The sequence below is a fragment of the Oncorhynchus mykiss genome, chromosome 5 (genome assembly GCF_057628025.1).
Source record: "Oncorhynchus mykiss isolate SJ-2025 chromosome 5, ASM5762802v1, whole genome shotgun sequence".
NCBI lineage: Eukaryota > Metazoa > Chordata > Actinopteri > Salmoniformes > Salmonidae > Oncorhynchus > Oncorhynchus mykiss.
In genome coordinates, this window is record NC_143026.1 from 53,285,051 (window position 1) to 53,429,229 (window position 144,179).

Sequence of the window (144,179 nt, forward strand, 5' to 3'; positions counted from 1 at the left end):
GGACCATGATAGTTTGTTGGTGATGTGGACACCAAGGAACTTGGAGCTTTCAACCTGCTCCACTACAGCCCAGTTGATGAGAATGGGGGCGTGCTCGGTTGTCCTTTTCCTGTAGTCCCCAATCATCTCCTTTGTCTTGATCACATTGAGGGAGAGGTTGTTGTTATCCTGGCACCATACTGCCAGGTCTCTGACCTCCTCCCTATAGGCTGTCTCATCCTTGTCGGTGATCAGGCCTACCACTGTTGTGTCATCGGCAAACTTAATGCACGACCCCATGTCTCAAGGATCTGTAAACAATACCTGGAAGCTGAAAATGTCCCAGATCTTCCATTGCCTGCATACTCACCAGACATGTCACCTATTGAGCATGTTTGGGATGCTCTGGACTGACGTGTATGACAGCACGCTCCAGTTCCCGCCGATATCCAGCAACTTCGCACAGCCATTGAAGAGGAGTGGGACAGGCCACATCTAACAGCATGATCAACTATGCAAAAGGAGATGTGTGTCGCGCTGCATGAGCCAAATGACGGTAACACCAGATACTAACTGGTTTTCTGACCTAAGCCCCTACTTTTTTTAAAAGGTATCTGTGATCAACATTAGAGGTCAACCAATTATGATTTTTCAATGCCAATACCGATTACTGGAGGACCAAAAAAAAGCAGATACAGATTAATCGGCAGATTAAAAAAAAATGTCTTTGTAATAATGACAATTAGAACAATACTGAATGAACACTTATTTTAACTTAATAATTAATAAAATCCATTTAGCCTCAAATAAATAATGAAACATGTTCAATTTGGTTTAAATAATGCAAAAACACAGTGTTGGAGAAGAAAATAAAAGTGCAATATATGCCAGGTAAAAAAGCTAGTTTAAGTTCCTTGCTCAGAACATGAGAACATATGAAAGCTGGTGGTTCAATATTCCCAGTTAAGTTAAGAAGTCTTAGGTTGTAGTTATTATAAGAATTACGAGGCGTCGACTATTTTTCTATTTTACTCTCTATACAATTTGTATTTCATATACCTTTGACTATTGCATGTTCTAATAGGCACTTTAGTATTTCCAGTGTAACAGTATAGCTTCCGTCCCTCTCCTCGCCCCTACCTGGGCTCGAACCAGGAACACATCGACAACAGCCACCCTCGAAGCATTGTTACCCATCACTCCACAAAAACCGAGGCCCTTGCAAAGCAACGGCAACAACTACTTCAAGGTCTCAGAGCGAGTGACGTCACCGATTGAAAAGCTATTAGCGCGCACCCCCGCTAACTAGCTAGCCATTTCACATCGGTTACACCAGCCTAATCTCGGGAGTTGATAGGCTTGAAGTCATAAACAGCTCAGTGCTTGAAGCACAGCGAAGAGCTGCTGGCAAACACACAAAAGTGCTGTTTGAATGAATGCTTACGAGCCTGCTGCTGCCTGCCACCGCTCAGTCAGACTGCTCTATCAAATCGTAGACTTAATTATAACATAATAACACACAGAAATACGAGCCTTAGGTCATTAATATGGTAAAATCCGGAAACTATCGTTTTGAAAACAAAACGTTTATTCTTTCAGTGAAATACAGAACAGTTCCGTATTTTATCTAACGGGTGGCATCCATAAGTCTAAATATTCCTGTTAACATTGAAGGTTGTGCAATGTATGTCATAATTACGTATAATTCTGGCAAATTCGTTTGCAACGAGCCAGGGCCCAAACTGTTGCATATACCCTGACTCTGCGCACAATGAATGCAAGAGAAGTGACACAATTTCCCTAGTTTAATATTGCCTGCTAACCTGGATTTCTTTTAGCTAAATATGCAGGTGTAAAAAATATATACTTGTGTATTGATTTTAAGAAAGGCGATGTTTATGGTTAGGCACACATTGGTGCAACGACAGTGCATTTTTTGAGACTGCGCTTGTTAAATCACCCATTTGGCAAAGTAGGCTATGATTCAATGATAAATTAACAGGCACCGCATCGATTATATGGAGAATTACATCAGGACAAGCTAGATAAACTAGTAATATCATCAACCATGTGTAGTTAACTATTGATTATGTTAAGATTGATTGTTTTTTTTTATAAGATACTTTTAATGCTAGCTAGCACCTTACCTTGGCTCCTTGCTGCACTCGCATAACAGGTAGTCAGCCTGCCACGCAGTTTCCTCATGGAGCGCAATGTAATTGGCCATAATCGGTGTCCAGAAATGCTGATTGTTATGAAAACTTGAAATCGGCCCAAATGAAATTGGCCATTCCGATTAATCAGTCGACCTCTAATCAACATATGCATATCTGTATTCCCAGTCAAGTGAAATCCATAGATTAGGGCCTAATGATTTATTTCAATTGACTGATTTCCTTATATAGAACTGTAATGCAGTAAAATCTTTGAAATGGTTGCATGTTGCGTTTATATTTTGTTCAGATTTGTTTTCCTTTCTTTTCCTTAAATTATTCTTTTCAATGTGATAATTTAAAGATTTTCATTATGACAATTCATTAAGATAACCACTGTGGTGTGTATTTCAAATCCTCTTACATGCAGAGCAGGAGCATTTCTAATCCCAAAAGGCATGACACTATCTAAATCCCCTAATTGTATTTTTTATTTATTTTTACGTTGTACAAGCCTTCATGGGAAGTAATTGGGACCAAGACAAACATAAGTGTGCTGATGGCCAAAACGGACAAAACAATCTATCTCGGCTCACTCTTTGCTGTGCAAATACTGCCATTACAGATGGAGGGTTTGCCCTCAGGGAAAATGGCAGTATTGTTTACATTCCATATGCACCGATGGGTGCGAGCCAAGTTAGGCATGGTAACAAAAACCCAAAGACCTGCACTGTACCATTACCTCTCTCTGCTATCTCTGTACCAGCGATGGGGCAGAGACACTCTGTCTGAGACTGCCTCACTGCTCTGTATAGCAAATTACAAGGTAATATTACATATTACATATTACAAAAGAAAGTTTGAGGGGAAGAATGGTCAATGTATGTACCACTAGGCTACAGATCCAATGGGGTTGCGGTTCTAAAATATTTTTAGCAACGTGACCCATCTACAGATTTTGGTCAACAAGACCGGTTTCTAACCAGCACCCACTCTTTCAGAGAGAACCCATTACGAATTACCTGCGAACCATCAATGGATCCAGATCCATCATTTGATAAACACTGGTGTAAAACACATACATACCTTTTACGCGGAGGGCATTCACTCATCGATGTACTCAAAGGACTCAGGGGCCTCTGGCTCCTGTTCCTCCTCCTCGATCTTTGGGCCGTGGGCAGAAACGGACTCCACCAGCTCCTCATCTTCCTCACTGGTGTCTTTCATGATGATGATGCCACCAGTGTGCAGCTGAAGACAGACAGGGGACATGGACCAATGGCATGAGCAACTGTAGGCTGTTTGACCAATGACGACCGTCTTTTTGATCTCAAGGGTGGTGTCGTGCTGTGTTAACACCCAACACCTTGTCTGCCTCCCCGACTGATCAGTACACCCCATCAAACATCACCCACCTGCCCCACAATAATCTCAACTCAAGAGAACACTGTCATACTGTTTAAATCTCACCCACTCTCCACTGTCAACACTTGACTAGCAGGCATATGCAATAATTGGACACATTTGACAAGGTTTCACCGAAGGCTCATGTCTACGTAAATCTCTGAAGCCGAGAAGTGAGAGAGGAATTCTCAAAACGATCCACAGACGAGGTGATGGATAACAGTGAAGGGATTTATCGTGGCTGCAAGAAACAGGTATTTTTTCAGTCTCTCGGTCTGCCTGTGAGGATTTTGAGGAGATGGTTGCCTCAGTCATACACAGCTATCAAATTGCCATCGCAGTGGTTGTACTGTACATCAAGCAGCTTTGTTATCACTGTGCATTAGTGTTATAGATATGGTTGTTTAAGATATGATGCGTTTCAGGTCCACACTAAAGCTTCTGGCATGGTGAGCAATGCACAGGCTTGATTCTAATGCCTACATTATCACTGGGCAGCTAAGCTAACACTAAACTACTTACAGACCACACTACAAGGTCTTTGGAACAGTGCCCTGATTGCCTTCTATGGAACAGGTGAAATTAAATAGTCACGATATGGAGGGACATTCTGTCGGAGGCACACCCTGACCCCGCAACAATAGATTAAGAAACAATACTCCCAAGTGGTGCAATGGTCTAAGGCACTGCATCTCAGTGCAAGAGGCATCATTACAGTCCCTGGTTCAAAACCAGGCTGCATCACATCTGGCTGTGATTGGGAGTCCTATAGGGTGGTGCACAATTGGCCCTGCGTCGCCGGGGTAGGCCGCCATTGTAAATAAGAATTTGTTCTTGACTGACTTGCCTAGCTAAATAAAGGTTACATTTTAAAAACAAAATACCTCTCAAGGTTGCATAGAAAAAAACAAAATGTGTAATGTTTTAGAAGATCGACGAGAGCAAAGAGGCACCTGTGTCACATGATATGACCCATGATGATTGGTCTTAGCTCGACTTGTGTTGATTTTATACGTAACCAGACAATGCTCCGTGTTATAGGAGTGGGATTACGTTAAGTGTGCGGGTGACTGCATAATGCATAGATCTCATTTTATTTATTGTGGAAACCTGTCAACACTTTGCGCGGGGCCAGAGTTCAGTGGTTTAATGCCGGCAACGTTAAGACTCATAGGGGTCAGATATAAGGTCCAAAACCAAACAACCAGGGGTTATAATCTCAGACTGAATAGAAATAAAAGATGGCTGATAAAAAGACAGCTTCATTGCTGGACACACACCAACAGTACATACCGGTTTGAAGGGCTGGTAGCGGCACGTTTCGGGCATGTTGAGCACTTTGAGCTGGGCGGGCATCACTCTGGCTGGGTTTTCCATCAGCTGGAAGTTGGGCTCGGGCTCCTTCTTCTTCTCTTTCGCTTTCTCCTCATCTTTCTTCTCCTTCTCAGCCTCCTGTACCTCCTGAGAGTCCAACAAACCCAAACAATGCTAAACAAGCCCAAACAATGCCAAACAATGCTAGCGTTTCCCCCCCTCTCTTCCTGAGGAAAACCCATGACTCAGTGACTACAAAATGCATTGGATGATACAATAGATGTCAATGAGCGTAACCCCAAAATAAAGTGGGCTTTTCATGTCACACGTTTCCCGACAACCAAAAAGTTTCAACTCTGGAAGATGTGTTGATTTTGAGATGTGTGATACATACTCCTTATCTGTTGCACTTGGTGGACAGTGATTTGTTAGGCTATTTGCAGCGCCCCGCGCAAGACAATCTCACTGTTCGGCTATCCAAACAATACAACAAACTCCCCCTCTATAAGACACTGTGTCAGGTCTGAGTTATTGAATGGTACAAGGTCCTGTGAGGGGAGCGACATGAAAATTAAGTTCCTATTACAAGCTTCTTTGGCCTGCCTTATTTTAATTGGTGACTTTCCGTTTCTCTGAAATGGACACACTTTCCTTTGGTCCAGTTAGTGTGGCAGAGGTGGGAAAACTATTGTTATCCATCAATAATGATCAGCCACCAGGTATAAACAACCTTGATGACAGCTGTATTGCTACCCCTATTTGCTATATATTTAACCAAAATCTAAAGGAGTGTGTCCACAGGTGTGGAAGGAAGCTAAAGAAATTTCACTGCCCCAAAAAAACAGCAAAGCACCTGTTGCTGGCTCTACAGCCACCCTATCAGTTTGCTGTCTGTTCTTAGTAAACTGATGGAGAGAATTGTGTTTGACCAAACAAAATGCTATGTTTCAGAGAACAACTACTGACTTTCAACATGCATATAGATAAGGGCATTCAACTTGTACTGCATTGACTAAGATAACAGATGATTGGTTGAAATAAATGGATAATAAGATGATAGCTGGAGCTGTATTGTTAGATTTCAGGGTAGCCTTTAATAATATTGGCTTTACATCACCTGCCATCACATGGTTGGAGAGTGTTCGTCAATTGAAGTTCTTCGAACATCAGATATGTACAGCACTCTTAATTTTTTACAAATGTTTTGCCACTGGTCTTACGCAAAGCTAGAATGAATCCACACAACATGTCAGCACCTACAGACAGTGAGCTCACTGAAATTCTAAATAAGGAGTTAATCAGTATCAGCATAGGTGTTAAATACATATAAAACTAAAAGCATTGTAAACTCAGCAAAAAACAGAAATGTCCTCTCACTGTCAACTGCGTTTATTTTCAGCAAAATATGTGTAAATATTTGTAGGAACATAAGATTCAACAACTGAGACAAACTGAACAAGTTCTGAACAAGACTAACAGAAATGGAATAATGTGTCCCTGAACAAAGGGGGGGAGAGTCAAAATCAAAAGTAACAGTCAGTATCTGGTGTGGCCACCAGCTGCATTAAGTACTGCAGAGCATCTCCTCCTCATGGACTGCACCAGATTTGCCCATTCTTGCTGTGAGATGTTACCCCACTCTTTCACCAAGGCACCTGCAAGTTCCTGGACATTTCAGGGGGGGGAATGGCCCTAGCCCTCACCCTCCGATTCAAGGTCCCAGACGTGCTCAATGTGATTGAGATCCGGGCTCTTTTCTGGCCATGGCAGAACACTGACATTCCTGTCTTGCAGGAAATCACCCACAAAACAAGCAGTATGGCTGGTGGCATTGTCATGCTGGAGGGTCATGTCCGGATGAGCCTGCAGGAAAGGTATCACATGAGGGAGGAGGATGTCTTCCCTGTAACGCACAGCGTGGAGATTGCCTGCAATGACAAACAGGCTAAGTCTGATGACGCTGTGACAAACTGCACCAGACCATGAAGGACCCTCGACCTCCAAATCGATCCCGCTCCAGAGTACAGGCCTCGGTGTAACTCTCATTCCTTCAACAATAAACGTGAATCTGACCATCATCCCTGGTGAGACAAAACTGCGACTTGTCAGCGAAGAGCTTTTTTTGCCAGTCCTATCTGGTCCAGCGTCGGTGGGTCTGTGCCCATAGGCAACGTTGTTGCTGGTGATGTCTGGTGAGGACCTGCCTTACAACATGCCTACAAGCCCTCAGTCCAGCCTCTCTCAGCCTATTGCAGACAGTCTGAGCACTGATGGAGGGATTGTGAGTTCCTGATGTAACTCGGGCAGTTGTTGCCATCCTGTACCTGTCCCGCAGGTGTGATGTTCAGATGTACCGATCCTGTGCAGGTGGTGTTACACGTGGTTTGCCACTGCGAGGACGATCAGCTGTCCGTCCCGTCCCCCTGTAGCGCTGTCTTAGGCGTCTCACAGTACGGATATTGCAATTTATACGTGCCTAAGGCACGTTCACGCAGATGAGCAGGGACCAGATGAGCAGCATCTTCTGTTTGGTGTTTTTCAGAGTCAGTAGAAAGGTCTCTTTAGTGTCTTAAGTTTTCATAACTGTGACCTTAATGGCCTACCGTCTGTAAGCTGTTAGTGTCCACAGGTGCATGTTCATTAATTGTTGATGGTTCATTGAAGAAGCATGGAATTTTACGAATTATCTTTGAAAGACAGGGTCCTCAAAAAGGGATGTTTGTTTTTTTGCTGAGTTTATTTGGTTCAAAATATTCTCCAAGACCTAAACCTCAACTGGAGTTGTGCATAGGGCTGTTGCGGTGACCGTATTACCCCCACACCTGTCATGTAGGCAGTCAAATTCCACGTGACCGCTTAGTCACGGCAAATAGGCTTCTCCAAGCTCTGATGCTGCTGATGGTCATTAGTAGCCTACCAAACTTGCTAACTGCCTGGTACTCAGCACTCTATTGTCCCTCCAATCACTCTGACATCAATGCAAATGTAATCGAAAATCTAATCAAACACTTCATGAGAACCCATGAGCTCATGTTGTGCAACATTTCTATAGGCTATGCAATTGTGAGAGAAAACAGAGTGATGGACAATAAAACATTTAAAAAGAGGATCCCAACAGCTTTCTATATGCTAGGCCTAATATATTTATTTCTCAACTTTCCTAATATTAAGCACATTGCTTATCTTTACAACAGGAGTATAGCCTACCTGGCTGGCATGAAAATGAACTACGGGAAAGCGTCCTCCATTACCTATTTAAGTGCATAGATGACATGCATTTTTTCCCACTGCCCCTGTTTCGAGACAGGTGCATGATAATGGTCCATTCTAAATCAAAACACATTTCACACATATTATTTAGTATATATAAAGACAATATTAAATCAACAATAGTCTGATGGGTGACAATATTAGCCTATCATGTCATGTGAATTATATATTATCACTTGTGAATGACGCCCAGCATAAGGCAAGAAACAAAGCCTATTTCTTTTTACTTTTTCAAATCATAGCTTGTCTGCTAAATTAACTTGTTTAGTCCACAGCCATATGGCATAGCCAGATCAGGACAAAACATAAGGACAACTCAGAGTATGCTATTCTGTTCTGAAATAGACCACATTATTTTTCCCTCGAACCATCTAAAATAAATAATGGATTTATTGTGAAGGGGTAGGCTATATTACATGGATGTATTAGATATTTTAAAATGTAGATGTTTCAAAGGTCGACATCGGTGTGTGGAAGCCAGGAGATGCTAAATGTGTTTGTTAATTAACATAATTTACAGTGAGACCGACAGTTATTTGCTTGACCATCACCGGCTGAAGAAATGTTGTGACCGCTACAGCCCATGTTGTGCATAAAGGGTGTAACCATTGAGCAAATAGAGGAAGCTAAACTCCTAGATATAACATTGAATGTTCAATTATATTGGTCAAGTCATATTGACAAATTTGTTGTGAAGATGGGAAGGGGTATGTCTTATCAAAAGTTGACACAAATCAACTGCACCAAATGTTAAGGCTCTGATCTGTCCCATTTTGATTACTGTCTGGTAATATGGTCAAGTGCAGCAATGGAAAAACCTAGTAAAGTTGCAGCTGGCTCAAAACAGAGCAGCACGTCTTGCCCTTAACTGCACAAACAGAACTAACAACATTCATGCTAGTTTTCATGAGAAATATTACTGCATTGAATATTCCAGATTGTCTACATAATCAAAGAACATTCAGCTCAGCCACACATAGCCCACAATACATACCACCAGGGGTCTCTTCACAGTCCCCAAGTCCAAACAGAATTCACGGCAACACACAGTATTATATAGAGCCATGATCGTACGGAACTTCCTTCCGTCTCCAATTACTCAAGCAAACAGCAAAATTGCCTTTAAAAAACAGATTAAATATCTAATGGTATGGCAGGGACTGAGAACACACACAAATGCATGCACACACAATTGTTTTATGCATTGTTTGTATAATTGTTTTTCTGTATTGTTTGTATATCCTATTTTACATTTGTGTGAATGTCCTAGTCTATCAGTGCATCAGTGTTTTGTTACTTGTCATATTTAGCATTTTTGTGGATCCCAGGAAGAGTAGCTGATGCTTCTGTAAAAGATCCAAATAAACAAACAAACCTTGTGGCACTTATCAGAACCTGGCCTGTCATTCTATGTATGCCCTCCCGGTGTTACCTATCCCTGCCTCTCATCTGTTCCCTGCCCAGGCCTCTACCATTGCATGTGTGGAACCGGCTGCTTACCAGGAAGCCCTGCACTGTCTGACGCTAGTGGGTGCAGCGACTCGTATCAATCAGCACACCTGTTTGTCTGTGTGTGTGTTTACTGCTGAACAAGCACTCCCATACAGTGTTTGTGTGAGAAAATGGCTAAACTAAAACACTGATATAACATAAGGCCCTTCTCGTTAACCTTGATGACAGCAAGCCCAATCAATCAAAATAAGACGATCCAACTTCGCTTTAGATCGCAAAGCCATTCCTCAACGAGGACATGAAACCAAACATGGCGATAATACCCTGTGGTCGACATCCTACTAAAAGCAATACTGGTGCATAATGGTACACGTATCAGTACCGTTCGGTACTGGGACCTCGGTTCGATCTGCACTGTGAACCCACATTTTTTTTATTTATAAAGTACCAGTCAAAAGTTTGGACACACCTACTCTTTCAAAAGCTTATTTTTTCCTCTTTTTTTTCCTTTCTACATTGTAGAATAATAGTGAAGACAAACAATGAAATAACACATATGGAATCATGTAGTAACCAAAAAAAAGTGTTCAACTAACCAAAATATTTTTTATATTGAGATTCTTCAATGTAGCCACGCTTTGCCTTGATGACAGCTTTGCATTCTCTTGGAATTCTCTCAACCAGCTTCATGAGGAAGCTTTTCCAACAGTCTTGAAGGAGTTCTCACATATGCTGAGCACTTGTTGGCTGCTTTTCCTTCACTCTGCGGTCCAACTCATCTAAAACCCTCTCAAGGTTGAGGTCTGGTGATTGTCGGGGCCAGGTCATCGGATGGAACACTCCATCACTCTCCTTCTTGGTCAAATAGCCCTTACACAATCTGGAGGTGTGTTTTGGGTCAATGTCTTGTTGAAAAACAAATGATAGGCCCACTAAGCGCAAACCAGATGGGATGGCATATTGCTGCAGGATGCTGTGGTAGGTTAAGTGTGCCTAAGTGTTCCTTGAATTCTAAATAAATCAGCAACAGTGTCACCAGCAAAGCACCCCCACACCATCACACCTCCTCCATGCTTCACGGTGGGAACAACAAATGCGGAGATCATCCGTTCACCTACTCTGCGTCTCACAAAGACACAGCGGTTGGAACCAAAAATCTCCAATTTGGACTCATGAGACCAAGGGACAGATTTCCACCGGTCTGATGTGTTTCTTAGCCCAAGCAAGTCTCTTCTTCTTATTGTTGTCCTTTTGTAGTATTTTCTTTGCAGCAATTCGACCATGAAGGCTTGAATCACACAGTCTCCTCTGAACAGTTGATATTGAGATGTGTCTGTTGCTTGAACTCTGTGAAGCATTTATCTAGGCTGCAATCTGAGGTGCAGTTAACTCTACTGAACTTATCCTCTGCATCCTCTTTCCTATGGCGGTCCTCATGAGAGCTATTTTTCATCAAAGCACTTGATGGTTTTTGCGACTCCACAGTTTTTAAAATGTTACGCATTGACTGATCTTCATGTCTTAATTTTTTTAATAAATTTTTTTACTTTACCTTTATTTAACCAGGCAAGTTAGTTAAGAACAAATTCTTATTTTCAATGACGGCCTAGGAACAGTGGGTTAACTGCCTGTTCAGGGGCAGAACGAAAAATGTGTACCTTGTCGGCTCGGTGGTTTGAACTTGCAAACTTACGGTTACTAGTCCAACGCTCTAACCACTAGGCTACCCTGCCGCCCCGGACTGTCTTTTCTCTTTGCTTATTTGAGCCGTTCTTGCCATAATATGGACTTGGTCTTTTAACAAATAGGGCTATCTTCTGCATACTACCCCAACCATGTCAGAAATTGACAGAAAAACTCCATGTCAGAAATTCACAAATTAACTTTTAACAAGGCACACCTGTTAAATAAAATGCATTCCAGGTGACTACCTCATGAAGCTGGTTGAGAGAATTCCAAGAGTGTGCAAAGCTGTCATCAAGGCACAGGGTGGCTACTTTGTTTTAAAAAAAACATTGTTTAACACTTTTTTTGGTAACTAGATTATTCTATATATGTTTTTTTTCAGAATTTTGATGTCTTCACTATTGCGGGTCCTTTTCCAAAATACATATATTTTTTTACTCTACATTGTTGGAAAAGGACCCGCAAGTAAGCATTTCAGCATTTGTTTATGAAGCATGTGACAAATACAATTTGATTTGTTTGGTGTATTCCAGCTGTGTGCTTCATGGGTCACATCAATGGTCACATCAGTGGAGAGAGGGGCTGTGGGACCCTGCCAATGCTGAGAAATAGCTGCTCCTTAAAGGGATAGTTCCCTCATTTCATATTTTGTAATAACTGCTCCTTTAAAGGGATAGTTCACTCACATTTTAATTTATCGTTTTCTTACCTTTGAAATGGTCTTCTCTGCAGTAGTCGGAACTAGAAGCACAAGCATTTCGCTCCACTCGCATTAACATCTACTAACCATGTGTATGTGACCAATAAAATGTGATTAGATTTGATTTAGTCTATGTGCCTGGAAATGACTTCTGAGGTAAGAAATCGATCGAGCAGTTTATGGATTTGGAGTGAACTACCCCTTTAAAGAGCCCTGGTACCGGGCCCAAAACGTCTCAGACTGTGGTTCAGGTCTGTGAAGCATTAGCACCTCACTATCAATTACACGGACCGTTCCTCAATTAGGCTGTTCAATATGAGCAGAGCTCTGTTTGATACGGGGGCTACAGGATTCTTGCTTGAGGATAGTTGAAAACAACTACATAGAAACTAAGACTTCATTTGAAGTTAAAAAATAATATAAAAATAGAATGTGGTCTCTAAATGGTCTCGCCGTCGTAAAAGGATGGGTTTTGTTTCCACACACTCACCACTTCCATCTTATCCTCCTCTTTCTCCTTCTTCTCCTTTTCCTTCTTCTTAGCTTTAGCTGTGATGGAGAGAAGAGCAGTAGACACATTTCATGGAGAAAGAGGGAGTGAGAGACTAAATGAAGGGAGTATTGCAATACTTTAGGCACTGAGGCCGATCCAAAAAAACGCATGAACCACAAAATACCCCGTTTTTTTATTACGTTATTATATTGTACCTCGGTTCTAAAATGAAACCAAATTTAGGCCCTAGACTGAGCAGCTAAAATAACTTGGTCTCAGACTGCGAACATGGCAATGAAATTAAAATGATGACAAAGACTTCAAAAAGGGACACTAATAACAAAACCATCCAAGAAATTGATCTCGGCTGAGGAAACTTCAGAATGGCAGCATTCAGAGTAGCAGCAAATATGACTTCAACTGATCAAAACAATGTGACATCCTTTCGCCGTTGGGGAACTCTCACCTTCTCCTTCTCTTTCTCCTTGGGCACCTCCAGGGCCGGAGGGTAGGCAAAGGTGGAGGGCTTACAGTTGGAGCGGTATTGTACCTTGGGCATCTGGATAGGGGGGGAGAGTGTGGTCAAACACCAAAAAAAAGCAATGATTGTAAAGTCCGACCCATCACTCATTGAAAAGGGATGTTCCGTTTGACTTATTCATAGACTGGTTTGACAACAAGAAACGCTGAAAACACCACCTTCTTCCTTTGGCCACATTGATACGAATACCACTCAGCATTTAAACAAAAATGAAAAAGCTATTGGTGAGCATTGTAGTTACGGTGTGTGTGTGTGTGTGTGTGTGTGTGTATATACGAGCGCATTGAGCGTTGTATCTGAAATGCGTTTTCATGGAAAGTCAGCTGTAAATAATACAAATGATTTATTTCACAGGAACAAAATAGTATAGCGCCTACTCTCTTGTCGCCAATTGATAATGCCCACAGGAAATTAATGTGTTAACATTTCCCGTCAAATTCTTAAACAGCACCATGTAGGGAGCCACCACTGACCAGAGAGGCTTTCATTTAGTTTATGTCATGTCATAACTCACTTCTGTTCTCTGCAGGGTGGTAAGTATGAGAGGGAAGGGGAACATAAAGTGCTTCTCTGGCTGTCAAAGCAGTGGGTGACTTCACCTGCGATAAAAGGCTGGCATGGAATGCCATGGCTGCAGTAGGGTGGCGCAATATGAGTGCTGGTAAACAACGTCTTCTCCTTAAGGCGCACAAAGCCACCATGCACAACTGCTGATCTGGGCAACTGCTAAGGCTGGAACAGGTGGAGGCAGGAGGGATCATTGTCTACAGTGCCTTGAAAGTATTCATACCCCTTGAAAGTATTCATACCCTTTGACTTATTCCACATTTTGTGGTTTTACAGCCTGAATTCAAAATTAAATAGATTTTTGTTTTAACTCATCTACACACAATACCATAATGACAAAGTGAAAACAGACATTTTTGCAAATTTATTGAAAATGAAATACAGAAATATCTCATTGTCAGTACATAAGTATTCACACCCCTGAGTGAATAATTTGTAGAAGGTACGTCACCGATTACAGCTGTGAGTCTTTCTGGGTAAGTCTCTAAGAGCTTTCCATACTGGGATTGTGCAACATTCTCCCATTATTCTTTTCAAAATTCTTCAAGCTCTGTTGAATTGGTTGCTGACCATTGCTAGACAACCATTTTCAGGTCTTGCCATAGGTTTCCAAGTAGATTTAAGTCAAGACTGTAATTCCTGCACTTAAACACATTCATTGTTTTCCATTATTGTGCATAGCATGATGCAGCCACCACTATGCTTGAAAATATGGAGAGTGGTACTCAGTATTGGATATGCCCCAAACATAACACTTTTTATTCAGCACAGAAAATGAATTGCTTTGGCAATTTTTTTGTAGTATTACTTTTGTGCCTTGTTGCAAACAGGATGCATGTTTTGGAATATGTGTATTATTTAAAGGCTTCCTTTTCATTCTGCCAGTTAGGTTAGTATTGTGGAGTAACTACAATGTTGTTGATTCATCCTCAGATTTCTCCCATCACAGCCATTAAACTAACTGAGTTAGGAAGGCCTCCTGTATCATTGTAGTGATTTGATACACCATCCAAAGTGTTATTATTTACTTCACCATGCTCACAGGGAACATATCCAATATGTTTTTTTACCCATCTACCAATTTAATCTACCACATCTACCCTTCTTTGCGAGGCATTGGGAAACCTCCCTGGTCTTTGTGGTTGAATCTGTGTTTGAAATTCACTGCTCGACTGAGGGCCCTTGCAGATAACTGTATTATAGGTCGACCCATTATGATTTTTCAACGCCGATACCGATTGTTGGAGGACAAAACAAAGCCGATACCGATTAATTGGCCAATTTTTTAAATGTATTTGTAATAATGACATTTACAACAATACTGAATGAACACTTATTTTAACTTAATATAATACATCAAAATCAATTTAGCCTCAAATAAATAATGAAACATTTTCAATTTAGTTTAAATATTGCAAAAACTAAGTGTTGGAGAAGAAAGTAAAAGTGCAATATGTGCCATGTAAGAAAGCTAACGTTTAAGTTCCTTGCTCAGAACATGAGAATATATGAAAGCTGGTGGTTCCTTTTAACATTAGTCTTCAATATTCCCAGGTAAGAAGATTTAGGTTGTAGTTATTGTAGGAAATATAGGACTGTTTCTCTCTATACCATTTGTATTTCATATACCTTTGACTATTGGATGTTCTTATAGGCACTTTAGTATTGCCAGTGTAACAGTATAGCTTCCGTACCTCTCCTCACTCCTACCTGGGCTCGAACCAGGAACACAACGACAACAGCCACCCTCGAAGCAGCATTACCCATGCAGAGCAAGGGGAACAACTACTCCAAGTCTCAGAGCGAGTGTCGCTTGAAACGCTATTTGCGCGCACCCCCGCTAACTAGCTAGCCATTTCTCATCACATCGTTACACCAGCCTAATCTCGGGAGTTGATAGGCTTGAAGTCAAACAGCAGAGCTGCTGGCAAAACACACAAAAGTGCTGTTTGAATGAATGCTTATGAGCCTGCTGGTGCCTACCATCGCTCAGTCAGACTGCTCTATCAAATCATAGACTTAATTATAACATAATAACACACAGAAATGCGAGCCTTGGGTCATTAATATGGTCGAACCCGGTAACTATAATCTCGAAAACAAGACGTTTATTCTTTCAGTGAAATACGGAACCGTTTCGTATTTTATCTAACGGGTGACATCCCTAAGTCTAAATACTCCTGTTACATTGCACAACCTTCAATGTTATGTCATAATTAGGTAAAATCCTGGTAAATTAGTTTGCAATGAGCCAGGCGGCCCAAACTGTTGCATATACCCTGACTCTGCGTGCAATGAACGCAAGAGAAGTGACACAATTTCACCTGGTTAATATTGCCTGCTAACCTGGATTTATTTTAGCTAAATATGCAGGTTGAAAAATATATACTTCTGTGTATTGATTTTAAGAAAGGCATTGGTGTTTATGGTTAGGTACACGTTGGAGCAACGACAGTCCTTTTTCGCGAATGCGCACTGCATCGATTATATGCAATGCAGGACACGGCAATACGCCATGTTTATGTGTTGCAAGACCAACCCATGTAGTAAGCTCCAGCGTAAAGAGAGTCATGCGCTATTGAATTTTCATACCGGAAGGAGAAACACATATTACGCATTGCATTGTTTGGTGAACGCACAGATTCAGCTGTTTATATATCAATCATTATGGCGACTAAGTCAAGTCTAGATATACAGATGTACACACAACTTTAGAATAAATTGATTGGGACGGTGAGACTGTCATGTATTGTCATGTTGTGTCTTGTTCCTGTTCTTTCTCTTCACCCTGTCTCCCTCTGCTGGTCCTATTAGGTTACCTTTTCTTCCCCTCTTTCCCCCAGCTGTTCCTTGTCTTCTCTAACTACCTCGTTCACCCCTTTTCCCACCTGTTCCCTTTTTCCCTCTGATTAGGTCTCTATATCTCTCTCTGTTCCTGCTCCTGTCTTTGTCGGATTCTCGTTTGTGTTTCTCATGCCTGAACCAGACTATCGTCGTGTTTGCTGCAACCTTGTCCTGTCCTGTCGGAATCTGCCAGTTCATCTAACCTTGTCCTGTCCTGTCGGAATCTGCCTGTCCATCTGAGCCTACATGTGTTTCGTCATTAAAGAAACTCTGTTTTGTTAATTCGCTTTTGGGTCCTCATTCACGCACCTGACAGAAGAATCCGACCAAGAATGGACCCAGCGACTTTGGATCCTCTCCACTCAGCCGTCAAGATCCAGGGAGCGATGCTAGGCAGACACGAGCAGGAATTGTCTGCTGCTCGACATGCCGTTGTGACCCTGGCCGCCCAAGTCTCCAACCTCACAGAACAGGTTCACCATCTCCGCCTCGATCCACCGGCCACTTCCAGGGCTTTCGAATCTCCGGAGCCCAGAATCAATAACCCGCCGTGTTACTCTGGGGAGCCCACTGAATGCCGCTCGTTCCTCACCCAGTGTGATATTGTGTTTTCTCTCCAGCCCAACACTTACTCCAGGAGCACTGCTCGTATCGCCTACGTCATATCTCTCCTTACTGGACGGGCTCGTGAGTGGGGCACGGCAATCTGGGAGGCAAGGGCTGAGTGTACTAACCAGTATCAGGACTTTAAGGAGGAGATGATACGGGTTTTTGATCAATCTGTTTTTGGGGAGGAAGCTTCCAGGGTCCTGTCTTCCCTATGTCAAGGTAATCGATCCATAACAGACTACTCTATTGAGTTTCGCACTCTTGCTGCCTCCAGTGACTGGAACGAGCCGGCTTTGCTCGCTCGTTTTCTGGAGGGTCTCCGCGCGGAGGTAAAGGATGAGATTCTCTCCCGGGAGGTTCCTTCCAGCGTGGATTCCTTGATTGAACTCGCTATTCGCATAGAGCGACGGGTTGATCTTCGTCACCGAGCTCGTGGAAAGGAGCTCGCGTTCTCCGTTGCCCCCCTCTCCGCATCACTACCGTCTTCCTCTGCCGGCTCGGGTGCTGAGCCTATGCAGCTGGGAGGTATCCGCATCTCGACTAAAGAGAGGGAACGGAGAATCACCAACCGCCTCTGTCTCTATTGCGGTTCCGCTGGTCATTTTGTCACTTCATGTCCAGTAAAAGCCAGAGCTCATCAGTAAGCGGAGGGCTACTGGTGAGCGCTACTACTCCTGTCTCTCCTTCAAGATCCTGCACTACCTTGTCGGTCCATCTACGCTGGACCGGTTCGTCAGCTTCCTGCAGTGCCTTGATAGACTCTGGGGCGGAGGGCTGTTTTATGGACGAGACCTGGGCTCGGGAACATGACATTCCTCTCAGACAGTTAAGGGAGCCCACGGCCTTGTTCGCTTTGGATGGTAGTCCTCTCCCCAGGATTCAGCGTGAGACGCTACCTTTAACCCTCACTGTCTCTGGTAATCATAGCGAAACCATTTATTTTTTGATTTTTCGTTCACCTTTTACACCTGTTGTTTTGGGCCATCCCTGGCTAGTTTGTCATAATCCTTCTATTAATTGGTCTAGTAATTCTATCCTCTCCTGGAATGTCTCTTGTCATGTGAAATGTTTAATGTCTGCTATCCCTCCTGTTTCCTCTGTCTCTTCTTCACAGGAGGAGCCTGGTGATTTGACAGGGGTGCCGGAGGAATATCACGATCTGCGCACGGTGTTCAGTCGGTCCAGGGCCACCTCTCTTCCTCCACACCGGTCGTATGATTGTAGTATTGATCTCCTTCCGGGAACCACTCCCCCCCGGGGTAGACTATACTCTCTGTCGGCTCCCGAACGTAAGGCTCTCGAAGATTATTTGTCTGTAGCTCTTGACGCCGGTACCATAGTCCCCTCCTCCTCTCCCGCCGGAGCGGGGTTTTTTTTTGTCAAGAAGAAGGACGGGTCTCTGCGTCCCTGCATAGATTATCGAGGGCTGAATGACATAACAGTGAAGAATCGTTATCCGCTTCCTCTTATGTCTTCAGCCTTCGAGATCCTGCAGGGAGCCAGGTTTTTCACTAAGTTGGACCTTCGTAACGCTTACCATCTCGTGCGCATCAGGGAGGGGGACGAGTGGAAGACGGCATTTAACACTCCGTTAGGGCATGTTGAATACCGGGTTCTTCCTTTCGGCCTCGCTAACGCTCCAGCTGTCTTTCAGGCATTAGTCAATGACGTCCTGAGAGACATGCTGAACATCTTTGTTTTCGTTTACCTTGACGATATCCTGATTTTTTCACCGTCACTCCAGATTCATGTTCAGCACGTTCGACGTGTCCTCCAGCGCCTTTTAGAGAATTGTCTTTTTGTGAAGGCTGAGAAGTGCACTTTTCATGCCTCCTCCGTCACATTTCTCAGTTCTGTTATTTCCGCTGAAGGCATTAAGATGGATCCCGCTAAGGTCCAAGCTGTCATTGATTGGCCCGTCCCTAAGTCACGCGTCGAGCTGCAGCGCTTTCTCGGCTTCGCGAACTTCTATCGTCGTTTCATCCGTAATTTCGGTCAGGTGGCAGCTCCTCTCACAGCCCTTACTTCTGTCAAGACGTGCTTTAAGTGGTCCGTTTCCGCCCAGGGAGCTTTCGATCTCCTCAAGAATCGTTTTACTTCCGCACCTATCCTTGTTACACCTGACGTCTCTAGACAGTTCGTTGTCGAGGTCGACGCGTCAGAGGTGGGCGTGGGAGCCATTCTTTCTCAGCGCTCCCTCTCTGACGACAAGGTCCACCCTTGCGCGTATTTTTCTCATCGCCTGTCGCCGTCGGAACGTAACTATGATGTGGGAAACCGCGAACTGCTCGCCATCCGCTTAGCCCTAGGCGAATGGCGACAGTGGTTGGAGGGGGCGACCGTTCCTTTTGTCGTTTGGACTGACCATAGGAACCTTGAGTACATCCGTTCTGCCAAACGACTTAATGCGCGTCAGGCTCGTTGGGCGCTGTTTTTCGCTCGTTTCGAGTTCGTGATTTCTTATCGTCCGGGCTCTAAGAACACCAAGCCTGATGCTTTATCTCGTCTCTTCAGTTCTTCAGTAGCCTCCACTGACCCCGAGGGGATTCTCCCTGAGGGGCGTGTTGTCGGGTTGACTGTCTGGGGAATTGAGAGACAGGTAAAGCAAGCACTCACTCACACTCCGTCGCCGCGCGCTTGTCCTAGGAACCTTCTTTTCGTTCCCGTTCCTACTCGTCTGGCCGTTCTTCAGTGGGCTCACTCTGCCAAGTTAGCCGGCCACCCTGGCGTTCGGGGTACGCTTGCTTCCATTCGCCAGCGTTTTTGGTGGCCCACCCGGGAGCATGACACGCGTCGTTTCGTGGCTGCTTGTTCGGTCTGCGCGCAGACTAAGTCCGGTAACTCCCCTCCTGCCGGCCGTCTCAGGCAGCTTCCCATTCCCTCCCGACCGTGGTCTCACATCGCCTTAGATTTTATCACCGGACTGCCTTCGTCAGCGGGGAAGACTGTTATTCTTACGGTTGTCGATAGGTTCTCTAAGGCGGCTCATTTTATTCCCCTTGCTAAGCTTCCTTCTGCTAAAGAGACGGCACAAATCATCATCGAGAATGTTTTCAGAATTCATGGCCTTCCGTCAGACGTCGTTTCGGACAGGGGTCCGCAATTCACGTCTCAATTTTGGAGGGAGTTTTGCCGTTTGATTGGGGCTTCCGTCAGTCTCTCTTCCGGCTTTCACCCCCAGTCTAACGGTCAAGCAGAACGGGCCAATCAGACTATTGGTCGCATCTTACGCAGTCTTTCTTTTCGTAACCCTGCGTCTTGGTCAGAACAGCTCCCCTGGGCAGAATACGCCCACAACTCGCTTCCTTCGTCTGCGACCGGGCTATCTCCTTTTCAGAGTAGCCTCGGGTACCAGCCTCCGCTGTTCTCGTCTCAGTTCGCCGAGTCCAGCGTCCCCTCCGCTCAGGCTTTTGTCCAACGTTGCGAGCGCACCTGGAAGAGGGTCAGGTCTGCACTTTGCCGTTATAGGGGGCAGACTGTGAGAGCCGCTAATAAGCGTAGAACTAAGGTCCTAGATATTGTCGCGGTCAGAGAGTTTCGCTCTCCACTCAGAACCTTCCCCTTAAGACAGCTTCTCGCAAGCTGACCCCGCGGTTCATTGGTCCGTTCCGTATTTCTCAGATCATTAATCCTGTCGCAGTGCGACTTCTTCTTCCGCGATATCTTCGTCGCGTCCACCCGGTCTTCCATGTCTCCTGTGTTAAGCCCGTTCTTCGCGCTCCCGCTCGTCTCCCCCCCCCCCCCCCATCCTTGTCGAGGGCGCACCTATCTACAGGGTCCGTAAGATTTTGGACATGCGTCCTCGGGGCCGTGGTCATCAGTACCTAGTGGATTGGGAGGGGTACGGTCCTGAGGAAAGGAGTTGGGTTCCCTCTCGGGACGTGCTGGACCGTTCGCTGATCGATGATTTCCTCCGTTGCCGCCAGGTTTCCTCCTCGAGTGCGCCAGGAGGCGCTCGGTGAGTGGGGGGGTACTGTCATGTATTGTCATGTTGTGTCTTGTTCCTGTTCTTTCTCTTCACCCTGTCTCCCTCTGCTGGTCGTATTAGGTTACCTTTTCTTCCCCTCTTTCCCCCAGCTGTTCCTTGTCTTCTCTAACTACCTCGTTCACCCCTTTTCCCACCTGTTCCCTTTTTCCCTCTGATTAGGTCTCTATATCTCTCTCTGTTCCTGCTCCTGTCTTTGTCGGATTCTCGTTTGTGTTTCTCATGCCTGAACCAGACTATCGTCGTGTTTGCTGCAACCTTGTCCTGTCCTGTCGGAATCTGCCAGTTCATCTAACCTTGTCCTGTCCTGTCGGAATCTGCCTGTCCATCTGAGCCTACATGTGTTTCGTCATTAAAGAAACTCTGTTTTGTTAATTCGCTTTTGGGTCCTCATTCACGCACCTGACAGAGACAGAGATTGTTGTAGGACGCTTAATTTAGCGATTGTGGAGGAATATTTTTTGAACTGGAGAGGACATCGTTTTGGACTGCTAATGCCCTTGTTTGAAATTAATAATATAAAATATTATTTGTGATTTTTATTTATTTTAGAAGCAATATATAAACATTTAATGTCATGAAATGTGAGATGCGTGTCTGCCGCCCCACCCCAACCCACATGAAATAGCCTATTTGAGGCTGTTGAGGAGAGGGCAGGACCACATCAATGGCCAAAGGTGAAATGGAGACGGTAGATACAGCTGGTCTGTCATAATATAATAGACAGTAGATCTAGCTGAAATGTCATAATATAAAAGAGACAGTAGATCTAGCAGGTAATAATAATATAATAATATATTATATATATACACAACCTTCAACTCTCTATATATATCTGTTTATTATACCTGTTGATACAGGGCTCATATGTGAAACTATTCTAACTGAACATTTTCTTTCACAGTGACACTGACTCCGAATGGGAGTGTTATCCGGTGTCCTGTGTGAATTTAAGTATGCTCTCTCTAATTCTCTCTCTCGGAGGAGGAGGACCCGAGCCCTAGGACCATGCGTCAGGACTACCTGGCATGATGACTCCTTGCTGTCCCCAGTCCACCTGGCCTTGCCACTGTTCCAGTTTCAACTGTTCTGCCTGCGGCTATGGAACCCTAAACTGTTCATTTTTACTCTTGAGGTGCTGTCCTGTTGCAACCTCTACAACCACTGATCTCCACCCGGCTGAGCCAGAAGAGGACTGGCCACCCCTCATAGCCTGGTTCCTCTCTAGGTTTTTGCCTCTCTAGGGAGTTTTTCCTAGCCACCGTGCTTCTACACCTGCATTGCTTGCTGTTTGGGGTTTTAGGCTGGGGCTATATAAATAGATTTGATTTGATAGAGGACTGAGTGTCATCCAAATATTGAAAGTATGTAAATAGTTACCCATGTTATTTTGTAAATGTATATATATACATTTTTTCCATTTTTTTTTATTTTTCATTTTTTTTTCTCCATTTTTTGGGGGTGTGTGTTAGAATACCATTTTGGTATTTTGTATATAGTTATTTGTTTCAAAATGTATACCTTCAATTTGGCCACTTGGGTACATTTGGGCTACTTGTGTGGGACACCTGGGTGACTTCATGATAAATGTCATGTAGCACTCATTTTGGAAGTTATCATTCTGAAACTTTGCACAAGTACTGTTGCCCTCTTATATTGTTCACTGAAAGTGTCCCCATAATCCTATCTGAATGTTTGTTTTATCTTGTTCATTTTAAAGAAGATGACAAACATAAAAAACGTGTTTTTTTCATTGTTTTATCTAAAACAGATCTCTTGTGTGTTATTCTCCTACATTCAATTCACATTTACACAAACTTCTGAGTGTTTTCTTTCAAATGGTACCAAGAATATGCATGGTGCTGTGCCTGAGCTACAGGCTGTTAGATTTGGGTATGTCTTTAGGCGGAAATTGCACAAAGTAGGGGGGAGCTGCAAGAGGTTATTAACAATCAGAGTATATGGTCATTTTTAGATATGAAATGATCAACTTTACCCTGTATAACGAGGACAGCAATCCCTTTGCGAGGCGCAATGCATGGCCAAAGCTGGAGGGGAAAATAATCTCACTAAAAACTTCCAAATAGTCAAAACAATTTGATTTTGGGTTGGGGGTGAAATCCCAAAAGATGCTTATACATTCATTGGCTATGTCATAGCTAATTTGTAAACATACCTATACATCTATATATAGGAGAAATGTCTTCTGGTCTGATGAAACAAAAATAGAACTGTTTGACCATAATGACCATCGTTTTGTTGGGAGGAAAACGGGGGAGGCTTGCAAGCCGAAGAACACCATCCCAACCGTGAAGCACGGGGATGGCAGCATCATGTTGTGGGGGTGCTTTGCTGCAGGAGGGACTGGTGCACTTCACAAAATAAATGGCATCATGAGGGAGTAAAATTATGTGGATATATTGAAGCAATATCTCAAGACATCAGTTAAAGTTAAAGCTTGGTCGCAAATGGGTCTTCCAAATGGACAATTTCTAAAGTTGTGGCAAAATGGCTTAAGAACAACAAAGTCAAGGTTTTGGAGTGGCCATCACAAAGCTCTGACTTCAATCCTATAGAAAATGTGTGGGCAGACCTGAAAAGGCGTGTGCGAGCAAGGAGGCCTTTACAAACCTGACTCAGTTACACCAGCTCTGTCAGGAGGAATGGGCCAAAATTCACTCAACATATTGTGGGAAGCTTGTGGAAGGCTACCCAAAACTTTTGACCCAAGTTAAACAATTTAAAGGCAATGCTACCAAATACTAATTGAGTGTACTGTATGTAAACTTCTGCCCCACTGGGAATGTGATGAAAGAAATAAAAGCTGAAATAAATAATTCTCTCTACTATTATTCTGACATTTCACATTCTTAAAATAAAAAAGGGGTGATCCTCACTGAATTCTATGTCAGGAATTGTGAAAATCTGAGTTCAAATGTAGTTGACTAAGGTATATGTAAACTTCCGACTTCAACTGCATCCTTCAGATGCACCCCACTCACACACGTTGTTTACCTTGAGGTCCTTGTTGAGCCCGATGATGGCGGTGGGGGTGAAGGCCAGGGAGAGGAAATGGGAAAGAAGGAACCAGAACCAGAACTGGGTGAATACCAGCAGGCCCACCACTGATGGCATGTGGGTGTGGCCCGTCCTCGACTGCAGCGAGATGGTGACGTTACGGCCACCTACACACACACACACACACACACACACACACACACACACACACACACACACACACACACACACACACACACACACACACACACACACACACACACACACACACACACACACACACGAAGGAGAGTTTTGACATATTCGTGATAATACAGTTGTGATAATCTTTGTGCTTTGGCAGCAATGATCTTCCACTTCAGTCAACCATAAATCAGAGAAATAGAGAGACAAAAAGACAGAATTAGGTGCAAAAGGGGGATACAATGAAACTAATCTCGTTCTCAGACACTTCCACCCAAATGCGCTAAGTGTCTGGTGGACCAAAGAGTCAAACTTGGCCTTCATCAGCCAATACAGAAAGACAGGGAGAATTGGTTTAATCTACCAACCAACCATCTCCTATAACATCTTTCCCCTAATCTTCCCCAGTATGTGTCTTGTGCACCTCGGTTATGGAGCCACGCTTCACAGTAGTGTGATTTGCAAAAATGGACAAATACAGAATTCTATAGTCACTCCAACTAATGCCAACTTTTAATTGTTGATGTCCCAGGCTTACAGTTGCATTCGGAAAGTATTCAGACCCTTTGACTTTTTCCACGTTACAGCCTTATTCTAAAATGGATTTAATAGTTTTTCCCCCACTCATCAATCTACACCAAGCCTGGGCAAAGGCCAGCCCGGGGAAAGTATACGGTCAGTGACATGATTCAATACGGGCCACGGAATCATGCTCAGATCACATAGAGAATTTGCGATAGTAAAGTTTTGAAAAACGTATGTTAGTCAAATTAAAAGCCCAATGAATACTCGCCTTTGCGTAACGATTTAAGGCCCACCGCTTGTGGGACATTTATTTTGAAGGCAAGAGTGGACATCGAAATATTTATTTATTGAGGTATCAGGGAAAGCTGTGTGCTTAATGTGCAAAGAGAGCATCGCTGTCTTGAAAGACAACTTGTCCCGACATTTCCAGATGAAGCATGCAGAAAAATATAGGAATATGGTATTCTGAGCAGAGGGAAAGTGCATTGAAAGAGTTGCTTTCTCAGTTGGAAAAATCAGCAAGGACTTTTCACAAAACTGCATTCAGCAAACGACAGAATTGCGAGAGCTAGCTATGTACTGTCCCACAAAATTGCTAAACATAGCAAGCCAATCACTGAAAATGAAATCATTACAGAATGTTTAATTGACTCTGCAGCAATACTTGCCCCGACAAGAAAGAGCGGTTTGAAAATGTTTCCCTGTCAAGACAAACAGTGACACGGCGTGTTGAGGACATTGCAGAGAATATGGAACAACAGTTGAAAGACAAGGTAAAGGATTTCACATATTTCTCCTTGGCCCTGGATGAGAGCAGTGATGCACGTGACAAGACGCAGATGTTGATATTCTTACAAGACATAACCCCAGACTTTAAAATTACAGAGGAGCTTGCTTCAGTGCAGTCAATGAAGAGCACAACCGCAGGGAAACATTTATTGGAAGAGGTTTTGAAAAGTTATCCAGTGTGACCACTGATGGGTGCCCAAACTTGACAGGAAAAAACATTGGTCTTTTGAAAAGGATACAAGATCAAGCAGCTGAGCTGAAACCAGATAAGAAAATTATTTTCCTGCATTGCATTATTCATTTGGTGCTGCTCTGTAAATGTGTTCTGAAAATTAGCCATGTTGTGGATACAGTCAGTAAAGTGGTAAACTTCAAAAGAGCAAAATCTTTAAAATCACAGACAGTTTGTCTCACTGTTGGATGAGACAGTCAGGTCATGCAGATCTCCCCTGCCACACAAATGTGAGATGGCTGAGTTTGGGGAAGGTGCTTAAAAGGGTGTGGGACCTGAAGTCAGAGATTGCTGAGTTTTTGCAAATGAAAGGAAAATGTGGATTTCCCTCAGTTACAAGATAAAGAATGGTTGGCTGATTTTGCCTTCACCGTGGCCCCCATGAATGAACTGAATTCCAAACTACAAGGGAAGGGTCTTTTTGCACATCAGATGTACAGCCTTGTCAAAGCCTTCAAGGGAAACTTACTCCTCCTGACCCGCCAAGTAGAAGTCAACAATCTCACCCAACTTCCAACACTACTAGTCTGTTCTAAAGGTCGACCGATTATGATTTTTCAACACCGATACCGATTATTGGAGGACCAAAAAAAGAAGATACCGATTAATTGGCCGATTTTTATATATACATTTGTAATAAAGACAATTACAACAATGCTGTTAATATAATACATAAATAAAATCTATTTAGTCTCAAATAAATAATGAAACATTCTCAATTTAGTTTAAATAATGCAAAAACAAAGTGTTGGAGAAGAAAATAAAAGTACAATATGTGCCAGGTAACGTTTAACGTTTAAGTTCCTTGCTCAGAACATATGAAAGCTGGTGGTTCAATATTCCCAGTTAAGTTAAGAAGTTTTAGGTTGTAGTTATTATAAGAATTATGACGCGTTGACTATTTCTTTCTATACCATGTGTATTTCATATGCCTTTGACTATTGTATGTTCTAATAGCCACTTTAACATTGCCAGCCTAATCTTAGGAGTTGATAGGCTTGAAGTCCCAAACAGCGCTGTGAAGCAAGCATTGCTAAGAGCTGCTGGCAAACACTAAAGATTGAATGAATGCTTACAAGCCTGCTGCCGCCTACCAATGCTCAGTCAGACTGCTCTATCAAATCATAGACGTAATTATAATAAACACAGCAATACAAGCCGTTGGTCATTAATATCATCAAATCATGAAGAAACTATCATTTCGTAAATAAAATGTTAATTCTATCAGTCAAATACGGAACAGTTCCGTATTTTATCAAACGGGTGGCATCCATAAGTCTAAACATTGCTGTTACATTGCACAACCTTCAATGTTATGTCATAATTATGTAAAATTCTGGCAAATTAGTTTCCATTGAGCCAGGCGGTCCAAACTGCTAACCTGGATTTCTTTTAGCTAAATATGCAGGTTTAAAAATATATACTACAGTGTATTGATTTTAAGAAAGGCATTGATGTTTATGGTTAGGTACATTCGTGCAACAATTGTGCTTTTTTCGCGAATGCGCTATTGTTAAATCATTTGGCAAAGTAGGCTGTGATTCAATGATAATTTAACAGGACCCGCATTGATTATATGCAACGCAGGACAAGCTAGTTAACCTAGTAATATCATCAACCATGTGTAGTTAGCTAGTGATTATGTGAAGATTGATAGTTTTTTATAAGATAAGTTTAATGCTAGCTAGCAACTTACCTTGGCTCCTTGCTGCACTCGCGTAACAAGTGGTCAGCAATATAATCAGCCATAATCGGCATCCAAAAATGCTGATTACCGATTGTTATTAAAACTTGAAATAGGCCCTAATTAATTGGACATGCCGATTAATCGGTCAAACTCTAGTCTGTTCCCTATCAGATGACAAGCGGGAGAAGTATACAACGCTGCTTTGAACTGAGTTTTCTAGTCGTTTTGAGTGTTTCAAAGTGTTGGAAAATGACATGCTGTTGGTTTCCTCTCCTTTCACCTTCAATGTGGATAACGCTCCCACTGACCTTATCGATCTTCAGTCTGATGCAATGATTGGAGAAGTATTCAAAACAATGTCACTGACGAGGTTCTATGCATCTCTCGATGAACAAAACTTCCCAAAGATTAGGAGTAATGCGCAGAAGATTTTTGTACTGTTTGGGTCAACCTATGTATGTGAACAGATATTTTCAGTGATGAAATATAACAAGTCAAGGCACAGATCATCTCTTATAGACTCTCACCAATCCTGCGCATAGCAACATCAGAAACTATACCGGACTTCACTGCTCTAGTCAATGCCCATCAGAGACTTCACTCCTCACACTGATTGAGTAGTTTAAATGTAGTGTTGAGCGCTCTCTTTGTGTTTTGTGCATACCTGTTAACAAGAGTTCTGTCCGTGGTGCTGAATGCACAGTGTACTTTTCCCTCCGTGTAGTTAATTGCATGTTTAATAATGAAAATACCTACCAAAAGGAGAACATGGATGTGGTTTATTTCTGTGCATGTTAAAAAGTAGCATATCTGGACGTGATTTACAGTAGATATATCTGTCAACACAGTCATACACATGATGTATAATCCTGTAATATGATTCTGGCCCACGATGGCAAAAATATATTCTAATATGGCCCTCCATGGAAAATAATTGTCCAGTACTGATCTCCACACACACAAAAAGCAAAAACAGGTTTTTCGAAATGTTAGCAAATTTAATTATCACTTTTACATAAATATATGGGGAATTGGAAATAATGCCGACAATTACATTGATGGAATTGTCACGTTCTGACCTTTATTTCCGTTGTTTTGTATTTATTTAGTATGGTCAGGGCGTGAGTTCGGTGGGCAGTCTATGTTTGTTTGTCTATGTTGATGGCTTGTTTCAGCACAGTCCATATGATTAGCTTCACGGTTGTTATTTTGTTTACTGGTTTTGTATAGTGTTCAGTGTTCACTACTTTCTTTATTAAAGATTGACCATGGACACTTACCACACCGCGTATTGGTCCTCAGATCCATCTCGCCTCTCCTCTTCAGATGAAGAGGAGGACGGCCGTGACAGAATCACCCACCAACCAAGGACCAAGCAGCGTGGTAGAAAACAGCGACGACAGCAGCAGCAGCAGCAGCAACAACAGCGGCCGGTATCACAGGACTCCTGGACATGGGAGGAGATACTGAACGGAGAGGGACCCTGGGCACAGGCTGGGGAATATCGCCGCCCCAAAGCAGAGCTGGAGGCAGCGAAAGCTGAGCGGCGGCGATATGAGGAGGCAGCACGGCAGTGCGACAGGTACGAGAGACAGCCCCAAAATTTTTTTGGGGGGGGCACACGAGGGGTGGAGCTAAGCCAGGTAGCAGACCTGCGCTCACTCCTCGTGCTTATTATAAGCAGCGTGATACTGGGCAGGCACCGTGTTATGCGGTTAAGCGCACGGTGTCGCCAGTACGTGTCCATAGCCCGGTGCGCTATAGGACAGCCCCCCGAGAGTGTCATGCGAGTGCGAGCATCGAGCCAGGGCGTATGGTGCCTGCTCAGCGGGTCTGGTCGCCGGTACGCAGTTTTGGTCCAGGGTATCCTGCGCCGGCTCTGTGTGCTGTGTCTCCGGGGCGCTGGGAGGGTGCAGTGCGTCCTCTGCCTGCGCTCCGCTCGTGCCGGGCGAATGTGGGAGTGGAGCCTAAGGGAGAGGTGCATGTAGTAAGCACTAGATCTCGCGTGCTTACCCACAGCCCGGTTCAACCTGTGCCTGCACTCTGGAGGGTCCGGGCTAGAGTGGTTATCCAGCCTCGGGAAGTGGTGCCAAGGTTGCGCACCAGAGCTCCAGTGCTCCCCTACAGCCCGGTCCTTCAGGTGCCTCCTCCTAACCCCAAGCCTCCTGAAGGTCTCCCCAGCCTGGTGGTTCCTGTGGCAGCCACACGCACCAGGCTGTCTCTCTGTCTCCTCCCTGCAGGTGGTCCTGTCTGTCCGGCGCTGCTGCCGGAGTCTCCCGCCTGTCCGGCGCCTGTCCGGCGCCTGTCCGGCGCCGCTGCCGGAGTCTCCCGCCTGTCCGGCGCCGCTGCCGGAGTCTCCCGCCTGTCCGGCGCCGCTGCCGGAGTCTCCCGCCTGTCCGGCGCCGCTGCCGGAGTCTCCCGCCTGTCCGGCGCCTCTGCCGGAGTCTCCCGCCTGTCCGGCGCGTCTGCGGGAGTCCTGTCCGGCGCCTCTGCCGGAGTCTCCCGCCTGTCCGGCGCCTCTGCCGGAGTCTCCCGCCTGTCCGGCGCCTCTGCCGGAGCCTCCCGCCTGTCCGGCGCCTCTGCCGGAGCCTCCCGCCTGTCCGGCGCCTCTGCCGGAGTCTCCCGCCTGTCCGGCGCCTCTGCCGGAGTCTCCCGCCTGTCCGGCGCCTCTGCCGGAGTCTCCCGCCTGTCCGGCGCCTCTGCCGGAGTCTCCCGCCTGTCCGGCGCCTCTGCCGGAGTCTCCCGCCTGTCCGGCGCGTCTGCGGGAGTCCGGTCCGGCGCCTCTGCCGGAGTCTCCCGCCTGTCCGGCGCCTCTGCCGGAGTCTCCCGCCTGTCCGGCGCCTCTGCCGGAGTCTCCCGCCTGTCCGGCGCCTCTGCCGGAGCCTCCCGCCTGTCCGGCGCCTCTGCCGGAGACTCCCGCCTGTCCGGCGCCTCTGCCGGAGTCTCCCGCCTGTCCGGCGCCTCTGCCGGAGTCTCCCGCCTGTCCGGCGCCTCTGCCGGAGCCTCCCGCCTGTCCGGCGCCTCTGCCGGAGTCTCCCGCCTGTCCGGCGCCTCTGCCGGAGCCTCCCGCCTGTCCGAAGCCTCCCGCCTGTCCGGCGCCTCTGCCGGAGCCTCCCGCCTGTCCGGAGCCTCTGCCGGAGCCTCCCGCCTGTCCGGCGCCTCTGCCGGAGCCTCCCGCCTGTCCGGCGCCTCTGCCGGAGCCTCCCGTCTGTCCGGCGCCTCTGCCGGAGTCTCCCGCCTGTCCGGCGCCTCTGCCGGAGCCTCCCGCCTGTCCGAAGCCTCCCGCCTGTCCGGCGCCTCTGCCGGAGCCTCCCGCCTGTCCGGAGCCTCTGCCGGAGCCTCCCGCCTGTCCGGCGCCTCTGCCGGAGCCTCCCGCCTGTCCGGCGCCGCTGCCGGAGCCTCCCGCCGCCGCTGCCGGAGCCTCCCGCCTGTCCGGCGCCGCTGCCGGAGCCCCTCTGCCCAGAGCCGCTGCCGCACCTCTGTCCCGAGCAGCTGTCCCTCTGTCCCGAGCAGCTGCCCCACCTCTGTCCCGAGCTGCTGCCCCACCTCTGTCCCGAGCAGCTGCCCCACCTCTGTCCCGAGCTGTCTCTCTGTCCCGAGCAGCTGCCCCACCTCTGTCCCGAGCTGCCCCTCTGTCCCAAGCAGCCCCTCTGTCCAGTGGGGTCATTGAGTAGGGTGGCCATGGTGGAGAAGCCACGGAGGCGGACAATAAAGCGGACTAAGACAATGATGAAGTGGAGTCCGCGTCCCGCGCCAGAGCCGCCACCGCGGACAGACGCCCACCCAGACCCTCCCCTATAGTTCAAGGTTTTGCGGCCGGAGTCCGCACCTTTGGGGGGGGGGTACTGTCACGTTCTGACCTTTATTTCCGTTGTTTTGTATTTATTTAGTATGGTCAGGTCGTGAGTTGGGTGGGCAGTCTATGTTTGTTTGTCTATGTTGATGGCTTGTTTCAGCACAGTCCATATGATTAGCTTCACGGTTGTTATTTTGTTTACTGGTTTTGTATAGTGTTCAGTTATCACTACTTTCTTTATTAAAGATTGACCATGGACACTTACCACACCGCGTATTGGTCCTCAGATCCATCTCGCCTCTCCTCTTCAGATGAAGAGGAGGACGGCCGTGACAGGAATCTACAACTTGCACTATTTCTGTCATTCTGAGCACCTTGTGTGGATGCCCACGTTGCTCATATGGGTGCGGTAAATTTCTCAAATATCCGTGAAATAAAAATGCTTTTGGTCAAACGTCTGTAAACTCTGTTGTGCCCGCAAGGGTAAAGTGAGTGCTTTTGTGTGTGCGTGCAAGCATACAGTCTACATGTGTGTTTGTGTGTGGGGTCCCAGAGAGCTGCACATCAAACACTTGACACACACACACACACACTCACAGATGTGTATACGCATACCCCAAACACAGGCTGGAGCAGAAAGGCATACGTCACACTGCTAACATTGGGCCTTGTGTATTACCTCGATCGAGACCAGCAGGTCCCTCTATGTGTTAAATGATGTCTAAATACACATCAGGTGAGGGTGTATACAACCTGGTGTATACACAACCAAGCCTTGTTTCATTTTGAAGAATACTTAGTCAAATTTAACACTGGCAACAAGTGTAAATCAGAATTATGCTGTGCATGTGCACTTTGTGTGTGTTTGTGTGTGTGTGTGTGTGTGTGTGTCAGAGTAAAGGAGCCTATATTGCACTCATACTGCAGTGGGGCTTTTGCAATATTCGTGTTCCCATAATGCTTTTAGCCGATCCGTGCCACTACAGCAACAGACAAGATCAAACCGGGATCCCCCATTCTCTTGCCAAGATAAAGAACTCCCAAGTCCCCTCTGTTTTCTGTCGCATTAGACCGCCCAGACAAGATCGTAATATGGGATCGTAAGCCAGATAGCACACTGAAGCTATCGCTTCTTCCTCTACAACCCTTAACTGTCAGGCCAATGCTGACAGCTATGTGTTGAGTACTGTAAAGGCAGCTTCCACCTAAAGAACCATCACTTCACTTCTAGTGTATCACTTTGATTTCAGATGTGGATGTGGAGTATTAGTCAAAGTTATGAGTGGGGTTGGATAATCATATGAAATGTGACATGCGGAAACCATTAGGGTTCCATTTCATGATCTCTGGTGCTCATTACTGAGGGTTTAGCTTTCGAAAGCAGCTCTCGCAAGAAACCGCACACCCAACCGTTCCCTCCGTCTCGCCAGACGTTCCCTCATTCATTACGTAGAATTATACTCCTTTTAATCTCGGCCCTAAATGTGAAGCTTTTCAGTGTCTGCTCATGTATTCAGTTCTCAAAGCTCCTCCAAAACGTTTTTTTTTTTTTTTTTTTTTGAAAATAATGTAGAAGATGTGCTTATCCAGGGCAACTTTCTAAAGAAATCCCTCTGCTCTGTACTGCCAAAGGACCTTATGCCACCACAAAAAAAAATGGTAGTTGATCTAGCTAGTAATCACATAACACTCTGGGAAAAGAAGTCCCCTCCCCAAGGAAAATTACAATTCAATTCCATATAGGTTGATAAAAACAGAGCATACCCCTCCTTCCAGAGGTGTCTTAAATTTTAAAAGAGACTTGTGTGACACTCATTTAGGCGCAGCAACTCGAATCTGTGAGTCACTCTGGCGACAAAATCCATTTGTTCGGGCATTAGGAGGGGCCATTTCAGATGTCAAAATAAAGGAATTAAATGACCAACAAGTCATCATCACTGTAATTACATAGAAAAAAAACTGGTCTGAAGCGGCACGTGATTTAACCACTATTGTCTGATTTGATTTTACATTGGAACCATTTCCAGTGTAATAATGTATTTTAAATCAAAGGATTCCTCCAAAGTAACTCGTTTTGAAAGGACTTTTTACATTATTTATATGGGGAAGGACCTCCCCTTCTCCCAACACTGATTCCAATCACCCTGCTTTTTCTTTCATCCTGATACTCCTCCGCACCTCTTCCTCCCACTCCCTCCATCCTCCTCTCCGTATTTGTCTCCCAGAGGGCAATGGCAGTCTATTATTCTAACTCTGCACCCCCAGCCCTTGACCGCCTAATCACAGCAAACACCACCCACTCTTCTCTTATACTAGCCGTGCCAGGTCATTGTTTTACTGACATTTGTTCCCTTTTCACGTTTAAAAGCTTGTTAAGCTAAAATTGTCATAAATTACTAATGGAAACGTTAGCGAGGCCCTTGGTCTGGGATTAAGAGAAATCATTGTGATTTAGTGAAACTGGTGGCTTTGTTGATTTAGTTACCAGCCCCCTCAATTTTTACCTTGAAAAGGGTAACCATCCAACCTGACAGAGCTTGAGAGGATCTGCAGAGAGAAAATGGGAGAAACTCCCCAAATACAGGTGTGCCAAGCTTGTAGCGTCATACCCAAGAAGACTTGAGGCTTTAATCTCTGCCAAAGGTGCTTCAACAAAGTAATGAGTAAAAGGTTTGAGTACTTATGCAGTTTCATGTGACAGAGATCAAAATATCTATTGGAAATTTAGAAAGAGGGGAGAGCTTAAGTTGCAACAACTAGCATGGGTTGCTAATATAACTAGGATTGTGCCTTTGGCTAGTGGACAATGAAAGAAAGTGGACTTGAAAACCATTAGATGGGTTAGCTTACAACGTCACGAAAACGACATGCGCGCTCCCATGGGGCAGAAGTCAGTGTGTTGTTGTGACACCGGATGGCCAGATTACTAGCAAGAATGACAAGAAACTGCAGGACACAGGGGTGGTCAAGCCCAGTAGGGCGGCTGGAACTGGACCCCTTGTAAATATTGCCAACACACACACACTTCCCCTAAAGAGCAGACTGAAACAGATACACCAACAAGTTTTCTGAAGAAATCCCACCGCTGCAACCAAATATCAGTCACACACACACTTGACACAAAACACTGACCTGCATCCAGGATGCCCTGGGCCAGGATGGCCCCGAACTTGGCCATGACGTCATCATGCTTGTCATTGATGACCTTGGAGTAGATTTGCCGGAACTGGTTCACCTGTGCCGGGAAAGCAACGAAAACCATTATGACTCAAACTCATTGTTCAGTTTATTTTGTGGGCCTCCACATTACAATCTAGCACTCGTATTCGATGAAATATACTTAAATTCTTTGTTGTCCGGTTTTTCAGCTGCATATGGGAGACCTTTTGGCTGCCACGTCACTTTGGCTTTGATAAAGCCAATATGCATGCCAAGGCCCACATTTGGAACTGACATGAAGTGAGAGCCACTATTAGCTGGTTAAAAACTCACTAGCCACACTTCTCGATAATAAAGATTTAAGAAGGGTTATATGGTTAAAACATTACCATTTATAATTCCATGTAAGATATTTAAAAAATGAGTCCTGTAAAGCAAGTGGCCCACCTGGGAGTGTGAGGCACCGGGGCACATACTCGACGAACACGATTTAACACAACTGCACCGAATCGCCTTCCTGTCTCGAGAACACTTGAAAACATCAGTGTGGCTTCACATTTAAACAGGCCCACCGCAATTAATGACAGCGTGGCTTCAATCATAAAAAATGTCATGCAACGAAATAACCCAGAGAGGGTGTGAAAGAAAAGTTTAGTTGAGCATGTGCGTTTACGTTATTGGCACATATATACCGTGTGTGGGGCACAAAGTAAAAGTGCTGAGAAAAAAAAACAGCAGGCGGGCAGTCCATAACAGTATGGCAGTGTAGGCCTACATAAACAACCTTTATGCCCAAGGTGTACTGACACACCTGCCGCACTGTCACGCTAGCTGCATGTCACCATCACCAGTGTAAGAGCACACCAAACAAAATCTGGAAAGACGCTGAAAATTACACAGGCACACGTGTTGTGCCTCCTGCCGTTTCCAATTTAAGAGTCTCTTGCACAATCTTTCACACCGCCCCGAGCTCAAAGGCTGTTGATGTACAGGCCGAGACCAGAGGACGCTTTGAAAATGAGTCTGGCATTTCTTAAACGGCTGTGACAGAGCTTGTTGTGCAAAACGGGGAGAGAGAGAGCAGCTCCTTTTAGCTAGCCTCCCCACCCTTCTCTTTCCTACCCTCTGCTGACTGATATCCCTTTCAAAAAGAACCGAAAACCTGCCAACTTTTCTTTATATCTGAAAGGTATTACTGGCGACAAAGCCTGTACTTTTATTTCCGCCAACCAGCATAGTCATGATTGCGGTAAGGAATTTCGAAGTCTCGCCAACCCCTCAGTATCAACATTGCCTTTCATCTTACCATCTTTGGCATGGATTAAATCATGAACATTCTATTTTTGTTGTCCGACATAAAACTTGTCTTTGTCATTATGAAAAAGTATAATCACAAAAACAGCAGTCTGCATAATTTTTTGCACCCCCACCAGCTACAACAAAAAAAAGTAAAAAAATGTATTTAAGATACAGTGCCTTGCGAAAGTATTCGGCCCCCTTGAACTTTGCGACCTTTTGCCATATTTCAGGCTTCAAACATAAAGATATAAAACTGTATTTTTTTTGTGAAGAATCAACAACAAGTGGGACACAATCATGAAGTGGAACGACATTTATTGGATATTTCAAACTTTTTTAACAAATCAAAAACTGAAAAATTGGGCGTGCAAAATTATTCAGCCCCTTTACTTTCAGTGCAGCAAACTCTCTCCAGAAGTTCAGTGAATTCAGAAGTTCAGTGAAGCTCTGAATGTTACCTAAATGACTAATGATGATAAATACAATCCACCTGTGTGTAATCAAGTCTCCGTATAAATGCACCTGCACTGTGATAGTCTCAGAGGTCCGTTAAAAGCGCAGAGAGCATCATGAAGAACAAGGAACACACCAGGCAGGTCCGAGATACTGTTGTGAAGAAGTTTAAAGCCGGATTTGGATACAAAAAGATTTCCCAAACTTTAAACATCCCAAGGAGCACTGTGCAAGCGATAATATTGAAATGGAAGGACCACTGCAAATCTACCAAGACCTGGCCGTCCCTCTAAACTTTCAGCTCATACAAGGAGAAGACTGATCAGAGATGCAGCCAAGAGGCCCGTGATCACTCTGGATGAACTGCAGAGATCTACAGCTGAGGTGGGAGACTCTGTCCATAGGATAACAATCAGTCGTATATTGCACAAATCTGGCCTTTATGGAAGAGTGGCAAGAAGAAAGCCATTTCTTAAAGATATCCATAAAAAGTGTTGTTTAAAGTTTGCCACAAGCCACCTGGGAGACACACCAAACATGTGGAAGAAGGTGCTTTGGTCAGATGAAACCAAAATTGAACTTTTTGGCAACAATGCAAAACGTTATGTTTGGCGTAAAAGCAACACAGCTCATCACCCTGAACACACCATCCCCACTGTCAAACATGGTGGTGGCAGCATCATGGTTTGGGCCTGCTTTTCTTCAGCAGGGACAGGGAAGATGGTTAAAATTGATGGGAAGATGGATGGAGCCAAATACAGGACCATTCTGGAAGAAAACCTGATGGAGTGCAAAAGACCTGAGACTGGGACGGAGATTTGTCTTCCAACAAGACAATGATCCAAAACATAAAGCAAAATCTACAATGGAATGGTTAAAAAATAAACATATCCAGGTGTTAGAATGGCCAAGTCAAAGTCCAGACCTGAATCCAATCGAGAATCTGTGGAAAGAACTGAAAACTGCTGTTCACAAATGCTCTCCATCCAACCTCACTGAGCTCGAGCTGTTTTGCAAGGAGGAATGGGAAAAAATGTCAGTCTCTCGATGTGCAAAACTGATAGAGACATACCCCAAGCGACTTACAGCTGTAATCGCAGCAAAAGGTGGCACTACAAAGTATTAACTTAAGGGGGCTGAATAATTTTGCACGCCCAATTTTTCAGTTTTTGATTTGTTAAAAAAGTTTGAAATATCCAATAAATGTTGTTCCACTTCATGATTGTGTCCCACTTGTTGTTGATTCTTCACAAAAAAATACAGTTTTATATCTTTATGTTTGAAGCCTGAAATGTGGCAAAAGGTCGCAAAGTTCAAGGGGGCCAAATACTTTCGCAAGGCACTGTATGTCAATCTAGCAAGCCAGGCAACGAAAAGTAACATTCTAGACAATGTTGAGAACATTTCAATAGGCTACAGTAGCATACCATGCAAACAGATGATTCCACCATCAGCGATACAACAAAGATATATTAAAGTCAGTGAATAACAAAGTTACTGGTCGCCAATTTCTCTCCTAAATGTGGGCTGTGAATGGGATGGACTGTTTCACTTCCACTCACCTTGGGACAGGTGACCTCGGTCTGCTGGATCATGACGAGTGCTGATGAGATGAGGGCATCCTGTCTCACATAGTTCACCGGGTCATTAGTCATGGGCTCCAGCAGGTTGATGGCCTCCTGAGAAGAGAGAAAGAACAAAATAACTTTTCAATGATAATACAATACACAAACTAAACAAATACCTAGGATGACCACTTGAACAGAAAACAAGACGAGGTTATCGTGTTGTTTAGACTCCAAATAAATGCATAGATAAAGTTAGATGCTACTCGCTAAGTACGAGCACAGTACTTTGCTGTTCTACAGGAGGATAAGCTCCAGCTCCTTAAGGGAGAAGAGGCTCAGGTGGGTAAACAGTGAGCTCTCTTAGTCCAGTTAGGAACTTCTAGGCCTGTGTTTGGACCAGCGCTCTCCTGGGTATTAAGAAGTAAGCCTGGCAGAGGGTGCCAGCTCAGCCGCTTGGCACAAGTTACCAGGGGCTTCTGAGGAAGGGCGGGCTCAGCTGTGCCAGGGCAAACCTCAGCACTCAGCAGTGAGGACCCAAGATGAGGCCTACACTTGAGATCTCTATCAGATTCATAGATTGCTTAGCTTTACTTTCTAAAGTGTTTTCAAAGAGATGTATTCAATCCACTAATACGAAACAAGTGTTTTTAACATGGAAACATACGCATTTTTTGTGTTTAGATTGTGAACATTTACTATTAGAGGTATGGGTAGCGCCATCTTGAATTGCCATAGTAACAACTGATGCCAATCGGTCATTGGTAGGACTGCGCAAATTGTGAATGTTTGCGCGGAGACTGAAAGTGAATGCTGCCACACCTCTACTAGACCAGTAATGTTTCTCACATCTTTTAAAGCTCTGTCATGGAGACCAGAACAACAATATTAAGGTAAGAAACTGTATACAATCTGTTTTTATGTTAATTATTTGAGTACTTTTCCGATTGATGAGTCTGTGAAATTCACTTTTGATAACAAGCCGAGTAACGTTAGACAATTGAATCAGCCTAAACGAGACAAGGAAACTAGCTAGCATACTTGATTTAGGTCTTCTCTTGTCTTTTTGATGTAAGTGTTTTCATTGATAACGGCACAAAGTCAAATGCTCATATTGACAATTTAAAAAGCATTTGTCACAGCGAAACAGTTAATTCTGCCTCATTTACTGCCTTTTTTAAAAACATAGGTGACTTGCTTAAACAAATGTAGTTTCTACTGACAACTGATATGTACAAACTTTGGCATGGGAACGATGAGCTGATAAGAGGCAATCATTAATATTTATTAAGACAATAATGAGCGAGCTAAGATGGACGTGGTCAATATAACTATTTGTTCAGCACTTTTGAAATGTACAGCGACAGAATTCAGAACATGGACCGTTCTTACAGTGTTCACCAAGTCAGAACCGTAGGATAAATAAAGGGGGTATATAAGCAGACAATGAAAGGACTTACAATATTCGATGATTTACATCTCTCTAAAACAGGCTATGGGCTACATGCGCACCACCAAGTCCGCAGCGATTCTACAGCGAAACGCCATTCATCTGGTTTGCGCTCACTTGTTTTTCAACAGGACAATGACCCAACATGTCCAGGCTGTGTAAGGGCTATTTGACCAAGAGGGAGAGGGATGGAGTGCTGCATCAGACGACCTGGCCTCCACAATCACCCGGCCTCAACCCATTTGAGATGGTTTGGGATGAGTTGGACCGCAAAATAAAAGGAAAAGCAGCCAACAAGTGCTCAGCACATGTGGGAACTCCTTCAAGAAATCATTCCAGGTGGAGCTGGTTGAGAGAATGCCAAGAGTATGCAAAGCGATCATCAAGGCATTTTTTATATTTTGATTTGTTTAACACTTGTTTTGGTTACTACATGATTCCAAATGTGTTAATTCATAGTGTTGATGTCTTCAATGTAGAAAATGTAGAAAAAAAAATTGAATGAGTAAGTCTCCAAATTTTCACTAGTACTGTCCTACCTGCCCTGAATTACTGGGTCGCCACTGTCCCCATCATTTGAAGATTACTGATTTAATATTTTATTAATCAAATGTTTTTCACTAGTACTGCCCTACCTGCCCTGAATTACGCATCACCACTGTCCCCATCATTTGAAGATGACTGATTTAATATTTTATTAATCAAATGTTTTTTTTGTGATAGAAATTAGTAATGTTAAGATATTTCACATTACATATTTAGTAATGGCAGAATGTATTTAAAACTTCACCCAATTAAACTTTTGTATGACATAATAAATAAAAAAGTATCGATAAGAGTGGGGGAAAAAAGGTACTTGTGCATTGATAAGCACACAAAACACGGCATTAACGATAAATAATAAAGATGGCACTTCTAAAAGCCTTATTCACACCGTAGCCTGCAGAATTTGCAAGATTACTCGTCTTTCATTTTGATTTCGGCACAAATGAAAATGTGGTACTGACTCAACCATGGATTGATGTTTCAGCACTGTCTCAATGAAGAGTTCGGAGTTTAAACATCCCAAGGAGCACTGTGCAAGCGATAATATTGAAATGGAAGGAGTATCAGACCACTGCAAATCTACAAAGACCTGGCCGTCCCTCTAAACTTTCAGCTCATACAAGGAGAAGACTGATCAGAGATGCAGCCAAGAGGCCCATGATCACTCTGGATGAACTGCAGAGATCTACAGCTGAGGTGGGAGACTCTGTCCATAGGACAACAATCAGTCGTATATTGCACAAATCTGGCCTTTATGGAAGAGTGGCAAGAAGAAAGCCATTTCTTAAAGATACCATAAAAAGTGTTGTTTAAAGTTTGCCACAAGCCACCTGGGAGACACACCAAACATGTGGAAGAAGGTGCTCTGGTCAGATGAAACCAAAATTGAACTTTTTGGCAACAATGCAAAACGTTATGTTTGGCGTAAAAGCAACACAGCTGAACACACCATCCCCACTGTCAAACATGGTGGTGGCAGCATCATGGTTTGGGCCTGCTTTTCTTCAGCAGGGACAGGGAAGATGGTTCAAATTGATGGGAAGATGGATGGAGCCAAATACAGGACCATTCTGGAAGAAAACCTGATGGAGTCTGCAAAAGACCTGAGACTGGGACGGAGATTTGTCTTCCAACAAGACAATGATCCAAAACATAAAGCAAAATCTACAATGGAATGGTTAAAAAATAAACATATCCAGGTGTTAGAATGGCCAAGTCAAAGTCCAGACCTGAATCCAATCGAGAATCTGTGGAAAGAACTGAAAACTGCTGTTCACAAATGCTCTCCATCCAACCTCACTGAGCTCGAGCTGTTTTGCAAGGAGGAATGGGAAAAAATGTCAGTCTCTCGATGTGCAAAACTGATAGAGACATACCCCAAGCGACTTACAGCTGTAATCGCAACAAAAGGTGGCGCTACAAAGTATTAACTTAAGGGGGCTGAATAATTTTGCACGCCCATTTTTTCAGTTTTTGATTTGTTAAAAAAGTTTGAAATATCCAATAAATGTCGTTCCACTTCATGATTGTGTCCCACTTGTTGTTGATTCTTCACAAAAAAATACAGTTTTATTTCTTTATGTTTGAAGCCTGAAATGTGGCAAAAGGTCGCCGAATACTTTCGCAAGGCACTGTACATAACTCAGTACTTAGTTGAAGCACTTTTGGCAGCGTAGGGATGGTGCCTGGTTTCCTCCAGACGTGCCGCTTGGCATTCAGGCCAAATAGTTCAATCTTGGTTTCATCAAACTAGAGAATCTTGTTACTCATGGTCTGAGAGTATTTAGGTGCCTTTTGGCAAACTCCAAGCAGGCTGTCATGTGCCTTTCTTTAACTGAGGAGTAGCTTCCCTCTGGCCACTCTACCATAAAGGCCTGATTGGTGGAGTGCCGCAAAGATGGTTGTCCTTCTGAAAGGTTATCCCATCTTCACAGAGGAACTCTGGAGCTCTGTCAGAGTGATCATCAGTGTTTTGGTCACCTCCCTGACCAAGGCCCTTCTCCCCCGATTGCTCAGTTTTGCTAGGCGGTAATCTCTAGGAAAAGTCTTGGTGGTTCCAAACTTCTTCCATTTAAGAATGATGGAGGACACTGTGTTCTTGGGGACCTTCAATGCTGCAGTCATTTTTTGGTACCCTTCCCCAGATCTGTGCCTAGACACAATCCTGTGTCGGAGTTCTATGGACAATTCCTTTGACCTCATGGCTTGGTTTTTGCTCTGACATGCACTGTCAACTATGGGACCTTATATAGACAGGTTAGTGCCTTTCCAAAATTACCACAGGTGGACTCCAATCAAGTTGTAGAAACATCAAGGAGGATCAAATTTGAAATGGAATACATCGAATACATGGAGCAGGTTGGAAAAGAAAAAAATCACATTAAAACAACATTTAAATGTATTTTCGGGAAGGGATGTGGTCACTATTCATGTAATACACACACACACACACACACACACACACACACACACACACACACATACAGTGGGCAAAAAAGTATTTAGTCAGAAACCAATTGTGCAAGATCTCCCACTTAAAAAGATGAGGCCTGTAATGTTCATCATAGATACACTTCAAATATGACAGACAAAATTAGAAAAAAAATCCAGAAAATCACATTGTAGGATTTTTAATGAATTTATTTGCAAATTATGGTGGAAAATAAGTATTTGGTCACCTACAAACAAGCAAGATTTCTGGCTCTCACAGACCAGTAAATTCTTCTTTAAGAGGCTCCTCTGACCTCCACTCGTTACCTGTATTAATGGCACCTGTTTGAACTTATTATCAGTATAAAAGACACCTGTCCACAACCTCAAACAGTCACACTCCAAACTCCACTATGGCCAAGACCAAAGAGCTGTCAAAGGACACCAGAAACAAAATTGTAGACCTGCACCAGGCTGGGAAGACTGAATCTGCAATAGGTAAGCAGCTTGGTTTGAAGAAATCAACTGTGGGAGCAATTATTAGGAAATGGAAGACATACAAGACCACTGATAATCTCCCTCGATCTGGGGCTCCACGCAAGATCTCACCCCGTGGGGTCAAAATGATCACAAGAACGGTGAGCAAAAATCCCCGAACCACACGGGAGGACCTAGTGAATGACCTGCAGAGAGCTGGGACCAAAGCCTACCATCAGTAACACACTACGCCGCCAGGGACTCAAATCCTGCAGTGACAGACGTGTCCCCCTGCTTAAGCCAGTACATGTCCAGGCCCGTCTGGAGTTTGCTAGAGAGCATTTGGATGATCCAGAAGAAGATTGGGAGAATGGTTTCATTTGACAATATGACAAAATATAACTTTTTGGTAAAAACTCAACTCGTCGTGTTTGGAGGACAAAGAATGCTGAGTTGCATCCAAAGAACACCGTGCCTACTGTGAAGCACGGGGGTGGAAACATCATGCTTTGGGGCTGTTTTTCTGCAAAGGGACCAGGACGACTGATCCATGTAAAGGAAAGAATGAATGGGGCCATGTATCGTGAGATTGAGTGAAAACCTCCTTCCATCAGCAAGGGCATTGAAGATGAAACGTGCCTGGGTCTTTCAGCATGACAATGATCCCAAACACACCGCCCATGCAACGAAGGATTGGCTTCGTAAGAAGCATTTCAAGGTCCTGGAGTGGCCTAGCCAGTCTCCAGATCTCAACCCCATAGAAAATCTTTGGAGGGAGTTGAAAGTCCGTGTTGCCCAGCAACAGCCCCAAAACATCACTGCTCTATAGGAGATCTGCATGGAGGAATGGGCCAAAATACCAGCAACAGTGTGTGAAAACCTTGAAGACTTACAGAAAACGTTTCACCTCATCATTGCCAACAAAGGGTATATAAACAAAGTATTGAGAAAAACTTTTGTTATTGACCAAATACTTATTTTCCACCATAAAATGAAGGGAACACCAAAATAACACATCCTAGATCTGAATGAATAAAATATTCTTATTAAATACTTTTTTCTTTACATAGTTGAATGTGCTGACAACAAAATCACAAAACTTATCAATGGAAATCAATGTATCAACCCATGGAGGTCTGGATTTGGAGTCACACTCAAAATTAAAGTGGAAAACCACACTACAGGCTGATCCAACTTTGATGTAATGTCCTTAAAACAAGTCAAAATGAGGCTCAGTAGTGTGTGTGGCCTCCACGTGCCTGTATCACCTCCCTACAACGCCTGGGCATGCTCCTGATGAGGTGGCGGATGGTCTTTTGAGGGATCTCCTCCCAGACCTGGACTAAAGCATCCGCCAACTCCTGGACAGTCTGTGGTGCAACGTGGCATTGGTGGATGGAGCGAGACATGATGTCCCAGATTTGCTCAATTGGATTCAGGTCTGGGGAACGGGCGGGCCAGTGCATAGCATCAATGGCTTCCTCTTGCAGGAACTGCTGACACATTCCAGCCACATGAGGTCTAGCATTGTCTTTCATTAGGAGGAACCCAGGGCCAACCACACCAGCATGTGGTCTCACAAGGGGTCTGAGGATCTCATCTCGGTGCCTAATGGCAGTCAGGCTACCTCTGGCGAGCACATGGAGGGCTGTGAGGCCCCCCAAAGAAATGCCACCCCACACCATGACTGACCCACTGCCAAACCGGACATGCTGGAGGATGTTGCAGGCGGCAGAACGTTCTCCACGGCGTCTCCAGACTGTCACGTGCTCAGTGTGAACCTGCTTTCATCTGTGAAGAGCACAGGACGCCACTGGCGAATTTGCCAAGCTTGGTGTTCTCTGGCAAATGCCAAACGTCCTGCACGGTGTTGGGCTGTAAGCACAACCCCCACCTGTGGACGTCGGGCCCTCATACCACCCTCATGGAGTCTGTTTCTGACCGTTTGAGCAGACACATGCACATTTGTGGCCTGCTGGAGGTCATTTTGCAGGGCTCTGGCAGTGCTCCTCCTTGCACAAAGGCGGAGGTAGCGGCCCTCCTACGGCCTCCTCCACGTCTCCTGATGTACTGGCCTGTCTCCTGGTAGCGCCTCCATGCTCTGGACACTACGCTGACAGACACCGCAAACCTTCTTGCCACAGCTCGCATTGATGAGCCATCCTGGATGAGCTGCACTACCTGAGCCACTTGTGTGGGTTGTAGACTCCGTCTCATGCTACCACTAGAGTGAAAGCACCGCCAGCATTAAAAAGTGACCAAAACATCAGCCAAGAAGCATAGGAACTGAGAAGTGGTCTGTGGTCCCCACCTGCAGAACCACTCCTTGCTAAATGCCTATAATTTCCACCTGTTGTCTATTCCATTTGCACAACAGCATGTGAAATTTATTGTCAATCGGTGTTGCTTCCTAAGTGGACAGTTTGATTTCACAGAAGTGTGATTGACTTGGATTTACATTGTGTTGTTTAAGTGTTCCCTTTATATTTTTGAGCAGTGTACACACACACACACACACACACACACACACACACACACACCAGACGTATGCAAATATATACATCAGAAGTTATTGGGGAAATATTTCATAGTTTCTTCACAGATATATTATTTTCCCATTTCAGTCTTATAGCAACCCTATGCTTGGTGTGACTGTTATAGGAAGAGGAGACCATCCGATACACCTGGAAATATTTTGATATGAACCTGGAATTAAAATTAAGGAGGACCAGTGCTTCTAAAGTGAAACAAATCTCACATAAGTCCAGTTTGCGAGCGATGTTAGGCTACATTGTATCGTTGTTTCTTCTTCAGAGCGCAGTGGTGAGCAACAAAATAATTTCACTTCACCGAGACATCCACGAGTTAAAGTTTAGCACTTTATCCACCAATGTTTTAATGATCTGAATTTTTTTAAATGTATTTTTATTTCACCTTTATTTAAATCAGGTAGGCCAGTTGAGAACAAGTTCTCATTTACAACTGCGACCTGGCCAAGATAAAGCAAAGCAGTGACAAAAAAACAGAGTTACACATGGGATAAACAAACGTACAGTCAATAAGACAAGAGAAAATCTGTATACAGTGAGTGCAAACGAAGTAAGGAGGTAAGGCAATAAAAAAAGCCAATAGAGGAAGTAATTACAATTTAGCAATTAACGCTGGAGTGATAGATGTGAGGATGAGGATGTGCAAGTAGAATTACTTGTGTGCAAAAGAGCAGAAAAAAACAAAAAACAAATATGGGGATACGGTAGGTAGTTGTTTGAATGGGCTATTTATAGATGGCCTGTGTACAGCGATCGGTAAGCTGACTCTTGAAGTTATTGAGGGAGATATAAGTCTCCAACTTCAGTGTTTTTTGCAATTGGTTCCAGTCATTGCCAGCAGAGAACTGGAAGGAAAGGCGGCCAAAGGAGGTGTTGGCTTTGGGGATGACCAGTGAAATATACCTGCTGGAGCGCGGGCTACGGGTGGGTGTTGCCATGGTGACCAGTGAGCTGAGATACGGCGGGGCTTTACCTAGCAAAGACTTAGAGGACCTGGAGCCAATGGGTTTGGCGACGAATATGTAGCGAGGACCAGCCAACGACAGCATACAGGTTGCAATGATGGGTAGTATATGGGGCTTTGGTGACAAAACGGATGGCACTGTGATAGACTGCATCCAATTTACTGAGTAGAGTGTTGAAGGCTATTTTGTAAAGGACATCGCCGAAGTCAAGGATCGGCAGGATAGTCCGTTTTACGAGGGTATGTTTAGCAGCATGAGTGAAGGAGGCTTTGTTGCGAAATAGGAAGCCGATTCTAGATTTAACGTTAGATTGGAAATGCTTAATTTGAGTCTGGAAGGAGAGTTTACAGTCTAGCCAGACACGTAGGTATTTATAGTTGTCCACATATTCTAAGTTAGAACCGTCCAGAGTAGTGATGCTAGGCGGGCGGGCGCTTATTTAAGATGGTGAGGAAGGCACTTTTGAAGAACAACCAGGCATCCTCTACCGACGGGATGAGTTCAACATCCTTCCAGGATACCCGGGCCAGGTCGATTAGAAAGGCCTGCTCACAGAAGTGTTTTAGGGAGCGTTTGACAGTGATGAGGGGTGGTCGTTTGACCCTGGACCCATAACGGACGCAGGCAATGAGGCAGTGATCGCTGAGATCCTGGTTGAAAACAACAGAGGTGTATTTAGAGGGCAAGTTGGTCAGGATGATACCTATAAGGGTGCCCATGTTTATGGATTTGGGGTTGTACCTGGTAGGTTCCTTGATAATTTTTGAGAGATTGAGGGCATCTAGCTTAGATTGTAGGACGGCCGCGGTGTTAAGCATCACCTAACAGTACAAACTCTGACGATAGATGGGGGGCAATCACATAGGGTATCCAGGGCACAGCTGGGAGCTGAGGGGGGTCTATAACAAGTGGCAACAGTGAGAGACTTATTTCTGGAGAGATGGATTTTTAAAAGTAGTAGCTAGAACTGTTTGGGCATAGACCTGGATAGTAGGACAGAACTCTGCAGGCTATCGCTACAGTAGATTGCAACTCTTCCCCCTTTAGCAGTTCGATCTTGAAGGAAAATGTTGTAATTGGGAATGGAAATTGCAGAATTTTTGGTGGCCTTCCTAAGCCTGGATTCAGACACAGCTAGGTCATCAGGGTTGGCAGAGTGTGCTAAAGCAGTGAATAAAGCAAACTTCTTCTGATGTTAACATGCATGAACCCAAGGCTTTTTCAGTTACAGAAGTCAACAAATGAGAGCGCCTGGGGACACACAGAACCTGGGTTAACCTCTACATCACCAGAGGAACAAAGGAGGAGTAGGATAAGGGTATGGGCTAAAGGCTTTAAGAACTGATTGTCTAGTGCGTTCGGAACAGAGAGTAAAAGGAGCAGACATGGGCATGGTAGGATAGATTCACGGCATAATGCACAGACAAGAGCATGGTAGGGTGTGAGTACAGTGGAGGTAAACCTAGGCATTGAGTGACAATGAGACAGGCTGCGATGAATGGGCAGAGGGGGGTCAGTTAGCTACACACAGGGCCTGAGTTCGAGGCTGTGGCCGACTAATAAAAATGAAGTACCGTGTACCGTGTTAATGAATAATGGTCCAGAGCCTGCGGCAGGAATCCGGTGATGTAGTGGGGGGGAAAAAGCCGTCCGATATGCTCAGGGATTATATCACGCTGTGCAGACTGGCAGATATTATCCGGGCTAAAGCGGCTGGTGTCTGTGTTAAAGACTGCTAGCAGTGGCTAACAATGACTGAATAGCTAGTAGCTAATTAGCTGGCTAGCTCCTGAAGGCTAGCTTCTGATCTGACCATGTTGGAAGGTATATTTAATGGGGCGGTAGGGTAGCCTAGTGGTTAGAGCGTTGGACTAGCAGCCAAAAGGTTGCAAGTTCAAATCCCCGAGCTGACAAGGTACAAATCTGTCGTTCGGCCCCTGAACAGGCAGTTAACCCACTGTTCCTAGGCCGTCATTGAAAATAACAATTTGTTCTTAACTGACTTGCCTAGTTAAATAAAGGTAAAAAAATAAGATTGAAATAAGAAAAATAATAAGAAAAAAAAACTCCCCCCAAAAAGCTTAATATTTACACGGGACAAAAACAAACACGTCTTTCTGCTACACCATCTTGGAAAATATGTGATGAAGGGGGTGATTGAATACAATATACAACAGGGTTGGCAACGAGGTTTGGCAGCCATTCATTTTTTTCCTGAGCTTGTATGTAGCTAGTCGGCAGGCCAGAACATAATTAGCCTACACACTCTTTTAATGCAAACCTTCAGAACCTGCTCCCAAACAGCACAGATGTAAGATTTTATTTTTCACTGTAGAAGCACTGGTCCTCTTAAACTGTAATTCCAAGTAGCAAAAATATTTAGGGTCATATGACGGTCTGCTCTGCCATTTCTCCCCTTCAAACCAGGGCTGCCAAAAATATAAGGTTGCTATAAGACAAATGGGAAAATAATGGATCTGTGAAAAAAGTATAAAATAGCTCCCCACTACCAATGTAATGTTTACATTGAATGTATTCCTTGAACGTTGACCACAGCCCTTCTGAAAATACATTTACATTTTTTCCAACCTGCTCCATGTATTCAATTTCAAATTTGGCTCCAAGTGCAGCTTTACCTCCGGGCTATTATGACACATCTGGCAGTTCCTTCTCCGTATGTTCCTAGCAGAGGTTGAGTTTTCTAGTAGTTAGTCTCGGTTAGCCTCAGGTATTCATTCGGTGGTGTCCGTTATTTTGCTACACTCATTGTGTGTGGGAGGGATACAACACAGCCCTGTGGTAGGCTAGGAGGAGCTTTTGCAATACTTCATAGACCCTTTATTTTAGATCCATGAAGCTGCATTAAGTGTCTACAGGTAAGCCTCTGGGCTGATTTTGGACTGGAGAATAGAATGTGCAGTTTGTTCACAGAGTGGGAAGGGAGGGAGGTCGGGAAAGGATGTACAGTACATGAGGTGGAAGAGGTACTCACCTTGTTGCCTGTCCCGGCACAGCAGATGCCAAGGGCCATTGCGGCCCCGCAGCGCACATGGGGGTTGTAGCTCTCTGACAGGAGGGACACCACACTAGGACACTGCTCTGGGGTCCTGTACACACAAAGAGAGAGAAAGACATTGTAATTCAGTTACGCTCATTGTTATTTACATCAAACATCTGAGCAACGGTCTTGAGCCTTGCAAACAATGTAAATAGGCCTAATAAAAATCCATTACCAATCACCATCATTATTATTATTATGATGAACCGTCTCAGCCATCTTTGAAGAGACTGGGGTTTTATCAACATTGCAGGTCATTCTATAAGAATTAATCCAATTGACACCAGGTCCAAGGCTTTAATATCATTATAGAATAATTGTATAGGTGACAGGTGGCTCAAAGCTACAGCACATCATAAGGAATTGTCACAACCTAACCCTGAACCGGTGTTGGAGGGGGGAACTTGGGGGGCATGTGTGCTGTGTGAAATAGGGGCAGTGATTTATAGGCCTGACACCTCTCAAAGTCCTCATGCATTTTATCTGTGCTGCATGGGAAAGGGAAAACATTGTGCTTAACCATTTTGCTAGATTGAAATCTATGGCTTGAAGTATAATGGCATGAGTCTAGCGCAGAATGGAGAACAAAAATTCTCTGCTAAGTATAAATTGTTATTTCTTTGCTTACTTAAGTGAGGACTGAGCAAAGTCAACTAAGACGTACAGCAGGGGCGACGCCAGGCTCTTAACTCGTTCACTTTGTCAAAATCCCTTTTAGTCTTACAAAAAGAACAAGCACACAAACATCCACCCAACAGTCAAAGTTAATAAAATAATGTTTTTTATTAAATAATAATAAAGGACACCCTCATTTAGGTGATGGGATTTTTGCAGAAAACTGCCAACTTAGTGTATTTTGGCAGAATATTACACCAAGTCTAACACCAATGAAGTGATAATGTGGTTATGTGGTAATGAAGTGGTAATGAAGTGAATATTCTGGCTAACCCTTCCACTCCACTACCTTCGACCATCTTGTGTTTCACGTGTAACTGCCAGGGCTTCTTCCCCATCACATTTTCCTGGCTTCCACGGGCCCAACCGTCTCACTATGAGGAGCCTCCTCACATGTTCATTTTGAACCAAGACTCAAAAACCTTTTACAAACTCTCCCAAGTCCAGGCAGCTGTGTCAAGATGGTTTCTTTAAACAATTTACACAAGGTGATTATGGTCAATCCTCCTCCCATCCTAACCCGCTGCCTTCCCTGTTCAGGTTGGGACATTAGAACCCTTACAGGAGTATGGTGTGAGAATATAGAGGTAAGAGCAGTGTGGGGTGTACGGGCAGAGACCAGGGGATGTAGATTTGGGACCCTAACCTCTTGTAACTGCATCTTTACGTAGCACTTAATGTGCCGTTAGGGTAAGGGCCATTTGCAATTAGGCGCTTGAGATGTGAATTGAATTTAATGGGCTCTGTTCTAAGAGGAATGAAGCGGGACCAGATAGAGGAAAATCTGGGCTACTCGACTCTTGCTGGGACTCTTGCTGGGACAAGACAGGTAGGTCTTAGAGGACACACATGAACGACGATCTGCCAAAAACAGTCGGTGGCCAACCATCACATGCGAGCAGTCTCCAGCTTTCCCAATTCTTCTAAAGTTGCGGATGGCTTTCAACCTTGAACCACTCATAACGTGAGGGGAAATTAAAGTGACATTTAAAAAAAAAATACAAATGTGCTGTCGATTGTAGGCTGTACTGTGTGTTCCAGTGTATCTTTTAGTGAAAATTCCTGCCGACAGTTAGCCAAACCTGTCAGCTAAATTAAATGTTTAATGAATCATATTTGGTCACAAAAAAGGAATGCAATAAATTACAACTGGCATGGAATAATACTGCCTGAGAAAGAGAGGGATTTCCTCTGAAGTAATGACATAACTGTACAAGTCACTCAAATCAGTATAATGTGTGCTATATTACCAGTGTTGGAAATGTATTACGGTATAGCCTGTAATGTCTTGAATTAGGGAGTCTCTCAGGCACAGACATGGTTGAAACCATAGAGGAGCAAATAATTGACAATGGGATGAGGTAAGCACATCATATTGAGCGTGTTATACAGCTTGCTATGCTGTGAAAGGAGGTTAATAAGACCAACATTGCCTCGGCATGAACAGTGAAACAGATTACCATGCGTCTTCAGATTTCCCAGAAAGGTTCAGTTCCTTGTAATGGTAATTGGGAGTCTATCAGTCAGGTATTAATCGTCATTCACTCAAAAAAAACGCTAGGAGGTAAACCAATCCTCTATAAAACAGACTCCTAAGCTTTCTCCAAAAAACAGGCATCATCGTCGATGACTCCCATGCCACTAACTCACAAAATGTCACATTTGCCACTCTCTCCCAGAAATGTGACGCTTTGCTGCAATTGAAGAGGTCCTTTGCTTCTCAGAGAAAACAAAACCTTATTGGAGTGAAGGAGTGAAGAGGTAAGGAGGAATAAAGATGGATCCCTGTTGCCAGACACTGAATACAATGTACACATTCATATGGTTGCGCTCCCACTCAGAACATATTTTAGCCTGATTAGACTTATAAAAACAGACTTATGAAAACAACATAGGAGTAGTTCACGAAAACCGTCAGAATGCGTTGATGTTTGTGAGTTGCGCCGTCTTGATTTTACACACAATTACACACAAGCAGGAAAAATAGAGTGATTTGACTTCAGCTTTTATCAGAGTAGAATTGGCTCGCTGTAATCAAACGCTAAATGAAGCACCTTAGGGTACTCGGAAAGGGTCTGAAACACTGTTTCAGTGTCAATGATAAAGCCCAGAAGGTTCTATGCACAGAAATCGATAAACCTCCCAGGGTCATTCATTCAGTCTTCTCCATTAATGCAGTGGTGAATTCCGGCGGCCTAATGTCAACTGGCCTGTTTGGATTTAGCATCTCATCTCAACTGGCCAACCAGGGCTTTCATTGATCACAAATGGCAAATCTCTAGAAGATCTGGATTGCCTTTCAATTTCGCCAGCAGGGATATGAGATGCTACTCTGGTACATATATGACTACCACTAATCTATTCTTGGATCAACCGCAACTTGTAGAGAGTAGAGCGAGACCTGTGAAGCCAAACACAGGCTTTGTGGATAGGGTCGTCAGGTAGCCTGTAAAGTCTATTGTATGGCAAAACAAAACATTCCTGCCAGTGCCAAAATTGTCAATGCCACAATTCTCATCCATCAAGCTAATGTTTACAAAATATGAATGAGGGTGTGGTAAAATAAGAACTTGCCAATGATCCAATGCTTTCTAAATGTAAGGATTACGACCATTGTGGCAATGCAATGGCTTGAGGTTGAATGTGCCTTTTGCTTTGCTACTGCAGATAAATAACTAATAATTTAGAGCCATTCATAAACAGTTAAACAGAATGCTCCAGGATATGTCTGTGTGTGCGTGCACAAACTAGGGTTCAGCGATATTTACGATAGTATCGGATATCGAAGATGATTGACAGCCATCATCGATGGTGACGACATTGTGATGTGACAGACGATGCACTTTATAACCTATTTCAACTTGACTAGCACCACGCAGTAGAGATATGACCTGGTAGCTCAAAGCAGGGCCATGCAAAGTGGCCTATTCCTTTGCAGCCTGCATGACATATCAATAAATACAGTGACTTGCGAAAGTATTCAGCCCCCTTGAACTTTGCGACCTTTTGCCACATTTCAGGCTTCAAACATAAATGTATTTTTTTGTGAAGAATCAACAAGTGGGACACAATCATGAAGTGGAATGACATTTATTGGATATTTCAAACTTTTTTAACAAATCAAAAACTGAAAAATTGGGCGTGCAAAATTATTCAGCCCCCTTAAGTTAATACTTTGTAGCGCCACCTTTTGCTGCGATTACAGCTGTAAGTCGCTTGGGGTATGTCTCTATCAGTTTTGCACATCGAGAGACTGACATTTTTTCCCATTCCTCCTTGCAAAACAGCTCGAGCTCAGTGAGGTTGGATGGAGAGCATTTGTGAACAGCAGTTTTCAGTTCTTTCCACAGATTCTCGATTGGATTCAGGTCTGGACTTTGACTTGGCCATTCTAACACCTGGATATGTTTATTTTTGAACCATTACATTGTAGATTTTGCTTTATGTTTTGGATCATTGTCTTGTTGGAAGACAAATCTCCGTCCCAGTCTCAGGTCTTTTGCAGACTCCATCAGGTTTTCTTCCAGAATGGTCCTGTATTTGGCTCCATCCATCTTCCCATCAATTTTAACCATCTTCCCTGTCCCTGCTGAAGAAAAGCAGGCCCAAACCATGATGCTGGCCCAAGGGTGATGAGCTGTGTTGCTTTTACGCCAAACATAACGTTTTGCATTGTTGCCAAAAAGTTCAATTTTGGTTTCATCTGACCCAGGTGGCTTGTGGCAAACTTTAAACAACACTTTTTATGGATATCTTTAAGAAATGGCTTTCTTCTTGCCACTCTTCCATAAAGGCCAGATTTGTGCAATATACGACTGATTGTTGTCCTATGGACAGAGTCTCCCACCTCAGCTGTAGATCTCTGCAGTTCATCCAGAGTGATCATGGGCCTCTTGGCTGCATCTCTGATCAGTCTTCTCCTTGTATGAGCTGAAAGTTTAGAGGGACGGCCAGGTCTTGGTAGATTTGCAGTGGTCTGATACTCCTTCCATTTCAATATTATCGCTTGCACAGTGCTCCTTGGGATGTTTAAAGCTTGGGAAATCTTTTTGTATCCAAATCCGGCTTTAAACTTCTTCACAACAGTATCTCGGACCTGCCTGGTGTGTTCCTTGTTCTTCATGATGCTCTCTGCGCTTTTAACGGACCTCTGAGACTATCACAGTGCAGGTGCATTCATACGGAGACTTGATTACACACAGGTGGATTGTATTTATCATCATTAGTCATTTAGGTCAACATTGGATCATTCAGAGATCCTCACTAAACTTCTGGAGAGAGTTTGCTGCACTGAAAGTAAAGGGGCAGAATAATTTTGCCCGCCCAATTTTTCATTTTTTGATTTGTTAAAAAAGTTTGAAATATCCAATAAATGTCGTTCCACTTCATGATTGTGTCCCACTTGTTGATTCTTCACAAAAAAATACAGTTTTATATATTTATGTTTGAAGCCTGAAATGTGGCAAAAGGTTGCAAAGTTCAAGGGGGCCGAATACTTTCGCAAGGCACTGTATGTTAAACAATTTACAAATGCAAGAGAAGAATGTAGACAAAGCTAAGATTTTCACCAAAGCAGTGTAAAATGTCCAGTCAGAAAATATATATATTTTTTTTTCTCTCAATGTCAGATGATCTGGTCCATATAGCTGACACTCTATAAAAGCCCCATTTTGTATTTTCTGTCCATTTGATATGAATGACAATTTTTATGCATGCTGGCTTTCTCCCAAGGTGCTACTTCATGATTAAACAATCATTTTAGCCAACGGCGATCTACGGTCTCTCAGAAAGTTTTAGGTTATTACTGTAACTTAAAAACATGATAGGGCTAAGGTAATAATGAGAGAGGTAGAACAAGCAATAGCAAGATAGATTTTTCTAACGAGTATTTTGAACAAATTTTACAGTTGATCAAAGCTTAGTCTATTACAAGATAAATGTATGCATCCCTCCTACTTGTTGAAGAACATACAAAACATACAAAACATACTAATCAAAATAGCTTATCAAAAGCAATAAAGGGATACTTCGGGATTTTGGCAATGAAGCCCAATGATCTCATTTTTATGTCTCTGTGTGCAGTTTGAAAGAAGTCGGGTAATGACTGCATGACATTAAGGCTTGTCCGGGGCAAGTAAAAAATGTATAAATTGCTGGACAACTAGAAAATAGATTTTTTTTTATACACAATTGCACATAAATATCAAATAATTACTCCAGTAATGTGGCAGTGCATGGTTGACATTGAGTAAATTGCCCATATTCCTATAGCTTATTTCAATAAACATAATATATTTACACAAAGCAGAAGGTAGAGAGAGCGAAGAGTTTCAACAAAGCAGCGCAAAATATGTTGTCAGTAAATAAGTTGTTTTTTTTCTCTCTCTCAAATGATCTGGGCCAATAGCCAAAGTCAATTTCCTCTCCATTTGATATGATGACTGGCCTATTACACTACTCTTTCAATTTAATCAAGTGCGGGCCCAAAAAGGTGACACATTTTTTGTTGCACTGAAACATGCAAAAAATCCCTGCTAGGGGGAAATGCAGGTTAACTAATTAAACAAAGAATATGATCTACATGATCAGTCTCTGTGTGTAAAATAAGTGGTTCATGTGAACCTAACTCTCAGCTAAAAAATGTAAAGAAAGCAATGTTATTTTCGCCTAGACATTACTAAATGACACAAGTCTTGAGAAAAAAAAAACAATACACTAATATTGCAGTTAGCCATGACAGCCTTTATAATATAACACTTGTGACCACACACACACACACACACACACACACATACATCTAAATATTGCACTTGAGGGAAAAAAAAACCCCATCTCAAGTAGAAATAGAATGAAACAAATAGGCATTCTATTTTTGCTCTATTATAGTGGCCACTATAGTAGACATCGATGTGTGCAAAAATATAATTCACTGAGTAAAAAAATGTAATAATTCCCCCTCACTCACACAAGTGTTACTGTCAAGTTCAACACAACAAAAGCAATATCTTTGGGCTACACTATTACATTGTACACTTTCTGCCTGCTGTGGACATCTGTTCTACAATGTGCCAGCAGAGCATGATACCATTTGTTGGCATAATTTATCTCTTTCAGGCAGAGTACACCTGGGATACCCCTCTTTATCCAATGTATTGAGAAAGAGGGAAAGTGTGTGGTGTTCCTTTCACCTCTATAGTGGCATCCAGCTTAAGCCAGGCCCGGCTCCAGCTACACTGTTTAACAAGCAATACCTAATTTTCACCTAATTCTCTCATTCTGAAAAATAACCACATACTGTTAGGCTGGAAAATAGAACGAGTCAACATTCACCCAAGGCTGAAAATGGCAAAAGAATGTTGGCAAAACTGTAACACTAGCGCGAGCCCAAAGCAAATTCATGGAATCAAAAGCTTGCAGAGCCCGTTTTGACTGGAGCGACGCTTAGAACTCCATTTCGCCTAAATGGCACAAACATTTTTTTATCCCTTTTTATATTACCACTACAATCTGTTCTTAGGACGAAACTGAAAAATAACTTGTGTAGAAAGTAAACATCCGCACCTCATTGGTGCCAAGTGTGATTATGTCTGCATAATGAGGAAGTAGGAATAAAATGGCAACTTCTGACTATTTCTGGTTTAGCGTTTAACGACGAGATACTCTGCCCAGCCTTACATAATTAGAAAGAGGAGATTATCATGATTAAAATGGTGTCCAACTTGAAAAACAGCTAAATATACACATTGCGAGATATTTCGCGAAATACACTAGCATGCCTCTCCATAGGAAAACAACCGCGGGAACTCAGCGTTCCAAGGGCAAAAGGTATTTCGGGGCTAGCGTTTGATGACAACGGAACACACTGCCCAGCCTTACATAATTTGAAAGAGGAGATTGTCATGTTTAAAATGGTATCCAGGCCTCCCGGGTGGCGCAGTGGTTAAGGGCGCTGTACTGCAGCGCCAGCTGTGCCATTAGAGTCCCTGGGTTCGCGCCGCGACTGGGAGGTCCGTGGGGCGACGCACAATTGGCCTAGCGTCGTCCGGGTTAGGAAGGGCTTGGTCGGTAGGGATGTCCTTGTCTCATCGCGCACCAGCGACTCCTGTGGCAGGCGCACTGCGCGCTAACCAAGGTTGCCAGGTGCACCAATGTTTCCTCCGACACATTGGTGCGGCTGGCTTCCGGGTTGGATGCGCGCTGTGTTAAGAAGCAGTGCGGCTTGGTTGGGTTGTGTATCGGAGGACGCATGACTTTCAACCTTCGTCTCTCCTGAGCCCGTACGGGAGTTGTAGCGATGAGACAAGATAGTAGCTACTACAACAATTGGATACCACGAAATTGGGGACAATAAACTGGGAATCAAACGTTCGGAAGGCGAGTTAGTGCCACGGTGCTCAATAGAGCTAATAGGAGCTGGCAGGGTGGAAAATTCCCTAAAATAAGGCCTGTGTTTTCGTGATTACTTCAAAATTATGGCAGGCAGCTGGGACATATAGTAATATTATAAAACTGGGCTCCACGGTGGATGCACATTTTTTATCATAAAAAAGCATTGTTAAAAATGTAGTGTCTAGCCTAATACTGTAGAGGAAAAAGATGAGTTCACAGATAGCTCGTTAACTAGTTAACATTTCACACAGATTGCCATGGTCCAGTAAGCAACTAACGTGTTATAACTTGAGGAAAGGCAGTAATATAATATAAGTAATATAATGTTACCAGTTAATACTATAGAGAATTGGTTAGGTTACTAAAGTTAGCTCATCTGATGTTGCTGTTGGACTTTATTACCAGCTCATTTTAATTTTCAACTCAATTATTTAATCAGTTAAATTGCCTAATGTTGCTCAACATTTCTCTGTCTAGCAAACGGATAATTCAATCCAGCTAGCAAGATACTTAACAATGCTAACAATACTTGTTCCACCACACTTTCTCCCTCACCTCAAACGTTTAAAATGCCAGTTGTTTTTCGGTTACAGCTCATGGAGTACGCTTCATCACCTTCTCACCCCCGTCATGATCAAACAATGAATGAATCTAACAGAGTTCAGAAAGTTGTTGTTTTTGAATAACCCCAAATCATGAGACAGAAGAAACAATAGCAAGATATAAAAATATGAACAAACCTTACAGTCGAGCATAAAAAAGAAATTATGCATGCGAGGCCGAAAGAAAATCTCTCCTTGCCGAAATGAAATATCATAAAAGCATTGAGACACATTGAAGTAATTTATTTCCCAAAATTATTCTTAGAAAAGGTGTTTATAATGTCCTTAAAATTGTAGCTTTTAAAAATGTAAATAATTACGTAAATCAGAGTAGGCTGTTTCTCAATCACAGATGTATTTTGAATGACATATTTTAGGCCACAAGAAGTTAAAATTGAGCAAACAATACCAAGATGGAAAAATATAACAAAGATTCTAATGAAAACTTAGGCTATAGTTGAGAAAAATATATGAATATGAATATTATTATTATTATTATTATTATTATTATTATTATTATTATTATTATTATTATTATTATATTATTCTAGCAATATGCAACCTACCTACAAAGCATATAAACTCAGCAAAAAAGAAGTTCCTTTGTCAGGACCCTGTCAAAGATCATTTGTAAAAATCCAAATAACTTCACAGATCTTCATTGTAAAGGGTTTAAACACTGTTTCCAATGCTTGTTCAATGAACCATCAACAATTAATGAACATGCACCTGTGTAACAGTCGTTAAGACACTAACAGCGTATAGACGGAAGGCAATTAAGGTCACAGTTAAGAAAACTTAGGACACTCAAGAGACCTTTCTACCGACTCTGAAAAACACCAAAAGAAAAATGCCCAGGGTCCCTGCTCATCTGCGTGCACGTGCCTTAGGCATGCTGCAAGGATGTATGAGGACTGCAGATGTGGCCAGGGCAATAAATTGCAATGTCCGTACTGTGAGACGCCTAAGACAGCGCTACAGGGAGACAGGACGGACAGCTGATCGTCCTTGCAGTGGCAGACTATGTGTAACAACACCTGCACAGGACCGGAACATCCGAACATCACACCTGCAGGACAGGTACAGCATGGCAACAACTGCCCGAGTTACAACAGGAATGCACAATCCCTCCATCTTCTGCTCAGACTGTCCGCAATAGGCTGAGAGAGGCTGGACTGAGGGCTTGTAGGCCTGTTGTAAGGAAGATCCTCACCAGACATCATCTGCAACAACATATGGGCACAAACCCACCATCGCTGAACCAGACAGGACTGGCAAAAAGTGCTCTTCACTAATGAGTCGCAGTTTTGTCTCACCAGGGGAAATGGTTGGATTCGCGTTTATTGTCGAAGGAATGAGCGTTACACTGAGGCCTGTACTCTGGAGCGGGATCGATTTGGAGGTGGAGGGTCTGTCATGGTCTGGGGCGGTGTATCACAGCATCATCGGACTGAGCTTGTCGTCATTGTAGGCAATCTCCACGCTGTGCGTAACAGGGAAGACATCCTCCTCCTTCATGTGGTACCCTTCCTGCAGGCTCATCCTGACATGACCCTCCAGCATGCAATGCCACCAGCCATACTGCTCGTTCTGTGCGTGATTTCCTGCAAGACAGGAAAGTCAGTGTTCTGCCATGGCCAGAAAAGAGCCTAGATCTTAATCCCATTGAGCACGCCTGGGACATGTTGGATTGGAGGGTGAGGGCTAGAGCCATTCCCCCCAGAAATGTCTGTGAACCTACAGGTGCCTTGGTGGAAGAGTGGGGTAACAGCTCATAGCAAGAACTGGCAAATCTGGTGCAGTCCATAAGGAGGAGATGCACTGCATTACTTAATGCAGGTGGTGGCCTCACCAGATACTGACTGTTACTTTTGATTTAGATCCCCCCCTTTGTTCAGGGACACATTATTCCATTTCTGTTAGTCTTGTTCGGAACTTGTTCAGTTTATGTCTCAGTTGTTGAATCTTGTTATGTTCATACAAATATTTACACAAGTTTTCTGAAAAAAAACGCAGTTGACAGTGAGAGGATGTTTCTTTTTTTTGCTGAGTTTAGTAGCCTAGGCCTAAAGACAGAGCAGGGTGAGGCAAATATGTGAATCAGTTTAAAATGATTAAAACATGCAAATCAGTTCATAATTATCCAGTGTTGAAGACGGCACAGTTGCTCTGCAGCCCATGATGATTTACAACCCATCACAAGCCGCACTGCCAGCAAGCCTCGCTGACTGTCACTTGCTCAATCTGCGCGCTTCATTCCACACAGACACAAATACAACCAGATAGGAAATGTGTTGTAGCCTAGGCCTTTGTGCCACAGCTCCACCAGAGTGGAATAGGTTATTCAAAAAGATTTAGCTGCATTAAATATGTCACAAGCTAGGTTTCCATCCAATTGGCGACAGATTTTTGTGCAAGTATTCTAAAATCCACGTTTCTCTTGTTGCAGATAAAAGGTTACTATGGACCTGGTGCAGGAAAGGAAAGGTTGGTTACAGTGCAAGTATATCCTACATGATGAGATTATGAACAAAAGAAAGATAATTTTCGTAGTCATACGGCAGCCAAGCATCGATTATCATGTCACCAGAATAAGACCCTCGATATTTACTGGGAATGAACATCAGTAAGCATCACCCTGTGAAGTTCATCCTAATTTATTGAATCTGTAACCTTACAGAAAACATGCTTTCCCAATCAGTGGTAGTGGGTGGATCACACGGCATCACATGACTTCAAGTTTACTTCGATATGATGGTTTTTATATCAATATTTGAGCATGAAAGCTTTTCCACCAACATTTTTCACATAATTTTAGACTCAAAAAGATCCCATCCTGTTTAGCGTATTTTGTTTTGAGGAACATTTGGGAATTTTACCGAAAATGTTTCTGTTTCCATCAGAACTTTTTTTTATCCGACGTGTACTTTACTATCATAAAAAGGTTGGATGAAATCCTGGTTAGGGTCATGATTCCTCTCCTCCCTTGCCCGTATATGCATCTAGGGGACGATGGGCAAGTGCAGAACATTCTTTCAGATCCCTCCTATGTACTTCACACATTTTTAGTCACCATTTTGTGCAATGGTGTTAAAGTATTATTTTTGGGGTGGCGACTTCAGCTTTCAGACAAGTAAAGAATCTGTCCTACTTGTCCAAAATGGCAAAAAAGGTTTATGTCAAGCCCCGGACTGGAAGTGCTATCAGAGCCATGGTCTTGTGCCTTGCACACAAACAACATAAATAGGCTTAACAAAAATATAATATTTTTTTCTCTGACCCGTCTCATCCATCTTTGAATGGGGCCATCTTTGAAGAGAATGGGGTCATAACAACATTGCGGGTCATTCTAGAAGAATTCATCCAATTGCACCAGGTCCATGGCTTATAATATCATTATAGAATAATTGTACAGTCGTCACGCTAGCAGATACCCATAGAGTTCCAATCATTGCGATAATGCTAATTAGCATTGGCTCACAAAACTACCCCCTACTTCCTTCATACTGGACACAGGCATAAAAGTGGTATCCAAGAGTTCATCGGACTCTGGGGGAGTAGATAAATGGTCTCATTGCCAAAATCCCAAAGTATCCCTTTAAGACAAGTTATGAAAAGTATTTCCCAAATAGGCTTATTTGATAAGTGTTTGCCCTAAAGTTGCAGCTTTCAAATGGGAACAATTGTGAAAGTCAGAGTCTATAGGTGATTCTCTAGCACAGCTTTATTTTGAATGACATCGCACCAACCCTAGTGCACACCTCATGTTTAATTTCACCAGACGTCCAGACGGTGTCTGACGCTTAGAGAAAAGGAAAGACAAAAAAGCACAATAGCGCCAGATCAATCCACCCTGTCCCTTCCACTCTCAGCCTCCAGAGATGGCCAGTGAAGTGGCAAACATAGTAGATGAAGGAAGCAGGGAAACACTAAGGTTAATGAAACTAGTACCAGTTCATTTTTGCAATGCCAAAAAGCAGATTTGATTCGCTTTGTCAATCCATATGATTAAAATGTGCCATGAAAAGCACCTGTGTAGTGTTTCTTTCCACAAACAGACATAAGAAACTTTTGTAGCTGTTCTCTTTGTGCACCATCAATCCCACTCCAATTAGAAATGCCTGCAGACTTAATCAAGAGTTGAAAGGGCTGAAAATCTAAGTGAAAACATGTCCATTGTTATCCTGTATAGCTAGAAGATATCTAAAGAATTGGGCATGTCATAGTCTGAATATCTAAGTAAGCTGAAACTTCAAATTGCATTTATTTCAAGAATGTTTTCTAGTAGCATCCGCAGTGTTGGCCTAGCAAAGTGGAGAACAGATGTCTGAGGTGCTAGCAGCAAGTCTCTCAGCAACTCCTTACATCAGAGGATCAGGAGCATCCAAGTGATCCACACAGGAATCAGGAATGACCTTTAGCTGAAATTAAAAGGCAATCGCTTGGCCAGTGAAGGTAGGGCAGTCCTTAACACAAGTGGTCATGAATTAGAGCACTATCAAAAATGTATCTGCCTGGTATCTGACTGAGATTAAATGTTCTTGGCTCCCGTGATTTGAGACGCTAAACAGGCACTGAAAGGGAGCTTATAAAATACCTTGTCTGGTCCAACTCCTGTCTAGACACCTGAGGTGCATTAGGAGCACAGTATACTTCAGGAACATCAAATGTATACTCATCTTCATGGCTTTTCATCTGGTTTTAAAAGCAATGCAATGAGACAGCAGTGGAAGTAATAAGCATGCAAGGAGATGCTAGGTTTATGTATATCAATACTAACAATAATGGTTAGCTCTGCAATTTCTAATATAAAGGCAATTTTTTCTATAATTTTATCTTTGATAAAAAATAAAAATGTCAATGAACGTTTGAGACTAGGCAGACAAAAATATTTTCAAGAAGTGAAAATGCAGTTTCAATAGGACATCACTAACAACTCCCTCCTCCTCCAAATTCCATCCCCAGTCCCTACTGGAGGAGAGCAGAAAGTGACAAATAAACAGTAGGACGACTGTGTTGAAGGAAATTACCTCCCAGAACCATTGGCATTTGGCCAACTCTGAGACATTCATCTATTTTCTCCTTAGCATGACTCAAGGGTAAGCATGGAGGTGGGAGGAAGAAACAGTGAGAAATAGCAAGTCGACCAAAGACAGAGAGAGCAAGAGCGAGACAAGAGAAAGAGACAGACAGCGTCAGAGCGAGAGCGAGAACCTGAGAGAGCAAGACAGAGAACCTGAGAGAGCGAAAGACCGACAGAGAGCGTGAGACAGAGCGTGAGACAGAGAGAGGACATCTGAATGTTTTCAACCTGTGATAACGGTAGGTGATGCGAATCCAAACCAGGGGCTCATCCAACATGCGGGGATAAAGGAAATTCCTCAGAATGGAATGCACCGAAGTGAGATAATATTAGCCAATTATTTTCCACAAGGGGAGGGCTGCCTATGACATTTTATGATTTTTGAGGGGTTCTACGTATATTAAAACGAGAGCAGGGACAAGAAAAAAAAGCTGCCACAGAAGGAGTCTGAGGATTGAGTTGTTTGGTGATGAACAGCACTGTTCATCCAATGCGCAAGGTATTGCGTGATTGAAATGTAAGGATTTAGCAGCTCTGAATGCGATGCAAATGAACTGGACAAACTAAAGGAGAACACACAGGCTTCTGCGTTAGCTGAAGGTAAGAAAGAGAAACTCAGTAAAATCACTTACTGTTTGTTCATAATTCTAAAATAAAAAAAATAATCGCAAATCTACAGAAAATTGTTAATGTGTTCAAATAGTGTACAATTTGTAAGAACTTCTGAGCTTTGTTCATTCTAACGTTGGACTATACCATTCCAGTTCACGTCTAAAAAAAACAGTTTATTTTTGCTAAGACCCTGAAGTCTTTTCTGTTATCAACATAGGTGCACCGACTGTTGTAGACAAATGATAAAACAGTGACAAATTAAATAGGGATAAGCAGTTTGTTTCTAGAGAGCGGGTTCAACTAGAGGACTAGAGGCTAAGGAGGGTCAAATAATTTTTCTACACTTCAAAAAGACTCTTGGAGTATGTACAAATTAACATTAAAAGTTCTAAGATAAATTGTTGGGAAAAGTATGTATATTTAGAGAATGCAATGAATCTATTTAGAGTAATATTATTGCCAATGAAACAATGACTTTGATCTAGAAATATGAAAGGAAAAAAAGCCACTAGGATATGCAAAAATAAGCAAAGTTTTAAGTTCCTATAAACATAGGGAAATTAAGGAAATAAGCCAATTAAAATCGCATTTGAAAACAAAAATAAAAGCTGAATTAAATTGTATGTTCAAAAGTAAACCATGCATAATTTAATATTAGTTTGCTGTTTTTTAAATGACATGCAATTGGTTTTAAACATCATGGGTTAAAAGTTGTTTTGTAAGTTAGTCGTTTGAAAACTACAGAAATAGACCTAGAACGAACATATTAGCAGTATATTTTTTTTAACCAACACACACACACACACACAAACATGCCAGAGTTAAGAATGCAAGCACTGATTACAGCTGATATCTGCTTCCTTGGTTAAGTGCTTAGCCATGGACTGGAACCCAATACTAGTGAATATACAGGAAAAATACATAACATTTGTTACCATAAATGTCAATCATCATTAAGTCTTCAAACTGAAACTAATGTCCTCTTTAGAGCAAGGGGTTTAACATTGTCACTTTTGTTTCCTTTTAAAACTTTTAGTAGAAACTGGTATGTTCTAGGGAGTACACAAACCAAAAGACACCGGCGCCTCGACTACGAGTCAGAGAACCAACTCTTCACCTAACATCCCCTTTACTGTGGTGGTACAACCTGTGCTTGGATTACTGCCTGGAACAAGCTCAAGGCGATCTGTTCAGTTTTGGAGCGGCGGGGCTTTGTCGATTGTGACGTGGCCCTTTTGGTTTGTACGCGGAGTCTGAGGATGAGCTACCGCCCTGTGTGCTGGCTCTGAGCTGCCCTCCACTGCCCTCCCCCGTGCCTGTGGGACCCTGTGACCATGCTGGCCAAGCCCCCTGAGCCAGCCAGAGCAGAACCACGATCCGTGCCCAGGTCAGCCATCCCTTCCACAGCAGGATGTCCCAGCCAGATGCGGTCCCGCTGGGGACCAACGACTCTGGGGCCGGGGAGGTGGCCGGGGCTCAGCTGCACTGGGCTGCTCTGCTCATCATCATGGTTATCATCCCCACCATCGGGGGCAACATCCTGGTCATCTTGGCCGTGTCGCTGGAGAGGAAGCTGCAGAACGCCACCAACTACTTCCTGATGTCCTTGGCAGTGGCCGACCTGCTGGTGGGACTCCTGGTGATGCCCATCGCCCTCATCACTGTGCTATACAGTAAGTCACCCCAACATGACTGCCTGTTCGTCTTGCCATGAGAAAAGATCTGGTACATTCACTTGAAACTCAAGACACTGCTTATACTCAAATCTACTGGTCCTACAAGTGTGAATAGAACTGTGACCCGATGATTGTCTCATCATCTTAATTCCCTTAAGATTCCCTTCCAGCCTCAATACGGCGACATATTGCTGATTCGAGTGAAAAGGCTGGCCTAGTACTTACAGTGGGGCAAAAAAGTATTTAGTCAGCCACCAATTGTGCAAGTTCTCCCACTTAAAAAGATGAGAGAGGACTGTAATTTTCATCATAGGTACACTTCAACTATGACAGACAAAATGAGAAAAAAAATCCAGGAAATCACATTGTAGGATTTTTAATGAATTTATTTGCAAATGATGGTGGAAAATAAGTATTTGGTCAATAACAAAAGTTTATCTCAATACTTTGTTATATACCCTTTGTTGGCAATGACAGAGGTCAAACGTTTTCTGTAAGTCTTCACAAGGTTTTCACACACCGTTGCTGGTATTTTGGACCATTCCTCCATGCAGATCTCCTATAGAGCAGTGATGTTTTGGGGCTGTTGCTGGGCAACACGGACTTGCAACTCCCTCCAAAGATTTTCTAATGGGTTGAGATCTGGAGACTGGCTAGGCCACTCCAGGACCTTGAAATGCTTCTTACGAAGCCACTCCTTCATTTCCCAGGTCTGTGTGTTTGGGATCATTGTCATGCTGAAAGACCCAACCATGTTTCATCTTCAATGCCCTTGCTGATAGAAGGAGGTTTTCACTCAACATCTCACGATACATGGCCCCATTCATTCTTTCCTTTACACGGATCAGTCGTCCTGGTCCCTTGCATGATGTTTCCACCCCCATGCTTCACAGTAGGTATGGTGTTCTTTGGATGCAACTCAGCATTCTTTGTCCTCCAAACACGACGAGTTGAGTTTTTACCAAAAAGTTATATTTTGGTTTCATCTGACCATATGACATTCTCCCAATCTTCCTCTGGATCATCCAAATGCTCTCTAGCAAACTTCAGACGGGCCTGGACATGTACTGGCGTAGTGTGTTACTGATGGTAGGCTTTGTTACTTTGGTCCCAGTTCTCTGCAGGTCATTCACTAGGTCCCCCCTGTGTGGTTCTGGGATTTTTGCTCACCGTTCTTGTGATCATTTTGACCCCACGGGGTGAGATCTTGCATGGAGCCCCAGATCGAGGGAGATTATCAGTGGTCTTGTATGTCTTCCATTTCCTAATAATTGCTCCCACAGTTGATTTCTTCAAACTAAGCTGCTTACTTATTGCAGATTCAGTCTTCCCAGCCTGGTGCAGGTCTACAATTTTGTTTCTGGTGTCCTTTGACAGCTCTTTGGTCTTGGCCATAGTGGAGTTTGGAGTGTGACTGTTTGAGGTTGTGGACAGGTGTCTTTTATACTGATAACAAGTTCAAACAGGTGCCATTTATACAGGTAACAAGTGGAGGACAGAGGAGCCCCTTAAAGAAGAAGTTACAGGTCTGTGAGAGCCAGAAATCTTGCTTGTTTGTAGGTGACCAAATACTTATTTTCTACCATAATTTGCAAATAAATTCATTAAAAATCCTACAATGTGATTTTCTGGATTTTTTGGTGTCTGACTAAATACTTTTTTGCCCCACTGTATGCTTAGCTTGGCTCCTATAAATTAGGTCTAAATAGCCCAGTCCCCATGGAGCTGCCATTATAAAGCTGCTGTCAGTCGAGAGCCTCGGTAAACACCTGAGCGCACCGGTTCAATAAATGTGCATTGCAACGCAGAAAGCCATTACAGTAGGTTGCCTAAAAATGGAAATTGCATCAAGCAGACTCATCTGTTGACCACAAGAATTGTGTTCATTTGTTAACAGAACAAAAAAATAATAGGCATGCATATTTACGATAATTCAAGAGCGCTAGAGTTTAATAGGACACTAACAGAGATGCTGCTGAAACTCCGCCAGCTATAAACAAATTATAGCAGATGACAAATACACAAGATAATGGACAATAAACAAACTACTTCCTTGGGCTATGTAATCACGACCGTAGCACAACCCTATCAGCTACCAATGATCATGATTTCTGCACGACTTTCACAGACAATTTTCCAAATCACAAACCAACCTTTCTGAAAGGAAAAGTCATGCTTTCAAAAAACAAGCACTTTCTTTGCATAATGTGCCGTGCAAACTGCGGGAATGAGGCAAACTGCTAAGGGGGGGAAGCTGCTTCCTTCCATCACATCTTAATGCAGTCTTCGGGGCTAGACACATGGAAAGGAGGGGATAAACAAAGTCAAAGCCATGTCCTCATGCTTAACATGTCAGACAATCCCTGTGTCTTTTTCGAGGGTCTTAGTTCTAAATCTGGAGAACATGAGCAGATGGATAGATTGTCTCCAGTGACCATAGTTTATAGTTGACAGAAAGGGCCAAGACTAAACAGCTAGTGGCTTTTGAAGAGAAGTAGCCTTTGTTCAGAGGATGGAGGGGGGCTGTGTGTGTGTGTGTGAGTATACGTACGCACGTGTAAGAGTATGTCAATGTGTGAATGTACGGAATGGATGCAAAGTACGACTGTGCAGAGGCAGCTGTCATTTCTCTCCTGGCTGGAGACCGAGCACACAGTGGGGGGGGGGGTCAGGGAGACATAAACACACATAAACAGAGTTTAGTGCTTCACGCCGAGCCTTTAGAGCCTCTCGACACAGTGGGCCAGTTAAGGCGTGTGTACATCCAGGCCCAGCGGCGCTATGAACAGTGTGTGAAGGCAAACTGTTCACATCAAAATAATACAAGACATTTACCAGAGGACAGAGACGACATGTTGTAGCAGCTACATGTTATATAACCACAGTATCGTGACCGCTAATATACCACTGCCATTAAACCTAAGACTCTCTAAACTCCAAATAAACCACAACTACATAGCGTAGAGATGGTTGTTGAACACTTTCTTCTGTGTCTGGCTGGATAAATATCTCCTCTCCATCCCAAGCCCTGGCTGTGGAGGAAGTGCCAGACTAAATCACAATTAGCCTAGCTATTGCATCAAACATCCAATATTAATGAGATGGTGAACCCAATCATAGTTAGACCTTCCTCAAAAATTAAACATTTTACTGAGAAAGAGGGCATGGCTAGTGTCCTTGAGGTCCTTTTCCACATCTGCCTAGCAGATGAATTTAAGGCTTACAGTCAACACCTTGAAAAATGTAATGGTTGCACTGCTTAAAAAGGTGCACTTTAAACTGACTACACTACAGAGTAAACCTAAATATACAGCTGAATAAGTCTCGGGAAACCATAGAGACCCATTAAGAAAAGCTATTTGAACGATTCGGGCAGGGAGGCGCCTACCCTAGTGCCATGTTTGCGAGGTAGCACGACGAGATGTGTTTATATTGAGGACAGAGATAAATGCTTACTTAAATATGTTTGGGCCTTGGGACAACTGGGTCACAAGACCTGACATTCCAGAAACTATGTACATTTTTCTAAAAGTAGAGTGATGATTAAGATTTCACGAAATAGCCCACAAGTGTCACTATGGTCGATGCTCCTCTGAACCAAGGGGATGACAGACCATTCTTATCCTTCTTCACTAATGAGCTCAATACTGTCTGTTTCAGGGAGAGGTCACGCTTTTAGAAGGCATGCCTCGGTCCCAGACTCACCCAGTCTACCCACACACAACAGGTAGGCATAGATATATATTTCCCACTCAACCAGAGCTGTCTTTTAATTTAGGCTTAACCATAATTCGTTTGGAGAATCCTGGGTCAAAACATGCTAGATTTAAAGCTTTGAGACACCTCCAGAATATCAAATTAGTGCTCCAGTGGAGAGCTTAAAACAAGAACAATACCTTTTATGAATGAATGCTGCCTTAAAGTACCTCAGTGCAAACAGAAAACTCTGGAAGTTCTTACAGCCTTCAAAAAAACTACAATTAATTGCTTTCATCTGTGGGACCTCCATTGTCAAACAAAGTATCTAGCAACACTACATGACCAAAGGTATGTAGACACTTGCTTGTCATCCATCTCATATCAAAATCATGGGAATCAAATTTGGAGTTGGTACCCCCTGTGCTTCTATATCAGCCTCCACTCTTCTGGGAAGGCTTTCTACTAGATGTTGGAACATTGCTGCGGGGACTTGCTTCCATTCAGCCGCAAGAGCATTAGTGATGTCAGGCACTGATGTTGGGCAATTACGCCCGGCTTGCATTCAGCGTTCCAATTTATCCCAAAGGTGTTCAATGGGGTGGAGGTCAAGGCTCTTTGTAGGCCAGTCAAGTTCTTTCACACCAATCTCAAAAAAACATTTATTTTTGGACCTCGCTTTGTGCACAGGGGCATTGTCATGGTGAAACAGAAAATGGTCTTTCCCAAACTGTTGCCACAATGTTGGAAGCACAGAATAGTCTAGAAGGTCATTGTATGCTGTAGCGTTAAGATTTCCCTTCACTGGAACTAAGGGGCCTAGCCCGAACCATGAAAAACAGCCTCAGACCATTATTCCTCTTCCACCAATCTTTACAGTTGGCACAGGTAACATCCCCCAAACCCAGGTTAGTCCGTCGGACTGCCAGATGGTGAAGCGTGATTCATCACTCCAGAGAACAGTTTTCCACTGCTCCAATGGCGGCGAGCTTTACACCACTCCAGCTGACACTTGACAATGTGATCTTAGGCTTATGTGCGGCTGCTTGGCCATGGAAACCCATTTCATGAAGCTCCTGATGAACAGTCATTGTGCTGACATTGCTTCCAGAGGAAGTTTGGAACTCAGTAGTGAGAGTTACAACCAAAGACAGACAATTTTTAAGTGCTTCAGCACTCGGATGTCCCGTTCTGTGAGCTTGTGTGGCCTACCACTACGTGGCTGACCCGTTGTTGCTCCTAGATGCTTCCTCTTCACAATACCATCACTTACAGTTGACCGGGGCAGCTCTAGCAGGGCAGAAATTTGATGAACTGACTTGTTGGAAAGGTGGCATCCTATGACGGTGCCACATTGAAAGGACATTCTACTACCAATGTTTGGCTATTCAGATTGCATGGCTGTGTGCTCAAGTTTATACACCTGTCAGCAACTTGTGTGGCTTAAATAGCCGAATCCACTAATACGGGTGTCCAGAAAGACCAATTAAAACAATTGTGATGGCAGGTGAGTGTTTAAGGTTTAGGATGAGTTTACAGATGCACTCAGAGTGGGGAGGGAAAAAAGGATTCCCATATAAAGTATGGAGCCCCTTAAGAACTGTGTGCATGTCTTGTGTAATCAGAGAGCCTTGACAGACATCAATGGCGCAGGACAGAGCGTTTATATCCTGGTATTTGCTGGAACGGAGACATTTTCTAAAGTAAGCAATAATAATTATCGTTAAGACAATAATACTCAGAAGACAGCCCTTTAATAAGACAGCATTTTCAGCTTTGTTTTAGTACTAACTGGCTTTCTCCCACTTTGGAATGATAACCTCACCCTACACTAGAGGTTTGTAGCTCGGTTTTCAAAGTATTCGCTCTCACAGAGTAGCCGGTCCACTGCAATGGCTTTATAAGTTTAACCTAGAAATGTGGCCTTGGATGGACACCTCTATAGCATTGGCAACACATATAATGGACAAAAATATAAATGCAACATGTAGAGTGTTGGTCTCATGTTTCATGATCTGAAACAAAATCTCCATGACAAATGTTCCATATGCACAAAAAAGGTAATTTCCCTCAAATTTTTTGCACATCCCTGTTAGTGAGCATTTCTCCTTTGCCAAAATAATCTATCCACCTGTGGCATATTAAAGAAGCTGATTAAACAGCATGATCATTACACAAGTGTACCTTGTGCTGGGCACAATAGAATACCACTAAAATGTGCAGTTGTCACAACACAATGCCACAGATGTCTCAAGGTGAGGGAAATTAGCATGCTGGCTGCAGGAATGTCCACCAAAGCTGTTGCAAGAGAATTGAATGTTTTTTAACCTTTATTTAACTAGGCAAGTCAATTAAGAACAAAACACTTATTTACAATGACGGCCTACCTTTTGCCTGACTTCAGTGGGCAAATGCTCCCCTTCGATATGCTCTTCATGGATGAATCCCGGTTTCAACTGAACCGGGCAGATGGCGGACAGATTGTATGGCGTCGTGTGGGCGAGCAGTTTGCTGATGTCAACATTGTGAACAGAGTGCCCCATGGTGGTGGTGGGGTTATGGCATGGGCAGGCATGAGCTACAGACAACGAACACAATTGCATTTTATTGATGGCAATTTGAATGCACAGAGATATCGTGATGAGATCCTAAGGCCCATTGTTGTGTCATTCATCATCCGCCATCATCTCATGTTTCAGCATAATAATGCACAAAATTGCACATTCTTGTCCCAATTGAAACCAGCTGTTTTCTATGAGAACGTCGCAATGATCTGTATACAATTCCTGGAAGCTGAAAATATCCCAATTCTTCCATGGACTGCATATTCACCAGACATATGGGCTCCTGAGTGGCACAGCGGTCTAAGGCACTTCATCTCAGTGCAAGAAGTGCAACTACAGTCCCTGGTTCAAATCCAGGCTGCATCACATCTGGCCGTGAGTCCCATAAGGCAGCGCACAATTGGCCCAGCGTCGTCTGGGTTTGACCGGGATAGGCCGTCATTGTAAATAAGATTGTTTTTAACTGACTTGCCTAGTTAAATAAAGGTTAATGCTCTGGATTGACTTGTACAACGGCACGTTCCAGTTCCCGCCAATATCCAGCAACTTCACACAGCCAAGAGTGGGACCACAGGCCACAATCAACAGCCTGATCAAATCTATGAGAAGGAGATGTGTCGCGCTGCATGAGGCTAAATGGTCACACCAGATACTGACTGGTTTTCTGATCCACGCCCCTACCTTTTTTTTAAGGTATCTGTGACCAACAGATGCATATCTATATTCCCAGTCATGTGAAATCCATACATTAGGGCCTAATGTATTTATTTCCTTATATGAACTGTACAGTTTTGCATGCTGCATTTATATTATTAGTCAGTGTACATCTTCAGAAACTTTGCCTGCAGCCAGATTTAAACTCTGGTCTATGCACATAATAATCACCACATGTATAGAATATGTTGAGTGTATGAGAGAATTGTTTTTCTCTTTGTCCATGTTAAGTAGACAGATGATAGGAATTACAAAACGGCCCACAAAAATACTCTTAGAAAGTCCCTATAAAAGTTTATTTAAATATAAACAAAAATATAAGAATTAAATAAGGAGAAATGGCAAAATCGTGCATCAAGCTGAACAAAGCACCTGAAATGGTGTGCCATGGAACCCAATAAAGTGGGTAAGGAGTGTCCATTACAGTCCTAGGGTGCATGTAAAACATGAAGGGAGGACACTCAAATATTGTGTTTAAGAACCATTTCTTCAAAAGCGCATTTCTTTTATAATTGTATACGAAGATACAATATTAGAAGTAATACTTCGATACAAAAATAAATGTGATGTATTCACTAATGCTTGCGTTATGAAGTACAAGCAATCACTAAAGAAATCATTCAACAACTTTTTCAACAACAGGATCTTTTATAATGCTGGTGTGCAATGGGATATAATCCAGCCCAATTACTCGCTAATTTCACATCCGAGACCCAGTATAAACAGTTCTGGAGAGAAGGGTGCTTGAACACATCTACATCAAAAGCATAGAGCTTTCAGCTCCATACACAGTCAAAAGAGAAGCATCTCTGCTGTGAATTCATGCTTTACTAAAATAAACAAACAGAATTCATTACATCAGAGCTGGTTTTAATCCACTATTGAAGCGTATCTCCCCAATGCTGGTGGGGTCAACAACACAAGCTCTATTTAGAATATAATAGGTGTGCTGAGGACATATCAGTACAATTTCTGAACAAAAATATAAAACGCAACATGTAACAATTTCAAATATTTTACTGAGTTACAGATCATATAAAGGAAATCAGTCAGTTGAAATAAATTCATTAGACCCTTATCTATGGATTTCACATGACTGGGCAGGGGTGTAGCCATGCCCTCCAAGGCTCACCCACTTGGTAGCCAGGCCCACCCACTTGGTAGCCAGGCCCACCCAGTCAGAATTAGTTTTTCCCCACAAAAAAGGGCTTTATTATAAACAGAAATCCTCAACACACCACTTGAGAAATGTGCTTTTTGTGCGCATGGCAAATGTATAGGATCTTATTTCGGTCCCATGTTTCATGAGCGAACACTTTACATGTTGTGTTTATATTTTTGTTCAGTGTAGTCCTGTTTTCAATGGGAATAATCCAAATAGATAGCAATTTAATCCAAAACAAAATCATCATGACTTAGTCACTGAAATCTAAATTCAATAAGGCTTATCTGATGTAAGGTGAAAACAAAAGATTCAGCACCACAGTAATCAAGTTTGAGAACTGTGTTCTTTTCATCTCAAATGGTTCTGTACTGGCCTATGAGAGCAGTTAACAATCCAATTCTTTCCATCTTTTTTCTGTTTCTCAGATTCCGGGTGGCCTCTTCCGGAGTTCCTCTGCCCAATCTGGCTCTTCCTGGACGTCCTGTTCTCCACAGCATCCATCATGCACCTGTGTGCCATCTCACTGGACCGCTACATAGCCATCAAGAAACCCATTCAGCACAGCCAGTATAAGTCCAGGTCCAAAGCCATGGCCAAGATAGCAGTGGTGTGGCTCATATCCATTGGTAAGCAGTGCTGTTTTTTTGTCCTGTGTTGACTGTTGAGATCAGGAGCAGTCTGTAATTTTTCTAGTGAGTGATAGCAGTCAAGGTAACCTGTGGGAAAACCCAGTAAATGATCCTGAAAGACTTGACCAAAAGAAGCAGAAAATGAAAAATGATAAGAGATTGAAGTATTCCTCCAGGAAGGAAATTAATTTTACATCAACACAAAGCTGTCTATACTCCCTTCACACAACAGCACAAACTGGCTCTAACCAGAATAGAAAGAGTGGGAGGCCCCGGTGCACAACTGAGCAAGAGGACAAGTACATTAGAGTGTCTAGTTTGAGAAACAGACGCCTCACAAGTTCTCAACTGGCAGCTTCATTAACCTGTCTAGGAACGTTCCGCTCGCCAACAGCCAATGAAATTGCAGGGCGCCAAATAACAATCAACAGAAATGTCAAATCAAATGTCTCAAACATACAAGTATTAGACACCATTTTAAAGATAAAATTCTTGTTAATCCAGCCATTGTGTCTGATTTAAAAAATGCTTTACAGCGAAAGCTCCACAAACGATTATGTTAGGTCACCACCAACTCACAGAAAAACCCAGCCATTTTTCCAGCCAAAGACGTGTCACAAAAAGCATAAATAGAGAAAATGAATCACTAACCTTTGATGATCTTCATCAGATGACACTCATAGGACTTCATGTTACACAATACATGTATGTTTTGTTCGAAAAAGTGCATATTTATATCCAAAAATCTCATTTTACATTGGTGTGTTATGTTCAGTAGTTCAAAAACATGCTGTGATTTGCAGAGAGCCACATGAATTCACAGAAATAATCATTATAAATGTTGATGAAAATTCAAGTGTTATGCCAAACCAGCCAAAACAAATATCCGCCATGTTGCGCAGTTAACATTAGTCTGAAATAGCATTATAAATATTCACTTACCTTTGATGATCTTCATCAGAATGAACTCCCAGGAATCGCAGTTCCACAATAAATGTTTTTTTGTTTTTTTTTCGAAAATGTCCATCATTTATGTCCAAATAGCTTCTTTTGTTAGGGCGTTTGGTAAACAAATCCAAACGAACGTTCAGATCCAGTCGGACGAAAAGTTCAAAAAGTTACTCAAAAAAGTAAACTTGTCAAACTAAGTATAGAATCAATCTTTAGGATGTTATCATAAATGTTCAATAATGTTCCAACCGGAGAATTCCATTGTCTGTAGAAAAGCAATGGAACGAGAGATACCTCTCATGTGAACGCGCGTGACAGAACGAGGCTGCTGCCAGACCCCTTAGTCAAACAGCTCTCATTCGCTCCCACTTCACAGTAGAAGCCTGAAACAATGTTTTAAAGACGGTTGACATCTAGTGGAAGCCGTAGGAAGTGCAACATTACCAATATCCCACTGTGTAGTCAATAGGGGTGAGTTCAAAAACTACAAACCTCAGATTTCCCACTTCCTGTATGGATTTTTTTCTCAGGTTTTTGCCTGCCATATGAATTCTGTTATACACACAGACATTCAAACTGTTTTAGAAACTCCAGAGTGTTTTCTATCCAATACTACTACTAATATGCATATATTAGCATCTGGGACTGAGTGGGAGGCAGTTTACTCTGGGCACGATATTCATCCAAAAGTGAAAATGCTGCCCCCTATCCCAAAGAAGTTAAATAGCCCCCACAAAACACCAGTCTCAACGTGAACAGTGAAGAGGCGACTCCGTTATGAGTAGGTGTTCTAAAACTTTTGACTGGTAGTGTATATATTTTAATAGACTGAATTTGAGGCATTGCAAGAGAAGACAATGCGAGATAAAGATTACCATGTTATCACCTATACGCACGGTTCCGACTGTCGGTCTGTCTGCCCCTCTCTCTTTGCTATTAATCTCAGATCAAATCTTAGGTCTGTTGTGTGTAGAATAGCTTAGCCTTCTCATTGATAGCCCCTACCTTAATGAACTCGAAGGGCCCCTGATCATTGCATCCATTTTCTTAGCCTATTATTAGACTATAAATGAGGTGCAGATGGAGCTGAAACACTGGAATCCTCTTCTCACAGGGCATATTTCATACGAGGGAATTCCAGACTCAAACTGGTTTCCCATTTTTGGCCCAATGTAAGCCTAGACCCAAATGTCATTTGCCATAGTCCAAAGAGATAGTTTGACAGTTGAGACAAACATCGTTTTATTTTCCTGATTGATGATATTACTTTAGAGTCCACTGCCCGAGTCTGTATTACTGATGACTGGCCAGTGAACCCTCAGTATATAAGCATACTGGTTTGCTTTTAAATTATCTGTTATCCGTTAAATATTAGCTTTCCATTAGGAAATGAAATTAAACACCCCTATGCTCGTTAACATCGTCAGCCTAGACGGTTCCTCTGGCTGAGGCATTTGTGAGACTGCGGTGTGAGGACTTGGCAGAGTTTAGCCTGGCAATAGTGGTAGTTATGGAGCGTTCGGACAACTTCACAACAGCACACCCCTACTTTTCACTCAGGGCTAGGTTCTACACATTTACTTTCTTTCGCTGAGCAAAACCAGATTGCTTAGAGTTACAGGGGCAGCACTTAGACGCCACAACTGTGGAAGAGTGTCTTTGTCCAGGGTGTGTGTTCATTGTCACTGTATTATAGCTGGCGATATATGGTTAGTTTATTGGATTGTTAAGCAAAGAATGATAACTTCCAGGACTCACAGAAAGCAGTTTTTCTTCCTAACCTTTTGCGCTACCTCTGCTGTCCTCAGTTGTGAAAGCATGAGGCTTTATACAGTTTTATATGCCTGCAACATCAAAAGGAAAAGCAGATATGAAGAGTTCATGTCAACAATAAAATGCAAAAAACAAAAAGGCAGCATAAAGTGACCACAGTGGAAAACTAAGCTGTGAGAAGATACTGCATCTACTCCCAAAACACATTGAATCTCAAACCACCAAGAGTAGGATGCAAAGTTTGCATTGATGATTTGATTAACCAAACTTCTCTCTCTCGCTCTTACACAGGTATCGCAATCCCCATTCCCATCAAGGGGCTGAGAAACTACCATCTTCCAAACAATGTCACCTTTAACAGCAACCACACCTGCCTACTGAAACCAGACAGCTTCCGAGAGTTCATCATGTATGGCTCCATGACAGCTTTTTTCATCCCTTTAACCATCATGATGGTCATCTACCTGCTCACCATTCAGGTGTTGCGCAAGAAAGCTTTTCTGCTCAGGTCAAAGGTCACCCAGCGCTTCACTCGCCCAACAGTCTCCACAGTCTTCCAGAGGGAGCAGTACATGGCCTCTCCCACAACTGAGAAACTGCCAGGAAATCCCACCGCTCCTACCAACCCCATGACAAATGAAGATATCCCCATCCGTCGCATGTCCACCTTGGGCAAGAAGTCCATGCAAAACCTGACCAATGAGCAGCGTGCCTCTAAGGTGCTGGGCATCGTCTTCCTGCTGTTTGTGGTCATGTGGTGCCCATTCTTTATCACCAACATCACCTCTGTGCTTTGTGCGAGCTGCAACGTCAATGTGATCGGCCGTCTGATGGAGATCTTTGTGTGGGTGGGCTACGTGTCATCTGGTATCAACCCGCTGGTCTACACCCTCTTCAACAAGACTTTCCGCCAGGCCTTCACACGCTACATCACCTTTAACTACAGCAGCATCAGTAATGGGCCAGCCAGCCATACAAGGGAACAGCATGGCTGCAGGAATCTAACAAGGATCTCCTTCCGTTCATCTGTGGCGGAGAACTCTAAGCTGTTCATGAAGCGGGGAATGAAAAACGGCATCGGGCCAGTGTGTTATCAGAGTCAACTGAGCCGAAGGCAAGCACCAATACAGTCCTCTGGCAGCGTTCTACTGGACACTCTGCTCCTTACCGAGAATGAGGATTGCAAATCCGAAGAGCATGTCAGTTACTTGTAAGGCCTTTCGGAAAATGCAATCAGCAAAAGGGAAACAATTAGAACCAGAAAGTCAGATGTAAGAGGCACCCAAGGCTTGAGTTGTGAGCTCCCCAGGGGATTACCTTCCATGAGCATCACATGGATTATTTTCTAGTCAAGAAAACAGTGTGCTCTCAGGGGGGAAACAAAAATATGTAGATTTCTGTCAAACAAATAAGAGGTCCTCCGTACAGAGATAGATGAACATTATGCGTAAAATGAGACATCAAACAGGTGTGTTGAGGTGGTTGCCCTCAGTAAAAGATAAGCTGACAAGGGTCAGGTCGGACTGTTCTTAAGAAAGCCGCCAGAGAGATAAATACATAAGGAATGAAGACATATGACTGTCTGGAAACTCTCTCAGTGGATACAATGTATATTCCAATGCTAATCCTGTCACCTTGGGCCATTTAGTTCTCTGCTATGGACAATTTCCATTGAGGAGATGGCATTCTTACCTATTGAGAGGACAAACACTTCACCTTCACACAAAATAGTTTATGAATACCACCCATTTTAATCGCAATTTTTTGGTAAGTGCTTTTATGAATATTAACAGATTTATTGTATAGTCACAGGTCCTATTTCCCAAACTGTTATAGCATCCAAATGGATTATTATATATAAAATGCAACAAAGACAAAACCTTTGCAAATGAGAAGCTTGTAAAATACAAATGTATAGCCTACAGATGGATATGTATTTAGCATAACATTCCTGGTTCATAAATTGATAAAACAGTGCTTTGCTATAAGAAAAGCCAAAAGTATGTCTTTTTTTTTTTTTTACAGTTCTTAAAGGGGCAATCAGCAGTTGAAACATAAAAAATGTTATCCCCACCCCTGTTCCAGTAAAAAGCTGAGGGATGGGTCTGGAGAAATGTAACCACTCAAATTCATAGGCAGAGCTATGGATGCAAGGACTGACCATCTACGATATCCAAACTATTGTTTTAGCCACGTTTTGAAGCTATAAACAGGGTCTGACATTGACTATGCCCGATGGATCTCGTCAGTCACTGGCCCAGTAACTTGAAGACTACACGCAATAAAGTCAAGCAATATGATTGACCGTTCATTGAAGCTCCACTTGTTCCCGCAGGTCACAACTACAGCACATTAAATGTAAAAAATGTTTTATTAGCTGATGGCCTTTACACAGCACACACACACACACACGAGCTATCCTGAGCAAAATAAATGGTAATTAATCCATTCGCTGAGCTCCTTTACTTTAGGGAAAGGGATTTACAAGCAATAGCAATATGCTGGCTACTGTTGATAGTCTGCTAAAATAAAGCTACAAAAAGACACCTAGCATGTGTCTTGGCTAGCCTACTGTAGCGAGTTGATATATTTTGGAATGTTTGTCTTAAAAAGGGGCAGTGTCCTATTTTGGGATGTAAAAAATCGTCTCAAAATGACATACTTTAGAATAAAATGAATGCATTTAATACAATTCTAAAGAATATAGAAAGGACTTGCATTGCAACATTATATTACACAGCTTTTTAATAACTAGATGTAGCCTATTAATAGCTGAATATAGAGAGAAGCATGGCAATCTACAGGCCCCAATGCATTTAAAAACTACACCAAGTTCTGGCAATCATCAATTTTTATTGCCAGTAAGAACTTCTGGAGTACAGACCCCCAGAAATCATCCGATCTCCCTCAAGTGGTAAAATAAAACATTTTTATGTATAATTTGTATGGAGGCATACTTAGACAAAAAAAATGACACTAAATGATAATTAAGAAATTGTTTAAAATCTTGGAGGTGAATGTTGGAATTAAACAATTAACTATGCAAATGAGCAAAAGATGTGTGCATTCAGGAAACAGACGCCAGGCTCAAATAGAAACCTGTCTCTAATAAGCGCCCGTTTTGTTCAGTAATTTAAACAAATAAAACGCAAAGGCTGTTAAATTGACATTTTACAGTGGAATAGTTTTTAGAATACTCCAGGCCACAAGATGGCAGTAGCTTGTTTAGCATGTGCCTGCTGTAGCTAATGTACGCTAACTAGCAAGCTGTGCTAATTTTGTTGCTAGCTAGCTAGAATTTTTAGAAAGCCCTTGATACTATATTGACATTTTTGTCATTAATCAGAGTATGTTGCTATGGCATCAACGGCCCATTCCCACAGAGGCACAGGGCGCATTGCGAGGTGGTATTTGAAGGACAAACAGAGTTGAATAATTTGGTACATTGTTTATATTGAACACATCCAAGTGAAATATATACTTTGTCATGACGATATAAAACGGATGGATGTGTTCTAGACAAGTATGCCCATACCATCCATTGGCCTTTTGACAATCTGGAGTGCAGGTAATTGTTTTCAAAGGGCTATGAAATGTGATAGTGTGTTATCCCCCATCTCCAGTGATGAGAACCATGTAGCTATGACGCGTTCCTACACAATTTCCTAATTTCACAGAAGGACCACTTAGAAGTTAAATCATGGGGAGTTCTCTTTTTTTACCCATTGATAAAACACAGGCTTTCAGCAAATTGACAGAAGTTTCATGATTTTAATTTCTGGGAGTAGATTACGCTTTAAAATAGCTAGATGAGACTAGAGCGATTGCGGTGACAGTATTACCGCCACGTCTAGTATGAACTCAGACCCCTCAAAAGAGATCCTGAAGCGAACTGAAAATACAATTAAGAGGTGGTCTGAGTTCAGGTCAGACAACCTCTCGAAATGCTCTCCAAATTCTGTTTCCCCTGCCATAAACCCTCACATTGGTGCCACAAGAGAGAAGATGTGCAGGTTCGCGGAAAAAACGTGCCGTTTTTAGATACAGATTAGGGATTGTCAAGAATGCACAGAAATTCCAAAATATGTGTAAAGACTTTAGTTCAGATGATTTGTTTGCAGTATGTGAACTATAGGCTAAAATAGCTTCATCAGCTGTTTATTTAATTGGGGTGAAAATACAAAATATTTGGTAAGAATCACAACACAAGGTCTGCCTACAAAATAAATTATAGTTCTTAAAAGGGGCAATAGCCTACAATAGGACGCACAGTGCGCTGGAATTATAATGTATATATAATATAATTATAAATTACAGCATTATTTCATCTGCAGTTATTCTTCTGCTATTTATTCTGTTACCAATAATATTTACATGTTATTAGTATTTTCAGATTGCATTTAGTTAAAAGATGCGACAATAATTGTAATCTATTAGCTTCCAAAACGTAAGTAGGTATACAGTGCCTTGCGAAAGTATTCGGCCCCCTTGAACTTTGCGACCTTTTGCCACATTTCAGGCTTCAAACATAAAGACATAAAACTGTATTTGTTTGTGAAGAATCAACAACAAGTGAGACACAATCGTGAAGTGGAACGACATTTATTGTATATTTCAAACTTTTTTAACAAATCAAACTGAAAAATTGGCCGTGCAAAATTATTCAGCCCCTTTACTTTCAGTGCAGCAAACTCTCTCCAGAAGTTCAGTGAGGATCTCTGAATGATCCAATGTTGACCTAAATGACTAATGATGATAAATACAATCCACCTGTGTGTAATCAAGTCTCCGTATAAATGCACCTGCACTGTGATAGTCTCAGAGGTCCGTTAAAAGCGCAGAGAGCATCATGAAGAACAAGGAACACACCAGGCAGGTCTGAGATACTGTTGTGAAGAAGTTTAAAGCCGGATTTGGATACAAAAAGATTTCCTAAGCTTTAAACATCCCAAGGAGCACTGTGCAAGCGATAATATTGAAATGGAAGGAGTATCAGACCACTGCAAATCTACCAAGACCTGGCCATCCCTCTAAACTTTCAGCTCATACAAGGAGAAGACTGATCAGAGATGCAGCCAAGAGGCCCATGATCACCCTGGATAAACTGCAGAGATCTACAGATGAGGTGGGAGACTCTGTCCATAGGACAACAATCAGTCGTATATTGCACAAATCTGGCCTTTATGGAAGAGTGGCAAGAAGAAAGCCATTTCTTAAAGATATCCATAAAAAGTGTTGTTTAAAGTTTGCCACAAGCCACCTGGGAGACACACCAAACATGTGGAAGAAGGTGCTCTGGTCAGATGAAACCAAAATTGAACTTTTTGGCAACAATGCAAAACGTTATGTTTGGCGTAAAAGCAACACAGCTGAACACACCATCCCCACTGTCAAACATGGTGGTGGCAGCATCATGGTTTGGGCCTGCTTTTCTTCAGCAGGGACAGGGAAGATGGTTCAAATTGATGGGAAGATGGATGGAGCCAAATACAGGACCATTCTGGAAGAACCTGATGGAGTCTGCAAAAGACCTGAGACTGGGACGGAGATTTGTCTTCCAACAAGACAATGATCCAAAACATAAAGCAAAATCTACAATGTAATGGTTCAAAAATAAACATATCCAGGTGTTAGAATGGCCAAGTCAAAGTCCAGACCTGAATCCAATCGAGAATCTGTGGAAAGAACTGAAAACTGCTGTTCACAACATGCTCTCCATCCAACCTCACTGAGCTCGAGCTGTTTTGCAAGGAGGAATGGGAAAAAAATTCAGTCTCTCGATGTGCAAAACTAATAGAGACATACCCCAAGCAACTTACAGCTGTAATCGCAGCAAAAGGTGGCGCTACAAAGTATTAACTTAAGGGGGCTGAATAATTTTGCACACCCAATTTTTCCGTTTTTGATTTGTTAAAAAAGTTTGAAATATCCAATAAATGTCGTTCCACTTCATGATTGTGTCCCACTTGTTGTTGATTCTTCCTTCACAAAAAAATACAGTTTTATATCTTTATGTTTGAAGCCTGAAATGTGGCAAAAGGTCGCAAAGTTCAAGGGGACCGAATACTTTCGCAAGGCACTGTACATGCTACTCAAAACAGTGGTTGGACAAAAGTATGTGGAAACATCTTCAAATTTGTGGATTCGGCCATTTCAGCCACACCCGTTTAACCCGTATAAAATCGAGCACATAAAACATATAAAACACCTGTATAAAATCGAGCACACAGCCATGCAATCTCCATAGCCAAACATTTACGGTAGATCGGCCCGCAAGGAAGACCTCAGTGACTTTCAACGTGGCACTGTCATAGCGTGCCAACCTTTCAAACGAAATAAGTTCGTCAAATTTCTGCCTTGCTAGAGCTGCCCCGGTCAACTGTAAGTGCTGTTATTGTGAAGTGAAAACATCTAGGAGCAACAACGGCTCACTCGTGACGTGGTTGGCCATGCAAGCTCATAGAATGGGACCGCCACGTGCTGAAGCGCGTAAAAAATTATCTGTCCTCAATTGCAACACTCAAGAACGAGCTCCAAACTACCTCTGGAAGCAACGTCAGAACAAGAAGTATTCGTCAGGAGCTTCACAAAATGGATTTCTATGGCCGAGAAGACACACACAAACCTAAGATCACCATGACCAATGCCAAGCAGCTAGAGTGGTGTAAAGTCCATTGGACTCTGGAGCAGTGGAAACACATTCTTTGGAGTGATGAATCACGCTTCACCATCTGGCAGTCCGACAAGACTAATCTGGGATTTGGGGGATGCCAGGAGAACGCTACCTGTCCCAATGCATAGTGCCAACTGTAAAGATTGGTGGAAGAGGAATAATGGTCCGAGGCTATTTTTCATGGTTCGGGCTAGGCCCCTTAGTTCCAGTGAAGGGAAATCTTAACGCTACAGCATACAATGACATTCTAGACAACTCCATGCTTCCAATTTTGTGGCAAAAGTTTAGGGAATGCTCTTTCCTGTTTCAGCATGACAATGCCCCTGTGCAAAAGCGAGGTCTATACAGAAACTGTTTGGCGAGATTGGTGTGGAAGAAATTAACTGGTCTGCTGAGAGAACTGACCTCGAACACCTCTGGGAATTAATTGGAACGCCGACTGCGAGCCAGGCTTAAATCGCCCCCAAAATCAGTGCACGACCGCCCTAATGCTCGTGGCTGAATGGAAGCAAGTCCCCGCAGCAATGTTCCATCGTAGTGGAAAGCCTTTCCAGTAGAGTGGAAGCTGTTATAGCAGCAAATGGGGTACGACGAGCAGGTGTCCACATACTTTGGCCATGTACTGTAAGGGTTCTTATGAACCCAGACATTTCTATCTGCAATCCTGTGTTAAAGCAGACCTTTGATAGTTGCCACTAAAAAGGAGGATCCTACCGGCTACTATATTTATTTCTCAGCTGCTCATATTAAGCACATGCTCAGCTATAAAACTGGAGTAGTCTACCCGGCATGATTGAAAAACTAACTGCGAGAAAGCGGTCTTCATTCGCTATTCGAGTTGCATACGGATTACATGTCTTTATTCCACTGCAAATTTGATAATGGGATGGGCTTTTCTAAATCAAAACAAATTTCACATACTAGTAAAGACAAGATTCAATTGAGAATAGTCTGATGTGTGAAAGTATGATCACTTGATGAGAGAACAGCGTGTGTAGCCTGAGGCAAGAACAGAGTGCAAGCTTTTTTGCGACAAATCATCAAAAGCTTATAGTCGCATCATGCAGCCCATATTTGTTTTGGAGTTCTAAAACACTACGGTTTGTATCATTCCCAAATAACTAAATCTAGCATATAGGACTTGTTTGAAATTATGACAGACACATCATATGCACACTCGCTCCAGAATGGGGAAAAATATCCTTTCTATTTTATTTCAGCAAAGTTCAATTATATTGTTCTTACTATAAAATATAAAATAATGGCACGTAAGCATATTTAGTCCACTAAATGAACGAACATACGGCAAATAGCCAGATAACATACAGTAGGCCAACTCATATTCTGTTCTGAGAAAAAATAAAATCATATTGTTTCTTTAGACCTGCCTAATATAAATTGATTTATTGTGATGGTGTATATTAAACAGATGTCTAACTTTTTTTTTGTTATTAAATATGTTCCAAAGGTACGCATCAGCTTCTATAGCTTCTAAGTAGAAACGGCAGGTTCGTCGGTACCAGGTCGGTACACAGCAGAGACTTTTTGTTCTAGCAAGAGAAGAAATGGCCTCCTACTGTGCAAAGTCCTTATTGGCAGTCAGATCTATTGGTGTGTCTGTACCATAACGTTAGGTATACTGAAGAGCTCATGCATGGACACAGACTTAGGTATTTTAAGTAACAGCTAAACACATCATATATGTTAGTTAATGCTATCGGTCATTCGATGACAGTCCATGACATGGCACGCAAACATTGGTTGATGCATGCAACATCTGAGCAGGGGAACACGACAACAGGTTTCAGGAGCCAGCTAGTTAGATATGACTCCACCATGGGCAACAACAAACTGGCTACTAGTTAGTATTCACCAAAATACACTACTGGTCAAAGGTTTAAGAACACCTACTCATTCAAAAGGGTTTTTGTTTATTCTGACTATTTTCTACATTGTAGAATAATAGTGAAGACATCAAAACTATGAAATAACACATATGGAATCATGTAGTAACCAAAAGTGTTAAATCATGAAATTCTTCAAATGGCCACCATTTATGTGTGAGATTCTTCAAAAACCCACCCATTGCCCTGATGACATCTTTGCACACTCTTGGCATTCTCTCAACCAGCTTCATGAGGTTGTCACCTGGAATAGATTTCAATTAACAGGTGTGCCTTGTTAAAAGTTAATTTGTGGAACTTCTTTCCTTCTTATTGCGTTTGAGCCAATCAGTTGTGTTGTGACAAGGTAGGGGTGGTATACAGAAGATAGTCCATATAATGACAAGAACAGCTCAAATAAGCAAAGATAAATGACAGTCCATCAATACTTTAAGACGTCAGTCAAGACGGAAAATGTCAAGAACTTTTAAAGTTTCTTCAAGTGCAGTCGCAAAAACCATCAAACACTATGATGAAACTGGCTCCCATGAGGACCGCCACAAAAATGGAAGACCCAGAGTTACCGCTGCTGCAGAGGATAAGTTCATTAGAGTTAACTGCACCTCAGATTGCAGCCCAAATAAATGCTTCAAAAAGTTAAACAGACATCTCAACATCAACTGTTCAGAGGAGACTGCATGAATCAGGCCTTCATGGTTGAATTGCTGCAAAGAAACCACTACTAAAGGACACCAATTAGAAGAAGAGACTTACTTGGGCCAAGAAACACAAGCAATTTGTCCTTTGGTCTGGAGTCCAAATTGGAGATTTTTGGTTCCAACCGGCGTGTCTTTGTGAGACGCAAAGTGGGTGAACTGATGATCTTGTCATGTGTATTTCCCACCGTAAAGCATGGAGGAGGTGGTGTTATGGTACTTTGCTGGTGACACAGTCTGATTTATTTAGAAATCAAGGCACAGTTAACCAGTATGGCTACCACAGCATTCTGCAGGGATATGCCATCCCATCTGGTCTGCGCTTAGTGGGACTATCATTTGTTTTTCAAAAGGACAATGACCAAACGCACCTCCAGGCTGTGTAAGGGCTATTTTACCAAGAAGGAGAGTGATGGTGTGCTGCATCAGATGACTTGGCCTCCGCAATACCCGACCTAAACCAAATTGAGATGGTTTGGGATGAGTTGGACCGCAGAGTGAAGGAAAAGCAGCCAACAAGTGCTCAGCATATGTGGGAACCCCTTCAAGACTGTTGGAAAACTATTCCAGGTGAAGCCGGTTGAGAGAATGCCAAGAGTGTGCAAAGCGGTCATCAAGGCAAAGGGTGGCTATTTGAAGCATCTCAAATATATTTTGATTTGTTTAATACTTTTTGGTTACTACATTATTCCATGTGTCATTTAATAGTTTTAATGTCGTCACTATTATTCTACAATGTAGAAAATAGTACAAATAAAGAAAAACCCTTGAATGAGTAGGTGTTCTAAAACTTTTGACTAGTAGTTAATGTTCAATTCATAGTTAGTTTATCCAGTGACCACCGTATTTAGAAGGATAGCTACTGTCTGAAATGTAGCTAACGTTAGATAGTGGCTACTGACAGGCCAGTAAGCTACTAGCCAACTAATCAACAGTTTGTGCCAACAGTTTGTGGGAAGATACTAGCCAACAGTTTGTGGGAAGGTACAAATAGCAATTAGTGGACTCTTTATGAAAGGTCGGACAATGAAACTAAAATAGATTGGTAGCTATCTGGTGGGGCTTTCATTTATTTCCCAGTTCATTAATTCAGCTGAAGCTGGGTTTCCCAAGTCGTTCGGTGCTGACTGGTCATACCCGTAAGCAAACTAAACAGATGGCTCTTCAGGGCATCTGTGTGACGTCACATCCAAGAAGGCTCAACCAATCAACCAAAGTAACTCAGGAATATTAATGACTTTGCCTCCGGCTACCCTATGAAAGGACATTTCGCTAAATGGATAGGGGAGCCAAAATAATCCCACCATAAACCCCCACGCTAACTCTGGAGTTCATAATCCCAAACAACGACTACAGGGAGGCCAAATCCTGAAGTTAAGTGCCTAGTGTCATGATCACTTTAGGAGTGGCCATAAAAGAGGGCATTTTGACAAATTCTCCATTACAAAATCCATACCAGTGAATGAAGTGACGTCACTAAGCAAAAACAACGAAGGAATTGACATAATAAAACAAAAAGGGTATTATTTTTGGGTGAGTTTAACTAATTCTGGAGTCCATAGCATAAAATCTATAATAATATTATTAAGTACACAGGGTGTACCACCCTGCATTGAAATGTAATGCAATAAGCCCACATTTGATTCATACAGAACCTTTGCAGATATATGCATTGAAAGTTCTGAGATCAGCCAATGGGGAAGAATATACCCATGGTCTTTTGGAGCTGACCTTTGACTTCAGGCCCACTCAGAGACAGCGGCTCTGAGCACCACATCCTGGCTTCCCAAGACAGAGAAGGGAGTGTGTGTGTGTGTGTGTGTGTGGGGGGGGGGGGGGGGGGGGGGGGGGGGTTGTTGCTGCTCGGGAGGCTCTCTAAACACATGAAGGATTTACACACGGTTTATCTAACAGCCAATTGATCATGGGAATATCACATAACCTTTTTTGGGCTTAAAATAGACCGCCATGTTCCTCCACTTGGCCCAGCGCACTGTTTAATGCTGCAGTGCTGCCTGATGGGTAAATTCACGTCAGAGAATGAGTGATAGGGGAGATGTTGACAGGGGAGATGTTGGTCATTACGTCATGTTGATATTCCGCATGAAAACCAATCACATGGGGATCACTTAAGAGTGCCAACCCTGTAGGAAAGTGAGGGATAGTTTCAGCTCCTTGAGGTAGGCTAAGCTACAACGATGCAATGAAATACTTTAAGAGTAAAATCACTTCAAAATGTGTCATATCTTTGATCATGATTAATACTTAATAATTGGATAAGACTACCGAAAACCATTGCACGGACCAACACAAGGGTGGTTCAAAGGGTTTTCATGCACAATAGATTTAACTTGAACATCAAACAAGTTCTCACATTTCAGAAACTTAATCACACTTTCAAAACATTTAACACCCATCACTTACATAAACAATTCAGTTTATAAGAAAACAGATCAGCCCAGAGCTCCAACTGGGCTTAAATGTAACTATACTGCATGCCCTTGGTTACTTAAAACCCAAAACAAGTGTTCAGACAACATTAACTCTCTAGCCAAGCAAGAAGACAATTCCACAGGCTGTGGTGAAGACATGTGAAAACCTAATACTTGACGGGAGAACATGGATTAACCTCTGGGCAGAAGGTGGGTAACAGCCCCAGTGGCATTCACAAGTGGAAAAGCCCCATCTATTAATCTGAGGTCTGGGCGGAAGATATCTATCTCACTGTTTGCTTTGGATGTTTTAACGGTCGGGATAAGGGGGAGGAGGCTACATAAACGGCCAACAATACCCATTCGAGGACATACTCCAAACGCATTTGGAAAGTATTCCCGGGATATGGGAAGAATGCCATCTATGTGTATACAAGTAGGGGCTGATTAATCAGAGTTCGCTTGGCTGAGACTCACAGTGGACTAAGAGGCTGAAAGTAGGGGGACCTCAGCTGGGCAAAAAGGGGATTACATAGAGGTATACAGGTTTGTATAGAGCCAAGGCCTTACCTGAACATGATGAATCCAATGGATTCCACCGCTGCCCTTCTGACATCATCGTTCACGTCGCTCACCTGAAAAGGTAGAGAATGATGAATTAACAGCAGGAAGAATGCGTTGGGGCAAGATGATAATGTAACATCCACTACTAATAATTTTGCTGCACAAAAGCAAAAACGAAAAACTCCCAATCAGCCAAAATATCAAAGATTTGGGAGAAGTCCATACTTTTGTTCATAAACAGCTCATATCAAAGCTTAATCACAACTTTCACTTATGCAGGCTGCCATCTGTAGGAACAACCATCTGACCCAGTAACAATAACATTAATTAATCTATTTGGGCTTTCTGTACTACCAAAGGATTTAATTATCGTGAAAAATATACACTAGATGACCAGATGTATGTGGACATCTGCTCGTCAAACATCTCATTCCAAAATCATGGCCATTAATATGGAGTTGGTCTCCCCTTTGCTGTGATAACAGCCTCCACTCTTCTGGGAAGGCTTTCCACTAGATGTTGGAACATTGCTGCGGGGACTTGCTTCTATTCAGCCACAAGAGCATTTGTGAAGTTGGGCACCAATGTTGGGCGATTAGGCCTGTCTTGCAATCGGCGTTCCAATTCATCCCAAAGGTGTTAGATGGGGATTAGGTCAGGACTCTGTGCAGGCCAGTCAAGTTCTTTCACACCAAACCATTTCTGTATGGACCTCGCTTTGTGCACAGGGGCATTGTAATGCTGAAACAGGAAAGGGCTTTCTCAGTTGCTTCCAGAGGCAGTTTGGAATCCAATAATTTGAAGGGGTGCCCACATACTTTTGTATATAGTATACCAACACACTGTCATAACCATCCTCACAATTACAATACTTAATAGCTTGGCTATCCATGGCGTGCTCTGTTACCTGGTTGTCGGTGTCTTGCGTGAGAAAGGGGAAGGAGGATACTTACAGCCACATGCAGCAGACGTCTGATGGCCTTGTTGTTTCCGGAGCCGCAGTAGGCCATGCCCACTGTGTACATACAGGATCGGGTCCTAGAGCAGACACAGTGACAGAACACAAAGCCTTAGTTAAGAGACGAGTCTGCAGCAGTAAGTCTAGCCATGGCAACAATGTGTGGTCAACAACATCTACATCTTATTTGACATCTAGCACATTTTTTTTTTAAAGGTCCATTGCAGACATTTTCATCTCAATATCAAATCATTTCTGGGTAACAATTAAGAACCTTACGGTGATCGTTCTCAATCAAAATAGCCAAAAAGAAGAAAAAAAAACAACTTCTTAGCAAAGAGTCATTTCTCAAGCAAGCATTTTGATAGAACTGTCAGGGAGTGGTCTAAATGGGGAGGGGAAAACTGAAATTTAGCTGTTTTTGGCAGTGGTATTGAACACTCTTATTGGTCTATTAACTCATTTACCGTCTGATGTCGTCACCGGGCAGGCCGACACCCACCAAAACAGGCTGTTATTTCAATTGAACAGCTTTTACACTAAAAGCGGATTTTCACAATATTATTCCAACCTCAGTGTAGAAATAGACAGCCCTGGGAAAAAATGAAGAGACCACTGCAAAATGATCAGTTTCTCTAGTTTTACTATTTATAGGTATGTGTTTGGGTAAAATGAAAATTTTTGTTTGATTCTATAAATTACTGACAACATTTCTCCCAAATCCAAATAAAAATAGTCATTTAGAGCATTTATTTGCAGAAAATGGTCAAAACAACAAAAAAAGATGCAGTGTTGTCAGATCTCGAATAATGCAAAGAAAATAAGTTCATATTCATTTTTAAAACACAATAATGTTTTAACTTAGGAAGAGTTCAGAAATCAATATTTGGTGGAATAACCTGGATTTTCTTGGCATGCTCTCCGCCAGTCTTTCACATTGATGTTGGGTGACTTTATGCAACTCCCGGCGCAAAAATTCAAGCAGCTCGGCTTTGTTCGATGGCTTGTGACCATCCATCTTCCTCTTGATCACATTCCAGAGGTTTTCAATGGAGTTCAGGCCCTGACAGGGTTGGTCATGACAGGGTCCTGATCTGGTGGTTCTCCATCCACACCTTGGCTGTGTGGCATTGTCCTGCTGGAAAAAACAATCCTCAGAGTTGGGGAACATTGTCAGAGCAGAAGGAAGCATGTTCTCTTTCAGGACAACCTTGTTTGCTTGATTCATGCGTCCTTCACAAAGACAAATCTGCCCGATTCCAGCCATGCTGAAGCACCCCCTGAACATCACAGATCCTCCAAAATTGCACAGTGGGTGCGAGACAATGTGGCTTGTAGGCCTCTCCAGGTCTCTGTCTAACCATTAGACAACCAGGTGTTTGGCAAAGCTGAAAATTGGACTCATCCGAGAAGATGACCTTACTCCTTACTACAGTCCAATCCTTATGGTCTTTTGCAAACCTCAGCCTGGCTCTTTTCTTCTCATTGGTCTTTTTTCTAGCTTTGCACGACTTCAGCCCCGCCCCTAAGAGCCTGTTTCGAACCGTCCTCGCCATGCACTTCACCCCAGCTGCCTTTTGACATTCTTTTTGTAGGTCACTTGATATCATCCTACGGTTGTTGAGTGACATTCAAATGAGTTGTCGGTCATCCCCGTCAGTGGAGTTATTTTCGCCCTCTGCCGGTCTGTAGCTTTGTTGTCCCCAATGTCTGCTGCTTGACCTTGTCCTTATGAACCGCCGTCTTTGAAATTGTAAGGATGGAAGCAACCTGACACTCACTGTATCCCTCTGCCAGTAAAGCCATAATTGAACCCTTATTTCGCTCACTCAAAACATTCCTTTTCAACTCTTTTGGCATGGTCAATTGTTATTTTTAATTCCAATTACTTGAGGTACTACTAGCACTGCTTTTGCCATCCAGCTGGTCCTATTGCAAGAGGAGAGTGATGACCACAGCAGTGTTTTTTATACTTTTCCTAGTTAAATAAGGTTCAGATGATCACCTAATTAGTACCTCATTCAGTAGAATGAGGTGTGCCTGTGTTGGAATTCAACAGACACTGGAATGGAAGCCATACATTTAGAGATGCTGATTTAAGAAAAATATCCATCAGTCTCTTAATTTTTTCCAGAGCTGTACAGTTCAAGAGAGGTATTCATGGTCACAGTAAATTAATACAGATGAATACGGGCAGGAAAAAAGCAAAAGCAACCACATTTGGCAACAATAGGCAAAAGGGTTAACTGTCATGGGTGCATAGCCAAGGAATAAATGTGAATAAATTACAATGCAAAGTGCTGAGAATGCATATACCCATCATCACCAGGTATAATTGAAGAAGAGTGTGTGCGTGTGACTGTTACCTTGTCTCTGCAGAGGCTCTCGATGAGCGTGTCTGCCTCCTCCATGCGTCCGTACATGACCATGGCGATTCCAACGGCCAGGCCGCGCAGGATCTTCTCGTGCTGCGTCTCCTGGGCGTAGCCCACCATGTCCTCAATGGCCTGTGCCGACTTCGAGCCCAGCATGACCAGCCCCAGGGCCAGCCCCACAGCTTCACCTGGGAACAGAGGGCAGACGCAGACATGAGCACCGCATGATGGTAGAGGTCTGTGCGGGACTGATTTCTTTATCCCACCCACTCCTACAACTTTTCATACCTCACGTGCCTACTCCCGCTGGCCTTTTGTCCGACTCCCACCCGCAAGAACTGGTCCCGTACCAAACCGCAGTCCTGCAATTGTTATTTTAGGCGTATGTGACACAGCTTGCTTGGCAGCCATGGTCCCAGCAATTTTTGTGCCTTATAGTCAAAACCAAAATGGGCAAAAATAACCAAGAAATTCTCACGTGGCCAATTATATTAAGCTATCGGTATTACTGGGCTATATCAGCCAATAGGCTTGACAGGTTGAAAGAGCCAGAGTTGGAAAGAGAACGGACACTTGCGCTTTTACTTCAGCTACGTTTTCCATAATCTAGCCTACCTTAAAGGAAAGGTTCACCCATTTTGAATGTTATATTGTTTTTGTGCATCTCTGAGTGATGTTCTATCAATTCCCTGGGTCATTTCATGTTTTCATCTGTATTTGAGTTAAAACCTCTTCATCCTACCCCCTCCTTTTTCGAACATTCTGTTAAAAATCGCGCAACTTTTCAGCGTCCTGCTACTCATGCCAGGAATATAGTATATGCATATGATTAGTATGTGTGGATAGAAAACACTCTGAAGTTTCTAAAACTGGTTAAATCACGGCTGTGACTATAACAGATCGTGTGTTTCATCGAAAAGCGCAAGAAAAACTGCTCACTGAAAGCTAAAAATAATATCCATGCGTCACTTTCATGGATTGTTAAAAGGGCACAAAATTAATTATGGACCTGCATGCAATTCCTACAGATTCCACACATGTCGCCATTGTCGTCATTATCCGGGGAGTTTTTTGTTGGTAAATCCAACTAACTGGATTCCATTTCTTCCGGTCTCCGCCAGGATGTTTTGAAGTGCACATTTTCAGCCATTGATTTGAAGACGAGGAGCTATTGAATACACATCGCCAAGTGATCATTTTGATAGATTGTAAATGTTTACTAATACCTAAAGTTGGATTACAAAAGTATTTCGAAGTGTTTTGTGAAAGTTTATCGTCAACTTTTTTAATTTTTAAAAATGACGCTGCGTTTTAAAACTATGTTTTTTTCTGAATTACACAGCTTCCATAGATGGCTATTTTGGGTATATATGGACCGATTTAATCGAAAAAAAGACCCAATAGTGATGTTTATGGGGCATATAGGAGTGCCAAGAAAGAAGCTCGTCAAAGGTAATGAATGTTTTAATTTTATTTCTGCGTTTTGTGTAGCGCCGGCTACGCTAAATATTTTGTTTAGGTCGCAATCAGGCATTTTGGGGTGTTGCATGCTATCAGATAATAGCTTCTCATGCTTTCGCCAAAAAGCATTTTAAAAATCTGACTTGTTGGCTAGATTCACAACGAGTGTAGCTTTAATTCTATACCCTGCATGTGTATTTTGATGAACGTTTGAGTTTTAACAAGTACATTTAGCATTTAGCGTAGCGCATTTGCATTTCCAGGTGCCTAGTTGAGACATCTGCGTCTCAAGTAGGAGCAAGAAGTTTTAACAGCGTTTAAGCAGCCAGAAATCCATCCGGTATGACGTAGCACCATGATGAAGTCATTGACTACACTGGAAGTTAACAGGAATACAACTTTTAGATCGCAAAAACATGTATCATACATGTCAAATTTCAATACTGGCCGATGTCTTTACTCAGAAGGATTTCTTCTCTCGAATGAGCCATTGATCATATTTTTGCGATATTCCTACCTTGAGAAATGTGTAATTGAACTTAATTTTTCCTATTTGTGTCTGCCTTTTTAGTCCAGGGTGATTTGCATTGTGCTGTTGCCAGATATATTATAGAAAGCAGATAGGAATACAATGAATAAAGAAATGTATAACGCCCCACGCAGCAGATTGTCAACCAATCGCGTTCAAGTTGTCATGCTGAGTCACGTAGTCGTTAAGCTAATTGTCACACAATCCCCTTCTCAAAGTCAGTGTATATGTCGATAAACGTGCCTATTTTCCTCAAAAGTATGTAATGTCACGATTATAAAGCTATACGATAATACTAAAAGATTTGTAATGTTGTACTTCTTGTTGACGAAATTCGTGCTTATGTTGGGTTTTTGAGCTAGCGCCCAATAAACTCCCCTTCACCCCTTGAAGGAGAGCGCTCCTTTTTTCCCAGAATTGCCCAGAATGCACTGCACAACCCATTGACAGAGCATGGGCAACATTTCCCCAACTTCTCAAAAGTATATCTGTTGGTTGAGCGCCCTCCACTTCTTTCCATTATCAATATTTATTTCAAGATACTGTAGTAAACTGTAGCCTAATCGTATTAAAGTGAATTTCCTTGGAAAGAAACTGTACCATGCTTCTCTGCCCATGCATTTAATTGAGATCACACATTTAGCCTATTGTCACACACGATCTTGCATGCCCAACTAGGAGAGGAGAGGTATAGGCTACTGAACTTGAAGCAGCGAATGATGAGTGTTTGTGTGTGTGAGAATAGTGCAACAAAAATGTGCTTTTAATACAATATATTGGAGAACGCATACAAAACAGAAAGATGACCGTTTCCATATTTGTCTGTATGAAAAATGCAGACCACGCCTCAATGATCTCTGCCCTCTACATATAGAACACAGTGCTCCTATAGGATATACAATAGGACAACACGGTGCTCCTATGTTGTTTTTTCTAGTATCACTGAACTCTTATCAAAATGTTTTTCTGAATTCACTACCGATGGGGATTTGACATCCCATGTTACACTCTATAAAGGCTACATAGAGATGCTAGTTGGCTACATTTAAACTTGAATAGCACTGAATTCCCTATTGTCTGTTCAGGTTCATGTACCTGTTACTGCATCATCCTGGTACAGGTTAGACTTGAGCAGGTCGTAAACATCCTGCCTGGCCGTACCCAAGGCAGCCAATCCCAGGCCTAGACCTCCGCCGTGACGGACAATCTGTGGAAGGAAACAAAGCAAACCACAGACACGAAGACAACTTTGTATTCAACTCAAATGTGATATGATATCCCTCTGATGGGCTTCGGATAATTATTTCTATACTGCTTACACACAAGATCAAATCTAAGTGACCAAAGGGGTAGGGAGGCTATGGGTTGATTTGGAATTGGGCACAATAAATGTCACGCATCTTGTTGCCACTCACGTCGTTGCTGGCGTTCTTGAGCTGGCTGAGCAGGTAGTCGATAATGTCCCCCCCGTGGTTGGCGTGGATCAGCCCGAGGGCGTACAGGCCACCTCCCTCCTGGTAGGCCGATCCAGGGGAGGTGTCTTTGGGCAGATATGTGGCCATCAACTGCAGCGCCTCTTTCTCGTGGCCCTGAAACAGAGATGTGGGTGAAATGTGGTTCTTTATATAAAAAAAACAAAAGAGGTCTCAGATATCTATTTATTTATTATCCAAAATTGTTTCAGCAAAAGTTTACCTTGTGAATGACGCCAAGACTGGCAGTGGCTGTGAACTTGGCCCAGTTGGTGGCTCTTGCAAGCCACTCCAAGTTCTCTCTGTTAAAATAATGAATAAAATCACATCACACATTTAAACACAGCGTTGTTCCTTTATGTCCTCACACCACTAGGTAAATGTACCCCACTACCACCCTCACAATAAAAGAGAAATGTAAAACTGGACTGGCAAAACAGAAGATGATAGTCTCCATTTGTTAATGTTATAGCTGTTGATGTTAAAGCATAGTGGCTATACCTGAGGAACTGGTCACTTGTGGTTCCCGTATGCATGAAGGAGTTGGCTATGACCGTGGCTGTGTGGCACACTGAATTTCGAACTGCATCCTGGAATAGGTAGAGGTTAAAAAAAAATCCTGTATATATCCAATATATACAGTACCAGTCAAAAGTGTGAACACCTACTCATTCAAGAGTTTCTTGATTTTCACTATTGTCTACATTGTATTATAATAATAGTGAAGACATCAAAACTATGAAATAATACATATGGAATCATGTAGTAAGCAACAAAAAAAAAGTGTTGAACAAATCAAAATATATTTTATATTTGAGATTCTAAAAAGTAGCCACCCATTGCCTTCACAGTGTTGCACACTCTTGGCATTCTCTCAACCAGCTTCATGAGGTAGTCACCTGGAATACATTTCAATTAACAGGTGTGCCTTCTTAAAAGTACATTTGTGGAATTTCTTTCCCTTCTTATTGTGTTTGAGCCAATCAGTTGTGCATACAGAAGAAAGCCCTATTTGGTAAACGGCCAAGTCCATATTATGGCAAGAACAGCTCAAATAAGCAAAGAGAAACGATAGTCCATCAATACTTAAGACATGAAGGTCAGTCAATGAAGAAAAGTTGAACAACTGAGTTTCTTCAAGTGCAGCTGCAAAAAACATCAAGCACTATGATGAAACTGGCTCTCATGAGGACTGCCACAGGAAAGGAAGACCCAGAGTTACCTCTGCTGCAGAGGATAAGTTCATTAGAGCTACCAGCATCAGAAATTGCAGCCCAAATTTACTAAGTTCAAGTAACAGACACATCTAAACATCAACTGTTCAGAGGAAACTATGTAAATCAGGCCTTCATTGTCGAATTGCTGCAAAGAAACCACTAAAGGACACCAATAAGAAAATGAGACTTGCTTGGGCCAAGAAACACGAGCAATGGACATTAAACCGGTGGAACTCTGTCCCTTGGTCTGATGAATCCAAATTGGAGATTTTTGGTTCCAACCGGCGTGTCTTCGTCGGACACAGAGTAGGTGAACTGATGATCTCTGCAAGTGTGGTTCCCACCGTGAAGCATGTAGGTGGTGGTGTGATGGTGCTTTGCTGGTGACACTGTTGCGGATTTATTTAGAATTCAAGGCACACTTAACCAGCATGGCTACCACAGCATTCTGCAGTGATACGCCATCCCATCTGGTTTGCGCTTAGTGGGACTATCATTTGTTTTTTAACAGGACAATGACCCAACACAACTCCATTCTGTGTAAGGGCTATTTGACCAAGAAGTAGAGTAATGGAGGGCTGCATCAGATGACCTGGCCTCCACAATCAGCCATCCTCAACCCAATTGAGATGGTTTGGGTTGAGTTGGACTTTGAAGCATCTCAAATATATTTTTATTTGTTCAACACTTTTTTGGCTACTACGTAATTCCATGTGTTATTTCATAGTTTTGATGTCTACCCCAGTATTCTACAATGTAGAAAATAGTAAAAAATAAAGAAAAACCCTTGAGTGAGTAGGTGTCCAAACTTGAGACTGGTACTGTATGTCTAATACTCATACTGGCATCCTTTACCTTTGTGTTCTTGAGAATCATTAGGTCTGTGTTGTTGTTCCGGATGAGGAACTGTAGATGCAATTCGATGGCCATTTCGCCGCTGAGAATTTTTGTCATCTTTGCATTCTGGTCCTTTGGCTCATCGTTCTATGCAAACAGAGGCAGGGCTGACCAATTATTTTGGGTGACAACAACCATTTAAAATTGCAAAAGACAACCATCTGGTAGAGGTGGGGGTAACATTGGATCTTTCGTACTCACGTCTGCTGCTTTTCCTGCAGGGGAGCTGCCGGCCTTATCGTCCGTCTCCATAGCATCACTGAGACCAAGGAGAAAATATGATAACTTCCATGCAACTTCAAAGATAAAATACAATCCTGATTGGCTAAACTTCAACTTATTGGCAAAATCAACTTAGTTTCACAGTAAATTATCTGTGAAATGTCAAGATATTCTGCCTACACCGACGTTCAATTTTAACACATCTTACTACATTTTCTACCCATTTTCCCTGCTCCCTCAATCTTTCCGTAACCTTTTTTTATTTCCTTTACCTACCCTTCAGACCTTGAGGCTGTACCCTCCAACTCGCCTACCTGTCGTTGTCCAGGGTGGGCACGGTGCCCGTGTTGGTAGAGCCGGGCACGGCAGGGATGGGCGTGCCCACAGTGCGCAGGTTCTGGATGACCGAGGAGAGGAACTGCTGGCTGGCGCTTTCATACAGGTCGAAGCAGATCTGGTAGGCCATCAACAGGTTGTCTTCCTTCACCAGCTTCTCCAGGATGTCACTCACCGCCTGTGGGTCATCCAGGAAGATCAGGCACTGTGGAGGAGTGAGACAAAGTTTGAGTGTGATGCATGGTGGTCAAGTGGTTACTTCCTTGTATTAGTAAAGTGTATTTATTTGACATTGAACACATTTGCAGCTAAAACCTGAATTGCAGTAACCAAAACAAAAAGAGATTTAGGTGGGGGAATGAAGACCGGTAATCTCTAGTCAGCCTCAAAGCGACTGAGTCTGCTGGCAATACATGTGAGTATGGGCACATGCAACCTGTTTGTCCTGATGAAGACCCACCTCAGACCAAAACATTGCTACAAATAAAAGTGGTTTATGTGTTTGTCTTCTCTTTATAGTGTTTGTCTTCTCGTTTCCTCGTGCAGTTTCTCACAAACCCCCCTAACAATAAGGTGTGCATGTGATAATGTTAATTTTCAAAGTAATTTGTCATTGAATGACTAATTCCACTGGGTCAAGATGTTAGTTTCAGCTGGTGAAATCAGAGAACCACCATCCTACCACCAAACTGTGGGAAGCTGAATGGATACCAAAAAAAATCTAAGCCCAAATCGAAGTGTCCTTTCTTCCTGTTACCTGGCAAACGTTGATGAAGTCAGGCTTCTCCAGATTCATGTAGAGCTTGACTAGCACTCGGAGTACCTTATTGCGAAACTTCTTAATTTGCATCAGTGACATGCAGACCTTCAAGCTGTAGGCCAGTAGGCCACTAACGTCATTCCGTTGAAGACGAAAAAAAGGAAGAGGGTTAGGATTGCAAGTTGTTACTGGAAGATATAAATTTACACCACAACATTCCATTCAAATGTAGGCAAAACCAAAAAGACAATGATCTGTGGATTTTCATGAAGCTAATAATTTTTTAATAATAATTTTTTAATAATTACATTAAGTAGTCTAATTAAACTTAATTTGTGTAACCAAAACAGAATTGTTTCAGAAGACGACCAGGGGAACCACTGACCGATTCGAGGATGGTCTTCTCAAAGATGTCCAGGCGCCGCGTCTCCAGGGCAATGCCGATGGCCTGCTTGTACTTGTGGTCGCCCAGGCACCGCAGGAACATCTTGTTGACGATGCCCTCGAGCCGGGGATCGATGCTCTTCTTCTCCTCATCCTCGGGAAGCTCAGCATTCTCCACCCGTTGCTTGGTGTAGTGGTCGATACATTTGACTAAGAGGGCGAGACAGAGGTCATCAAATAACTGCTTTATACCGCTGAGGAATAATTAACCGCTGTGATTTGTGGTATCAGTGAGTTGATATCTGAATTAGCAATGCTGGTCAGTGGGTATACATCAATTTAACGTTATTGAGGTGTCTATGGGTAATGTAACAAAAGGGAAGCCTAAAGATCAGCAGGACCCTGAGGTCATCATCAAGATTGTGTACTTAGGGACACATGCAGTTGTGACATCACTCACCGATAATGGTCTCCACATACTCAGAGTCGTCTGTGACATTGAAAAGGTCTCCTGCACCTAGAGCATAGTTCAACGACTCATCAAATGCCCCGAGGTGGTAGAACACTTTAGAAGCCACCAAGGCAGCAAACGCCCTGCTCCGAAACGTCTCATCTTCATACAGGACTTCGCTGTGAGGAGAGAACACCATTTCGAAATAAACCCATTTATCATGAAGAAGTTTACCTTGTCATGCGTCTCTTCCAATAAAACGGACAACTTTGTGCATCATTTCCTTATCAAAAAAAATAAATACGTACATTTTGTCAACAGATCCTGATATCTCAGCCCAGAAGTCATTGACAATGGAGTTCAGCTTGTGCAGAGCAAACTCCTACAAGCAAAACAATCCCAACGTTAGAATAAAATGTAAAGATCATGGTCTAATAGGATTTTAGGTACTCTAGGTCCAGGATTGGTGACCCCTGGTGTATTCTCACTGGATAACAAGCTGTGTTTATGATACCTTTAGCTGGGGCTCCTCCTCATCCAGGAGCGAAATGATTCCAGCTGAAATCAAAGAATATGTAGCTAGTCAGTTTCAACATCATGGATAAAACCTGATACATATGTGTACCTAGCTAGTTAACGTTTGTCATAGTTTCCTAGCTATCAGCTACATGTGAAGCCCAAACAGGTCAAATGGTAGCCGCGTTAACCAGGCTTTGAAAACAAATTATACAGCATGTTGTTTTACATTATCTAGTTTGCCTACTAGCTAGATGAGCAGGGCAAACCAGTTTTGGTGACTACTGGTACATCATCAAAATAAACGTTTCTGGAAGCATTCAGTCAATTTTACCGAAGTACTAACTTATTGCTGCACCGTATCCCGAAACTTCGGTACTTTTTTAATAATAGAACATGAAAAACTGCTAGGTAGGAGAATTGTTACTTTCGGAACTTATGTCAAATGTGTCTCATTGATCAAGTGCGTACCAGCACAGCCGATGTCCCCTTTGTCCCCATCCACGGGATGGGCGGGCTTAGGGTCATGAAATATTGTGTAGATGAAGGGAGGGTGGGTTGAATAAAGAGAAAACAATACATTAAAATAGTCTATAAACGTATAATTCCTTGCAATTCTGTATAATTTCATTGCATATACCAAACATTAGGAACACTTTCCTAATATTGAGTTGCGCCCACACCCCTAACAGACATACTTTGAAAACAGTTACTGTAGCATTTATTTAACTACACAACTCACGTGCTCATACTTGACTTTTGACCATTTTTATGAAATGCTCACTGTAGAGCCCTGAGTGTGACCACCCGTCAACGTGGCTGGTATATTAAACATTCTTACCCGCCAATGCCAAAATCTAACCGCATTTGGTGGTGGGGGGTGTTCGTTTTAGGCCCCGTCTCTGAAACATTATGAGTTGCGGTGCATTTATGAGAGCATCTGATGCAGATTAGGGAAGACAGAGCTATATCCCGGGGATATAGGCTACTGAATATAGCCTATTCACATCGCAGTTAGAGCGACTATTGTGCAGTTTACAAAGCGAAAGTAATATGAAGATTGGGACACAAGTGATGATAGTCATCAATGGATTTAACGTGAGCATTTTTGTCCAATAAACAAATGACTTGCATGGTCACGTGGTTTTGTTTAGGAATTTTGTTTGTTTGAAAATGTTAAACCAACCAAATGAAAAAAATAATCAACACACAATACCCCATAATAACAAAGCAAAAACAGGTTCAGATTTAACAAATAAATATTACATTTACATAAGTATTCAGACCCTTTACTCAGTACTTTGTTAAAGCACCTTTGGCAGCAATTACAGCCTTAAGTCTTCCTGTGTATGACGGGACAAGCTAGTCCTTGATGACAAGCATACCGATAACATAATGAAGCCACCACCATGCTTGAAAATATGAAGAGTGGTACTCAGTGAAGAGTTGTGTTGGATTTGCCCCAAACATAAGGCTTTGGATTCAGGACATAAAGGTAATTTCTTTGCCACATTTTTTCAGTTATTCTTTAGTGCCTTATTGCAAACAGGATGCATGTTTTGGAATATTCTCTACAGGCTTCCTTTTTTCCCCCCACTCTCATTTAGGTTACTTTTGTGGAGTAACTACAATGTTGTTGATCCATCATTAGTTATCTCCCATCACAACCTATAAACTCTGTTTTAAAGTCACCATTGGCATTATGGGTAAATCCCTGAGCCATTTCCTCCCTCTGCGGCAACAGAATAAGGGAGGTCAAAAAAGGGGAGGTCAAAATTCTGTTTGTACACTTGTTTACATGGATATGCTTCTTAATAAAACCTATTTGAAACAAGCCATTACACTTTGTTACCATTATGGCATTTCATTACTATTATTATTCAAGTTATTACTTATAAATATTAATGAACAAATTAAGAAATGCCAGGTTGGAGAGGATCAAAAGCCACCAGCCTATGTCGGATACAATAGCAAATATTTTTTTCTTTAAAACGTATTAAAAAACCTAGGCATCTCTTAGAGTTTCCGAATGTAGCCTAGAAGATAATGAATTGACAAGGAAAGCATGAAAGGGACAGCTATGCTATAATATGAAGATGAAATTGACCATCACTAAAATTGAAACAAATACACGTAACATGTCCATAGCCTATTGATCAGCAATGCTGATTATCGAGGGGGAGGTTGTTGGAAACATTTTTAAAACATTGTGAAGAACTATTATAATTTAAATGGAAGTAAAAAGAAACGTCACAAATAGAACCAACTTCTATTTCAGTGCCTGGCCACGCAGGCGCTCGCTGTCGCACGCAAGCAGTGTGGGTGCAATAATTGAATAACGTGTACATTTATTTTGCAGCGCACGCAAGTGGTGTGTACAGCATTTCAGGTGTGTGCACTCCATCAACAGGACAGAGATATACCCACAAGGAGCACATAAATGATATGAAACAAACCAAAACGTATTTCTCATAAGTATAGCAGGTTGTGAACTCTGCAAATAACATTTCCACCCCGAGAATGAGAACAGTAAATTACTGTACTTAATAAATGCATTAACAGAAATTAATGTAACCAAATGACCGTGATTAACGGTAAATTGCCTGTTATACAAACGGTAGGTTACCACATGGGCATTTATAAAAGTGTATTGCCGGGCGACACTGTATAGCCTAGGCTACTATTCTACTTCACGAGGATAGGAGGGCTGCAATTTAGGGCTTTGAATTTCCATGCCTTGCGGCCAAATTGGACATTATGCCCTTGGGCTGAACATAATCATTATACATCCTTTCTCCTAGCTGCCAATTGCAGTGCTCCGAAGCCATCTCTCACTCACATGGCTCGCTCAGATATCTAATTTCCTATAAGCCAATGCCAGTCACGTGATCGGATCCTTCTCAAGCATCAGAAATGGAATAATGTGTCCCTGAACAAAGGTGGGGTCAAAAATTAAAAGTAACAGTCAGTGTCTGGTGTGGCCACCACCACCTGCTCCTCCTCATGGACTGCACCAGAAATGCCAGTTCTTGCTGTGAGATGTTAACCCACTCTTCCACCAAGGCACCTGCAAGTTCCTGGTAGAGGTCGACCGCTTATGATTTTTCAACGCCGACACTGGTTATTGGAGGACCAAAAAAGCCGATACCGATTAACCAGACTATTTTTTTATTAATTATTTGTAATATTGACAATTACAACAATACTGAATGAACACTTATTTTAACTTAATATAATACATCAATAAAATAAATGTAGCCTCAAATAAATTATGAAACATGTTCAATTTGGTTTAAATAATGCAAAAACAAAGTGTTGGAAAAGAAAGTGCAATATGTGCCATGTAAAAAAAAAGAAAAAATTCCTTGCTCAGAACATGAGAACATATGAAAGCTGGTGGTTCCTTTTAACATGAGTCTTTAGTTGTAGTTATTATAGGAAATATAGGACTATTTCTCTCTATACCATTTGTATTTCATATACCTATGACTATTGGATGTTCTTATAGGCACTTTAGTATTGCCAGTGTAACAGTATAGCTTCCGTCCCTCTCCTCGCTCCTACCTGGGCTCGAACCAGGAACACATCGACAACAGCCACCCTCGAAGCAGCGTTACCCATGCAGAGCAAGGGGAACAACTACTCCAAGTCTCAGAGCAAGTGACGTTTGAAACGCTATTAGCGCACACCCCGCTAACTAGCTAGCCATTTCACATCGGTTTCACCAGCCTAATCTCGGGAGTTGATAGGCGTGAAGTCATAAACAGCGCAAGGCTTGAAGCATTGCGAAGAGCTGCTGTCAAACGCACAAAATTGCTGTTTGAATGAATGCTTACGAGCCTGCTGGTGCCTACCATCGCTCAGTCAGACTGCGCTATCAAATATAAAATCATAGACTTAATTATAACATAATAACACACAGAAATACGAGCCTTTGGTCATTAATATGGTCAAATTCAGAAACTATCATCTCGAAAACAAGACGTTTATTCTTTCAGTGAAATACGGAACTGTTCCGTATTTTATCTAACGGGTGGAATCCATAAGTCTAAATAATCATGTTACATTGCAAAACCTTAAATGTTATGTCATAATTACGTAAAATTCTGGCAAATTAGTTCGCAACGAGCCAGGCAGCCCAAACTGTTGCATATACACTGACTCTGTATGCAATGAACGCAAGAAGTGACACAATTTCACCTGGTTAATATTGCCTGCTAACCTGGATTTCTTTTAGCTAAATATGCAGGTTTAAAATATATACTTCTGTGTATTGATTTTAAGAAAGGCATTGTTGTTTATGGTTAGGAGCAACGACAGTCCTTTTTGCGAATACGCACCGCATTAATTATATGCAAAGCAGGACACGCTAGATAAACTAGTAATATCATCAACCATGTGTAGTTAAAACCAGTTATGCATTAGGGGGCGCTATTAAAGTTTTTGCATGAAAAACGTTCCCGTTTTAAACAAGATATTTTGTCACGAAAAGATGCTTGACTATGCATATAATTGACAGCATTGGTAAGAAAACACTGACGTTTCCAAAACTGCAAAGATATTGTCTGTGAGTGCCACAGAACTGATGTTACAGGCGAAACCCAGATACAAATCCAACCAGGAAGTGCCGCATTTTTTTAAACCGCCTCATGCCAATGACTCCTTATATGGCTGTGCATGAGCTACGAATGAGCTTACATTTTCCACGTATTCCCCAAGGTGTCTACAGCATTGTGACGTATTTTTACTCATTTCCATTGAAGATTAGCCGTAAGGGACCATATATAGCAAGTGGTCACATGGTGTCTCCCGCAGAAAATCTTGCGTAAAATACTGAGGTAGCCATTTTTCCAATCGCTTCTTATGAGAAACCAATTGCCTCGACGGATATATTATCGAATATATATGTTTAAAAAACCTTGAGGATGGATCCTAAACAACATTTGCCGTGTTTCTGTCGATATTATGGAGTTCATTTTGAAAAAAGTTCAGCGTTGTAGTGGTAGCATTTTCCGGTCGATTTCTCAGCCAAGCATGATGAACAAACGAGAGCTATTTCGCCTACAAAAATAATAATTTTGGAAAAAAGGAACATTTGCTATCTAACTGGGAGTCTCCTGAATGAAAGCATCCGAAGTTCTTCAAAGGTAAATTATTTAATTTGGTTGCTTTTCTTATTTTCGTGAAAATGTTGCCTGCTGCAGCAGAGCCTAGCATAGCATTATGCCATGATAAACTTACACAAATGCTTGTCTAGCGTTGGCTGTAACGCATATTTTGAAAAACTGAGGTGACAGTGTTATTAACAAAAGGCTAAGCTTGTGTTTGAATATATTTAATTCATTTAATTTGCGATTTTCATGAATAGGAAAAGTTTCTAGGGGTATTTATGTCCGCTGCGTTATGCTAATTCGTTTGAGGCTATGATTACGATCCCGGATCCGGGATTGCTCGTCGCAAGAGGTTTTAACTAGTGATTATGATTGATTGATTGATTTGCTTTTTTATAAAATAAGTTTAATGCTAGCTAGCAACTTACCTTGGCTTCTTACTGCATTCGCATCACAGGCAGGCTCCTCGTGGAGTGCAATGTAATCAGGTGGTTAGAGCATTGGACTAGTTAACCGTAAGGTTGCAAGATTGAATCCCTGAGCTGACAAGGTAAAAATCTGTCGTTCTGCCCTTGAACAAGGCAGTTCCTAGGCCGTCATTGAAAATAAGAATGTGTTCTTAAATAAAGGTGTAAATAAATAAATATTTATACATCTTTCTTTTGGTGTTTTTCAGAGTCAGTAGAAAAGCCTCTTTATATTGTCCTATGTTTTCATAACTGTGACCTTAATTGTCTACTGTTAGTGTCTTAACGACCGTTCCACAGGTGCATGTTCATTAATTGTTTATAGTTCATTGAACAAGCATGGGGAACAGTGTTTAAACCCTTTACAATAAAGATCTGTGAAGTTATTTGGATTTTTACTAATTATCTTTGAAAGACAGGGTCCTGAAAAAGAGACGTTTCTTTTTTTGCTGTCTTAAACCCTTTAGACACTAGGCCCTCCATGGAATGAATTTGACAGCCCTGTGTTAGAAGAGCTGTCCACATTTACTTTACCTTAGCCAACAAGATGAGTAACGAACAACAAAAGCACTAGCTTATGTCAAGTTACTATCCACCGTAGTACAAAAGTTTAGCTGGCCAACTTGACGTTTTGTGCCAGAAATAAATATTCCAAACAGATCCCTAATTCATACAACCACTGTACAAACTATTAATAACAGCAACGAGGCTGATGCAACAGATCAAAACATATAACTTAAAATGTTGACAAACTATTCCTTCTTCACATAAGCGCAGCAATGCACACACGGCATTATGTACAAATATGTGCAAATGTTCCAAAATCAAATTAGCAGGAAAACACCATTCTCAAAAGCCCACCGCAAATACGAGCTGTTGCATGTGACAGAGATGAAAATATCCTTTAGAAATTTAGAAAGAGGGAAGACCTAAAGATGTTACAACTAGCATATGTTGCTAATATGACTAGGATTGTGTCCATGGCTGCTGGACAATGGAAGAAAGTGATTTGAAAACCAATAGAACATGAGATAAATAGCCTACTGGTTTCAATGGCATATGAAGAAGTGTTCATTTAATAATTCACTCAATATCCCTACATTTGGAATTTGGCTAATCTACTTTGAACAAGGTAAGACATGCCTCATGAAATGACGAAATGGTTTCAAAATGTTGACTGCATCCGCTCAGATTACACGGTGTGTGATTTTGCGGTTTGAAACAAGCAATGTCCTTTCTCTACTAACTAACAGTGCCTCCAGTAGGCCCATGCAGACGCGTTGGCATGGGTGGGTCTGGGGGGGCACAGGCCCATCCAATCAGATTGAGCAAAAATACTCTGTTGGCCCATCCAAATTTCTGCAAACCCACCCACCAACACATTTCTGGCTACACCCCTGCAGCTATGTCAACAGAATCCAACCTTTAGAAGTTATTATCCTATATTATATTTGCGAAACATGACTGGCTTTAAGCCGATTTGTAAATTAAGTCTCATTAAAGTTAGGTTACATTTTCTGGTGCCTCCCTCATGTCAGCATCAGTGAAGCTGTAGCCAACATGCATACATCACCTACACTTTGACAGGCAAATGATTTATCAACATTTACATAAAGTTTTTTCATAAAAGAATAGCTAGTGTTTTTCAAATAAATATAATTGGCTATTTTGGTTAATGGGCTTGGTGCCATAGAACATGGCCTTGGTGCCCTGGCAGATTGGGTACCTCTTGAAGGCCAAATTACCTTGTCCCTAAAATCTCGAAATATATGCATGCATACAACGACCGGACATGTTTCATTAAGCACTTAATGGAAAAATGCAACAATAGCAAGCCTATCATCTTAAAGTCAAAAGGCTATAAACTATTATTGAACATGTAATGAAGCAGCTAATAAAAATATCATTTTCAAAGATTTTGCCAAAAGGCATTTTGGGGAAAATACCATTCTAAACAGCGCACCTAATAGGAGAAGTTGTGACAGATGAAAATCTCAGTTAGAAACCTAGAAAAGGGGGAATCTAATAGCAACAACTACAATGGGTTGCTAGTACGACTAGGATTGTGACTTTAGCTTCTGGATGATGAAAGATTGAGGGTTGATATGAAAACCAATAGAACAGGAGAGAAATGCTGGTTAATGGCATTAAATAATTGCCTCCAGTACGAAATGTCTCATTATTTGAAGTAAAGTAAAACATTCAGGTTTCAAAGAATTATACTGCCTGAAGCTCACATTGCAAAGTGGTGGATGATGCGGTAGGTAGACTATATATAGCCTATGCACCCGAAAGGTCAATGGGAGGAGCGCTTTAATTGTGAGTTGAGATTGAGAAATAAAAATCTCCTTTGTCATTGTCATCACGAAAGTTAACAAGCGATTGCATTTAGAATTGTTATTTGTTGCGTAATGACTGTGATTATAAAAGTAGGTTCACTCCAGTAGCCTACAAGCTTTAAGAGGAGCTACTCTTGCGCAGTCTGACAGCTGGTAGGCTATTCCTCTCCTCAAATTAGGCTCTGTATGCTGTGCGTGTGAAAAAAAAGATGCATGACGACTAACGAACACACACACAGCAATTTCATTACATAAAATTATACAAATGAACCTATAGACCGATAAGCCTGAACCATCAAATGTATTTGCAGCTAACCGATTAACCATTAACATACTTACATGTTAGGTTGGAGAGGATTGGCTCATTATTCATTTGAAACATTAGCGCATTACAGGCCTAAGAGCCTGAACAACCTTTTTTAGACTGCTATTGAATAATTTATAAATAGTCAGACCGATTTACTAGCAAGCAATGAAGACTTTTATACAATGCAGGTTCACACATCAAACGGAATCGGAATGGCCGATTAATTAGGGCCGATTTCAAGTGTTCATAACAATCGGAAATCTGTATTTTTGGACACCGATTTGGCAGATTCTTTTTTTTTTTTTTACACCTTTATTTAACTAGGCAAGTCAGTTAAGAACACATTCTTATTTTCAATGACAGCCTAGGAAGGGTGGGTTAACTGCCTTGTTCAGGGACAGAACGACTGATTTTTACCTTGTCAGCTTGGGGATTCAATCTTGCAACCTTACAGTTAACTAGTCCAATGCTCTAACCACCTGATTACATTGCACTCCACGAGGAGACTGCCTGTTACGCGAATGCAGTAAGAAGCCAAGGTAATTTGCTAGCTAGCATTAAACTTATCTTCTAAAAAAACTATCAATCAATCATAATCACTAGTTAACTACACATGGTTGATGATATTACTTGTTAATCTAGCGTGTCCTGCTTTGCATACAATCGATGCGGTGCGTATTCGCGAAAAAGGACTGTCCTTGTTTCAATGTGTGCCTAATCATAAACATTAATGACTTTCTTAAAATCAATACACAGAAGCATATATTTTAAACCTGCATATTTAACTCAAATAAATCCAGGTTAGCAGGCAATATTAACCAGGTGAAATTGTGTCACTTCTCTTGCGTTCATCGCACGCAGAGTCAGGGTGTATGCAACAGTTTGGGCCGCCTAATTTGCCAGAATTTTACGTAATTATGACATAACATTGAAGGTTGTACAACGTAACAGGAATATTTAGACTTACAGATGCCACCCGTTAGATAAAATACGGAACGGTTCCGGATTTCACTGAAAGAATAAACGTCTTGTTTTCTAGATGATCGTTTCCAGATTCGACCATATTAATGACCTAAGGCTCGTATTTCTGTGTGTTATGTCATAATTAAGTCTATATTTGATAGAGCAGTCTGATTGAGCGATGTCAGGCACCAGCATTAATTAGAACAGCTCTTTTGTGTGTTTTGCCAGAAGCTCTTCGTTGTGCTTCAAGCATTGCGCTGCTTATGACTTCAAGCCTATCAACTCCCGAGATTAGGCTGGTGTAACCGATGTGAAATGGCTAGCTAGTTAGCGGGGTGCGCGCTAATAGCGTTTCAAACGTCACTCGCTCTGAGACTTGGAGTAGTTATTCCCCTTGCTCTGCATGCTTGATGGCTGTTGTTGATGTGTTCCTGGTTCGAGCCCAGGTAGGGGCGAGAAGAGGGACGGAAGCTATACTGTTACACTGGCAATACTAAATAGCCTACAAGAACATCCAATAGTCATAGGTATATGAAACACAAATGGTATAGAGAGAAATAGTCCTATAATAACTACAACCTAAAACTTCTTACCTGGGAATATTGAAGACTCATGTTAAAAGGAACCACCAGCTTTCAAATGTTTTCATGTTCTGAGCAAGGAACTCATGAGAACATTTGGCACATATTGCACTTTTACTTTTCTCAAACACTTTGTTTTTGCATTATTTTAACCAAATTGAACATGTTTCATTATTTATTTGAGGCTAAATGTATTTTATTGATGTATTATATTAAAGTTAAAATAGGTGTTCATTCAGTATTGTTGTAATTGTCATTATTACAAATAAAAAATAAAATTTAAAAAACTGCCAATTTTTTTGGTATCGGCTTTTTTTGGTCCTCTAATAATCGGTATCGGCGTTGAAAAATCATAATCGGTTGACCTCTAATTATGACTGATAAGTAAGGTTTCGGCCATTGGTTTTCGTTGATCACTGCCTACACAATTAACATATTTTACCCATTGGTCAAAATATGTGTTTTTTTATTGACACCTTACAACAAGGTAACAGCTAATGTGATGCAGGTACTAACTAAACTCAGCAAAAATAGAAACCCTGTCCTTCAAAGATAAATCAGTAGAAATCCAAATAACTTCACAGATCTTCATTGTAAAGGATTTAAACACTGTTTCCCATGCCTCTTCAATAAACCATAAACAATTAATGAACATGCATCTGTGGAAGGATCGTTAAGACATTAACAGCTTAATGACGGTAGACAATTAAGGTCACAGTTATGAAAACATAGGACACTAAGAGGCTTTTCTACTGAATCTGAAAAACACCAAAAGAAAGATGACCAGGGTCCCTGCTCATCTGCGTGAACGTGCCTTAGGCATGCTGCAAGGAGGCGCCTAGGACAGCACTACAGAGAGACAGGACGGACAGCTGATCATCCTCGCAGTGGCAGACCACGTGTAACAACACAACATCAAACCTGTGGGACAGGTACAGGATGGCAACAATAAATGCCTGAGTTACACCAGGAACGCACAATCCCTCCATCAGTGCTCAGACTGTCCTCAATAGGCTGAGAGAGGCTGGACTGAGGGCGTGTAGGCCTGTTGTAAAGGCAGGTCCTCACCAGCAACAACGTCGCCTATGGGCACAAACACACCGTCGCTGGACCAGACAGGACTGGCAAAAAGTGCTCTTCACTGACAAGTCGCGGTTTTGTCTCACCAGCGGTGATGGTCGGATTCGCGTTTATCGTCAAAGGATTGAGCGTTACACCGAGGCCTGTACTCTGGAGCGGGATCAATTTGGAGGTGGATGGTCCGTCTGGGGCGGTGTCAGAGCATCATCGGACTGAGCTTGTTGTCACTGAAGGCAATCTCAATGCTGTGCATTACAGGGAAGACATCCTCCTCCCTCATGTGGTACCCTCCTGCAGGCTCATCCTGACATGACCCTCCAGCATGACAATGCCACCAGCCATACTGCTCGTGATTTCCTGCAAGACAGGAATGTCAGTGGTCTGCTATGGCCAGCGAAGAGCCCGGATCTCAATCCCACTGAGCACGTCTGGGACCTGCTGGATCGGAGGGTGAGGGCTAGGGCAATTACCCCAGAAATGTCTGAGAACTTGCAGTTGCCTTGGTGGAAGAGTGGGGTAACATCTTACAGCAAGAACTGGCAAATCTGGTGCAGTCCATGAGGAAGAGATGCACTGCAGTAGTTAATGCAGCTGGTGGCCACACCAGATACTGACTGTTATTATTGATTTTGACCCCCCCCTTTGTTGAGGGACACATTATTCCATTTCTGTTAAGTCACATGTTTGTGGAACTTGTTCAGTTTATGTCTCAGTTATTGAATCTTATGTTCATACAAATATTTACACATGTTAAGTTTGCTGAAAATAAACGCAGTTGACAGTGAGAGGACGTTTCTTTTTTGCTGAGTTTAGGTAGCCAAGTTTGGATAGCCAGCCAGCTAACATTAGTTAACGTTAACCAACTAGCTAGGTAACGTTAGCTAAATTTTTGTCCAGCAGCTAATGCCGACTATAGTCAGGAAACAATATAGCTAACGCTAACTAACAATAATGTTTTGGAATACATTTGTCCGTTTCTAGCTAGTTAGTTTGGTAACGTTAGTTCGCTTGAAAAGTTTGTAAAATAGGTAGCCAGCTATGTGACTCGGCATCTTTCCCGTATTCCATGCTCACATTTGCTAACGTTACTGCTTACCGGCAGATGTTATCATGTTTGGTTCTTTATTCTCCCCCTCAACTCCAAGAACCCAGGTACCGTTTGTTAGCAACAATGAACTTATGGAAAATCAAAATCTTGAAAGGACCGTAAAAGTGTCCATTGTTCTCAAGAGGGACACTTGTCTCTTGAAAATAATTGTTTTTCTCAATAATGAAAGCCCCCTTCCGAAAGACCCATAGTTAGGTATATATAGTTAGTGCCTGGTGAAATTACTGCTCATCGTTGTCAAATTGGCTGATTCTTGAAAAGGGCGAAGAAAAATTATGATTTAAATCAGTGTCAAAAGACTGCATATTTCGAATCTTATAGAAATGTAATGCATCATTTCAGTATGATTTTGTTTCCACAAACCGGCTTCTATTCTGCCAGTCTCGCATGAATCAGTTATTTTTCATGTCATACACACGTTTTTATGCAACCCTAGCGCTGGAGAGAAAAAAAATATTAGTAATCATCAGTCAGAAATAATGACAGTGAATGTTTATTTTAGACGAGTTTTGTATCATCATTAGTACGTATTTTAAATGAAAATTGATGTGTGTGACTTACATTGTTGCTCTTTCAAAATAAAATATGTTTGATAAGTCTATTGTAGTTGGTTAACTGAAGGATTTGGTTATTGTAATTGGTTAACAAGCAGCGGCTTCAAAACTATGAATGAATTGCCTGAAAACAATGAATGAATCATGAAAGACAGAGTAGAATCCAACAACTAAATTCAGTATATTTTTATTTAATATTGGATGAATATGCAATTATACAACCATTAGTTTAAAATCATAAATACAAGTTAGAGTAAACCCATAACACATAAATGGTTGGATTAGTGCAATTGCTATTATTTTTAGACTGAACTAAGGCACAACATTTGTACATATTTCTTGGTTTCTCATTGTTTTTAACTCCTTTTTATTGTGATAATTAAAATAATTAAAAGCATGGGTAGCCTGAGTGAAAGAACAATGTTTCTCAAACTAACTATCAGTGGCTAAATGTTAATTGAAGTATAAACTGAAACATAAAAACAACATTAAATACGTACAAAACAGGACGATGTACAGTACCAGTCAAAAGTTTGGATACACCTACTCATACAAGGGTTTTTCTTTATGTTTTACAATTTTTTACATTGTAGAATAATAGTGAAGAGATCAAACAATGAAATAACACATATGGAATCATGTAGTAACCAAAAAAGTGTTAAACAAATCTAAATATATTTTATATTTGCGATTCTTCAAAGTAGCCACCCTTTGCCTTAATGACAGCTTTGCACACTCTTGGAATTCTCTCAACCAACTTCATGAGGTAGTCACCTGGAATACATTTCAATTAACCGGTCTGCATTGTTAAAAGTAAATTTGTGGAATTTCTTTCCATCTTAATGCGTATGAGCCAATCAGGTAGGGTTAGAGGTGGGCAATATAGGGGTGGTATACAGAAGATTTTGGAAAAGACCAAGTCCATATTATGGCAAAAACAACTCAAATAAGCAAATAGAAATGACTGTCTATCAATACTTTAAGACATGAAGGTCAGTCAATGCGGAAAATTTCATGAACTTTTCAAGTTTCTACAGGTGCAGTCGCAAAAACCATCAAGCGCTATGATGAAACTGGCTCTCATGAGGACTGCCACAGGAAAGAAAGGCCCAGAGTTACCTCTGCTGCAGAGGATAAGTTAATTTGAGTTACCAGCCTCAGAAATTGCAGCCCAAATAAATGCTTCACAGAGTTCAAGTAACAGACACATCTCAACATCAACTGTTCAGAGGAGACTGCGTGAATCAGGCTTTCTTGCTCGAATTGTTGCAAAGAAACCACTACTAAAGGACACCAATAAGAAGAAAAGACTTGCTTGGGCCAAGAAACATGAGCAAACGACATTAGACCGGTGGAAATCTGTCCCTTGGTCTAATGAGTCCAAATTGGAGATTTTTGGTTGCAACCACCGTGTCTTTGTGAGATGCAGAGTAGGTGAACGGATGATCTCCACATGTGTGGTTCCCACCGTGAAGCTTTGAGGAGGTGTGATGGTGTGGGGGTGCTTTGCTGGTGACACTGTTTGTGATTTATTTAGAATTTAAGGCACACTTAACTAGCATGGCTACCACAGCATTCTGCAGTGATACGACATCCCATCTGGTTTGCACTTAGTGGGACTATCATTTATTTTTCAACAGGACAATGACCCAAAACACACCTCCAGGCTGTGTAAGGGCTATTTGATCAAGAAGGAGAGTGATGGTGCTGCATCAGATGACCTGGCCTCCACAATCACCCAACCTCAACCCAATTGAGATGGTTTGGGATGAGTTGGACCGCAGAGTGAAGGAAAAGCAGCCAACAAGTGCTCAGCATATGTGTGAACTCCTTCAAGACTGTTGGAAAAGCATTCTTCATCAAATCATATCAAATTGCATTTGCAACAAACACTGAATACAACAGGTTCACCTTACAGTGAAATGCTTACTTACAAGCCCTTAACCAAAAATGCAGTTTTAAGAAAATTAAGTATTAAGTTAAAAAAAATAGATAAGTAAAAAATAAAAATACAAAATAAAGAGCAGCAGTAAAATAACAGTAGCGAGGCTATATACATTGGGTACCGGTACAGAATCAATTTGCAGCGGTACAGGTTAGTTGAGGAAGTTGAGGTAATATGTACATGTATTTAGAGTTAAAGTGATTATGCATAGATAATAAACAGAGAGAAGCAGCAAAGTAAAAAAGGGGTGGGGAGCGGTGGGGGGAGGCAACGACAATGCAAATAGTCTGGGTAGCCATTTGATTAACTGTTCAGGAGTCTTATGGCTTGGGGGTAGAAGCTGTTAAGAAGCCTTTTGGACCTAGATTTGTTGCTCCAGCAGTGGTGGAAGAAGTATCCAATCATCATACTTGAGTAAAAGTAAAGATACCTTAAAAGAAAAGTCAAGTAAAAGAGAAAGTCACCCATTAAAATACTTGTCACGCCCTGACCTTAGATATCTCTGTTTTTCTATATATTTTGGTTTGGTCAGGGTGTGACTAGGGTGGGTACTCTAGTTTTGTATGTCTAGGGTTTTTGCATGTCTAGGGGTTTTGTACATTCTATGTCTTGTATTTCTATGTTGGCATGATATGGTTCCCAACCAGAGACAGCTGTTTATCGTTGTCTCTGATTGGGGATCGTATTTAGGCAGCCCTTTTCCCCACTTTCTGGTGTGGGATCTTGTCTACAGTTAGGTGCCTGTGTGCACACAAGTAGCGTCACTGTTTGTTTGTTTGTTTGTTTGTTTGTTTGTTTGTTTGTTTGTTTGTTTGTTTGTTTGTTTGTTTGTTTGTTTTTTGTTTTCTTCAGTGCGTTTCAGTTTATCAAAATATGTGGAACTCTATTCACGCTGCGCCTTGGTCAACTCCGAACGTGACAATACTACTTGAGTAAAAGTCTAAAAGTATATGGTTTTAAATATACTTAAGTATCATAAGTAAATGTAATAGGAATATACTTAAGTATCAAAAGTAAAAGTATAAATAATTTCAAATTCTTTATATTACACACATTTTTCAGATAGCCAGGGGCACACTCCAACACTCAGACATAATTTACAAATGAAGAATTGGTGTTTCGTGAGTCTGTGAATCTGCCAGAACAGAGGCAGAAGGGATTACCAGTGATGTTCTCTTGATTAGTGCATGAATTGTACAGTTTTTCTGTCCTGCTAAGCATTAAAAATGTAATGAGAACTTTTGGGTGTCAGGAAAAACATATGGAGTAAAAAGTATATTATTGTCTTTAGAAATGTAGTGAAGTAAAGTGAAGTTGTCAAAAATATAAATAGCAAAGTACAGATACCCCATAAAACTACTAAAGTAGTACTTTAAACTATTTTTACTTAAATATTTTACACAACTGCGCTCTGGTACCGCTTGCCTAAAGGTAGCAGAGAGAACAGTCTATGACTAGGGTGGCTGTTGTCTTTGACAATTTGTAGGGCCTTCCTCTAACACCGCCTGGTATAGAGGTCCATGATGGCAGGAAGCTTGGCCCCAATGATGTATCGGGCCGTACGCACTACCCTCTGTAGCGCCTTATACGGTCAGATGCCGAGCAGTTGCCATACCAGGCAGTAATGTAACCGGTCAGGATGCTCTCGATGGTGCAGCTGTAGAACTTTTTGAGGATCTAGGGACCCATGCCAAATCTTTTCAGTCTCCTGAGGGGGAAAGGTTTTGTCATGCCCTCTTCATGACTGTCTTAGTGTGTTTGGGTGTTTGGACCATGATAGTTAGTTGGTGATGTGGACACCAAGGAATTTTAAACTCAAGACCCGCTACACTAAAGCCATGTTGATGTTAATGGGTGCCTGTACGGCCCACCTTTTCCTGTAGTAGTTGGGGCCAATTTCATCGTAAAACCTTTCCTTGGTGTCTTTGGACAAACTTAAAGTGTGTAAGTGGACGGTTCCGATTATGGAATGCCAAGGTCATATATTTCTGTACTCTATTCCGTCATTGTAAATAACTGACTTGACTAGTTAAATAAAGGTTCAATAAAAATACAAAATAAAGGGTTGTTCAGATTCACTTAGATCTGGGGACCATACTTGTTTAATAGCCAGCTCAGAAAATGTCATTTAGTAATTTATATATTATAGAAATCCTTTCGTGAGTCCAGATCCTTTATTTATAAATCCCATCATTGGATAGTTCGGTAGTTGGGTTTCCCAAGGGACTCCATAGGCCAGCATAGCTGACTTCAGTTGTAAATCTAGAAAAAAAAGAGGGTACTAAATCTAGAAAAAAAAGAGGGTACTTGCTGGGTACTGTTTAAAGGTTGACCGATTAATCGGAATGGCGATTAATTAAGGCCGATTTCAAGTTTTCATAATCGGTAATCTGCATTTTTGGACATACGATTATGGCCAATTAAATTGCAGAGACTGCGTGACAGGCTGACTACCTGTTATGCGAGTGCAGCAAGTAGCCAAGGTAAGGTGCTAGCCAGCATTAAACTGATCTTATAAAAAAAATATCAATCTTAACATAATCACTAGTTAACTAAACATAGTTGATAATATTGCTAGTTTATCTAGCTTGTCCTGTGTAGCATATAATCGATGCGGTGCCTGTTAATTTATCATTGAATCACAGCCTAATTCCCCAAAAGGGTAATTTAACAAGCGCATTCGCGAAAAAAGCACTGTCATTGCACCAATGTGTACCTAAGCCTTTCTTAAAATCAATACTGTAATGGGTGCGTGCTGGTGGCAGGGAAGTCAGGCGCAGGTGAACAAACTTGGGGGGCAGTATTGAGTAGCTTAGATGATTAATGTGCCTAAAGTAAACGGCCTGCTCCTCAGTCTCAGTTGCTAGTATATGCATATTATTATTAGTATTGGATAGAAAACACTCTAAAGTTTCTAAAATGATGTCTGTGAGTATAACAGAACTCATATGGCAGGCAAAATCCTGATTTGAAATCAAAACAGGAAGTGAGAAATCTGAGCTTTGTATGTATTCACCAAAGTCCCCAATGAAATCCCCTTGAGATATTAATGATGTTGCACTGCCTAGGGGTTCCACTAGATGTCAACCATCAATAGAAATTATAATGAGACTTCTATGATGTTGTGGGAGTGAATGATAGCAGAATCAGTCAGGTGTCTGGCAGTCAGCCATTTTCTGATCATGCTTATTCCTCATGGTAGTCACTTGCGTTCCATTGCTCACGAAGACAAGAAGGAGTACTCCGGTTGGAACGTTATTGAAGCTATATGTTAAAAACATCCTAATGATTGATTCTGTTCTTAGTTTGAAATGTTTCTTTGACCGGTAATATAACTTTTTGAAGTTTTTGTCCGATATAACGCTGACCAGAATGAGCGTTTGGATATGTATACCAAACGCGCTAACAAGGTATTTGGACATAAATAACGGACATTTTCGAACAAAACAAACATTTATTGTGGACCTGGGATTCCTGGAGTGCTTACTGATGTAGATCATCAAAGGTAAGGGAATATTTATCATGTAATTCGTTGTTTATGTTGACGTCAACAAGGCGGCTATTGTGACAGATTTTTCTGAGCGCCGTCTCAGATTATTGCATAGCTGGTTTATTCCGTAAAGTTTTTTTGAAATCAGACACAGCGGTTGCATTTAGGAGAGGTATATCTATAATTCCATGTGTATAACTTGTATTATCATTCACATTTATGATGAGTATTTCTGTTGAATGATGTGGCTATGCAAAATCACTGGATGTTTTTGGAACTAGTGAATGTAACGTGCCAATGTAAACTCATATTTTTATTTAAAAAAAATATATATATTTAGCTGTAAAGCATATTTGAAATCGGACACTGTGGTGGGATTAACAACGATAATAGCTTTAAAATGGTATGAGATACATGTTTGAGGAATTTTAATTAAGAGATTTTTGATGTTTTGAAAATGGCGCCCTACACTTTGACTGGCTGTTGTCAAATCGCTCCCGTTAAACGGGATTGCAGCCATAAGAAGTTAATAAGTGCTCACATAACTCCGACAACCAAAATATACAAAATAATAAGTGGGTACAAAACCCGTCGCACACGAGAACATAACTTGCACATAACATACAATCTAACAATCACCGAAAAGGACAGGAAACAGAGGGTTAAATACACAACATGTAATTGATGGGAATGGAACCAGGTGTGTAGGAAGACAAGACAAAACCAATGAAAAATGCAATTGCGATGGCTAGAAGGTCGGTGACGTCGACGGCCAAACACCACCCGAACAAGGAGAGGGACCGACTTCGGCGGAAGTCGTGACAGTCCCCCCCCCCCCCTCGACACGCGCCTCCAGCCGCGCGTTGACACCAACCTTGGGGACGACCCGGAGGGTGAGGCGCAGGGCGATCAAGATGGAGACAGTGGAAGTCTCGCAGCATTTGAAGGATCCAACACGTCCTCCACCGGAACCCAGCATCTCTCCTCCGGACCATACCCCCCACAGTCCACGAGGTACTGAAGGCCCCTCGCCCGACGTCTCAAATCCAGTATGGTACGAATGATGTACGCCGGGGCCCCCTCGATGTCCAGAGGGGTGGAGGAACTTCCCGCACCTCGGACTCCTGGAGCAGGCCAGCCACCACCGGTCTGAGGAGAGACACATGGAACGAGGGGTTAATGCGGTAATCGGGTGGAAGCTGTAACCTGTAACACACCTCGTTCACTCTCCTCAGGACTTTAAATGGCCCCACAAACCGCGGACCCAGCATCCAACAGGGCAGGCGGAGGGGCAGGTGTTGGGTCGAGAGCCAGACCCGGTCCACCAGTGCAAACACCGGGGCCTCACTTTCTGGCACAGCACGGCGCGCTGAAGCAGTCGTCCACCGCAGGAGCCTCGGTCTGACTCTGATCCCAAGGAGCCAGAACCGGCTGATACCCCAATACACACTGGAAGGGAGAAAGGTTAGTGGAGGAGTGGCGGAACGAGTTCTGGGCCATCTCTGCCCAGGGCACTAACGCTGCCCACTCCCCCAGCCGGTCCTAGCAATAGGACCTCAGAAACCTACCCACATCCTGGTTAACTCTCTCCACCTGCCCGTTACTCACGGGGTGAAAACCTGAGGTAAGGCTGACCGAGACCCCCAGACGGTCCATGAACTCCCTCCAGATCCTCGACGTGAACTGGGGACCCCGATGAGACACTATATCCTCAGGCACCCCGTAGTGCCGGAAGACGTGTGTAAACAGGGCCTCTGCAGTCTGTAGGGCCGTAGGGAGACCGGGCAAAGGGAGGAGATGACAGGACTTTAAAAAACGATCCACAACGACCAGGATTGAGGTGTTACCCTGTGAAGGAGGAAGATCGGTCAGGAAATCTACCAACAGGTGCGACCACAGCCGCTGTGGAATGGGTAAAGGTTGTAACTTACCTCTGGGCAGGTGCCTAGGAGCCTTACACTGGGCGCACACCGAGCAGGAGGAAACATAAACCCTCACATCCTTAGCCAAAGTGGGCAACCAGTACTTCCCACTAAGACAGTGCACCGTCTGACCGATCCCAGGATGACCAGAGGAGGGTGACGTGTGGGCCCAATAAATCACTGGAGGGGAGCGGGCTCTACGCGTAATGCCTGCTCAATGTCCGCGTCCAGCTCCCACACTACCGGCACCACCAGGCAAGAGGCGGGGAGTATGGGAGTAGGATCCATGGGCCGCTCCTCTGTGTCATACAGCCGGGACAATGCGTCTGCCTTAACGTTCTGGGAGCCTGGTCTGTAGGAAAGGGTAAACACAAAACAGGTGAAAAACATGGCCCACCTTGCCTGGCGAGGGTTCAGTCTCCTCGCTGCCCGGATGTACTCCAGATTGCGGTGGTCGGTCCAGATGAGAAAACGGTGTCTAGCCCCCTCAAGCCAATGTCTCCAGGCCTTCAAGGCCTTGATGACAGCCAACAGCTCACGGTCCCCCACATCATAGTTTCGCTCCGCTGGGCTGAGCATCTTCGAGAAGAAGATGGCGTACCATCGGTGGCGTACCATCGGTGGCGTACCCGAGCGCTGAGAAAGCACAGCTCCTACCCAGCCTCGGACGCATCCACCTCCACTATGAACGCCAAAGAGGGATCCGGATGGGCCAACACAGGAGTCGAGGTAAACAGAGCCCTCAGGTGACTAAAAGCCCTGTCCGACTCAGCTGACCACTGCAACCGCACCGGACCCCCTTTCAGCAGTGAGGTAATTGGATCCGCTACCTGACCAAAACCCCGCATAAACCTCTGGTAGTAGTTGGCAAACCCTAAGAACCGCTGCACATCCTTTACCGTGGTAGGAGTCGGCCAATTACGCACGGCTGCAATGCGGTCACTCTCCATCTCCACCCCTGTAGTGGAAATGCGATACCCTAGGAAGGAGACTGACTGTTAGAAGAATAGGCATTTCTCAGCCTTGACTTACAGGTCATGCTCCAACAGGCGACCAAGCACTCTGCACACCAGGAAAACATGCTCAGCGCGTGTAGCGGAGTATATCAAAATGTCATCAATATACACCACTACACCCTGCCCGTGCAGGTCCCTGAAAATCTCGTCTGCAAAGGCTTGGAAGACTGATGGCGCATTCATCAACCCGTACAGCATGATGAGGTACTCATAGTGCCCAGAGGTGGTACTGAAAACCGTCTTCCACACGTCTCCCTCTCGGATACGCACCAGGGTGTAAGCGCTCCTAATTTGGTGAAGAAGCGCGCCTTGTGTGTTGACTCTATCCCTGTGGCTATGAGCGGTAGCGGCTAACTATACCTCACAGTGATCTGATTCAGACCCCGATAGTCAATAGATGGGCGCAGACCTCCCTTCTTCACAAAAAAGAAACTCGAAGAGGCAGGTGAAGTGGAGGACCGAATGTACCCCTGAAGCAGGGATACGGAGACATGTTTCCATAGCCTATGTCTCCACCTGTGAGAGGGGATACACATGACTCCTGGGAAGTGCAGCGTCTACCAGAAGATCTATCGCACAATCGCCCCGTCGATGCGGTGGTAATTGAGTCGCCTTCTTTTTGGAGAAGGTGAGAGCCAAATCGGCATTTTCAGGGGGAATGCACACGGTGGAGACCTGGTCTGGACTCTCCACCGTAGTAGCACCAACGGAAACCCCTAAACACCTACCTGAGCACTCTCGCCACCACCCCGTGAGAGCCCTCTGTGGCCAAGAAAGAGTGGGGTCATGACAAGCTAACCAGGGTAGGCCCTGAATCGACGAGCGCCTTATGCTGGGAATGGGGGGAATACTCAGGAAACGTGACAGACACAAACATATGTGCAACAGAAGGCTCTGGGGGAGAATGGTGCCGGCTCACCTGGGGTGACGCCAGAACGCCCTGCCTGCTGCCTCGATTCCCAGAGGAACCAACTCGGCTACAACCTGCAGTGTGACCTCTGCGGCCACAGATGGTGCACGAGCGGGAACCCCCTCCGGTCTCCTTGCGCACCGCCCCTCCCAGCTCCATGGGTATCGGATAGGGGGTGCGGGAGGATGGAACCACCACTCTCCGAACTGAACTTCAGCGAGTAGCCAGCAGGTTGTCCAGCCGGATGGACAGGTGTCTCTGCAGGCCAGCTCCCGATGGATGTCCTCACGCAGACTGCAGTGGTAATGGTTGAACAGGGCCCTGTTGTTCCATCCTGCACCAGCAGCCAGGGTCCTAAACTCCAGGGTGAACTCCTGGGCGCTCCTTGTCTCCTGCCTCAGATGGTAGATGCGTTCACCCGCCACACTACCCTCGGGCAGGTGGTCGAAGACTGCCCGGAAACAGCGGGTGAACTCCTCAAACTGGTCCAACGCCGCATCTCTCTCCACATGGCATTTGCCCACTCCAGGGCTTTCCCGGTGAGGCATGAGACGAGGGCGGACACCCTCTCACGACCCGATGGAGCTGGGTGGACAGTGGCCAGATAGAGGTCTATTTGCAATAAGAACCCCTGGCAGTTCACAGCCCTCCCATCGTACTCCTGGGGCAAGGAGAGACGGATCCCACTGGGTTCAGGCGGAAAAGGGGCGCTCAGGAGAGAACCTGGTTGTGCTGGTGAAGGTGCTGAAAGAACTCCCTGTCTCTCTCAGTGGTCAATTGTCTGGACAACGCGATCCATGGCGGCGCCAAGATGGTGAAGCATAACTGCATGCTCCTGGACACGCTCCTCCACCTCACTGGCCGGGGTACCATCTCCTGTTGACTCCATAGTTTGGGTCGGTGAATCTGTAATGGGTGCGTGCTGGTGGCAGGGAAGTCAGGTGCAGGAGAACGAACTTGGTATAAACAGAGTCGTTTAATAAGTGCTCACAAAACTCAGAAAACCAAAATATACAGAATAATAAAAGTGGGTACAAAAACCTGTCGCACACCAGAACATAACTTGCACATAACATACAATCAAACAATCACTGACAAGAACATGAGGGGAAACAGAGGGTTAAATACACAACATGTAATTGATGTGATTGGAACCAGGTGTGAAGGAAGACAAGACAAAACCAATGAAAAATGAATCAGCAATGGCTAGAAGGTCGGTGACGTCGACCGCCGAACACCACCCGAACAAGGAGAGGGACCGACTTCGGCGGAAGTCGTGGCAAATACACAAGTATATATTTTTAAACCTGCATATTTAGTTAATATTGCCTGCTAACATGAATTTATTTTAACTAGGGAAATTGTGTCACTTCTCTTGCGTTCTGTGCAAGCAGAGTCAGGGTATAGTCTTAGGGATGCCACCCGTTAGATAAAATACAGAACGGTTCCTTATTTCACTGAAAGAATAAACGTTTTGTTTTCGAAATTATAGTTTCCGGATTTTATCATATTAATGACCTAAGGCTCGTTTTTCTGTGTGTTATTATATTATTATTATATGATTTGATAGAGCATTCTGAGTGGTGGTAGACAGCAGCAGACTCGTAAGCATTCATTCAAACAGCACTTTCGTGCATTTGCCAGCAGCTCTTCGCTGTGCTTCAAGCATTGCGCTGTTTATGACTTCAAGCCTATCAACTCCCGAGATTGGGCTGGCTATACTAAAGTACCTATTAGAACATCCAATAGTCAAAGGTATATGAAATACAAATGGTATAGAGAGAAATAGTCCTGTAATAACTATAACCTAAAAACTTCTTACCTGGGAATATTGAAGACTCATGTTAAAAGGAACCACCAGCTTTCGTATGTTCTGAGCAAGGAACTTAAACGTTCGTTTTTTTACATGGCACATATTGCACTTTTACTTTCTTCTCCAACACTTTGTTTTTGCATTATTTAAATCAAATTGAACATGTTTCATCATTTATTTGATAATATAATACATCAATAAAATAATTTTAGTAAGTTAAAATAAGTGTTCATTCAGTATTGTTGTAATTGTCATTATTACAAATATATATATAAAAATCGTCCATTTAATCTGTTTCTGCTTTTTTTTGGTCATCCAGTAATCGGTATCGGTGTTGAAAAATCATAATCGGTCAAACTCTATAATGTATATGTATCTTTCAAATCTTGGAATGTTCCAATTCCACATTTAGACCATTGGGGAGATGCAAAAGGCTGCCCTCCAGATCACGAAGCATTATTGTGAAATATTGGAGTATGGGCTGCCATTTTGATTCCCAGTTATATTGTTTTTCAATTTTGCGACAAAAATAAATTGTGTTAGCAATAATAGGACCAAAGCTTAGTTTACATTGTTTAAGGGATATATCTGTAAAGACCACGTATTCCAGGGCAATAGGAGACACCATATTTCTATATATATATTTTTTTTTTTTTCAGCCAGGGGGCTGGATGAGAGAATGCCAAGAGTTTGCAAAGCTGTCAAGGAAAATTGTGGCTACTTTGAAGAATCTCAAATATAAAATATATTTTGATTTGTTTAACACTTTTTTGGTTACTACATGATTCCATATGTGTTATTTCATAGTTTTGATGTCTTCACTATTTGAGATACATTGTCTAGATAAAGTAAGATATCGTCAGCGTATCATGAGATGAAGTTATCCATAGAATTGAGAGATATTGGTGTAATTTCTATCGAATGATGAATTGCCTGAGCCAGTGGCTCCAGAGACAATAAAAATAGCAGAGGTGAAATGGGATCACCTCGCATGCTACTTCTAGTTATTCTGAACGGAACAGAGCAGGTATTTCCTGCTATTACTATGATTGGGGTATTGGCATATAGTATTTGAATCATATTAATGAAATTGGAGCAAAGAACATATGTTCCAAAACCGACCAAAGATATGGCCATTCTAGTCTATGAAAAGCTTTTTCTGTGTCGAAAGGTTAGAACTGCCCAAGGATATTTGGTTTTTGATGAAGCATGTAAGATATGTAAAACAAAACCACTTTGGTCCAGATGTACCAATGTGGGTATGTAAGTTTTGAGATGGGACGACAGAATTTTGGAAAATAGTTTAACCTTTCTAAGATATTGGTTCCCATTTGGGACTCTACCCTCCCATGTTCAGATGGAACGGTGGCGCATGGAACGCAAAAATATTCTTAGAAATATTTAACCTCCACACATTAACAAGTCCAATAGCTCAAATGAAAGATAAACACCTTGTTCATCTAGCCAGCAAGTCAGATTTCTAAAATGTTTACGGCGAAAACATAGCACATATATATGTCAAACCACCACCAGACACAGCTCATTTGAATAGCCAAAACATGCAATCAACAAACGCAGGATTAAAAAATAAATCATTCACTAACCTTTTGAAAATCTTCATCAGATGACAGTAATAGGACATGTTACACAGTACATTTTTTTTTTCAATAATATGCCATTTATATCCATAAATGTCCATTTACATTGAGTTCATGTTCAGAAATTACTAAAAAATGTCAGCAGGAAATCTAGGTAGCGCGGCAAGATAACGTAAATAGACATCATAAACTTTGACTAAATATACATGTTCTACATATAGTTAGAAAGATACACTGCTTCTTTATGCAATCGCTTTGTTACAATTATTTTTAACGTTACAGAAATCGCACACTATTCAATATTCTGAGACGGCGCTCAGATACAAGCTACATTTCTCCGTAATGTTGGAGTCAACAGAAACACAGATTTCAGCATAAATATTCCCTTACCTTCGATGGTCTTCGTTCAGAATGTTCTGGAAGGCTTCATACTTACCCAATACATTGTTTGGTTTCAAGTCTTGCGTCTTTGTATTAGCTACTGCTAATAACATCAGCTGAAATGCACCCAAAATGTCCTCTGGTCCGGAAAAGTTGCGCATCAAAACTTCAAAATTGCATATTATATGTCGACTAAACAGGTCAAACTAAGTGCAGAAGCAAGCTTTATGATGTTTTAAACACACAAAACAAATTTCAATTCAACCGGTCATCGTCTGTCCTTCTTTTGAGTGCTGGAACAAAGGAATGGCTGGGACCAATTCGCGCCACAACGCACAACATATTTTCTCATGGCACGCACTAATTTCACTCCCATAGGGCCAATTCTCGCGGGATTTGAACGATTAAAAGCTCTACTGAATCAGGACATCTAGTGGAAGACATAGAAAGTCTCCCCAGAATCATAACTGGTTGGGAAGGGTGGGGGCGATGACGTCAAAGTTGCTCCAACTTTCATGACCACAAAAACTAGTTTGGAAGAATGCCTGCCCTGTGAGTTCTGCTATACTTACAGACATAATTCCAACGGTTTTAGAAGCTTTAGAGTGTTTTCTATCCAATAATGATTATTATATGCATATATTTTTTTTTCAGTTTACTAGGGGTACCCAATTCCTCCAAAGGGGGCATAAGTCTGCCATATCCTTAACAGGTTTTAATATCTGTGTTTATCAAAGATAGAGGGCGGCAATGGGAGCACTGGGTGGCATCCTTACATTTTTTAATAAAAGCGAAATTAGTGCTGTAATTATCCCTGCAAATTGAACCTTTGAGAATGGCTGTGTTAACCATTTCAAGTAACAGTGGATCTAATTGGTTCCAAAATGCTAAATAGACCTCAGGAGGAATACCATCACAACCAGGTGATTTGCCTTTTTGCATGTTATCCAATGCCCTTTTGAGTTCATTGAGAGAGATTTGGGCTCCTAGCAAGCCGGCTTCCTCAGTTGAGAGAAGAGGAGTTCTTATATATTTTAAAAAGGACTTGATCTGGCTTGGTGTTGATTTACAATCAGAGGTGTACAATTCTTTATAGAAATGGGAGAATGTTTGGTTGATTAATTTGTGTTCTGATAGTAATTCAACTCATTCAGAATCAATAGTTGCAATATCTGCTAATTGATTACTACGGTGAAGCTTGTTAGCCAGTAGATGATTGGGTTGATTACCATGAAAATAATGGTTGAGTCTAACTCGAAGGATGGTAAATTCTGCTCCCTGTCATATCAATAGATTTAGTTATGTCTTGAATTTTAAGAGAGCAGTCGCTACCTGGTCTGAAAAAAAGTGTTGAGAATGCTCTGATGTTGTTAACATTCCATTGATCCTAAAAATAAATCTCTACTCACCCAGGACACCGGGCCATGCAAAACGAACTCGGCCATTGCTTTAATTGTCAGGCTTTCCATATTACCAGAGCTTATATTCTTTCTACTTCTATTAGCCGATTCGCGGCCGCAATTTAGATAATGCATTGATATATAGCTAGCTAGCTTGCTGAAATGACAACAGAGAGAACAAAAAATAACAGAGATAACAAAGAATATAGCTATTTGATAATGTCCGTGTGCATGCGTATGTCCAAACTTCCTCAGAGGTGGGTCTTTAAAAGAGAATTGAGCTTTTTTACAACCAAATCTATTTTTTATGTAAATGGCATGTTATAGAAGTTTTTTGTGTGATTTCACTTGTTTTTGAGAAACTTACTCCAAACACCGATTCCCTTCCTCGTTGTGCAGTACAGTGGCTCTGAAAAAACATGACCAACTACTCTAAAAACACACAAATACATAATTTTAGAAACAGACAAGTTCTCAATATAGTGATGCAGGTCTTTAGATGTTGTACACGTAATTTTGTCATTCCAAATTTTATCTGCAAAGTTATATTCCATTTTGTTGCGAATCGAGCGATACCTCTCAGTCCATTCTAGCAGCAGGTTACACAGATATTGAAACAGCTGGATAGGGGGAAACAGCTGATGCGTACAATATCTAAAAACCTGCATTACAATATGAAACATTTTTTTAAAATGTTTTTTCAGAGCCCCGTACTGCACGAGGATAAAGAAGTAAATTGCTGGTTGGGATAGAGAGAGACTATATGGAAATGCCTGGTGCCCAAATTGATGACATACTGCATGTTGCGCAGCGAGAGTCGAGTGGCAACAAACGGATTTGGTTCAGTCAGTCATCCTGATGAGCTCTTCCCAGCTAGCTAGTTTATAGATGTGGCCCTGGAGCATGTTCAGAATCATTAAATTTGTATAGGAATAATTGTTCATTTTCTTTTTAGAAACATGTTGACGTTAATGCCATAGCTGTACATTTTCTGGGAAAATCACTACAATAAATGTGCTTTCGCTCTCACCCTGGCCTGATAGTAGGTACCCTGTCTAGCTACTTCCCTCTCCTTACTGCAGCAAGCGGCAGTGAAGGACACTGTGCTGTGTTGTTGTGTTGCCGGCTTGCAGCGCAAAGGAGTATACTGTATCACGGTGACATCCAGATGGTTACTAGTACAAAATACCAATATTACAAGTTATTTCTTGTGTAGGCTGTTATCCTAAAATGAAATGGTATGGAACAAATGGGACACTGGCAACATGTGATACAGCTTTGTGGTGGGAAAAAACTGCTGCTCAGATCGGCAAACCACTAGTCGATCTGTCGGCAGGAGCAGAGAGGCTAACAAGCACCTTGAAACAACACCGTTGCACTGATCATTCACAACGGCTTGTCGTTATGTTAGCTAATTGGCATGTCACAGTGACATCCAGATGGAAGTAATTTTTCCCTCGCCCATCGAAATAAACACCACTTTCTTTTAACTAGCGCCATGCTGCTGTTACTCCCAGCTAGCCAGCATAAATTAGCTTGCTGGGAAGGGTTCATCAGGATGACTGACTGAACTGTTTCCATTCGTCTCGACTCTCAGCTGTGCAACATAAGTAATCAATTTGGGAACCAAGCGTGTCCGTATAGCCTCTCCTGTTGGGGTAAGTTTCTCAAAAACAAGGGAAATTGTACCCTTCTATAACATGCAACTTACATAAAAAAATTGAGATTTGATTGAAAAAAGCAAACTTCTACTTTAAGTCTCCAAATTTAGGACATTTATTTACATCATGATATGTTCTAATTTAATCCAAGTATATAACAAACATATTAAATTAGTATAGTACAAGGACATTGTTTATACACCTATTTTATTTATACACCTGTTTTATCACAAAAGCGGATAGCAACCTTTCTCCAGATTAAGTCCACAAAGCATATTGCATGTACAGTAACAGACAGTTACATGACCTACAGCATGGGCAAGGAAGTTAATGTTTTTGACATTTTTGGACCACTAAACAACTATTGATTTAGAACCACAGATAGTTACTGCAAGTCGCAAAGAAAACAGGAGCTGCCTCCACTATTCCAGCACCATTTCAACTTCAACATTTCCACATGATTTGATGAAATCACCTCTGCTTAGTCTAATAAAATGACAACTAAAACATGCCCAAAACAATTTAGCCTAATCAGCGTAAGCGACATATGATTTGGCTGTCCATGGTTCTGATATCTATGTGCGTGCCCGTTCGTGCAAGTAGAAAACAGGTTTACTCACCCTACTTGTAGAACAATGCCAATTGCCATCCTCCTTTCTTTCATGTTGACGAAATGGTCTATCACTCTGTCATACAGTACACGCTTTTATTTTTTGTTGTCCTAGGTTACCTGGTTAAAATTAAAATCCTAGCCTAACTTATATTCATGGGCAACATTAGCTAATTAAAATTAGCATTCGACTTCTAGCTACTTATGGAACATCCATCGTCTCAGGTCAGGGGCACAACAATGTATGAATTAATGGTTGGATCAGAATCCCTGTTATAATCATTAGCCAGCCAGAGAGTTAAGTAAAACCCCAAGTCCAAATCCCTATCTCCATCCATGGCTAATTTAGGAAAGGGACAATTTTAGCAAGCTAGCCACCGGAGGACAACAACATGCAACAATTCAACTTTTCTGTCAATGATGAATGCTCTCAATGGGATTTGATAGGAATGACATCCAGCCTCTTGTGAATTGAAGGAAAATCATGAAACACAGAGAGACAAAAGATAAAATAATGTATGTTTTTTTGTTGTTTTTTTATAATTTTTTTCTGGGAAGCCTGGCTTCCCTTGGTATCCATGAATACATGCCACTGTAAGTGATTGGACTGGAAACTTGACCAGAAACGTCTTCTCAGTCTTTCCTCAAGAAGGGTTATGCAGCTGTCTCATAATTTTAATACAAGCTCTATGGAAAGCCCTGTGCTGTGAAGTTAAAAAAAATGCATGGAATGCGAATAAAGAACCTTCTATATTAAATATCGCTGAAAATTCTGTTCCAAAATCTATTCCAAAATCTTTAATTATAAACAAACATGTGTAACAAATAGCAGATGAATAGACAAAGGAAGAAACACAATTGAAACCTCAATTTAAGTGTGTTGTCCTACTAGACTCAGGGGTATAGGCAATCTGACTCAACGACATTATTTCCCACTACTGGCTCTGTCCTCCTGCCACCCACCATCCTCCAGCCAAGAAAACCATGCCACTGCTGCCCTCCAGCTCTCAGAGAGCTCCTCTGCAGCCGCTGACTGATGATTTGGAAGCCAGCACTCAGAGCTGCCATCTCCCCCCTGGTTGAGGGGTGCCTTGCCTCGAGAGTAGCAGGGGCTTGGCACCTGGCTCATGCATCCCCTCCGGGGAGCCTGCACTGTCAATGCACTGTTCTTCTGTGCCATAGTGCCACCTAAGCTAAAATATCTGCCTGGATAGGTGCCTCTCTGTCACTGCCACCAGGGCCAAGTTTTTAGAAAGTTATCTGATCAGATTTCGGCAATTGTATAGGATTAAATGTTAAAATTGGGTTCAGATTTGGTAATCCAATCTGACATTTATTCGGGATTAAATGTTGTTTTTGCGTTTTCCAGGTGATTAGGAGAGTTTTGATACTGAACATCAGGATTATCTTGATCCCACTAGAAGGGCGGATTCAGGTGAGAGGCTCTACAACCAAGAAAGGTCAATGTAACTAAGGTGACAAGGTTTAAAAACCTTCTTACATCTGAAAAACGAAGGTTAATTATGTTAAATTGACCGCAGTATAGGTATGTGGTCAGTTATATTGAGTACAAATAAATGTATGTACTTAGAAGTAATCTAGGCACCTTTATTCATGCATTAGTTTACTCATCTCTGGTTCCCTATGACAGTGTAGAAGTAGTACCATAACTTTTCCAGTAGATAGCAAGGTGCTAGCCTGTTCAAAGCACGTAAAATCTTGATATTGTGGTATCTGGATCAGAATGATCATGATCTATTATTTTCAGAACAAAAACGGATCAGACACAGCCAGATCGATCGGATTCTGTATGGCAAAAAAAAAGATTACAGAATCCGGAACATTCTGATCCAGATTAAAAGTTTTGAAAAACTGGGCACAGGGGCTCTCTATAGTCAAAATTGTAAATTGTTATTTGTTCTTAATTGACTTGCCTGCAAAACATGAAAGGTTAAATAAAAAAGGTATTACTCTGTGTTGACTTTGATACTCTAAGGCCTCATTTTTAAGTAATATGGTCACACACAAAAACTCCTGGGCCAAGCTGTGAGGCATCCTTTGTTGCTGGTCCTGACTGCATTCTCAAAACTGAGCCACTAGGGGCACTGGCACCTGCAGCATCCATCATTCACCTTTAGCAACATTAGCCTTTGAAGGTAATATGACCTCAACACTTTTCACCAGACTGAGGGGCTGTGTTCACAGTACACAGTTTTGTTCCTCAAGGGTGGGGAGACCAAAGTACACAAGCTGAAGACACATCTGACTAATGTGATCTGTGGCACAGCTGCCAAAATAAGGGGAAATTGTAAGGATTGATGCTGGAGACGAGAAGCAGGTACAGGGAGTGAACATTTAATTAACCACGGACACGGAACAGGACAGGACAGCGTCTGGATAGGAACACACAATGACAACAATGCTGACACATGGCTCTAACCAAAGAAACAGACAGATATAGGAGGGGCAATCAACAAATATAAGGAGTCCAGGTGAGTCCAATGATGCTCTGCTGCATGTTATGGTGACCGGTGATGAAGCGTGGGTGCGAGTAATAATGGTGATAGGTTTGCGCAATGAAGGCAGTCTGGCGCCCTCGAGCGGCAGAGCAGGAGAGCGGGCGTGACAGTACCCCCCCCAGAGGCGCCACCAGGCGTCCCACCTGGGCGAGCATGAAGGGCCGGCCAAGGCATGGGCACTGCACAATGCGGCTGGGGTGTGGAAAGCCTGGCGAACTGGCTGAGGCATGGGAGCCTGACGATCCCGCTGAGACGTGGGAGCCTGACGAACCGGCTGAGGCTTGGGAGACCGATGGCCGGCCGAAGCATGATGTGACCGGTGATGAAGCGTGGGTGCGAGTAATAATGGTGATAGGTTTGCGCAATGAAGGCAGTCTGGCGCCCTCGAGCGGCAGAGCAGGAGAGCGGGCGTGACAGTACCCCCCCCAGAGGCGCCACCAGGCGTCCCACCTGGGCGAGCCTGAAGGGCCGGCCAAGGCATGGGCACTGCACAATGCGGCTGGGGTGTGGAAAGCCTGGCGAACTGGCTGAGGCATGGGAGCCTGACGATCCCGCTGAGACGTGGGAGCCTGACGAACCGGCTGAGGCTTGGGAGACCGATGGCCGGCCGAAGCATGATGTGGGGTGGGCGCCTGCCGAGCCCACCGGGGCAAGAAAAACATCTAGAGCCAGCTAGGGCATGGAAGCCCGGCGAGCTAGCTGAGGCACCCCCCCCGGTTCCATTGACGACGGCACACGGACCCGACGTCACCAACAAATAAACAGGCCTCCCTGATGCTACCTATTTTGGTGTCAGAATTCTGTAAGGAATGATGCTGGAGATGAGAAGCAGGTACAGGGAGTGAACATTTAATTAACCACGGACATGGAACAGGACAGCGTCTGGACCGGATCAAACAATGACAACAACGCTGACACAGGGATCTAACCAAAGAAACAAACAGATATAGGAGGGGCAATTAACAAGTTAAAGGAGTCCAGGTGAGTCCAATGATCCACTGCTGCACGTGACGGTGACCGGTGTGCGTTATGAAGGCAGTCAGGCACCCTCGGGCGCCAAAGCGGGAGAGAGGCCGTGACAGGAAATAATTGTTCTTTGGATGAGATCTGCATTAGCAAAAGGGAACAAAATATTTTGTCAGGAAAATAGCTGTGTCTAGTTTTACAGTTCTCCCTCTTCTAATTCGAGACGAGAATTACTGCTGCTGACAGCCAAACGGAGGTCTTATCAATCTAATTCAGTGTGAACCGTCACTGTGTAAATCTTCAGAGAGGGAAACTTCGAGGGAGCTATTTTCATAGCGGAAACATGATTGCACGTCAGTTCTTTGTGAAAAGGTGTTTTTGCATTGTTCTGTTCTGAAAGTTACATGTTATTTTGTTTTGGGGGATTTGTGTGATCTGGTAGACTTCGCATTTTGGACTCTTTTCTAAAACGTCCTCCTTTCATAATTGAAGGAGTGTCACTAAAATGTTAGTGGATATGGGCACGCAATAGCTGACACTGATATTTAAATATGAACCAATGACGGCTGACTCTACTTCAATACACAGTAATATTTACATATTATTACTTATTATGTGAATTATAGATAGATTTTAAAAACCAAATCTGTCAGAGAAACAGTTACTGTATTATTTACAATATTCTACAGTTTTCCAATACCCCAAATACAGATATCACACAGACAAGATGGCATAGAGCAGCACAATGCACTACAATCAAGTGGAATACCTACACCTGATGTTGGATCTCCTTTACAAACTTTCACAATGAAAGTAGTGCCTTATCAATCCACAACATTTTCAGTCCTTTACAATCTGATCTTAATCACCAGTTATGAGAAGGAAAAAAATATTTTTGTCTTTTACTCTTCATGAGATGTTTCAGCCCAGTTATTTTGTTCCCCAGGGTTTCGTGTTACATTTGCTTAGAAGACAGGACACAACTTTCCCCCATTTATCTCTGGATGCATGGTCAAACATAAAGGGCCAATTGCAACCATCGAAAGCCATCAGATTATTGGCAGGGCCCAGTTTAAAAAAAAGGTTATCTGGATTTTGCCTATTGGATAGGATTAAATACATTGAAATAACATTTATAGAACGGATGAATCATTGACTTGAATGGGGACTTCCGTTCTATTTATTAAATTTTTATGCATTTAATCCTATCCGAAATGAAAAAGCAAGATAACTTTTTAAAAACTGGTTAAACCATCAACTTTTGTTAAACCATCAATACGCACTAAAATCACCCGCTAAACTGATCTCAATTGCAACTAGTATTGGCCACTGATTTTTTTGTCCTCATTGCAACCAACATTTTTCACGACAATTTCGCCCTCTGATGGATATATTCAACTGAACAATTTCATCCTGCAATTTGATCTAAGGCCGATTTGTCTATTTGACAGTCATTCAGTACAACTGAAATAAAGTATTTCCTAGTTCACCACAACACATCTACTTAGCCAATTTACATGACACCTTTTATGATTGGAAAACTACTATTGGTGTAGGCTATTCTTATATATAAAAACATATATATATATATATATATATATATATATATATATATATATATATATATATATATACACACAAACGGAATTTAAAATGTTCATAGGCATAGAAAAAGTGTGATTTATCAAATAATACTATGAGTGTCATACGCACATCGGTTGGAGATCAAATATTTGTTTATTTAACCAGGCAAGTCAGTTAAAAACAAATTATTATTTACAATGACAGCCTAGGAACAGTGGGTTAACTGCCTTGTTCAGGGGCAGAACAACAGACGTTTACCTTGTCAGCTCGGGGATTCAATATAGCAACCTTTCGGTTACTGGCACATTGCTCTAACCACTAGGCTACCTGCCACCTCAAATATAAAGGCAACATGCAACAATTTCAAATATTTTACTGAGTTAGAATTCATATAAGGAAATCAGTCAATTGAAATAAATTCATTAGGCCCTAATCTATAGATTTCACATGACTGGGAATACAGATATGCAACTGTTGGTCACATATACCTTATCAGAAAACCAGTCAGTATCTGGTGTGACCACCATTTGCCTTACACAGTGCAACACATCTCTTTCGCATAGAGATGATCAGGCTGTTGATTGTGGCCTGTGGAATGTTGTCTAACTCCTCTTCAATGGCTGTGCGAAGTTTCTGGATATTGGTGATCCAGAGAATCACAAACATGCTCAGTGGGTGATATGTCTGGTGAGTATGCAGGCCATGGAGGAACTGGGACATTTTCAGCTTACAGGAATTGTGTACACATCCTTGCGACATGGGGCCATGTGTTATCATGCTGAAACATGAGGTGATGGCAGCAGATTAATGGTACAACAATGGGCCTTAGGATCTCATCGCGGTATCTCTGTGCATTCAAATTGCCATCGATAAAATGCAATTGTCTTCATTGTCCGTAGCTTATGCCTGCCCATACCATAACCCCACCACCACCATGGGGCACTGTTCACAACATTGACATCAGCACACTGCTTGCCCACACGATGCCATACACTCTGTCTGCCCTATGCCTGGTACAGCTGAAACCAGGATTCATCAGTGAAGAGCACATTTCTCTAGCATGTCAGTGGCCATCGAAGGTCAGCATTTGCCCACTGAAGTCGATTACAACATCTACCTGCAGTAAGGTCAAGACCCTGGTGAGGACGATGAGCACGCAGATGAGCTCACTGAGATGGTTTCTGACAGCCAATTGCTGTCAGTGAAGGTAAAGAAGACGGATATGGAGGTCTGGGCTGGCGTGGTAACCAGTGGTCTGCAGTTATGAGGCCGGTTGGACATATTCTCAAATTCTCTAAAACAATGGAGGCAGCTTATGGTAGAGAAATAAACAATCAATTTTCTGGTAACAGCTCTGGTGGATATTCCTGCAGTCAGCATGCCAAATGCATTCTCCCACAAAACTTGAGACATCTGTGGCATTATGTTGTGTGACAAAACAATACACTTTAGGTGGATGGATTATCTTGGAAAAGGAGAAATGCGCACAAAATTTGGGAGCAATACGTTTTTTGTGCGTATGGAACATTTCTGGGATCTTGTATTTCAGCTCATGAAACTTGGGACCTACACTCATTGTGCGATGGTGCATGGAAATTGTATGTTACAGTTTGTTTTGCTGATGATTGGATCCAAAACATTGTCTCATCGAGGGCTGGGAGATGCCGATCTGCAAGCTCCCGCTGAAAAGTGCCCAGCTGAAAAGTGCCTGTTGACAAATACATGAGGTTGGATAGCACTGGACCGGAATGTTTGCCTTTTTAAAGTAGGTCTGAAATCCATGCAAAAATCCCATCAGATTGGTTTCGGGAAAAGATATCTGATGACCCAAACTGTACTTTCTGCACCCCATAAGTCCCACCTGTCTCAAAAAATGTGCTCTCTGCCAAATGGAGCATGTGCCAAATCTTACAACAGATCAAGATCCACCTCATTCGATTTCCCATTATATGTTATAGTATTTCAACAACCATTTCACTTTCCCACGTGCGTGCCTCTAACTGTACTTTATATGGATTATTATCATTAAAAAATGCACTGATGTGGTCAAATGATATGCCCGTCAAGATATATTGCATGAATTCACAATGGAAATACAATGAAATCGAAAATGATTGAATTACTGCTCTCACAATTGCAGACATTTTCAACATTATTTTTTTCCATTCTAGGCTTGACAAGCAGTTCCCTTACACCACTTTGGACTATGCATGTGCATGGTCATGGCTGTGTATACACTTATGCAGGGGCGCAACTTTCGCTGTTACATAACGAGGCAACAGTGTGCTTTAGGACTGTGCGGACACCTCCGGGCTTCAGGTAGGCTTGTTTGGAGTGTTTATCCGACTGGATAATGTCCCCTCTACTACTATAACCAAAGCTGACCCCTGCATTTATGCACTCTCTCAATTAAACATTCATATTGATGAATCTCAAACTTTGTGTGGAAGTTAACCCACGCATGGTTTACACACAGATTTGTGCATGTTTGATAAATGAGGCCCCTGCATTGTCCATGTTTGAAATGTGTATCACGATATATACAGTACGATATATATATATATATATATATATATATATATATATATATATATATATATATATATATATGATATAGACAATTTTGACTTAGCAGCTGGCCCATGTAGCGAAAATCGCTCACTTCTGATTCCAGGGCAAGATTCATGACAACAAACATCAACCTGCATTTAAAAACGGGTTCTGAAAGACACTCATGGGGGGGTTCCACTGAATGTCGGCAAAGCAACTAGAAAGGGACCTAAAAGACACCCACCATGGATGCCCACTAGATTTGCCTCATAAAAGAGAAACTACACTGCGTGCACAATTAATAGGCAAATTGTATTCCTCAGGATGAATTTTATTGTTGAACAAACACAATGCTCTCAGTCAATCCAAAATGTTATTGAACCTCAAACCTGAATGTTTAACAAAGGAAAAGTGAGTTTAGTCTTTCTCAGGGAAATATATAAGTGTGCATAATTATTAGGCAACTATTAGTGTGCACAATTATTAGGCAACTAAATTACAAAAGTAATTTCTCCCAACTGTTTATTCTCAATTGTTAGAGTAAGTGTAACAAATAAGTAACACAAAATGACAATGAAATAACATTTTTGGCCTTTCCAAAATATTCAGTGACCAATATAGCCACCCTTCTTTTCAAAAACTTCCATGAGCCTTCCATCCATGGAGTCTGTCAGTTTCTTAATCTGTTGTTAAGGGAATTTTTATCAATGATGACTAATTATGTATACATTTCAATCAGGACTGACTAATCCGAATACTATTATGTTACTATACATGTACTAATCAGAATACTAAATGTTACTGTATATGTATGAGTTTTCATTGTTGATCTCAGTACTGAAAATAATGTGTGTGTGTGAACGTGGGCAAAAGTTAGAACAATGACGGTCTGTTCCTTGGTACAAATGAATGAACTATCTCCAGACTGTCTAGAATGCTTATCTACCCTGACTGACCTTGGCTCTAGGCAAGGAGGGAAGGCTTGTGAGCTATAGGGCCTTTCTACCAGTGTCAAGAAGAGACGGAACATTTAGAAAACGCTGATGTCATTTTCAGTTTATAACCTGTGGTAAAATGTGTATGAACTCAGTACTCTCTTGAAATAAAGACTGTTACTTGACTTTAAGACCGGGACTCTTTCCATTCCTATAAAATGAGGGTCTTACAAATCCCTATGAATTGACAGAGTGTTTAATTTTAATTGGGAATTAAAACAGAGGAATGAAATTCCTTCAACATCTGTTCACGATCAACTTTTGCTGAAGCAGCAACCACAGCCTCTCAAATGCCACGGTGTAATGGGGTGCGTAACTGGTGGCAGTGAATTCAGACGCACGAGAGCAGAACTAGGTAATAGCCAGTGCAGTTTAATTTCAAATCCAACGGCATAAAGAATTTCCCAACATGGGTACAAAACCTGACGCGCACCAGAAACATGTGCACAAGCACTTACAACAAACAATTCCACACAAAGACATGGGATGGAACAGAGGGTTAAATACACAGCACTTAATGAGGGAAATGAGAACCAGCTGTGTAGGAAAACAAGACAAAACAAATGGAAAATGAAAAGTGGATCGACGATGGCTAGAAGACCGGTGACGCCGACCGCCGAACGCCGCCCGAACAAGGAGAGGAACCGGCTTCGGTGAAAGTCGTGACACACGGGCTCATCCATCTGGTCCATCAAGAGTCACTCTCATTTAATCTGTCCATAAAACCTTTGAAAAATCTGTATGTAAGTAGCCACCCTTTGTCTTGATGACAGCTTTGCACACTCTTGGCATTCCCTCAAACAGCTTCACCTGGAATGTTTTTACAACAGTGTTAAAGTGGTTTCCACATATACTGAACACTTGTTGGCTGATTTTTCTTCACTCTGTGGTCCAACTCATCCCAAACCATCTCAATTGGGTTGAGGTCAGGTGATTGTGGAGGCCAGGTCATTTGATGCAGCACCATCACTCTCATTTTTGGTCAAATATCCCTTACACAGCCTGGAGGTGTGTTTTGGGTCATTGTCCTGTTGAAAAACAAATCGTCCCACTAAGCGCAAACCAGATGGGATGGCTTATCGCTGCAAAATGCTGTGGTAGCCATGCTGGTTAAGTGTGCCTTGAATACAGAAGTGGTATACAGAAGATAGCCCTATTTGGTAAAAGACCAAGTCTATATTAGGGCAAGAACAGCTCAAATTAGCAAAGAGAAACGACAGTTCATCATTACTTTAAGACATGAAGGATAGTCAATGCGGAAAATGTCAAGAACTTTGAAAGTTCCTTGAAGTGCAGTCGCAAAAACCATCAAGCGCTATGATGAAACTGGCTCCCATGAGGACCGCCACAGGAAAGGAAGTCCCAGAGTTACCTCTGCTGCAGAGGATACGTTTATTAGAATAACTGCACCTCAGATTTCAGCCCAAATAAATGCTTCACAGAGTTCAAGCATCAGATGCATCTCAATGTCAACTATTCAGAGGAGACTGTGTGAATCAGGCCTTCATAGTTGAATTACTGCAAACAAACCACTACTAAAGGACACCAATAAGAAGAAAAGACTTGCTTGGGCCAAGAAACACGAACAATGGATGTTGGACTGGGGGAAATCTGTCCTTTGGTCTGATGAGTCCAAATTTGAGATTGGTTCCAACCGTCATGTCTTTGTGAGACGCAGAGTAGGTGAACGGATGATCTCCGCATATGTGGTTCCCACCGTGAAAGATGAAGGATGAGATGTGATGGTGTGGGGGTGAATTCATGGCACACTTAACCAGCATGGCTACCACAGCATTCTGCAGCGATAAGCCATCCCATCTGGTTTGCACTTAGTGGAACTATTATTTGCTTTTCAACAGGACAATGACCCAAAAACACACCTCCAGGCTATGTAAGGGTTATTTGACCAAGAAGGAGAGTGATGGAGCGCTGCATCAGATGACCTGGCCTCCACAAACACCCGACCTCAACACAATTGAGATGGTTTGAGATGAGTTGGGAAAGAAAAGCAGCCAACAGGTGCTCAGCATATGTGGGAACTCCTTCAAGATTGTTGGAAAAGCATTCCAGATGAAGCTGGTTGAGAGAATCCCAAGAGTATGCAAAGCTGTCATGAAGGTAAAGGGTGCCTACTTTGAAGAGTCTAAAATATATTTAGATTAGTTTAACACCTTTTTTGTTATTACATGATTCCATATGTGTTGTTTCATGGTTTTGATGTCGTCACTATTATTCTACAATGTAGAAAATAGTAACAATAAAGAAAAACCTTTGAATGAGTAGGTATGTCCACAGTAAAAATACTTTTTAAAATAAGAGTAGCAAGGCTATATACAGACACCGGTTAGTCAGGCTTATTGAGGTAGTATTTACATGTACTGTATATATAAAAATATTGTTTTATTATTTCCCTCTGACCCTACCACCCCTTTCCACTGTCCTGTTTCAAAGGTTCTGAAACTTTCTATTGTCATAGTTTCTGAAAATTAAAGATACACATTTCTTGTGCCATGGAATCGGTACTGCGCAAATCTCCTCCCAACTATTTTGCAACCTGTATGGCGCAGCTGTACATTTTTTGATCCTGAAATGAAACAGGTATACTTTTTTATTCATCACAATTTTCTTTAGACAATTTTGGTCTTTAATGCAGGGTCGACAGACAAGTTCCTTACCTTCTCCCCTTTCCATTTGCCTCCTCCATTTTTGTGGTAATGCTGCAATCAGTTGGTTGTAATTTTGGATAGAACAGACATTTCCATATATTTTTGTTAACTGCATGTGGGACATAACTCCAACAGTAATATTTATGATCACTTTATCACTTACAAAGATTATACTGTTTTTAATGTTTTGTTCCAAAAATATGTTTTTATCAATTAGTATATTTGAGTTTAACCATAATATTTGTTGTAATATTCATTTAGTATTTTCTGGTGGATTAAACCTAGCTAGAAACCATTATACACAGGCAGTTAGAAAAGCCAAGGCTAGCTTTTTCAAGCAAAAATTTGCTTACTGCAACACTAACTAAAAAAGTTCTGGGACACTGTAAAGTCCATGGAGAATAAGAACACCTCCTCCCAGCTGCCCACTGCACTGAAGATAGGAAACACTGTCACCACTGATAAATCCACCATAATTGAGAATTTCAATAAGCATTTTTCTACGGCTGGCCATGCTTTCCACCTGGCTACTCCTACCCCGGTCAACAGCACTGCACCCCCCACAGCAACTCGCCCAAGCCTTCCCCATTTCTCCTTCTCCCAAATCAGTTCAGCTGATGTTCTGAAAGAGCTGCAAAATCTGGACCCCTACAAATCAAGCCGGGCTAGGCAATCTGGACCCTTTCTTTCTAAAATTATCTGCCGAAATTGTTGCCACCCCTATTACTAGCATGTTCAACCTCTCTTTCGTGTCGTCTGAGATTCCCAAAGATTGGAAAGCAGCTGCGGTCATCCCCCTCTTCAAAGGGGGGGACACTCTTGACCCAAACTGCTACAGACCTATATCTATCCTACCATGCCTTTCTAAGGTCTTCGAAAGCCAAGTCAACAAACAGATTACCGACCATTTCGAATCTCACCATACCTTCTCTGCTATGCAATCTGGTTTCAGAGCTGGTCTTGGGTGCACCTCAGCCATGCTCAAGGTCCTAAACGATATCTTAACCGCCATCGATAAGAAAAATTACTGTGCAGCCGTATTCATTGATCTGGCCAAGGCTTTCGACTCTTGTCAATCACCACATCCTCATCGGCAGACTCGACAGCCTTGGTTTCTCAAATGATTGCCTCGCCTGGTTCACCAACTACTTCTCTGATAGAGTTCAGTGTGTCAAATCGGGGGGTCTGCTGTCCGGACCTCTGGCAGTCTCTATGGGGGTGCCACAGGGTTCAATTCTTGGGCCGACTCTCTTCTCTGTATACATCAATGAGGTCGCTCTTGCTGCTGGTGAGTCTCTGATCCACCTCTACGCAGACGACACCATTCTGTATACTTCTGGCCCTTCTTTGGACACTGTGTTAACAACCCTCCAAGCAAGCTTCAATGCCATACAACTCTCCTTCCGTGGCCTCCAATTGCTCTTAAATACAAGTAAAACTAAATGCATGCTCTTCAACCGATCTCTACCTGCACCTACCCGCCTGTCCAACATCACTACTCTGGACGGCTCTGACTTAGAATATGTGGACAACTACAAATACTTAGGTGTCTGGTTAGACTATAAACTCTCCTTCCAGACCCATATCAAACATCTCCAATCTAAAGTTAAATCTAGAATTGGCTTCCTATTTCGCAACAAAGCATCCTTCACTCATGCTGCCAAACATACCGTTGTAAAACTGACCATCCTACCAATCCTCGACTTTGACGATGTAATTTACAAAATAGCCTCCAATACCCTACTCAACAAATTGGATGCAGTCTATCACAGTGCAATCCGTTTTGTCACCAAAGCCCCATATACTACCCACCATTGCGACCTGTACGCTCTCGTTGGCTGGCCCTCGCTTCATACTCGTCGCCAAACCCACTGGCTCCATGTCATCTACAAGACCCTGCTAGGTAAAGTCCCCCGTTATCTCAGCTCACTGGTCACCATAGCATCTCCCACCTGTAGCACACGCTCCAGCAGGTATATCTCTCTAGTCACCCCCAAAACAAATTCTTTCTTTGGCCGCCTCTCCTTCCAGTTATCTGCTGCCAATGACTGGAACGAACGACAAAAATCTCTGAAACTGGAAACACTTATCTCCCTCACTAGCTTTAAGCACCAACTGTCAGAGCAGCTCACAGATTACTGCACCTGTACATAGCCCACCTATAATTTAGCCCAAACAACTACCTCTTTCCCTACTGTATTTAGTTTATTTATTTTGCTCCTTTGCACCCCATTATTTGTATTTCTACTTTGCACATTCTTCCATTGCAAATCTATCATTCCAGTGTTTTACTTGCTATATTGTATTTACTTTGCCACCATGGCCTTTTTTTTTTGCCTTTACCTCCCTTCTCACCTCATTTGCTCACATCGTATATAGACTTGTTTATACTGTATTATTGACTGTATGTTTGTTTTACTCCATGTGTAACTCTGTGTCGTTGTATCTGTCGAACTGCTTTGCTTTATCTTGGCCAGGTCGCAATTGTAAATGAGAACTTGTTCTCAACTTGCCTACCTGGTTAAATAAAGGTGAAATAAATAAAAAACCGAAATTGCAACCAGCTTTCTAGCCTTGTTTTAAAAATAGAGATATTTTGGAGATTATTCGATTTTCAACTAAAAGAAAGTGAGAATTACAGGAAAAAGGCCATTCTTGAACACTGGGTGAGCCATTCTTTCCAAACCTCTTGGAGAACCAGTTTCGATTTAATTATAGATTTTGTATGACTGAAGCCTTTAGTGAGAGGTCCAATGCTTTAATGTTTAATAATATATGCCCTGCAAATTCATATTCAAGATAAATAGGCCCGTTTAATTTTGTCTGGCTTGCCATTCCAAATACAGTGGAATATTTTTTTGCTTATATAATTTTTAAAACAAGTGATTAGTGGTAGGCGGGTCCATAAATAAATAGGTAAATTGGGATATGACAAAAACATTTATCAGAGTGATTTTTCCCACAAATACTGTAGACAGGTCCTTTCCATGGTAGCAAGGTGAGTGGCTTCTGAGTGGCGCGGAGGTTTAAGGTGTTGCATCTCAGTGCTAGAGGCCAGGCTGTATCACAACAGGCCGTGATTGGCAGTCC

At 42.4% G+C, this 144,179-nt stretch overlaps 2 protein-coding genes across 3 annotated transcripts; one reads left to right on the forward strand and one right to left on the reverse strand.

Annotated features, from left to right (window-relative positions):
• Window positions 1-3,089: 3,089 nt before the first annotated feature.
• On the reverse strand, window positions 3,090-112,651 carry LOC110522962 (26S proteasome non-ATPase regulatory subunit 1-like). Its single transcript, XM_090236684.1, has 26 exons — window positions 112,498-112,651; window positions 100,552-100,595; window positions 100,346-100,419; window positions 100,047-100,216; window positions 99,589-99,796; window positions 99,200-99,344; window positions 98,421-98,647; window positions 98,086-98,143; window positions 98,043-98,045; window positions 97,843-97,971; window positions 96,272-96,360; window positions 95,994-96,072; window positions 95,714-95,887; window positions 95,394-95,505; window positions 92,300-92,496; window positions 91,049-91,071; window positions 89,929-90,013; window positions 88,982-89,046; window positions 49,113-49,227; window positions 37,701-37,817; window positions 34,360-34,462; window positions 24,013-24,182; window positions 12,918-13,010; window positions 12,449-12,535; window positions 4,830-4,997; window positions 3,090-3,383 (listed from the first exon to the last, which is right to left on the reverse strand). The coding sequence occupies exons 1-26, from the start codon at window positions 112,511-112,513 to the stop codon at window positions 3,237-3,239; spliced, it is 2,898 nt and encodes a 965-aa protein (XP_090092810.1). The 5' UTR covers window positions 112,514-112,651; the 3' UTR covers window positions 3,090-3,236.
• LOC110524009 (5-hydroxytryptamine receptor 2B) lies at window positions 62,808-79,754 on the forward strand. Of its 2 annotated transcripts, none has more exons than XM_021603282.3 (4): window positions 62,808-63,166; window positions 64,576-65,212; window positions 73,780-73,980; window positions 76,999-79,754. In XM_021603282.3, exons 2-4 carry the CDS (start codon window positions 64,951-64,953, stop codon window positions 77,919-77,921), a joined length of 1,386 nt encoding a protein of 461 aa, XP_021458957.2. In that variant the 5' UTR covers window positions 62,808-63,166; window positions 64,576-64,950; the 3' UTR covers window positions 77,922-79,754. The 2 variants fall into 2 exon arrangements, with proteins under 2 accessions (XP_021458957.2, XP_021458958.2); XM_021603283.3 differs by having other exon boundaries at window positions 62,835-63,527.
• Window positions 112,652-144,179: the final 31,528 nt, after the last annotated feature.

Excerpts from the sequence above, each read along its gene's own strand:
- LOC110522962 (XM_090236684.1), bottom strand. Across the intron at positions 100,217-100,345 it reads TCAGGATCTGTTGACAAAAT|CGAAGTCCTGTATGAAGATG; the intron begins GTACGTATTTAT and ends CTCTCCTCACAG. Across the intron at positions 91,072-92,299 it reads AGAGCCTCTGCAGAGACAAG|CAGGACAATGCCACACAGCC; the intron begins GTAACAGTCACA and ends TGTTTTTTCCAG.
- LOC110524009 (XM_021603282.3), top strand. The coding sequence starts at position 64,951 with ATGTCCCAGCCAGATGCGGTCCCGCTGGGGACCAACGACTCTGGGGCC. Across the intron at positions 65,213-73,779 it reads CCTCATCACTGTGCTATACA|ATTCCGGGTGGCCTCTTCCG; the intron begins GTAAGTCACCCC and ends TCTGTTTCTCAG. Across the intron at positions 73,981-76,998 it reads GGTGTGGCTCATATCCATTG|GTATCGCAATCCCCATTCCC; the intron begins GTAAGCAGTGCT and ends GCTCTTACACAG.